At 62.0% G+C, this 122,251-nt stretch overlaps 2 protein-coding genes across 4 annotated transcripts; both read right to left on the bottom strand.

Moving 5' to 3' along the window:
* Positions 1-28,875: 28,875 nt before the first annotated feature.
* MAFA (MAF bZIP transcription factor A) lies at positions 28,876-31,206 on the bottom strand. Of its 3 annotated transcripts, none has more exons than XR_005016973.1 (2): positions 29,762-29,848; positions 28,876-29,116 (listed from the first exon to the last, which is right to left on the bottom strand). XR_005016973.1 is itself a non-coding variant. In XM_036829796.1 (2 exons), exons 1-2 carry the CDS (start codon positions 31,168-31,170, stop codon positions 29,111-29,113), a joined length of 885 nt encoding a protein of 294 aa, XP_036685691.1. In that variant the 5' UTR covers positions 31,171-31,206; the 3' UTR covers positions 28,876-29,110. The 3 variants fall into 3 exon arrangements, 2 of the variants coding, with proteins under 2 accessions (XP_036685691.1, XP_036685690.1); XM_036829796.1 differs by lacking the exon at positions 29,762-29,848 and adding an exon at positions 30,292-31,206; XM_036829795.1 differs by lacking the exons at positions 28,876-29,116; positions 29,762-29,848 and adding an exon at positions 30,019-31,206.
* Positions 31,207-39,058: 7,852 nt separating this feature from the next.
* On the bottom strand, positions 39,059-121,387 carry ZC3H3 (zinc finger CCCH-type containing 3). Its single transcript, XM_036830902.1, has 12 exons — positions 121,247-121,387; positions 118,500-119,817; positions 117,074-117,270; positions 90,281-90,434; positions 65,217-65,404; positions 60,230-60,272; positions 59,995-60,156; positions 59,843-59,912; positions 57,792-57,923; positions 42,057-42,247; positions 41,111-41,472; positions 39,059-39,221 (listed from the first exon to the last, which is right to left on the bottom strand). The coding sequence occupies exons 1-12, from the start codon at positions 121,332-121,334 to the stop codon at positions 39,190-39,192; spliced, it is 2,937 nt and encodes a 978-aa protein (XP_036686797.1). The 5' UTR covers positions 121,335-121,387; the 3' UTR covers positions 39,059-39,189.
* Between the last annotated feature and the right edge of the window lie 864 nt (positions 121,388-122,251).

Genomic DNA, 122,251 nt, shown 5'->3' with positions numbered 1-122,251 from the left:
GTGGCTGGCGATGGTACTGCTGGCTGTGGAGACAGGCTGGTGCTGCCGTGGTGACCGTGCCGAGCTGGGTGGTGAGAGGTGCCAGGCCCGTGAGGGGGAGTGGGGAGCTGTGGGAAGGGCAGGAGGCCCTGGGCTCTGTCACTCCGCGGAGGCCGCAGGGGCCAGGGGTCGGGACAGCAGGAGGGTTCTGGCTGACCCCAGACCCGGGTACTGCCAAAGGGACTCCTTCCCCACTGAGAGGAGGGGACCGGGCTGTCTGAGGTCCTCCATGCCCAACAGGAGGCCTGCACCGGGCCAGGAGGCTGGACTGCTTGATTTTCCATTAAATCGGCAAATCTCTCTCTTTTTCTCCCCTCTCTCCTGGAACCCTGCCTTAAAGCTCTCCTGCTCTGACAGCTGCATCCGTCAGCGGCCCGTCTCCCTCTGATCCCTCTCAGGAGGCGCAGTCAGAACCCCTCCTGTCACCTTGTCACCCACCCCCCTGGAGGGGCTCCCTCGGGCCTGGCCTCAGGCGGGCAGCACCCCGGGGAAAGCCCAGGGCCTAGAGGGCTGTCCCCTCACCTGGCCCTTCTCCCCGGGACCCCTGCCTGACCTGCTCTAGTGACGGCCACGTGGCCTCACCCACCGTGTGCCCGCACCCCACCCAGCCCCTGTTGTGTAGTCATTCCGAGCTGCCACCCTCCTGAGTCCTCCCGGGGCTCTGCTCGCCTCACTTGCTCACCGTTCATTCACTCGCACAGCTCCGGAGCCTGTCCTGCGGTGCCACCCGGCCGGCCCCCGCTGCCCAGACGGGGCTCAGTCCCGGCCCCTGAGGAGGGGGTGGTTACGGGAGGCCAGGCAGGTAAGAGGAGGGCCCACGGGAGTGGGGCAGGAGGCCGGGCTGGGGAGAGACAGAGCAGGCCGGCGCCGGGGTGGGTTTGGGGCAGATGCGGTGCTGGCCCGGGCAAGGCCCTAACGGTGGGTGCTGGGCGCAGCGGGGGGTGGTGCCGGGGGCCGGCCCAGGGCAGGGTGCAGCCCCGGGGACTGAGGCCGCTGGAGGAACCCCTCAGACCCTGCGAGCCCACCTCACCGCCCCAGGGCTTGTGGCGCACTCAGGGGGCCTCCCCGCTGCCTGGCTGTGGGGACCCCCGGCCCAGAGGGGTGGCTGCCCCGGGGTGACCCTGAGCAGGCGGGGCGGTGGGCTCAATGGGCTCCGGGGCCTGACTCCGCTGCCCGCCCGCCCCTCACCCGCCCGGCTGGAGCCAGACAGTCGCGCTGTGGCCGGCTGTGGTGTTGCGGATCAAATCCCAATTCATTAGCGGTGCCGGCCGGGGCGGGAGGGTAGTTGTGGGCAGGGGCCAAGACCCTGTCTGCGGTTCTCCGGGTGGCCTGGCCGCCTGGCTTCAGAGGCTCCCAGACCCCACCAAGGGAACCCGCTTCCAATAATCGGTCAGGGATGGCGCATGCCAACCGTGAACCACTCAGCGCGGCGGGCGGCCCAAGGTGACCTGAGCCTGGTCCCGCCTCTGAGGGGCGCCCAGAGCGGCGGTGGGGGCCCAGGGCCCGGCCCAGCCCTTTCTCTGTCCGGGCGTGTCTGCTGCCCCCCCTTTGTATCCGTCTCTCCTCGGGGGCCTCGGCTCCCTTCTGCTCCTCCCACTCCTGGCCTGTCTCCCAGGTGCCCCTCTCGTTCTGGTTCTCATGCACGCATCCCCTCCCTCTCCGTCCGGGCACCTGTCACTTTTCTGCCTGCACCCTCTCATACCTGGGCAGGTCTGGGGTGCCCAGGACCAGCCAATGCAGGAGGGAGCCAGGCCCTCCAGGTCAGAGGGCCCCTCAGTACAGGCTGGCAGTGTGCCTGCTAGGGTTCAGAGGTCACAGCCGAGTTCCCACTTTGCCTGTCCCTGCCAGGCAAGGACAGTGTGTCAGGGGTGTCTTGAGCCCGCACAGGGCCAGGGGCTGGCCCGCTGAGGCCAGAGGAACTCTAGCTCCCCACCACCGGCCAGGCCTCAGCTCTGCCCACTGGGACGATGCCAGGGCAGCATTAAGATGCCCCGGCCTGAGGGTCAACCAAGCAGAGGCTGGTGGGCACGAGGAAGGGAGTGTGTCTACACCTCTATGCCCACCCCCTGACCACGCTGCACGGGCAGCCCCCCACCTCCCCCAGGGCCCAGCCAGGCCAGCATCCGTCTGATCAATGGCCAGGCACAATCCGACATCCTGAGCGGGGGGTGGATCTGCTGACCCAGGCCGGCCTGCCGCATCCCGTCCCATCAATAGCAGATCATCCGGTGCTGTGCTGCTCTCAGCCCTCCAGGGAGCCTTGGCAGGACGACGGCCGGGCCCTGCAGCCACAGTGGGGCAGACCTGAGAGCAAGGTGGGCAGGTGGGCAGTCAACTGGAGACTCCTGGGCCTCTCCACCTGCCCGTCTCCCTGGTGGCCTCCAAGCCCCAGCAGGGTGGGCCCCCAAAGCTGCCTGGGGGCCTCCACGAGGCCTCACTCCCAGGACTCCTGCAGGGCTTTCAGGACAGCTGACCCCTCACCTCTGAGGCATTGCCTGCTGGGTGGAAGGGACTGGCAAGACCTTAGAATCCCACCAGGGCACTGGGAGGAATTCCTGGGCCAGACTACTCTCCGTTTGGAGAACTTTCTATGAGGCAAAGCTGTCTCAGATAGTGGGGGGCCATGGAAGGCTGAGCTCCCCATCACAGAGCTGTTCATGAGGAGGCCTAGTGGCCCTGACAGCAGGCAGCCAGGCCCTTTCTGGTCAGAGGGTCCACCACCCACTGTCCCCAAGAAAGTGGGCCCGAGCTCCCCACGCAGCATTCACACCACGTCGTCCTGCACTTCTGTGAGCAGCCTGACCGGCCAGGCAGGGCTTCCTGCCCAAGGAACAGGGGCTCCAAGAAGAGATTAGCCAGCTGGGGGCAAGCCTGGCTCGAGAAGCCTTGGCAGCCTGGCCCACCAACGGGCCGAGGGCCAGTGAGCGGTGGGTCATGGCCGGGGCAGCGGAGCAGTTGGTCAGGGGCAGTGGAAGGTGGGCAACCTGAACCAGCAGCCCAGGGCCCCTCAACCACCGGGACCACCACCCCTGGTCCTTCAACCCACAATCTCCATGGTGACTGAGCGACCTTCTGTCTGCAGCACTGGCCCTCCAAGCCCTGGACCGTGACACAGCCTCTCAGGTTCATGCGGCAGGGCTTGGACTTCTGTTTCAGTGCCCAGAGAGGTTCAGAGACCTGTCCAGTGTCACAAAGCATTTGGGCAGAGTCGGTGGACCTAGACACTCACCTCTGGGTCTGTTCAGAGCAGTCTGTTAGGGTTTGACTGGGAGCCCCGAAGGGCAAGCCCACCTTCTGTCTGCCCCTGCATCCCCTGTCGAGGGCGATGTGCACAGTGGGGGTGAGAGGAAGCAGGGCGGGGCCGCTGCGCTCTCTGCCCTGGAGGGAGGTTGTGTGAGGGCATCCAGCTGCCCCCCGCGGCTGACTTGGGAAGGGGACTGGGATTTACCTGCTCTTGGAACCGGTGTTTAGGAATATTCCTAAAGAGGAAAAATCAATCAGTTATCCCGAACGTGGCCATTTCTCTAACTGGGAGAACATGCAGTTTTATACACCTCGGAAGAGACGCCGGGGTGGATGGATGGCGGAGCGAGCCACCCTTTAAATCCCCTCTGGGCTGGCAGCCGCGCGGCCGGCCTCCGCGGGCAGCCTGCCATCTCCCCGCCAGGCGGCACCCACGCTGCCAGGTCAGGAGCCCTCACCTCCCGCTCGTCAGGACAGCAGCCGTGAGCCCTGGGATGGCCAGATCGGCCAGCCTGGGACAGAATCACCCCTTATGGTCAATCTCAAGTGCCCCTGCCAAGGCCGCCTCCCCAGGCCTGAGGGCCCCCCACCTACACTGTAGACACAAGCTTGTGGCCAACACGGGGATCCGGTGAGGAGTGCCCTGCGGGGTCGGGCCTGCCCTTTCCCGACCGGGCATCCAGGTGGTCTTGTGCTGAGGGGAGCGGCCAGCCTGCCCTGTGCAGGCAGAAGGGGGCGGGTTAAACGCAGAGTTGAAAAACTCCAAGAGACCAGCTAAAAGTTGCCTTGCTTTTTATCATCACCGCACTAACCAGTGTCAACAAGAAAATGCCCCTCCCTCTGGAGGACCCTCCCCTGCCCCCCCTGCCCTGCTTCCTTCAGTCCCAGCGCTGGTCCCCAGCCTTGCTCACGGGGACAGCCTGGGGTGCCCTCCTGAGCCTGGGCTTGTCCTTGGGGAGCCCCAGGCCCAAGCTGGCCTGGAACACCAGCCTCCCCCCCTCGTCCCTGGCCCCCTTCGGCCACTGCCACCCCACCCAGGACAGTCCTCAAAGGAGGGCCTGGCTAGCATGGGAATAGAAGGAATACGTGAGGCACACGGACACCCTCAGTACAGACTCCGTGGACTGGGTTGGGGGGCGGCCAGGAGCTGGCGTTGAGGGCGTGGGACGCGGGACAGTTAGATTTTTTCTTATCATGTCAAAATATACTTAACATAAATTTCACCATCTTAGCATTTTTATAAGCACAGCTCAGTGGCATTAAGCACATTTACATTGTGGTACAACTTTCACCACCTTCCAGCTCCAGAACTTTTTCATCTTCCCAACCTGAGATTCTGCCCCGCTTAAAGTCCCCCAACCCCTCCCCCAGGCCCTGGCCCCCTCCCGGAGAGCGGACGCATCCACCAGGCTCGGCCGCATCATGCGTGTGTCCCCGCAGCTTTGAAGGAGGGCAGGTATTCTGCCCAGGGAGTGGCAGGCCTCACCGGGGGGGGGGGGGGGGGGGGAAGCCAAGGGAGACCCTGTGGGTGGAGGGTTTGATGGAGCAGGCATGGGGGAGGGGAGGCGGCAGTGGTAACGACAGCCCAGCAGCGAATTGATGTCTCCAGGCGGCCAGAGGCAGAGAGGGTTTCTAATGGTCCCTCAAGCCCTCGGTCAGCCCGCAGCGCTGAGCTCAGCATTCCCCCGTGAGGCTGGGAGGGGCCCACCCGGCACTCATCTCCCACCCGCTCTCCTCCTCCCCTCCAGGGCCACCACAACTGGCCACCAAAGAACTCAAGGAGAGGGGGGCAGAGTCCTGTCCTGTGGGTCTTCAGACCACAGTTCTGACCCCTGCCTGCCAGGCCGGAACTGCCCTGCCCTTGGGGGCCCTGTTGGGGGGCAGGGACAGATCGGAAGCTGCCCCAGCGTCCTCCATCCTGTTTGTCAAGGGACCCATTAGGAGCTGACAGCTGCTTCCCCGTCTGCCCACCTCGAGGCAGGGCCTCGGCCCCCAAACCCCCATCAATCATGGACCCTGGGGTCTGCAGCCCCCTCCACCTTGGTCTGGGCCAGGGGCCCTCAATAGGACTGTTCGTTCAGGAAGGGCACCATGGAGGACTTGGGAGCATGTGGAGGGGAGGTAGCTCCCAAGCCAGGAGGGGCAGTAGTACGGCCCAGCCCCGGCTGGCGGCCAGAGCAGGTGCCTGGGCCTGGAGAGTCAGGGTCAGGCCGGTCACAACCCCGCCCCTCATGGCCCACCCTCTGGAGGGGGCCTGAGGCTGACACTGCTGGGTCTCTGGGCCTCTGTTTGCCCATCACCTGGGCTAGAGGGTGCATGGGAGGCCAGTGAGACCCCACGAGGGTCCAGCCGCTGGTCTCATTGGGCTGAGCCACTGCCGGCGTGGGTGCTGGGCCAGGGAGAAGGGAGCCGCCGGAAACGCCTGGCAGCTCCTTCCCTCTTCCAGAGGCTGCGTGCAGGCCTGGATGCCGGCGACGGCCTGGCCAGGCACACCAGCTGCCCCCAGGTCAGGACTGCCCAGCAGGCTGTGGCTTATTTATATGACGAGGTTTATTTATTTATAGGGCTCCCACTGGGCGGTGCCCAGCCATGGACTGGGAACTCCCAGCTGCCAGAGGGGCCTGAGCCCTGAGATACTCAAGGCCCCACTGCAGAGAGGCCCACTGCAAAGGTGGCCGATGTCCACCCCTCCACGGGGAAGCAGTCCCCAAGGGGCCTCCCTCCTCCTTCTGGGTGGGGAAGCAGCGGTCACGCAGGTGAGGGTCACCAAGGGGTGTCAGGTTACAGCCGGGCTGGACCACGATTATGACAACAGTCCTCCAAGACCACGTTTCTGGAGCGCCCACACCCTGGACCGGCTCGCAGCTTCTTGGTGCCCTGCTGGTCATGACTTTGGGAGGCTGGCGGGGATGACTGGGCCTGGGGCGGTGTGGGCCCTGCCAGGCTCTGGGGTCACAAGGCTTCCCTCCTGCCTGTCCCATGCTCCCTCCCCAGGTCTTCAGGTAAAGGACAGGACCCCAGGGGCATGCGCATTTTACACAGGCAATGAATACTTTTTAGTATAAGTAGTCCCCAAATCAAGCATGGGGCGTACTTATAACTCAAATGGTTAAGTTGTTGTTGATCTGAAATCTGGCTGTAACGGGGCCTCTTGGGTTTTTATTTGCTAAATCTGGCTGCCCTCCAAGCACAGGACAGGCTGCTGTCTGGGACCCCCCGCTGAGGACAGAGGCAGCCCCACCCCCGCGGAAAAGGGCCCTGAGGGCCGGCCTGGCCAGACCTGTCCCTGCCCTGCTTCCTCCTCATATTTCAACCTCCCACTTGCCCTGTGCCCACACCCCTGCGCCTGGATTAATTTGGGAAGGACAATGTTTATATTAACCATTCATTTATCGACGTCTGCTTGCTGGGTCAATGGCCAAATTTATTGTCTCACAAGATGGGCCTCACTGAGCCGTGTACGCCCCTCCCACCCCCAGCCCTGGGTGGACAGACGCTGTCAATACACAGACAGCTGACCTTGGGCCTGCCAGCCTCTGCTGGGGCCTGGGGGTCTCCCAGGAGAGGCTGCAGGAACAGGGAGGAGAGCGGGGGTGGGGTTCACCCCTGGACCCCACCATCGCTGTGGCCCCTTAGTCAGCCGCACCCTCCCTCACGGATGGGGGTGGCACTGCCCAGAGGCCAGGGCTCTGACCCAGGCAGGGGGAGTTCAGAAGCTCGAGAGGATGGGGGACATCGGACCACAAGCCCACTAGGCACCTGCCCAGTGATGCGGAGGCCCGAGGCATCAGTGCGTAATTACACATGGCACTTAGTGGCCAGAGCCTGCCGGGAGGGCCCAGGGCAGGGACGGGGCAGAGGAGCCAGGGGTGCAGAAGGCCTGAGAGCCGGCCGCCCACCCTGCTGCCCGGCTGTGTAGATGGCTGGTGTAGACGCCTGGGTAAGCGCTGAGGTCCTGTGCAGAGAGACTGGGGTGTGTGCAGGCCTCAGGGACGCCTGCGCCTCCAGGCCGGCCCGCCACTGGCTGAGGGGGAGGGCGAGGCCCGCTTGGGCCCTGAGGGCCGAGCTTCCCCGCAGCCCAGGCTCATTCAGGTCCCAGGGGGCAAGGTGGGCTCTTGTCCTCCCTCTGTCTGCACAGTCCTGCGGGGCCTACAGACAGGGCTGTTCTGGGCAGGGGACCTGCCAACGCCAGGGTCCTGAGCAGGAGCGGGCCACAGGCTGGGGGCCAGGGGCCAGCAGAGCCCCAGGAGGCTGCTCAGCTTAGGCTTCGGAGGGGCCGGGAGGGGTGACAAGGTGAGTTCTGGTGTCTTTGAAGGACGATCACGTGGGTGTGAGAGGGGTCTGGCGCTGGCGGTGGGGTCTGCACACTTCCGGGGCAAGCAGCTGGCTGGGGGTGGGGAAGAGGTGCTGCTGGGGAGCTGCTCCTGCCAGAGGTGTCCTCCTGGGGCGCACCCCGCACTGAGCCCCTCCCAGATCCTCCCCTTTCACCCCCACCCCCCGCACTGTGCTGCCAAGGGGAGCTGGCGGGTGGGCTCATTTGTGGGCAGCAGGTGGTTGACGGGCCTGGGACAGCGTGGCGCTGATGAAGATGCCACCCTGGAGTTACGGCCTCCTGGGAACAGGGATGATCCATCGGTCAGCTCAGCTCGTCCGGGGAGCAGGGCCCAGAGGTGGGGAGAGACGGGGCTTGGGAGGATGGGTCCGTCCCCTTGGGCTAGGAGGATCCCAGCCCCTCAGAGATCCCCCTAGCCCTCCATCCCTTCCGATGGGGACAGGGCCATACCAGGCCCACATCTTTTTGCTGTTTCCTTTGATAGATAGATAGATAGATAGATAGGTGTAGATGTAAAATTAATAGACTTTTTTGGGTTCCTTGGTGGTCCAGTGGTTAGGACTTGGCGCTTTCACTGCCGTGGCCCGGGTTCAACCTGTGGATGAGGAACTAAATCCCACAAGCTGCACGGCCAAAAAAAAAAAAAAATTAATAGCATTTTTTGGAGCATTTTTATATTTATGGAAAAATGAGCAGGAAGCACAGAGTTGCCATATACACCCTCGATCCCTTCCCAACACATTGCGTTAGTGTGATACTTTTGTTATAATTGATGAGCCAACATTGATACATTATTATTATTAACTAAAGTCCATAGCTTTCCTTCGGGTTCACTCTCGGTGGGGTATTGTACATTCTATGACGTGTATCCACCATTACAATGTCATACAGAAGAGTTTCACTGCCCTAAAAATGCCCTGTGCTCCCCCTCTTCATCCCTCCTCACCACACACACCCCTGGCAAATGCTGATCCTTTTACTGTCTCTATTAGTTTTGCCTTTTCCAAAGTAGAGTCATAGAGATAGAATCACACAGTATGTAAGCTTTTCAGATTGGCTTCTTTCACTTAGTGATATGCATTTAAGGTTCCTCATGTCTCTTCATGGTTGGTAGTTCATTTCTTTCTTTTTTCTTTTTCTTTTTCTTTTTTTTTTGGTAGTCTTGAAGAAATCTCTCTCTCTTTTTTTAATTGAAGTGTAGTTGATTTACAATATTATGTTAGTTTTAGGTGTACAGCAAAGTGATTCAGTTTCATACACACACACACAGAGATATATATCAATATATATATTCTTTTCCAGATTCTTTGCCCTTATAGGTTATTACAAAGTATTGAGTACAGTTCCCTGTGCTATACAGTAGGTCCTTGTTGGTTATCTATTTTATATATAGTACTGTGTATATGTTAATCCCAACCTCCTAATTTATCCCTCCTGATAGTTCATTTCCTTTTAGCACTAATATTCTATTGCTTGGATGGACCACAGCTTATCCACTCACCTACTAAAGGACATCTTGGCTACTTCCAAGTTTGGGCAATTATGAATAAAGCTGCTATAAACATCCACGTGCAGGTTTTGTGTAAACATAAGTTTTCAACTACTTTGGGTAAATACCAAGGAGCAGGATCCCTGGATGCTATGGTAAGGTATGTTAATTTTATAACCAAACTGCCTTCCAAAGTGGCTGCACTATTCCGCATCCCATCCAGCAACGGATGGGAGGTCCGGTTGCTCCACATCCTTGCCAGCACTTCCGGTGGTGTTTTCTCCATGTTTCCAAATAATCTGTGAACGTGGCTCTCTTGATTTTTCAGCTTTAGTCGTCCCCAGTCCCTTCCTCCTCAAAACGAGGGTCTCCAGCCCCTTACCCTGATTTGTTCACATCCTCATCATTGCCAGCTGTGGTTAGAGCACCGTTTCTGGTTGGTCATTACTGTGGCAGTGTAGATCTGTCCACAGCTGACACTGTGTGTCCTACAGCCCACAGGATCCTGGAGCCAGTCCCCCTTCCCCTCCCCGCCCCCACCCCCACCCCCGCACTGGGTGTCAGCAGTGTGAAGCTCCCGCGGGCTTTCCCAGGCCGTACTTCTGGACCGTCCGTCTGCAGTGTGCCCTCGTCCTGGGATGACCTTGCCACTCCTGTGGCTGCTTCCCTGGGCCTCTCTCCTGTGCTGGGGCCCCGTTTGTAGGGACCCATGTCTTCCTCCTCCCTGGCTTTCTCTCACAGCTGCTGTCTGCTCACTTCCCCAGGAAGGACACTGCAAGGCAAACCTGTGGGGACTTTGCACACCTTAAATTGTCCTGATTCTACAACCCACCTCAAGGGGCAGCCGGCCCAGGATTCTGGTTGCCAAGTTGGCTGTGAGGGGATGCTCTGCTGTCTTCTGACTCTTCCCCTTTCTGCTTTTCTTCTTTGTATGTGACCTGGGCCACCCCCTCCCCCAGTCTTTTAGGATATTCTCTTTGTCCTCAGGTTGGGAAGTTTCATAATGATGTTTGGCCTCTGTCCACCAGACGTCAGAGCAAGAGCTCATGGTCCAGGAGTGGGACGCGTTTCACCATCCACAGGCCACGATGGGCAGCATCCTTCCTCCGTGTTCTGGGAGACGAGCGACGGACACTGTGGGACCCACTGGGGAAGATCCCACCTTTCCACACAGAAGAGGGGTGCCCCCCTCCCCAAGCTGCTGTGCCCCCTGCCTGCCCCCAGCAGCCTCAGCTGCACTGCTGCTCCAACACTCACGGCCTAGCGGGGGCCAAGGGAGGCTGGGGCATAGGTGGGCAGCCAACTGGATGCCCAGGCAGGGCAGGGGCTGGGAACCTGGTGTCCTGGTTGGCAAAGGGGAGGCTAGGACAGGCTGGAGGCTCTGGGGGTGTCCCCACCCCCCAGGCTGAGGTCACCTTCCAATCTCAGCCAGCTGCATTATTCATGTCGTGGTGGAGTGGCCTGAAACCCAACCCCACAGCTCCAGTTCCCTCCGCAGAGCCCAGAGCCTGGCAGGAGGGCCGGGAGGGCTGGTCCACTGAGGATGCTGTCCACCACTGCCCACCAAGGGGAGCCATCGCTGGCCAGGGCCTGTGAGGTGAGCAAGGGAGAGGGCAGAGGGGGGTGGGGGCACTGCTTACAGTCACCTGGCCGGGGCCCTGTCCTCTCCATTCCCTGGCTAGCCTCTGGCCTCTCTGCCCTGGCTGCAGGTCACCTGTGAGGTCATTTCAATGCCACCTCCTCAGGAAGCCCTCCTCCCAAACACTGTCCCTCCACCTTCCAAGGCCCTTGTAATCAGCCATGTAATCCTGGGCCCTAGGAGGCCCTTCCCAGACTCCTGAAGGCAAATTCTGGGAAGGTCCTTGGCCCCTGGGCTGTTCTGCCACCCTGCCCGCGACCCCTCATCCATGGATGCCCCCCCCAGCAAGATCGCCTCTCCTTTCCAGCCCAGCTTGCCCCCTCCCACCCCCAGCCCAGGGTCTGGCCTCCTACATGCTTGGCCTGATGCCAGGTGTCCCCAGAGGAGTAGGTGGCAGGATCTCTGGGGTATCTGTAAAAAATGCAGATTCCCAGGCCTGCCCTCGGGCCTTGGGATCCCCAGGGTAGGGCGGGGAGTATGCACCTTGGACTGCTCCTGGGGCGGGGTGGGCACTGTGGAGGGGGCTGCCATCAACCACACGAGGTCTGGGACCCCTACAGAACCAAAGCCTCCGGAGGACGGGAACGTGTGGCCCTTCTCAGCCTTTGAGCACCTCACCTCCACCAACACGGGTTATTTATGATAAATACATTCCACTTTGGTCAAATAGATTTGATTAGGAAAACACCTTAATTTCATTGCTTTGAGAAACATAGCAAATGCAGGTTGGAATGAAATTTATTCGTTTTAATAAAAGTGCATTGGGCCTAGTGTTTTTTTCTTTTTTTTGGGTGGGGGGCCTAGTGGTTTTTAAAAGAAGGCCACAGGCCGGAGCCTGTCCCAGGTCCTCACACCAGCCATTTGCCTCCAGGCTAAGCATCCCGTGTCCGACCCCACACTCACTCCTGTAATTCCTGGCTGGCCACTCCTTCCAGGAGCCTTGTCTGAGGTGCCCCATCGCAGGCTGCAGGACACCCTGCTCAGGACCAGGCACAGGAAGAAGTCCTCAGACCCTCCAGACCCTTCTGCAGCCTGACCCCAGTGACCTCACCCCGCTGCCCACAGTGGTCCCTGGGCTGCAGCACCCCCAATGCCTGCTCCCTCGGCCTCCACCCTGCCTGGACTGTTCTCCCCCAGCGACCACAGCACCATCTCCTCCAGGGCCCGGGAGAAGCTGCCCCTCTGGGGATCCCTGCCACATTCCAGGCCCCGCCCCTGGCCGCCCCTCCCCCACCCCTTCGCCTGCTCCACCGGACTCAGCACAGCACTCAAGGCAGCCGGGAGTGCAGGGGGCCCCCTTCAGCGTGGGGACCCAGTAGGCTGGCCTGGCCTCCCCGCAGGACTGGACAGGAAGCGTGCCCCTCTCACAGCAGCCCTTCACGCACCTCCTGCCTTCACCCCAGGGCGGTCTCAGTTATTCACAAGAGAGCCAGCTCCTGTGACCTCCACCTCCTTCCCGGAAGCCTCTTCAGCCCACCGCCCCGCCCCGCCCCCCGGGGGACAAGGCCGGAGGCGAGGCTGCGGGAGGCGGACCCTGGGCTCCAGGAACGCCAGCCGCTAGCTCTGCTGCCTGCTGCTTGCGGGGGCTGCGACCTCCTCCTCGGCCTCCAGCACCCGCACCCCACCGAACTGGGGGCCTCACAGTCAAGTGCTCAGCTGGCTGCAAGAGTCAGGGGACCTGCCTCCCCTGGGCCCCTAGAGCCACCACACGGGGGCAAGGCCACTGTCCGGGGACTCCCACCCTGTCCTGTGGATGTCCCGGGCAGTCATGTGCTTTGAGGCTGTGTGCCCCCCACTGCCCCCATACTCCTCATCCTCATCCTGGGAGTAGCCGGCCTGGAAGAAGCTAAGATGGACCCAGAGGGCCCACCAACCATGCCCTGAGGGTGCCCTTTTAGCTCCGTCCTTGGCGTAGGGCTCTCCGTGGGGAAAAGCCCCCAGGAAAACCGGGGTGTTTTTCACTTTCTGACAAGGAGACAAGGGTGACTGGGGTTCAGTTCAATTGGGCCACGGGAGCTTCTTTTTGTTGCTTCATCTCCTCTTCTTTTATCTTTAAGGACGTCTATTTTCTGCCTTACCTGTGGATTTCCTGCACGTTACCTCAAATCGTTATACGGCCCCACGCCCTCCTTACCCCCAGCCTGGGTGGGGAGTGAACGGCTCACCTGGGCCGCAGGGGAAGCCCCGGGCAGGTGCCATGGCACAGACGCAGTGAGAGCCCGTGGGGGGATGCGAGGGCCAGTAAGGGCGCGCGGGCGGGGTCACAAGGGCTGGTCCCCGGGCCTCCCGCCCCGCCCTGGGAGCCCCGGCTGCGCACGCGCACTGGCGGCCCGCCCTGGCGCCGCGCAGCTGCGAGGAGACAGCTGCGCCCGCCCGCGCGTTCCCACCTCGCCCCGCCGGGGCGCGTCGGGACAGCCCCGGGCACCGGCGGTGGCAGCTCGGAGTGTCACCTCTCCTGCCACCCGCGCGGCGCAGCGGGCACGCGGCCCCTCCAGATGCGCAGGGCCCAGGGCCCCAGCACGCTTCCTCGGCGGAGGCGGGGGTCCGCCCGGGGCGGCACCATCTGACGCCCCCCTCACCTATCCGCCCACCCCGCCCGCTGCCATCTGTCTGCCGTGGAGCCGCGCCAGGCCAGGGGCCAGGGCCCGGAGAGCGCCCCAGCCCCTCCCCACGTCCAGCCGTCCCCCGTCCGCACGCCGGTCTGGAATGCAGAGTCCCTGCTCGTCCCGGATGACGCCCTTGGGGCCGAGGGCGAAGCAGGGGAGGGAGGGTGTCGAGAGGTACGGGTGCCCGGACCTCTACGTGGAGCCAAAAGAAGAGCTGCTGGGATCCTCCTTCCCGGGAGTCTCCACTGTGGGGCCTCCTCAGCTTCAAGCACCGGCCTGCTCCGGCCCTCACCGCGCCCCGGGCCCTGCCCCCCCCCCCGGCCCCCAACCCCGTGCTGCCGGGCTCCGGCTCTCCAAGCGCCCCCATCAGGCTCCTCAGGTTGGACCCTAGTTTGCAACCCCCGACATCTGCAGCCCCAGAGCAGCAAGGAGCCTGGAGGCGACTTTCTCCTCCACTGGTTCACTCTGCGTGGCCCCTACTCAGGACCGCTAGCGGGGGGGGCTCCCCTTGCCCCCGTGGCCATGCCTCCTCTCTCCTCGCCAGGGAATCAGGCTGATCTGCAAAGAACCACAAGGGGGGCCGGCCCCATGTCCCTGGAGGGAGGCCTGTCATCACCACCCACTTTACAGATGAGGAAACTGAGGCTTAGAGGGAGTGTGGCCATCCTTTGGCCGTCCCACCCTCCTCACCTGCCCATTGGCTCCTTCAGGGAGAGGAGGGGTGTGGTCCTCCTGGGGGGGGAGGGTGGAATCCCCCAAGCCTCACTGCGGTGGAACACAGGCATTGTGGGCTGCACAAGGATGCCAGGAGGTCCCTCAGAGGGACCCCAATCCCTGGGCTCCCCACCCACCCCCAGCCTTTCCTCTCTCCCCCTTTTTCATCAGCCTTCCTACTCTCTACCACCTCTCTACTTACCCCCATGACCCTGTGGGGAAGGGGCTTCAAAGGCATGGGGGCCTGGCCACAGTCACCTGCCTGTCAGGCCACTGTGTCCAGGTCCCCTGTGGGTCTGTGGCTGCTTGGGGTGAAGGGAGGGAGAGCCAGAGTCCAGAGGAGCCCAGGTGGTCACAGATGGGCCAGGAGCCTGGAGAGGGGCAAGGGCCCTGCCGTGAGGTATGGGCACGCTGCCCTCATGGCCAGGAGTCATGGTCAGTGCTGGTGGCTGGAAGCTCTAGGACACATCTCCCCTGGGAAAGCCATCTCGAGAGGGAGGGGGGGCTCTCTGTCACTGGCTGAGCTCAAGTCCTTTGCTCTCTCCTCTGGGCAGGGGTGCTGAGGGGGAAAGAGTGGCCAGGGCCTGCTCCGTCTAAGGTGGTTGGAGAGGGACAAGAGAGGCCGTGGGGGGCTGTCTTGAGGGTGAGGGCCTCAGGGTGGGGGCCAGGCTGGGAGACTCCAGCTGGGAGAGCCGGAGAGCAGCCCAGTGGGGAGGAGCACCCACTGCCAAGGTTACCCTTCACCCTCCTCCAGTCTCAATCAAGCTGCTAATTAGCATCCTGACCACTCAATTAATTAGGCTGTGCGTGCTTAATTATGACAGAGTGCCCCGCGGGGGTGGGGCAGCACCGTCAGCCCACAGCCCCAGGCCCCCCGGGAGCTGAGGTTTATTGACCAGAAAAGACATATGAGGAGACCCTGGCCACGTGCAGCAGGGTGGGGTGCGGGGTGAGTGGAGGGGTAGGGGAGGGAGGCGGGAGCCCCGAGTGTGTGTGTGTGTGTGTGTGTGTGTGTGTGTGTGTGTGTAGGGGGCACTCCCATATCCTTAGCCCGGTTCCCGCCCAGTTCCCTAGGGGCGAGTCCTCCCCTTTCCACATCTCTGGCCCCCAAGTTTCTACTCATACCTGCCTTGCCTGAAGACAGCAGTTACCTGAAGTTATCCCAGGCAGGGTGGGTGTGTGGCCTGGAGCCCCCAGAGTGGAGGCCACACCCCTGCCCAGCCCTCTTCTCTTGGGGCCTGGAGCAGGTGTGTGCCCTGGGCCAGCCGGGACACCTGGTGTGCTCACCCCGGATCTGTCTGCTATGTTGTTCAACTCATGATGTGTTCTGCCAGACCACCAACCAGAGTGGCAAGGCTCAAGGCCCTCCCAGATGACCCCAGCCCCAGAGACTCCTCCCGGTTTACTGTTCTGTGGGCAGAAATAGTCAATTTGGCATTGAGTTTTTCTCAGAAATACAAGAGGTTGTGTGTTATCTCCCAGCTAGATGATCATGAATCTAGCGAGGTCCACAGTAGGCACTGATAGTGCATAATGCAGTGGTGACAGTGATGATGGTGGTAGTGGTGGTGGTGGTGGTGGTGGTGGCGGTGGCGGTGGCGGTGATGGTGGCGGTGGCAGTGATGGTGGTGGTGGCGCTGGCGCTGGCGGTGATGGTGGTGCTGGTGGTGGCGGAGGTGGTGTGGTGGTGGTGGCGGTGGTGATGGCAGAGGTGATAGTGGCGGTGGCAGTGATGGTGGTGGTGGTGGCGATGGCGGTGATGGTGGCGGTGGCAGTGGCGGTGGCAGTGATGGTGGTGGTGGCGGAGGTGGTGGTGGTGGTGGTGGTGGCGGTGGTGATGGCGGAGGTGATGGTGGCAGTGGTGGTGATGGTGGTGGTGGTGATGGTGGCGGTGGCGGTGGTGGTGGTGATGACAGAGGTGATGGTGGTGGTGGTGGTGGTGGTGATGGTTAGGTGAGGGACCCTGCCTTGGGATGCTTCTCACAGGCTTGAGTGGCATGTGTCCTGAACACAGCCTGGTGAGGCTGAAGGAAGGCACCCTCATCTAGGAAAGGCAGTGCAGGGTGTGGGCCCCAAGGGCCTGGGAAGATGTTTGGTGGAGGCTGGAGGTCCTCAACAGAGACTCAGTGGGCTCTGGGGTTCCTCTGTCTCCTGAGATCCTGGGCCTGACCTCACCATTTGTGTGGGGAAACCCAGGGTAGAGCTCTGCCTGATCTTTGACCTCTATCCCAGATGGCTTGTCCCAGGCACACAGTAAGGCCACACTGCTGAGGACCCCAGTGCCTTCTGCCCAGCTGGGCCTGGTAGGTGACAGAGACCTGGAGGCACAGCATGGGGAGGAGAGGGACTGGCAGTGCTGGGGCCGCGTGGGGGCAGAGGCCGGAGCCCTGGGGGTGTCCAGGGCCTCTGAGGTGGGTCTGAGGGGTTGGCAGCAGCTCCCTAACGTGTGGGGCTGGGGCAGGGTCCCCAGGTGTCTGCCCGGCATGACCCTGCAGTGACCAAGGCTCCCCCACGGTGTGCCTGCGCCCCCCATGCAGCCAGAGCGGGCCTGGAAATCCCTGCTGGAAGGTCACGTCCCAGCAGATTCAGAGGCCCACCAGCCACGCCGTACAGCCAGGAGGCCCCCACGACAAGGCCCTGTGGGGAATCAAGGAGGCCAAGCGAGACCCAGACGGGAGCCCGGAGCGCCCTGGGGAGGGAGAGAGGGTGTGCTCTGTCTCGAGGCGTGCAGCCCCATCCTGGCTCTAGTTGGGGTGCCCTGGGCCCCTGCCCCGCCCTGGGAGGGAGGCCCCATCAACTCTGAGGAGCTGAGAGCCTGGCGTTCCCCAGACAAACGAGGCCAAGGAGGACCCCTGCACCAAGGGGTCAAGGGCTGGAGGTTGGTCCCAGGCAGAGGGCAGAGCTGCCCGGCTGAGAGGCCAAAGGCTGGTACACCCACCCCCCCCAACTGCCCATCCCCGCAGCCATGGTGGGCGCTGGGAGTCAGATACAATTACTCACTCCGTGCATCATAATTACTGCAAATAGCCCATTAAAGAGAAATTACCATCAATATGATATTAGCAGACAGCGGGGAAATGAAGAAAGCAAAGTGCTTATTCTCCCATTGTCCCCCTAATGGGGACAAGGGATGGGGAGGCAGTGACACCCCCCTTCACTGACCTGCAGGCCCAGGGCCGAGGCTTGGATTGGGGTGGGCCTCACACCTGCCCGGCTGCCAGAGGCTCTGCCCGCCCCTCCCAAAGGCAGCTCCAGCCAGACCTGGCTGGCTCAGGCCGCCCCCACTAGCCTCCCCAAGCCCTTTGCTAGGGCCCTCCCGCCCTCACACCTTGGGGAAAGCCCTGCAATAGGAAGGGTCTGAGCTCTGCGCATCCTGGCTCAGTGCGGAAACACCAGGGCCCCGTCAAGTCCTGGGAACCCAGACTTCTGTTAGACGTGGCGGTGAGGGCAGGGGTGTCACTTCTTGGTGTCTCCCAAAAAGCGACCAAAATGACAGAGAAACAATAGAGAGAGAGGTGGTCTGTGGGACCAAGAGCAAAGCAGAGCCAAGAAAGCCAGAGAAGGGACGCCCAGCAGGAGAGAAGCCAGAGGTTCTGCTCTGGACCTGGGGCACCAACATCTGTGGTCAGAGCCACTGGCCGCCCTGTGACCTCTGCCAGCCACAGGGGACCAGAGATCTGCTGTTGGGGAAGCTGGCTGTGGGCACGGATGGGGGGGGGGCGGGGGGCATGGTGAGAGCACATCTCTGTTTGCAGAGCACTCAGTGTCCCCCATCTTGGCAAGCGGAAGGGACGTGATGACTGATGGCCAAGAGGCCACCTGTACCCAGGAGGTACTTGCAGGATGAAGGACCCCATCAGCGGACACGGAGCAGAGAACTGGCCATTGGGGGCGGCCTGACCCTGCCCTGTGCCCCCACCTGTGTGCCAGGCCCCCGCCTGGGCTCACTCTGGTGGTAGTAGGTGAAGCGCGGACTTCAGTCTTGGGGAGAGATGGCGGTGGGCGGGGGTCGCAGAGGGACAGTGGCTCAGGGCGCCTTCAATGCTCAGAAGAGGGCGGGGATCGAGAGGGAGGGTCTCAGCACTTCTTGAGCAACCCAGGCTACCTGGAGGGAAGCAGGAGCCAGAGAACGGCTTAGGGGGCAGCCGTGTGTGGGCAAGGTGGTCGCTGTAAGGAGAAGGGATGAGGGGCTGGAGGGGGGCGCTTACAAGGTCAGTCCATCTCTCCACCTCTCTTTCCTTTGTTTTCTCCTTTCAACACTTATTTATTAAGCACCTCCTCTGTGCCAGGCACTGGTGTCAGCTCTAGGAAACCAACAGTGGAGTCACACAGACCCTGCCCTCCTGAAGCTGATATTCTGCGGTCAAGGGAGACAGAGTAAATAGAGCAGTAAGGTATATTAGAAGGTGACAGGAGTCCGGAGAGAAGCAAGCGTGGGAGAGGAGAGGGGAGCACTGGGGGGCCCAGTGATGATACAGGTTTCTCGAAAATGCAAGTGCAAGATTTGAGGAGGGCTCTGAAAAGAGGAGAGAAGGGGAGAGATGTGAGAAGGTTCTGGTGGGAGAATAATAGTTTGGAGTTGCCCCATAGCTTTCTACAGCATCCATGTGCCTATCCACCCATCCACCCACCCACCCACCCAGCCATCCGTCCACCCATCCATCCATCCACCCATCCATCTACCCATCCACCCATCCACCCACCCACCCAGCCATCCATCCACCCATCCATCCATCCCCCATCCATCTACCCATCCACCCATCCATCCCCCATCCAACCACCCATCCATCCATCCATCCACCCATCCATCTACCCATCCACCCATCCACCCACCCACCCAGCCATCCATCCACCCATCCATCCATCCCCCATCAATCTACGCATCCATCCATCCATCCCCCATCCACCCACCCATCCATCCATCCATCCACCCATCCATCCACCCACCCACCCAGCCATCCATCTACCCATCCATCCATCCATCCCCCATCCATCCATCTATCCATCCATCCATCAATCCATCAATCCATCCATCCATCTTCCATCCATCCATCTCTCCATCTTTCCCCCATCCATTCATCACTGTATTCATCCATCCATCATCAACCATCCATAGATCCTTCTATCCAGCCACCATCCTTCCATCTTCTCACCCGCCCATCCCTCCTTCCATCTTCCTAGTCACCCATCCAGTTTTCTGTCTGTCTGTCCATCCATCCAGCCTACTCATATTTATCAAGTGTCTTCTCACTCCAGGTGACCAGTTCTGACCCCAGGTTCCAGCTGCTACCCCAATAGTGGTCTGGATTGTGGTGGTAGGAGTCTTGGGGTCTAGACCTGGACCCTGGATTGTAGGCCTGTTGCCTGTGGCTAAGTCATGCTTTCCTGGATCATAATCTCGACAGGGCCCTAAGTACCCTGTCCATGCACCAGATTTTCTGAACTCAGCTTAATTCAGCTCCCCAAACTCAGTAGGAAGTGCTGAGAGATGGGAATGGGACTGTCCCCCAAGAATAACCCCTGGTGCCCAGGTCTGGACAAGGGCAGTGCAGGGACAGACCTAGATTGGAGGTGGAGGAAATCTGAGGGGCGGAGGGCTGGGCACCTCTGTGTGTCCCTCCTATGCTTCTTCCTTCCCTGCCCACCTCCCACCAGGACCAGGAGCCTGGAGCTAAGCTCCTGCAGGTGGTGACTTCCACAAAAGCGGCCATGGACTGGGGGCAACCCCTTCTGCAAACTCTGCCCCAGTGCACCTGGAGAGGCATGTCTTGCTCCATGCCCTCCCCTCCGTACAGCACCTCCTCTTCCAGGAAGCCTTCCTAGACTGACAGAGGACTTGCCTTTTCTCATTTGTCCCTCACAAGGACGCTGTGTGGGCAGGGGGCGCTCAGTGTCCTTTTACCAATGAGGTGACTGAGCCCACAGAAGTCACTCCCCCTACTTCCAGCTGGTGAGGGGCAGAGCTGGGAGTAAAGTCAGGCCTGGCTCCAGCCTTGGTGTGGATGGTGATTGGGGCAGGGGAGCCTGCGGAGGTGTCCCTCCAACCCGACCCGGCCTTTAGGCCGGGCCTCTGCCCACCCCAAACTGCCATGACCCACTTCCAAGGCATGGGCAGCCCTTATTCCACTCTAGAGAAGGGGCACTGAGGCCTTTTCTGGCTCGCCAACCCCAGGCGGAACCCTCCACACCACCCACGCTTCCTGAGCCCTGGAGTGCGTGCTGGGGGGCTGTCTCCAAGCACCCACAAAAGTGCCCGAGGGGCTGCCCTTCGGGGGCACCCAGACCAGCCTCCTGCCTTGGCTCTCTTGGAGGGCTGGTGGGATGGAGGGAGGGGCTCTGATCACTGTGGGGGTGGAGGCTCTGGGGCTAAAGTTAACCTCACTACACCCATGGGGGACATCTGTGTCACCCCCAACCACAGAGGAGACTGACGCCAGAACGGGGCAGCCGTTGGCCCAGGTCTCACCCCAGGCAGCCTGGGGAAGTGCATGCCCTGGTACAGCACCCCCAGAAACAGGAGGGCTGAGATGATGGCCGGTCAGGGGACCGTGTGAGCACCTACCCTCAGGGGGAACAAGAGGGTGAGGGCACCATCCACGCCCCGCCATGGCTATACCCTGCCCCATTTCATCCCCAAGCAAACCAGGGAAGCAAGTTCTATTATCATAATCCCACACTCCCGCTGGGAAAACTGAGGACTCTTGCCCCTCTGAACTACAGCACAGGGGAGAGAGAGAGAACTCAACGGCCTGGCCAGCCTCCTCCCTGCACCTGGGGGTGGCCTCCAGCTCATCCCCCAAGATCTGTCCCTAAGGATGAGAAAGGGGCGGGGCGGGGGCCCTTGCCCTGTTCCCACACCAACCAGACTTCTGTGACCTGCCCTGCTTCCTCTCAGCCCTCCCCCCACCCTCCCCCAGCCCCTCCCCTGCAGCTCTGTGGGCCCCACCTCCCTTTCAGGCCCAGCCAGGCACCCCTGCACCTGGGCACCTGCTGCTGCCTCTGTCCGGAGGGCTCTTTCCCTCTCCCCTCCCCCTGCAGTCCCCCTGCTCTCCCCTCCCCCTCCAGTCCCCCCTCCCCCTGCAGTCCCCCTGCAGTCTCCCTGCCCTCCCCCTGCACCCCCACCCCACCTTCCTTCTGCTCCTCCGCCCCACCCAGCTGCGCTGTCTCCTGTGCCTACCTCACCTCGCTCTCTGACTTACTCTGTCATTTACTTATTTAAGTTGCTCACCGGCTCTCTTCCCAGTAGAGCAGAGCCCCCCGCCCAGCCCTGTCCCTGCAGTTCGAGGTGGCGGCAGTGCTCACACCTGCCCACCTGGAGTAACAGGTCCCAGGGCTGCGCTTCCACGCGATCTGTGTACTGATCCATGTACGTGTCCTGCAGGGACCCAGCCAGGGCGTCTCACCCACTGACACACACACCTGGAAGTGCCACTTTTTGACATCCTCTGCCACTCACACCCACAGTCACGAAGTCACGTGCCCCACCCTGGGAAGGCGTGGCTCCCACCTCCACGGCAGCACTTAAGGAAAGCCTCGGGCCTGTGGTGGGTGCAGGCCAGGGACCCCCGCCACCATCTTCCGGTGCCCCTCTGGCCACGCCCCAGCCCCCTCCCAAACCCCAAACGGTGGGGTCCCCTGAGGATAGGGAGGTTTCAGCTGTGTCGTGGCCCCAGGCAGTGGGGGTGGATCTGGGGCTGAACCAGTGGCCGCATGGGGTGGGTGGGGTTCCACTCACCACCCGTATCTGGGGTGGATGAGTGTGGGATCACCAGGAGTCGGCAAGCGGGATGCTGGGACCAGGTGCGAGTTAGTGGGGAAGGTGAGGAAGGAAGAAGGCACCTGGGACAGGAATCAGAGAGCCCTGAGGCCCCAGGGCTACAGTCAGATCCCTCAGGAGCTGGGGGTGAGGGCACTGGGGAGCCACCAGTGGCTCCTGCCTGGAGTTGAAGAGGAGAGACCAGAGGCACGAGGGAGGAGCTGGGGTCAGGTCTGCGTGGACTCCAGCCATGGCCAGTGGTGTTTAGAACCCCTTCCGTCTCGGGGAAGGAGTGGGCTGTGCCCCCCGCCAGGTCGTCAGCTGCCGCTGGGGCACCTGTGCCCTGCAGAGAGCTTGAGGGAGCCTCGAGGGGACCCCGCCCCTCCGCCCTGGGTCTGACACTGCGGGAGAAGGGGCAGCGGAACTCTCCTCAACAGAGGAACTGGCAATTGCATCGTTGTCAACTGGCCTCTCGGGTCCAGCTGGGCCCCACTGAGCGACCTTGAGGACAGTCCCTGGCTTCTCCATGCCCAGCCCCTCAGCCCAGCCCCTCATCTGCAAAATGGGCCCTTGCCATCCAGGACCATTCCCAGGAGGCCATCGGGCGATCTGGAATCTGGCACATGCTGGACACTCCACCGTGGCATTCCTGGGCCCCTCTCTGAGGACAGGGTGGGAGGGAGGAGCGTCAGGGGAGGGCCCGTGGGAGAGAAGGGGAGGGCAGCCTCCTGGGGGCTGGGCCCCGACTGCAGTGATGCAGGTGTCGAGGTGGAGTCGCAAGGGACATGGCTGAGGCCACAAGGCAACAGGCCAAGGCGCCCGCCCCTGTGGGGACCGGGAAGGGAGCAGGAGGGGGAGGGTGGGAGAGGGGGCAGAGGCAAGTCGTGGGGGGGGGCAGAGCGTGGCTATCTGGGAAGGCAGTGGCCCAGCGATGGGGAACAATTCCCCTTGAGGCTGGCATGGCCGATCCCAGCTGGCCTCAGGACACCTAACTAGGGTGTCAGCCAGCAGGGCCCCAGAGTCGGGGAGGCCAGTGTGTAGGAAGTGGCAAGGCTCAGGGTAGTGCCAGGGCCAAGAGGGATAGCAGGAGGGCCGCAGCTGGAGCACCCCTTCCGCACGCTGCTCCCCATCAACACTGGGTTGAGGTCCCACACCCACAGTCTGCTTCTTTCAGCGCCACCCCCTGACTCTTGGGGGCGTCTCCCTGCAGGCCCCTCCATCCTCCCAAACCTGTTTCCTCCTGCGATCCAACCCGGCCCCAAAAGAAAACCTTCTGGTCTCCACACCCCCTGCCCTGTGGCTTCAGCCCCGAGCGCCCTAGAAATGCAGGTTCTTGCCGCCCTGAGGTTCAGGGCCTCTGCATTTTAGCAGGATTCTAGCTTGGCGCCCGAGTCCTGAGAACGTTCCCGACCCGGTTCTCCTCCCTAGGCGAGGATGCCAGGTCAGCCTGGAAGCTGACTGAAGGAGGGGGTGGAGGAGGAAGAGGAGGTGGAGAAGGAGAGGGAGGCGGGAGAGCAGGCGTGAGGAAGCGGGAGGAGGAGGAGGAGGAGGCAGAGCAGGAGCGGGGGACCGCCCCCAGCGCACTTGGCCTGCCCCTCCCCTGCGCCCGCCCCTCCCCTGCGCCCGCCCCTCCGCGTCCCCTCCTCCGCGTCCCCTCCTCCGCGTCCCCTCCTCCGCCCCCGCCGCCAGCCTTCTTTCCCCCGGGGTCGCGGCTAATCGGCTGTGACAACTCGAGCCCTCAGCAGCTGAGCGGTGTCACCGCGAATTAGGCCGGCGCTGAGCCCGCCAACGGCAAATTACTCGTCGCTGCTGCGCTGGGGCAGCGGCCGAGCGCGGGCGAGGCTGCGGCGGTGGCGGCGGGAGCCTCGTGAACGGCCCAGGGGCAGGTGTGCCGTGAGCTCGGCGCCAGCGAGGGTGTGGTGGGAGCGAGGGGTGCCCCGCAGCGGCCCTGCCCTCCCTGCCCTGCCCTCCCCGCAGCCCACCCCTCCCAGCACTGCAGCCCCCGCCGGTCCGGTCCTTCCAGCTCCCGCCCTTCTGCCTTCCCCAGCCCCGCGCCCTCACCCCCAGGTCCACGCCCACCTTCTCTAACTTTCTTCCCAGCCCCGTTGTTGATCTGCTCTCCTTTCAGCAAAACTTCCCCCACAGTGACCTGGGCTCAGTGTCCCGCTTCCCGGGCCCCAGCGCTACCCCACCGGCTCACCAGCAGCAAACGCAGGACGGCCTTTCCGCCTCCTCTGCTGCTCTGGCCCTCAGGCTGGGGGGCGGCCTCCCACCAGAATAGGACCCCCCAGGCAGTGGGCTGTCTGTCCTGTTCCCAGTTCTGTCCTCACCTTCTAGAATAGACCTTAGCACACAGTAGGTGCTCCATGAATAGTTTTGAGTGAATGAATGAGTCCCCTCCCCCTGGAGGAAAGGCAGACTTTTCTCCAGGCTGGCCCTCCTTCCATCCGGTGTGGTGTCCCTGTGGTGGCCAGGCCGGCTGGGCTGGTATCTGGGAGAGCAGGGGTGAGACCAAGTTCCCTGCACCCCAGCAGGGCCTCCCTGGCCCGTGGCCAGACTCTGTGGTCTCAGGAACTGCTGACAGTGTGGCCCAGGGAGGTGACAGAGCTGGTCCTGTGGGGTCAGAGCCGCAGGCAGGGCTAGGGGCTGTGCGGGGGGACAGCTTTGGACCTCCACAGGACTGGTGGCCCTTCCCTGTCCCCCAACTGTCCCCTCAAGTGCTGGGTGTCCCCTGTCATCGCAGCCTGTCATCTCTGTGGCCAGCTCAAACCTGCCACTTGTCTGCTTCCCTGAGCGGCTAGAGGTGAGAAGACCCAGGCCCACTGGGGTCTGGGTGAAGACCATTCTTGTCCTGACGCCCAACGCTCACCCTGTCCCAAGTCCCTCGGCCTGGGGCCAGAGAGTCCCAGGGCCAGTGCCATGGGATGGCTTGACCCTTCCTTGGGCCCCAGGCTCCCAGCCCTGCCTGGTGGGCAGGTCACACAGCCCCGGCCCCACCAGTTCCCCACAGGTCAGTCTGCAGCTTGGAATCCTTCACAGCTCCCTGCGCCCTTCTAGGCCAGGCCAGCCCGGCACCATGCAGGCCCAGCGCGGGTCTGGACCTGGTACCCGCTGAGAGAGTGAATTCTGGACGTGGAGCCCCCAGTCCGGTGCAACTGGTGATGGTTCCCGCTGGGGCAGGGCCTGGCCTTTACCACACGGGGGCGCGGCGTGAGCCTGAAGAGGCCGCTGCTCTTAGCCCAGGCTGCGGGAGGAGGCCTCCATCCTGGAACCTCACCAGTGGCACGGAGGGCGCAGGCTGGCCAGAGAGAGAGGACAAAAGGGCAGGTGGGGCAGCCGTAGGGTCCGGGCCTGGGCAGTAGCTGAGGGTGGCACTTCCCTGGTGTGGCCAGTGTCAGAGCTCATGAGGCCACAGGGCCAGGACGTGGGGTGAAGGGCCTGGGCCTGGGACAGAAAACCCACGCGGTCCCTGTGCATGTCTGTGCAGGTCCTGCGTGTGCTGTCATGGGCTCCTGGATCTCTGTGCTCCTGAGCACGTCCAGTCCTGTGTGTGCGTGTGTATGTGGGTCTGTGCATTTGCACATGTCTCAGCCCACGCGTGTGGCCGTGTCTATCTGCGTGTGCGTGTCTGCGTGTGCGCCCATCCTGGGGAGGGGGGAGGCCAGGGAAGAGGACACCTTGGCCTTGGCTGGCCCCGCCCAGGAGCAGCTATAAATAGGAGGCCGGGGAGGGGCCAGCGGACAGCCACCCGCCGCCACAGAGGGCTGGGCTGGTGTGGAAATGGAGAGAGGCGGGGGAGGGGGGCGCTGCCGACTGCAAACTGAAGTGGGGGCCCCAGTACCGAGCAGCCCTGAGCATCCCCTAGGGCCAGCAGCTGGGGAAGGGGCCTAGGGCCTGTCTGGGTCCCCTCGAATCCCAACTCAGGGTTTTTCCTGGAATCCTTAACCAGCTGGAGGACGAGGGCAGCAGCTGTGCTGTGTTCGCGCGTGTGTTTGGGGTGTAGGGATCCTTGCAGGAGGGGAAGATGAGGCCCAGCTGGGTGCTCTGTGGGGTGAGGGCCTGAAATGCAGGGGCGGAGCAGGGCCTGGATGGGGTGTGGGGTGCTGCGGCCTCAGCTCAGGCAGCCTCCCGGGGCTGGGAGCTGAGGCTGTCGGTGCAGGGGTGGCCCTGGGGATCCCAGCAGGCGGCAGTGAGCACAGCTGTGGTGGGCGAGGGCGGGGGAGAGGGACTCTATCCTGCCACCCACCGCCCGCAGTGGGGCAGCCACGCGGGGGAGTGTGGAGTGCATTGAGTGCGTGTGTGGGAGCCACAGCTGCGCTGTCATCTACGTGTGGACCTGTGTATGTCGAATGTAATGAGTGTGCACGTGTCCAGTGTGTGTGTATGCTGCCGTGTCCTCTCCAGGGCCACGGGTCACAGTCCGCTCACTCAGCCCCCAGGCCCCCGGAGGGCGACTCCTGGGCCTTCTGGGAACACGAGGTCCTCATGCTGCCTTCCAGGCTGCCCCAAATCTGCTCTAATGTCCTAGACCGCCCGAACTGCCACCCCCTCCTTTCCTCTAGGCACTCTGCCGCTGCTGCCGTCTAAGGAACTTGCTTACTGGGTGGGTGATTGTCTCTCTCCCTTGGAACGCCGGGTGAGGGCTGTCATTTTGGTCCCTGCTGTGGCCCCCACTGGGCCTGGCACAGAGTTAGGACTCAAACTGAGTGAAGTAACAAAGGAATGAAGAATGGATCCCCCCAGAGGTGGGGGCAGGGTCAGGGGGTGGCCAGGGTGCTTGCGGCCCCAAGGCCGCTAGGTGCAGATTCTGTCTGTATGCTGGTTCTGGGGAGCCCCCTCCCGGAGGGCAGAGGATGGAGGTGTGAGCTGACAGGGTGCGAGGCTCTGGGATAGGCCCTGCCAGGAGTGACCAAGGCAAGGGTACCACCACGGCCCCGTGAACATCCAGGCTGGCACAGCAGCCCAGGGACCTGGGCGTCGAGTGGAGGCTTGTCCTGCAGCTTGGGCACTGCAGTCACCCCTACCCCGGGCGGGGGCCCTCGCTGCCCCGCCAGCTCCCTCTCAGACCAGTCCCGGTGGCTCCAGGGATCTCGGTGCTGCCACTGCCCTCCCCACACCTACAGGGACACAAGTCACATCACACTCATACAGGCAGATAGAGACACACCTGAGCACTGGCTGTCACACGCCCGAGGTCCCCCTGCTCTCGTGGCCCCAGGCCCAGTGAGGTGGAGTCTCCACCACACACCTCCCTCTCCCGCCCCCACCCCTGGGCCCCGCCCCGCCCCCCGGCTGCAGCAGCACCTCCCCCGCGGGCAGAAGCTCCGCCCCCAGCACCTGCCTAACGGGCGCCCCGCTAGGAGGAGGGAGCAGGTAGGGAGCCTAAGCTCTGCACTCCTGGAGGACTCAGAGGTGCTCCAGGGACTCAGAGATGCTTTCCACAGGCTGGCTGCTTTCCTGCAGGAGTTCGTGGATCCCCTGTAAGCTTTTTGGAAAAGATCTGTCTCTAAACACAAAAATAAGCGCTCCTCCTGCCTCCCCCAATAATTTCCCTGTCCTCCATGTTCATTTGTCTTCTCCATCTTATCCTAGAGGGAAAACCAGAGGAAAGAAGAGGTGGGGGAAGAAAGGAAGGAAAAAGAAAGAGGAAAGCAGGGAGGAAAAAGCAAAAGAAAATAGAAGAGGAAAGTGAAACCAAACCCAGCACTCAGCCCCTCGCTCAGGCCCACCCTGCAGAGGAACCCAAGCACTGGGGCACGGGGGCGGGGGTACTTCCCGAGCCTCCCCGCCCCACCCCAGCCCCACTGCCCGGTCCAGGCCCCGAGTACTGGGCTCTGAGAGGCCTGGGGTGCTGGAGGCAGAGGGATGAGCGCGGCTCCCTGCCCACCAACCCCTCCCCGCAGAAGAAGACCGTCAGGCTGCCTGGCCCTCAGCCGGCCATCCGCTTTCTCTGCCAGGAGGATGGCTCTCCAATGGCCCCTCAGGCGGCAGCAGTGGAAACTAAGGTGCCCTCATCAAAACCAACCAGCAGACCGCCCTCGCACGCACCCAGACTCTGGGCCCCTCCTCGTCGGCAAAAGTCTGAGCCGCGGGGCCGTCCTGAGGTTGGCTGGGACCCGCCGGGTGCCCCCTCTCCCCCTCGCCACGCTGCAGTCTCCCCAACTGGTCCCCTTAACTCACTCCCCCACGCCCACACTTCTACTTCTCTCTGCACCAGCGTTTTTTGCCTGCGGAGAGGGCAGCTTGCTCCCCTCCCTGGGGGCTTGGAGGACTCAGCCCCTGGGTTTGGGGATTTTGCTCAAACCCTCACGGAGACCCAACCTCTCGGTTCTAAGTTTCATTCTAAGGCAAAGAGGGAGGGGGCAGCCCTCGGCTTTTCTCTGTCTTGCAGACAGAGACACTAAAACAAACTCAGGCGACATCCTCGCGGGACCTGCAGTTGTCCCAGCCCCGAGGAGGAGCCTTGCTGTCCCCAGACAGAAAAGCGGGGAGCCTTGGCAAGTTCCGTGGCAAGCTCTTCTCCAAATGTGCAAACCACAGACTTCACCGGACTCCATCCCCCATCCCGTTGTGAACAGAGGTTAACAGTCAAGTATCTTACGGTGGCCCCAGCTCTCTTAGCATGAAGTTTCCAGAGGTGCCGCCCTCCCTGGTGCCCTCGCAGTTCAGGCCTCGGCCCTGCAGGTGGGAGACCGCAGGCTCAGAAGAGCTGAGGACAGCGTTTGCCACCAGGACGCATCGGCGCTGTGTGTGGGGTCGCCACCAAGGATGGCCTCACGCACCGGGCCGCGTCCTGCCTTAGCGGGGCCGAGGCCACCCTGTGCGGCCCTCCTCCCAGTGGGGCAGCCCAGGGGTGGCAGGGCAGGTGCCTGCGGGTCGGGCCCTGACAGCAGCCTTTTTTAACAACTCTGGTCAGTCTCTCCCGGTTGGCCCAGGTGGGTCACCCAGAGCTAAGGCAGGGCCCAGTTCAGGGACCTCCTTTTCTTTCTATTCAGGAAGAAATATGGCAAAAACGAAAGCCACAGAAAAACCAGCCACGCTCCAGTGACTTTTGGATCTAAACGGATTTATTTTGTGTGTGTTTTTTTCTTTCTTCAGTTTCGTAGCAAAAGAAAAAAGAACCCAACGAAATACAACAACACAACGAAACTTGCAACGAGTTGGAGTCTCCTGCGCCCAGCAGAAGCAGGCGCTGAAGGAGTGCAGGACAGGCTGCAGTCCGGGGCTGGGGGCTTGCAGGGGCCGGAGCACCGGCCTCCCCACCCTCTCTTCCGGCTACTCCAAAAAGTGATCAGCTCTTAAAACAAGAATCCACAAAAAACGAAACACATTTTAAATTAAAATAAAAACACTTTCTCCACCCGCCCCCATGCCAGGAGATTCAGGCGAAACCTCCTCTTTAAAAAAATTTTTTTTCTGCTAGAAATACTGTGCATTACTTTTTTTCTTTCACTTCTCTTGAGGGTTAAAATAAGATATATTTTCCCGGGAGTCATAAATACGATCTGGTGCATAGAGAAATAGCAGCTCGGGAGTCCGGGCCAGCTCCCACCCCCCTCCCCCCGTGGAGTACAGTAGGGCAGCAGGACTGAACACAGCATAGATAATGCTCCTCGGCTTCAATCTCTAGGGGACGCCAGCGGCAGGGTGGGGGGCAGGCAGGCAGGAGGGCAGGCAGGGGCCAGGCCCCTCCGAGCGAGCGACACATGCTGGGACACGCGACGTCCGAGGGCAAACCCGGCCGGGAAGCAGGGAGCTTCCTCTAGGGTTTTCTTTTCTAATCACCGAGCAAAATAAATATAAATACTTCGAAAATAAGACCGCTTTAAAAAGGAGTAGAAAAGGGCAGGGTAAGGAGGCCAAAAGAAAGGAAACGAAGGAGCGCGGGGCGGCGGCGGAGGCCCTCGCGGCGGTCCGGGTGAGGCTGGGCGCAGAACCGCACCTCACGTATGTACAAGCGGACGCCAGGAAGGACTTCGACCCGGCCCAACTCTCCCGGGAATCGCCGTGCTCCGAGCAGAGGAGTCGTGGCAGCGTCAGGACGGCCACCCAGTAAGATGCGCGGGCCGGGAGCGAGGAGGCCGAGCCGCGGGAAGGGGCCTCCAGTCCGGAGCCTGCAGACGTCGCAGCGGGGCTCGTGGGGCCGGCCCGGCCGGAGGCGGCGGCGTTAACGCGGGCGCCCGCGCGCGGCGGGCGCCTCGGCCCGGCCGTGCGTCCTCGCCCTGGGCCGCGGAGTCCGGGCCGCGGAGTCCGAGCCGAGGCCCCGGGCCGCCCGCGCGAGCCTCTTCTCGGCGGCGCCGCGGGCTCGGGGTCCGGTGCTCACAGGAAGAAGTCGGAAGCGCCCTTGGCCCCGACTCCCGGCGAGGACTCCCGCGGGAAGCCGGCTCCGCCCGCGCCCCCGGGGCCGCCCCGGCCGGCCAGCTTCTCGTATTTCTCCTTGTACAGGTCCCGCTCCTTGGCCAGGCGCCCCACCTCCAGCTTCAGCTGCTCCACCTGGCTCTGGAGCTGGCACTTCTCGCTCTCCAGAATGTGCCGCTGCTGCACCCGCTTGAAGCGGCACGACTGAGCGTAGCCGCGGTTCTTGAGCGTGCGCCGCTTCTGCTTCAGCCGGATGACCTCCTCCTTACTGAAGCCGCGGAGCTGCCTGTTCAGCTCGCGCACGGACATGGACACCAGCTGGTCGTCGGAGAAGCGCTCCTCCAGGCGCACGTGGTGGCCCGTGCCGCCGCCGCCATGGCCCGCGCCGCCGTGGTGGTGGTGGTGGTGGTGATGGTGGTGGGCGGCGTGGTGCGTGCCGTGGTGGTGGCCGGCGCCCATGTCGTCCGCGCCGCCGCCGCCCGCGAAGCCCTGGCCCCGGAAGGCCTCGTAGGCCGCGGCGGCCTCTGGGTGGTGGTGCGCGCCGTGGTGCCCGGTGTGGTGGCCGCTGCCGATGAGCGCCTCCACCGCGTCCTCGGGCGTCAGGTTGAGCGCCTCAGGGTTCAGGTGGTGCTGGTAGCCGCTCATCCAGTACAGATCCTCCAGCGCCGGCTTCCCCGAGGCGCCCCCGACGGCGCCGGGGCCCCCGCTTGCCGGCCCCGGGGCAGCCCCGGCCTGCACCGCGCCGCCGCCGCCCCCCGCGCCGCCGCCGGTGCCCGGGCTGGGCGCGCAGAAGCTGGGCGAGGAGGGCACGGAGGAGCAGGGCGTGCTGAGCGGCGTCGAGGATAGCGAGCCCGGCGGCAGACGGTGGCAGAAGCGCTCGGCCTCGGGCGGCTCCTTCTTCACCTCGAACTTCATCAGGTCGAAGTCATTGACGTACTCGATGGCCAGCGGGCTGCTGGGCAGCTCGGCGCCCATCGCCAGCTCCGCGGCCATCGCCCGGGGGAGCCCGCCGCCTCGCCCGGCTGAGCCCCAACAGGAGGCGGGGGGGGGGGAGCCACGGGCCTCTCCCCCCCCTTCGCTCCCCACGGGCGGCGGGTCCCTGCCGGGGCGGCGGCGAGAGGCGCGGGCTCCGAGCCGGAGCGCGCGGGGAAAAGTTTCACGCAGCCAACTCAGGGGTGGCCACTGGGGACGCCGCCGGTAGGGCCTCTCGGGCAGCCCTGGGTCGCTCCCCGGCGGGTGCAGGCCGGCCGCGGTGCCCTGTTCCCGAGCCGGCGGCCGGGCGGTGGCCCGGCGGGTGGCGGTGCGGCCACCGCCTCCGGCTGCTCGGGTTCCCCTCGCTCCGCCCGCGTACAGCCGGCCCCGCCTCCACCGCCGAGTGCCGAGCTGTGCGCTCTCCCTTATAGTGCCGGGCGCCTGGGCCCGCCTTTCTGGGAAGGGTACGCGCCTCCGGGCCAATCAGAGCCCCAGACCCGGCGCTCTCATTTGCATATCCCCATGGCAACCGGAGCCCAGCTGTCAATCTCCTGCGGGGAACAGCTGTGGGAAGGGGTGGTGACCCGCCGCCAGGGAGAGGAGGGGCAGGGCCCTCTGGTGGCCGCCTCGGGGGACTGCACGGGCAGAGGGCGCGGGGCGCGCGGGGGGCGCGGGACCGGGCCCGAGGCCTCCGAGGCCTCGCGTCCGCGACGGGGCGGCCACAGAGTCTCGGGGAGCAGGGGCTGCTCCTCGGTGCCTCCTTCCCCTGCAGCCCAGCTGGCCGTGACCCGGCAGCCCCTTCCCAGGTTGTTTTCCGGCCGGCCGGGAGCCCGCGTCCAGCCCCGCTAGCGTGGTGGCGCCGGGACATTCCAGTCTCCCGACACGGGTGACACTGCGCGGCCTGGCCGGGCGCTGCGCGGGAGAGCTGGTTATTTTTAGCTCCGCGGTTCAGGCGGGTTCAGGAATTTAGTCAACAAAGTTGCTGGCACCTCCGTGCGGCGGGATCCACCGCGGGACGCCCGACTCCAAGGGTGTGCGGCGCAGGTGGGGAGGGAGTCGCGCGCAGGCCAGCGAAGTGGGGGCGCCAGGGACCCTAGTATGGGGGCCTGAGCTGCGGGATGGGTGAGGCCTGGGACTCAGGGGTTGGTTGGAGGGACCCGGGGTGGGAGGGGCGCTCAGGGCCAGAGGGCCGCCAGGCCCGCACCGCATTAGGCGTCCGGGCTCCAGCTGCCCACCTGCCCAGGTCCGGCCCCTTGGCGGGGGTTGTGGCGCAGAGCTGGGCGGGGGCGGGGATTGGGGCGGCGGAGGTGGGGAGCCTCCAGTGCGAGGAGAAACCGGGAGGGCTGGGCTCAGGGAGCGGAGGCGCGCCTATTGCCCAGGGCTTGGTGACTAGGTAAAGAACTGTGGAGCAGTGGGTGCTCCCAGAGCAGGGGGCGGTCCCTGCCACGGCCCTCCAGGGTCGGCTGAGATGGGAGGGCATGACCCAGAGAGGCCCCCAATTCTCTATACTATTATGTGACTTTTATAATTTAAAAACTCAGTCTTAAATGCAACCATCTATGCACACAGAAGCAAAAGTCTGGAGGGACTGTGGGCAAGACGTCACCAGGGGCAGCCTAGCCATGTGCTGGGGGCGTTTATCTACCAGGGTTTTTACCTTGTTCCTGGCATGAATATCTAATATTTTATAATAAGAAAAGTGTCATACAATGGGGAGTGAAACCACACTTCTTAAGATGCCATGGGGGTGGCCCGGCCCCATCTGCACAGTGGGCACCTCTTGCCCTTTCCTCCTTTCCCCCACGTCCCTCTGGGTGGGGCTGGGCTGTGAGGCCGGGCCATGCGGAGAACAAGGACCCGTCCCACAGGGATGGCCCAGCAAGTGGCAGAACACAGGCCCCAGGCCGGGGGTTTGGGCTCTAGGCCAGATGCGTTGCCAGGTTTGGGGCTCCCTTTAAAGCCCGCGGCGCTCAGAGGGGTGATGTCGAGCTGGTGGCGCGTCTGCCTGTCTGAGGGGGAGAGCGTGTCTGCACTGGGCTGCTGTGTCTGGCCACCTGGGCTCGGCCCCTCACACTGTGGCTCCCGCCAGGCCGCTAGACCAGCTACGGGTTTGGTCCCAAGCGCAGAAGGCTGCTGGGGTGGAGCCAGGCTTGTGCACATGGGGGCCCTCCTCACAGCTCCTGGCCTCAGGCCGAGGGGCACTGACCTACAGCCATGCCTGGGCTCTGTGGCACCCCCAGTCCCGCCCAGTCGTCTCGTCTTGTCCTGAGACGCGCCGTAAGGCCCACCCCAAGCCCACCCTGGACCTCCTCGAGTCCTCTGCTCGGCCACACCAAGTCAGGGACAGTTCCCGCCACATCCAGCCCCAAAATGTGATGCTCACAGATGCTGGGCCCCGCCCCAGCCCAGAGCCAGCCAGCCCCTCACTCAGTCACACGCACAGGCCGTTCATTCACTCCCTCCACTGTGGGGGGGGACCCAGCGCAAGGCCTGCTGCAGAGACTGCATTCAGAACTGGAGAGAGGCACGGGGGCCTTCGGGGCAGCCTGGGACCAAGTAGGGTACCCATGTCCCTGACTGGCTTAGGCACCCGGTAAGCTCCCTGGTCCTGGACTTTGCCTTGGGGTCGGACTGGCTTCCTAGAAGGTCTTTGGGCCAGCAGGCCTGACCTCAGCTCCTGGCGGTCCCCGAGCCTGGGGAACAGGAGCCCCTGGGGGGCCCTCAGTCTGCTCCCTGACTCTGCATGGTCTCAGCTGAGCTTTCTTCTCTCCTGTTAGTCACAGCCGGGCAGGTGGGAAAGGGGCCGAGAGTCCCCGTATGCAGGCTTTGGAGGGCTCGCCCGACCACCCGGCGCCCTGCACCGTGGGCAAGACAGGCTCTCCCAGCCCAGGGAAGGGGCTGCCCCTTCCTGACTCAGGCGGTGGGCTCCAGGCTGGCTCGTTTCTCTTCAGAAACTCCTCTTTGCCACTTGCTGGCCTGGGGTGGGGCAAGTTCAAGGAGGCGCTCACAGCAGGGTGTGGGGAGCCAAGGCCGCGAGGGACCAGGGTCCATCCTGTCTGCCAGGAACGGCTGGTGGAAGGCCACAGAGAGAGCATACAGGTGTGCTGTGTGCCCCGGCCGTGGCTGTCCTCTCAGCTCCTTGGACGGTGGAGGCTGGGCGAGAACACGCCAATTCCATGTTGCCCAGAAAAGGATCACTTTCTTCCCATCCAGCGCCACCACGTCCTCTGGGGGCCTCTCGCACCCACCAAACAATCAGCACCTGAACCCACGGAACTCCACAGGGAGCACCCGTGGGGCTCGTCATTAAATGTACCCCACGAGTCTTTACTGAGCACATTCTGTGTGCCAGGCTGCCTGCCCGAGGGCAGTGTCCACTGCCTTTCACCAGGGAGGTGGCCCTGGTGTGTGGGAAGCGTGGTGCAGCCAATACTGTGCTCATGGGCTCTGCAGTGGACGGTTCGCCCTGGGTGCAGCTGGACGGCTCTCTCTGACCCCGACAGCTGGGAGGACTTGAAGGCTAGAGTGACTGGACAGCTGATGGCTGGCAGATAACAGGGGCTGTAGCTGGACTGGCATCTCCACACGGCAGCTGACTGGTTGGGCTTCCTCGCAGCATGGCGGCTGGTTCCCAGAGGGAGTGTCCAAGAGAGCCTGGCGGACATGCCTGGCATTTTTGTGAGGTGCGGCAGTGCTCAGCCCACATCCCAGGGGGGCACAGACACAGTCTCCTACAGGTCATGTAGAGGAAAAACACTACACTTGTACAGCATCATTGGCAAATACAGTCTACCAGAGTGGGGATGAGATAGCAGGAAATAAACCATAAAATAATAAGTAAATTACACAGCTTACCGGTTTCCCACTGCTGTGCAGGAAATCACAAGTCCAGCAACTCCAAACAGCATCTTTACTGTCTCAGTGCTGTAGTCAGGAGTCCCGCAGGGCTAGGGTCTCAAGGTCGGGGGTGGGTGCATGTGTGTTGTGTATGTGTGTGTGTGTGTCTCTCTCTCTCTAGTCTGGAGGTTCCCCTGGGGAAAGAGACCCCCAAGCTCCCTCAGGTTGTCAGGACCATTTCTTGGAGTCTGAGGAACCAAGGCCCCGGGCTCAGGGGGCTGGAGGCCGCCCTGGCTCCCTGCACCCCATGACTGCCCCAAGGTGGCCAGGCCAGCGACGAGAGCCTCTGGAGGAGCCCCGCCCACCGGATGGGGAGGGGCCACCACAGCAGGTGAGAAAGGGAAAGGTCGAGGGGGCTTGGCCTGATGTGGGGAGGGATCAGGCGCCTGTGGTGCCACCTCTGGGGACCACAGGACCGCCCATGGGCAGTGCTGCGTCAAAGTCCCAGCTCAGCGCCCTGGGCTCTGGGCAAGTCCTGTTGCAAGGGTTAAACGCTCCATCCCAAAGGGCGGCGCTGCAGGTTCTGCACGGCCCGCTACTGAGCTGCCTCATGGAAGTCACAAGGTGAAGCCCCAAGACTCCCGTCCTGAACAGCCGGCCCCAGGCTCTCCAGGCTGGGGTCAGAGGTGCTGCTCAGCCTCGGCCAGGGCCCAGCTGAAGGCCTCTGCTCAGCACTCCCTCCCTCCGGGGATCTCTTCCTGCGCTCAGAGCGCCGGCTGGTGCTCTCCCCACCCAGGGGCTCATCAGCACTCAGAAGTGAGGAACCAGGTCTGCATACTCTGCGGGGTGGGCGGTGCCTCCCTGGGGAAGGGCTCAGGCCACTGGAGTGCCACACATGCCCCCTTCCAACTCCTCCCAGCCCCCAGGAGAGGCCGGGCCCCTGCCCAGGCAGCTCCTCCTCCAGACTCCACATGGGAGTCACCTTGGTGGCCCCCAGGCCCACAGGCCTCCCCAGTGCACCCCCCCACCTCAGATGCCTCGCCTCCCCTGGGGCTAGGGGCCCAGATTCTGAGGACCCTCATGTGGTGGACCAGGCCCACGCCACCTGCTGGTCACCTGACTTCAGGCCTCACCTAGAGGACCTGCCCGGCCACGGCTCCCTGTCCTTGGGGCCATCAACTGAGAGGCTGCATGACCTGCCTCACTAGAGCAAAGGGCAGTTCACGGGGTAGCAGGGGGTACAGGCCTGAACAGGGCAGTGGGCTCCTGACAAGGCAAGAAAGGCTCCAGGAGGCCCTGCCTGGGCTCCACGGCCCTCACGCAGTTGGGGCTGGTGCAGGGCAGTGGGGCGGCAACCCGCACCTTCAACCCCAGGGCGCCCGGTTGGCCTGCCCCTTAGCACGAGGAGCCCAGAGTGACCACTGCCCCCTCCTCCTGCCTGGGAACAGAGACTCTGACCAGGCTGAGCCTGAGGCTGACAAGGTCCTCAGGGGGTCACAGGGGCTGAAGGGTCCCCAGGGCATGGGCCCAGGGGCCCAGGGCAGCCGCTGGTGGGGCAACTCCTCTTCCCGGGGTGCCCAGCCTTTCCTGAGCCTTGCACGCTGGCCTGCAGCTGTCAGACCGGCTGCTTCCAGGCGGTGGGCTGCGCCGTGGGCAGTGGGGCCAGGGTACAGGTATGCACACAGAGGAGAGAGAGCGGCTGGGGAGGGTGGACCCCAGAGAGCAGTGGCGGTCCCTGGCAGGCGGTGGGCGTCCAGCTGCCCACTGGTCTGTCGGGAGCCCCCGCAATGGACACACCTGCTCACCTCCTGTCCAGCTGGTGCCCACCTTGCAGTCTTGGGTGCGTGTCCCCTCTTTTACCGTGGAGGGAAGTACAGGGAGGTAGTGAGGAGGTGAGGGTCTGAGCCGGCCTCTCAGATCAGGAGGGACCAACAGCTGTGTCCCTGGTGGTCTCCTATCTGCCCAGTCGGGGGAGGGAGGGTTTGTCCCCCGCCCTCCCATCATCGAAGGTTTGCCTGCTGTGGTGGCGCTGACGGTGGGCATCAAGAGGGAGCCTGGGGAGGGTCGCCCGTCCTGGCCAGGAGGAGGAGGGGCCGGGCAGCGGGGCAGGTTGCGCCCCCGGCTCTTGCAGTCTCCTCTGTCGTCACTTAGCCCAGGATCCTCGGCCCCCGCCGCACCAATCCACGTGGCTCCTCCAAGGCCCTGGGCCGAGGCCACCACCGAGAGACCCGAGGGGTGGCCGGGTGAGGGTACGGGCTCTGCCAACATCGGCCCGCGGGGCCAGGCTGGGGAAGCTAGCTGGCCCACAGCTGGTCCACTCAGTTCCCTGACGGGCTGGGGGCCCTTTTAAAAAAAATCAATTAATTAATTAGTTAATTAATTAATTTTTTTGGCCGCGTTGGGTCTTCGTTGCTGCGCGCGGGCTTTCTCTAGTTGCGGCGAGCGGGGGCTACTCTTCATTGAGGTGCGCAGGCTTCTCATTGTGGTGGCTTCTCTCGTTGCGGAGCACGGGCTCTAGGTGCGCAGGGTTCAGCACTTGTGGCGCACGGGCTTAGTTGCTCCGTGGCATGTGGGATCTTCCCGGACCAGGGCTTGAACCTGTGTGTCCTGAACGGGCAGGCGGATTCTCAACCGCTGCGCCACCAGAGAAGCCCCTGGGGGCCCTTTCTTCACAGCTGGGTCTGACTCCAGAATCCACCATCCTGCCGAAGTGGCACACGTCAGGCCCCAGCGATCAGCACGGGACGACGGGACCCCTGCTCCGCTGGATTTAGCGGCGCCACCGCATGCTGACGCTGGGCAGGACCTTTGCCACGAACCGGCCTTGGTTCTTGTCACCTCTGGGGCTGCCGCAGGGACGTGCCATCACACAGACAAGGACTGGTGGAGAGCAGGAGCCCCAGATCCTCACCTTGGCCTCCCGGGGTGGAGTGTCCATCCCTCCCGAGCCGGGGCTGGGCCGAAGGGCCTTCTTTGGCCCATGCGACCCTCGAGGATGCAGCGTGGGCGGAGGCCCAGAAGGAGCACGTGGAGCACAAGCGGCCGTGCAGCTGCCCCGACTCCGCAGAAGTGTGAGGCCGCAGGCTGGGGAACAAGAGGGCCCCCAGCGCACGGGGTGGTTTGTGATGCAGATCCCGGGGCGGTAGCCAACTGATACAGAGATGCAGGCACAGGGCGGCCACCCCAGGAGGGAGGTTGCTGGCACATGCTCACCAGGGGGAGCACAGCTCACTTCGCTGGGGGTGAGGGGTAAATACCCTGAGCGGCCATGCACCCCTCTAGGCCTGGGCAGTGGCATCCAGCAGGGGGCCAGACCCTGTCCGAGGCCCCCGTGCCCTCAGCCGGGGCTCCCCAGGCCCTGGGGCCAGAGACGCTGCCTCCTCCCCCGGGCTGCCCTGTCCCAGGCCTGGTGACAGCTTGGGGCAGGTCCTCCGGCCCCAGGCTGCGGCATCCAACGTGTAGCCAGGCCCCTCCTGGGTCTCTCCCAGCCACAAATCACACTGGCCCAGCCATGGGGGACAGGCTGCCCCAGCCCTCTGAGCCATCTTGGGGCGGCAGGGAAGTGGCCCACGTTCCTGCCCGAAGGCACGGAGGGGCCAGGCGGGCAGGTGGAGAATGAGTGGGGGCCGCTGGAGGGGGGTCTGTGGCCTGCGCCTCACCTTCCCCTCCATCTCAGGCCTCCAGGTCACCCTGGGGAGGCTCTGGGGCCCCTGGGTAGTGTGCGCCCACCCGAGCCATGCTCAGCAGGCCGGGCAGCGGTGGGGTGGCAGTCAGGACAGCCACGCGGACACAGGACAGAACCTTTATTGCTGAACACAAAATGCCCGCCAGGGAGGCCTGCCTGGCAGTCTCTGCCTGGGCAGGAGGCCTGCGGAGGGACCAGGGGGTGGGGGCGGCGGGGGGGCATCGCATGGCCGCTGCCACACCCGCAGAGGGACGGGCCTGGGGGTGAACCCTGCCAGGCACCCCTCAGGGCAAGGCTGAGGGCCAGGGGTGGGCGGGTGGGTGGAGCCCAGCCCGAGGGAGGCGAGGCCTGGCACTGATCACACAGGGCTGAGAGTCAGGCGGGCAGAGCGACGGCCCTGCAGCCCCCGGGGGGCGCTCTGTGGCAAGCGGTCCCTCCTCTGGGGCAGTGGCGGGCAGAGCCTCCTTCCTCTCCAGGGATGAAGGGCTGAGGTAGGCGTGGGCCGGCTCCCTGGGCCCTCACAGACGGGGTTTGATGTGCAGCGATTTCCCTGTTCCAGAGAGGGGCAAAGGTCAGGCACCAGGAGCCCCTCAGCCAGGAGGAATGCCCCGCCTCCCAAAGCTTCTGGGTCAGGGACCGCTAGCCATGGGGAGAGGGGCTTTGACACCCTCGTCCTCTCGTCCACCACCCACTGCCCTCCCTGGGGTCCGGCGTCTAGCAGGGTGCAGGCCTGGCCTGTGGGGCTGAGAGCTCCCCTAGGTGGGGGAGCAGAGGCCTGCCAGGTGGGGTAGCCCCTGGGGAGTGGGTGGGTCACGGTGGGAGCCACAGCAGTCTGCAGGCTGAGCTATAAACACCAGGTGCAGGCGGCCTGCACGCAGACACAGCACAGGCTCGCACCTGGACGAGTCTGAGGCTGCCAGACGGGGCCCCTGACGTGAAAAGCCAGGGTGGGTGCGAGCAGTTGCTGGGCGAGGGGCGGGGCTGAGGCCCCTGTGCAGGGTGACGTGCCGGGGGCAGGAGGGGCGGGGCTGAGGCCCCTGTGCAGGGTGACGTGCCGGGGGGCAGGAGGGGCGGGGCTGAGGCCCCTGTGCAGGGTGACATGCCTGGGGCAGGAGGGGCGGGGCTGAGGCCCCTGTGCAGGGTGACATGCCTGGGACAGGAGGGGCGGGGCTGAGGCCCCTGTGCAGGGTGACGTGCCGGGGGCAGGAGGGGCGGGGCGGGAGAGGCTTCCCACAGCAGAGCAGGCTCCTGCCCTGTGTGGCCCACGCTCACTGGGTGCCAATGCCCCTCCCCTCCTGTGAACACTCCAGGCCAGCAGCCCGCTGACCACAGACGCCTCCGTGCGGCTGCCCATCGGAACGGCACTGTCCACGTGCCCCCTGCCAGCCCGCCTCTCCTCCTGGGACCCCACTTCAGGGCCGAGGACCCCAGTCACCGGCTCAGCTAAGCCAGTGCCTCGAGGTCAGCCCAGCCAGCCAGGGCCCCCCGCCTGCAGGCTCCACCGGCCTCTGCCCGAGGGCCTCGGCGCCCCTCTACCTGTCCTTCCAGCTCCCGGAAGGTCGGCAAGGCCTGAGCAGGGAAGGAGGCCGATGGGGTCCCCCAGACCAGTGGGGGTCTGCAGCCTCTCACCCACCCTGCCTGCTTCCCCGGATGCTGGGGCTGGCTGCAGGGTTCCTTATCTTACTTAAAAGAAAAAAAAGAATTTTCAAAGGTGGCTGCCTCGGGCTGTCTGCTCCCTCCTCCCATGCCCCAGTGTGTCCTCCCGATGGAAGGAGCTGGTGACCAGCCAGGCCGGGTGGGCAGGTGGAGGGCCTGGCCGCAGCTTGGCGCCCGTGACGCGGGGGCTTGAGCAGGCGTGTGAGTGAGCTCAGCCGAGCTGTTAGAAAAGGCTGCAGCAAGCGTCTTCCATTAACGTTACGACCGTGAAATATGACAATAAAATGATAGCCGTATGGTCGCAAATTTGCAGCCCGCCGAGCTGCGTGGGGTTTATCGTCACTCAAACGCGCAGAGAGCTGTAAAATGTTTACAGAAAGGGTCGTTTGCAGCCATAAAATCCTCTTTTCTCTCCTAAACAAGGCTGAGTGGAGCCATTTACCAAGCCCCAAATGTTCATCGGGGGAGAGGGAACATCTGTTCTCTCCAGGAGCGTGCAGTGATCTTCCAGAACAAATTAACAGAAATGGGTGCTTTCTAATTAAATCAGCCCTCGGCTGGGGCGGTCTGTGCAGGCGGCGCTGCTGTGCTCGCACCTCGCCGGCCCTGCCCCTGTGGGCCCCCGCAGGTGCACACCTGCCAAGCCGGGGACAGGGCACAGCAGCACCCGGCCCACGCCAGCTCTCCGGAACCATCCAGGCCCCGCCTAGAGATTCTGACCCAGTGGGTCTGAGGCGGGCACTGCAAGAGTGCAGGCTGGGCTCCGGCGGGCGGGCTGCCTACCTGCGTCCTTGGTGGGGCTGCTCCTGGGGGTCGGGGCCCTGGGCTGGCCTCCTGGGCCTGGCGAGGACTGCAGGGAGATGAAGGAGGGCAGCTTGCAGAGGCTGCCGGAGCCCGTCCCCGCCGAGGCAGCCTCCTCCGGCAGAGACAGCTCCTCCTGGTCCAGCGGCAGGGAGGCGGAGGGGGAGGAGGGAGAGGGGTGGGAGGGGGAGGATGGGGTGGAGGGGCGGGAGGAGACAGAGGAGGAAGAGGCCGAGGCTGCAGCTAACAGCCGTGGGGAAGGCGGCGGGGAGGCCGAGCCGGCTGCCGCGGAGGTGGGGGAGCTGGACGTCTGCCTGGTGGGGCGCTGGGTGGCCAAGGACTTCCTGCGGGAAAGGAAGGGGAGCAGAGGCGTGAGGGTGGGCGGCCGTGGGGCAGGCGGGCGTCGGGGGGGGCTGGCCGGCCACCTGTATACTGCCTGTCCCGGAGGCAGCCATCAGGCATGGCTGTGCGGGTTCAAGGCTGGCCCTCGGCCCAAGGACAGGCTGGCGGCGCTACAGGGCCTGCAGCAACGCCACGCTGACCCTGTCCTCACCTTCCGCAGCCTTCCTCGTCCACACGGGCTCCCACACTCACAGGGGGGTGAGCACAACAGGGGCCCCAGCCGTGAGCATCACCTGGGACCCTCCCTCTCCTGGGGAGTTGTGGGGGGCAGCTGAGAAGCCCCCACCTTCCTCCCCAGGGCGGGGGCTGGGCAGCCCTGCACAGCTTGGTCTGGGCCAGGGATGCCCTTGGCTCCGCCCAGCCTGGGGACCAGGGGGTGGGGCACCTCGAGGTCACTTGATCGACTCTGGACTGAGGTTTCTTTTGGGGTCTGAAGCCCACAGAGCTGGGTGGCGGCGGGGGGGGGCTCCTTCCTGACCACCCCCCACCCCGCGCTTACACATGCAGCGCCCACTGTCCCCGTCACCTGGGCCCCTGGCTGGTGGAAGCCCTGCTCCTGGGGGGCGTGGTGTTGGGCTCCAGGGCCGGGGCCGGGGCTGTGGCTGCCCGCCGGCCGAGTTGCCTCTGGTTGCGGTGGAGCAGCTGGCACTGGGCGCCCCGGGGGCAGACGCCCCTGCGGGAGAAGTCGGGACACAGCAGCGTGTGCTTCTTCTTGCACTGCGGGGAGAAGGGGCGCGGCTGGGCAAGCCAGTGGAGGCCTCTGTGCCACTGGGGTGGCCCTGCCTGCTCCGCCTGGTGGGGCTTGGGCCAAAGGCTTCCTGTTGGGGGACTGAGGCCCTCAGGCCAGAGTGGCCCTGCGGCCCACACCCCACCCACCAAGAACATGCCCCTGAGCAGCCCAGGGGTCGAGGGCACCGCCCTGGCTGTACCAGCACCGCCCAGCCCGGCCCTGGGCCTGGACCGAGGGCGGGGCCTGGCTTGAGGGTCCTGCCAGGCTGAGGTGGGGATTCTCAGGGCGCTAACTCCTCCTCCTGACCACAGCCCACCCGTCCTGGCAGAGGACCAGGGTGGGGGGCGCTAGGCCTGGGGGCCCAGGGTGGAGGCCGGCTGCACGCCTGATCCGCCACACCTGTCACGGTGCTGATTACGCCCCGCGGGGGCGGCCTGCGAGCAGCTCGGGGCGACGGGCAGCCTCAGCTCTGCCCGCCAGGCCCAAGGCCTGCCTTTCCTCGGCCCTCCTGCCCCCAGGACTGGGGCTGCAGGGCCCAACTCTGCAGCCGGGCTGTGTGCCCACGTCTTGCCTGGCTCTTCTAGGGGAGGGGGTCCTGTTCTTCCCCACCCTCAACAGCTAGCTTAGGGGGCACGACCCAGCAGGAGAGAGCCAGGCGTAGCAAGCCTCATGTTGGGCCAGGTGACAGGCGATATGCTGGAGACAGACCCGGATGGGAACCACTGCAAGCAGAGTCCCTGTCAAACCCACCCAGAGGGGAGTTTAAAACCAGCCCCGGTGCCTGAGCAGCTTGAGGGTGCCCACCAGCACAGCCACTGGAAATATACGGCAACAGCCTCGAGAGCACTTCCTCCTGGGCCCCGTAACCTCTCCCCGGGCACGTGCCCTCCGACTCCCGGATCTTAGCTCTGCTCCCAGCACCCAGGACAAAGCCGGCCGAGGACCCCACGGGGCGTGTACCCATTCTGTGAGCAGGATCTGGGCAATGACCCCATTCTTGTCCCTGCACCTGGCTCCCCGCTGCCCCCAAGGGACTAGACGCCCCTCACACTGGAGCCTGGGGGCTGGCGTGAAGACAGGCAGGCAACAGCCCCTGAGCACCCCTGCACCACCACAGCAGCCCGTCCCTGTGCTGGGCAGACCAGCCCTGCCCCCAAGCAGAAGGCAGGCTCAGGCCAACTGCCTGCTCTCCCTCCCTCCCTCCCTCCCTCCCTCCCTCCCTCTCTCCCTCCCTCTCTCCCTCTCTCCCTCCCTTCCACACGCCCCTCTGCCCTGGGCCTGGCCAGTGACACGATTCGGAACCCAGTGGCCCCACCCTTGCTGGTGCACACATAAAAGGGACACATGGAGACGCTGGGGCCACGCAGGGCTGCCCCTCGGGGTCTCCTGGGGAATAAGGGGGGTCCGGGCAGGTAGAGGGAACAGGAAGGACCTTTGGGTGGAGAGGGCCCAGCACCGGGCTGCACACAGAGAGATGGCTAGAGGGCACTGGACTTGCACTGTCCCGCGGTGACCACGAGCCCCACGGCTGCTCTGAGCCTGGATGGTGCGACAGGGGCAACGCACAGGGGGCGCCAGGTAAAAGGCGGCACAGAGGTTTCCTCCCTGGTCGCACGCTGACGTTTGTGATCTGCTGGGTCAAATAAACTCATCTCACCTGTTTCTGTTTCACCTTCTTAAGGTGGCTACTAGGAAATGTGAAATCCCGCGTGGGGTTCACATCTGGCTGACCTTCCTACTAGAGACAGCTGGTCTGAACTAGCTGTCCTCCCAAGAACAACCGAAACCTAGGCTAGAGCGTAAAGAACTTTCTCAAATCGTCTGAGAGCTATCGAGAAAGTGAAATGATGGAGGAAAATCTATGCAGAGACGTGGCGGACACAGGGCTAGTCTCAGGTCTCAAAGGTCCGACATCCCCCTTAGACCAAGGTCACTGAGGAAGGGGCAAAACCAACCAACCACACAATACCCCCCGCAGAGCTGGAAATTAAGAAAGTCACTGCTAAATAATTCATTGGTCAAACAAGAAACAATGGAAATTAGGTAATACTTAGAACCAAATGATAACACCAAAACAACCCATCAAAATTTGTGGAATGCAGCTAAAGCAGCACTTGGAGAGAAGTCCTCAGCCTTACAGGCTTATGTTATTAGCAAAGAGGATGTACCTCAAAAGTTAGAAGGAAAACACCAAAATGACCCAAAGAAAGCAGAGGGAAGGAAATAAAGAGAAAAGGAACATAAGAACAGTATTAGGAATGACAAAAGTGCTGTTAAACTGCTGACGCTGCAGAAAGCAAAAAAGATATCAAGATGATACAATGAACAAACTTTATGCCAATGAATCTGAAAGCAGACGAAATCTACAAATTCTAGAAAAACTGACAAGAACTGACATAAAACCTGAATGAACATTCCTATGACCATAAAGGAATTTGAATCAGTAGTTAAAAAATAAGGAAAGCTCTAGCCCAGGGTTTCACTGGTAGTTCAACCACATATTCAAGAGTTGCATCATTTCAACCTTACATGAACTGGTCCACAGAAAAGGAAAGCAGAGAATACTTCTCAACTTAGCTTACTGAACCAGAATAATCTTAGAACCAAACCCTGACCAGAACTAGATGACAAGAGAACATTTAGGGACTTCCCTGGTGGTGCAGTGGTTAGGAATCCACCTGTCAATGCAGAGGACATGGGTTCGAGCCCTGGTCTGGGAAGACCCCACATGCCGTGGAGCAACTAAGTCCGTGCTCCACAACTACTGAGCCTGCGCTCTAGAGCCCACGAGCCACAACTACTCAGCCCACATGCTACAACTACTGAAGCCCACGTGCTTAGAGCCCGTGTTCTGCAACAAGAGAAGCCACTGCAATGAGAAGCCCGCACACCGCAACAAAGAGTAGCCCCCACTCGCCGCCGACTAGAGAAAGCCCGTGCGCAGCAATGAAGACTCAACACAGCCAAAAATAAATTAAAAAAAAATAAAATTCAGCATCAATTCAAAGTTTAGCAAATTAGTGATAGAAGGGAACTTCCTTAGCTTAATATAGAACCTTCCAGAAAGCCTCACTTGCCAAGGGGCATGGCTGGAAGCCCACGGCCATGACGAGTCAATATCACACTGGGCTTACAGGCAGGGCAGAAAAAGAAAGAAAAGGCATTTAAACTCAGGGGAAGAAAATATGGTCGTTACTTCAAAAGATATGACTGTTTATGTAGAGAAACCCAAGAGAATCAACCCTACGGATGATTTACTACAATTACTAATATAGTTTAACAAGGTTGCTGGAAACAAAATCAATATTAAAAACTGTATGTCCATACACCAATGAACAGTGAGAAGATAACATTTAAAAACATGTTCTTTATAATAATAATAAATGTGACAGGAATAAATCTGACAAAGATAAGAGAAGCAAGAATTTTATTAAACGAAAAGTTTTTGACAAAATTCAACACCCATTTATGATAAAAACTCTCCAGAAATTGGGCATAGAGGGAACCTACCTCAACATAATAAAGGCCATATATGACAAACCCAGAGCAAACATCATTCTCAATGGTGAAAAACTGAAAGCATTTCCTCTAAGATCAGGAACAAGACAAGGATGTCCACTCTCACCACTATTATTCAACATAGTTTTGGAAGTCCTAGCCATGGCAATCAGAGAAGAAAAAGAAATAAAAGGAATACGAATTGGAAAAGAGGAAGTAAAACTGTCACTGTTTGCAGATGACATGATACTATACATAGAGAACCCTAAAGATGCCACCAGAAAACTACTAGAGCTAATCAATGAATTTGGTAAAGTTGCAGGATACAAAATTAATGCACAGAAATCTCTTGCATTCCTATACACTAACAATGAAAGATCAGAAAGAGAAATTAAGGAAACAATCCCATTTGCTTACATATCAAAAAGAATAAAATACCTAGGAATAAACCTACCTATGGAGGTAAAAGACCTGTACTCAGAAAACTCTAAGACACTGATGAAAGAAATCAAAAATGACACAAACAGATGCAGAGGTATACCATGTCCTTGGATTAGAAGAATCAATACTGTGAAAATGACTATACTACCTAAAGCAATCTACAAATTCAATGCCATCCTTATCAAATTACCAGTGGCATTTTTACAGAACTAGAACAAAAAATCTTAAAATCTGTATGGAGACACAAAAGACACCGAATAGCCAAAGCAGTCTTGAGGGAAAAAAACAGAGCTGGAGGAATCAGACTCCCTGACTTCAGACTATACTACAAAGCTACAGTAATCAAGATGATATGGTACTGGCAGAAAAACAGAAATATAGATCAATGGAACAGGATAGAAAGCCCAGAGATAAACCCATGCACCTATGGTCAACTAATCTATGACAAAGGAGGCAAGGACATACAATGGAGAAAAGACAGTCTCTTCAATAAGTGGTGCTGGGAAAACTGGACAGCTACATGTAAAAGAATGAAATTAGAACACTCCCTAACACCATACACAAAAATAAACTCAAAATGGATTAGAGACCTAAATGTAAGACCAGACACTATAAAACTCTTAGAGGAAAACATAGGAAGAACACTCTTTGACATAAATCACAGCAAGATCTTTTTTGATCCACCTCCTAGAGTAATGGAAATAAAAACAAAAATAAACAAATGGGACCTAATGAAACTTAAAAGCTTTTGCAAAGCAAAGGAAACTACAAACAAGACGAAAAGACAACCCTCAGAATGGGAGAAAATATTTGCAAACGAATCAACAAAGGATTAATCTCCAAAATATATAAACAGCTCATGCAGCTCAATATTAAAAAAACAAACAATGCAATCCAAAAATGGGCAGAAGACCTAAATAGACATTTCTCCAAAGAAGACACACAGATGGCCAAGAAGCACATGAAAAGCTGCTCAACATCACTAATTATTAGAGAAATGCAAATCAAAACTACAATGAGGTATCACCTCACACCAGTCAGAACGGGCATCATCAGAAAATCTACAAACAACAAATGCTGGAGAGGGTGTGGAGAAAAGGGAACCCTCTTGCACTGTTGGTGGGAATGTAAATTAATACATCCACTATGGAGAATAGTACAGAGGTTCCTTAAAAAACTAAAAATAGAATTACCATATGATCCAGCAATCCCACTACTGGGCATATACCCAGAGAAAACCATAATTCAAAAAGACACATGCACCCCAATGTTCACTGCAGCACTATTTACAATAGCCAGGTCATGGAAGCAGCCTAAATGCCCATCAACAGACGAATGGATAAAGAAGATGTGGTACATATACACAATGGAATATTACTCAGCCATAAAAAGGAACGAAATTGGGTCATTTGTACAGATGTGGATGGATCTAGAGACTGTCATACAGAGTGAAGTAAGTCAGAAAGAGAAAAACAAATATCGTATATTAACGCATATATGCGGAACCTAGAAAAATGGTACAGATGAACCGGTTTGCAGGGCAGAAATAGAGACACATATGTAGAGAACAAACGTATGGACACCAAGGCGGGGGGGGGGGGGTAGTGGTGGTGGTGGGGAAGTGGCAGGGGTGGTGGTGGTGGCGGTGGGATGAATTGGGAGATGGGGATTGACATATATACACTAATATGGATAAAATAGATAACTAATAAGAACCTGCTGTATAAAAAAATAAATAAAATAAAATTCAAAAAAAAAAGAAAAAGAATTTTATTAAACGACATCAAAGGAGAACCCTGTATAACTAGAGATGGTGCCTTGATCATGGGCAGAAGACTCACTGGAAAGACAGATGCCAACTGTCCAAGGAAACCTAACTACAGAGGGGCCCACGACAGATCCACGGGGCGAAGGGGCTCTTCAGTGCAAGGTGTGTGGGCGAAACAACACTGGTCCCCTACACAGACACAAAATCACTTCCAGCTGGACTGATCCTAAATGGCAAAGATCCGACCACAGGACGCAGTGGGGAAGGAGGTCTCATACAAGCACAAGAGGTGCAAACTGTAAAGAGAGATGAATAATAGTATTTCCATTAAAATTAAAAGCTTTTGTTCCTCAAGATACATCACAAAGATGGGACTTCCCTGGTGGTCCCAATGCAGGAGGCCTGGGTTCGATCCCTAGTCAGGGAACTAGGTCCCACATGCCGCAACTAAAGACCCCACATGCCGTAACTAAGACCCAGTGCAGCCAGATAAATAAATACATAAATAAATAAATATTAAAAAGAAAAAGATACATCACAAAGAAGTAAAAAAATAAACGACAAACTGAAATAAGATACTTGCCACTAATGTGAATGACAAAAGATTAATATTCAGAATATTTTACATTGATATACATTTTTTTTTAATTTTAAAATATATTGATTTATTTATTTTTGGCTGCATTGTGTCTTCGTTGCTGCGCGCGGGCTTTCTCTAGTTGCGGCGAGTGGGGGCTACTCTTCACTGTGGGGCGCGGGCTTCTCACTGCGGGGGCCTCTCTTGTTGCGGAGCACAGGCTCTAGGCGCACGGGCTTCAGTAGTTGTGGCACGCGGGCTCAGTAGTTGTGGCTCGCGGGCTTAGCTGCTCCACGGCATGTGGGATCTTCCCGGACCAGGGCTCGAACCCCTGTCCCCTGCATTGGCAGGTGGATTCTTAAACACTGCGTCACCAGGGAAGTCCCACAATGATATATTTTTATGTTCACGTTTATATTTTATAAATTTCCCATGAGTCAGTAAGAGAAAACCGACACACTGGAAAAATGTCTCCACAATCACTTAAAAACAAAACAACAAAACCCCAGGTATTTTTCAGAAGAGAAGGCACAAGGGGTTTAAACATTAGGGTAGATGTTCTGCTTCATTTAAAACACAGAAAGGCAAATTAAAAAATGCAAGGTAGCTTTTAATCCTTAAAATGATCAAAAAGAAAACAGAGGCCGCCGTCAGGAGGAACATGTGGGCACGGCCCCTGGGGGTCACCTGGAGGTTCCGACTACAGCGACCCGCCACACACTCCGCGCCTGCGGCCCTCGCTCTCCAAGGGCTCTAAAGTCCTGGTCCCCTCGGGGGCGGCAGAGCCCGCGGCACAGACTGTCCCCAAGGCGCCAGCCTGCCCTCCCGAAGCCCTTCTGCAGGGGCGAGGCCGGGAGGACCGCTGAGCCGCACACCTGCGCTCGCCCCTCAGCCACCAGGGCTCCCGGGGGCCACTCTGTCCAGGGCGCGTCTCCGCTGGCCGTCTGTGCCAGGCCTGGTGGTGACTGTGGAGCAGCTGGTGTGGGGCTGCGGGTCCTCTCCTCCTTGGCCAGCAACATGCCGGACTCTTCCGTCTGGCTTGTCCACAGCAGCCCCACATGCTGGTGTGGCCCAGGGGCCGCTGGCCCTCGCACTCTACCTGGGTCCCGCCCACTCATTTCCGCCCTCCCCTGGGGGCCAGGTCCTCCCTTGGGGGCCAGCAACACCTCCACTGGGTGACCCATCAACGTCCCCAGTGACTCACTAGCTTCCTTTCCACCTTCCCAAACCAAAGCTGCCCCCTTCTCCAGCTTGGAGACCCCCTCCCTCGCCACCTCTGCCCACCACTGGCCCCTCTGCAGGCCTCTCGAGTGCGTCTACTCTTGGCCACTGTCCTGGAGGCCCTGCCTCAATCACTTCATCATTCATTCCAAAACTGGCGCCCAAATGCAGCGTGACATCCTAGAACAGAGAACAGAAATTAGGGGAAAACCGGGTAAAATCCAAACAAAGCCTCAAGGTAAGTTGGTAGTAACGTACCAATGTTAATTTTTTAGTTTTGACAGACAGTTACAGTTATGTAAGATACTAGGGTTTTCCTGGTGACGCCATGGTTAAGAATCCGCCTGCCAATGCAGGCGACACGGGTTCGAGCCCTGGTCCAGTAAGATCCCACACGCCGTAGAGCAACTAAGCCCATGCACCACAACTCCTGAGCCTGCACACTAGAGCCCGCGTGCCACAACTACTGAACCCCGCGTGCCTAGAGCCCGTCCTCTGCAACAAAGAGAAGCCACCGCAATGGGAAGCCCGTGTACCGCAACGAAGAGTAGCCCCCGCTCGCCGCAACTAGAGAAAGCCCGTGCGCAGCAACGAAGACCCGGCGCAGCCAAAAATAAATAAATAAATATTTTAAATAAATAAATAAATAAATAAACAGCACTTACCAAAATGATATTAAAAAAAAAAAAAGATACTAGCAGTGCAGGAGCCTGGGTGAAGGGTGCGCGGGCCCTTCTCTGCACTATCTGCAACTTTTCGGTCAATCTACACGATCACAAAGAAGATGCTTATCCCAGGATAAATGACGAGCACTCTGTGCCGGGGCCGTGCAGAGGACAAGCCGCCCCCTCCCAGTCAAGGTGCCCGCTGGGCTCCTTCTGAGGGCATCAGAGGCCACTGCAAGGCCAGGGCCCTGCAGCAACAGAAGCTGACCCCAAGGGTGAGACCTGTTGTCTGAAAAGGACAATTCGATGGGCAAACCTCGGGCGAGACAGCCCAGAGAAAAGGCAAGAAAATGCCAACTAAATACAGATGGAAAAGGTTAAGAGCTCAAGATACAATAGAGAATGTTATACACACAAAGGCACACCAATACATTGAAAACCTCGATAAAACAGATCAATTTCTGGGGGAAAATAAGTCAAAATTGGCAAAATAAAGAAATAGAAGGGACTTCCACTTCCTGGAAGACGAAAGAGACATATTTGTCCCTACTCCTCCACTAAGCACCACCAAAACCCTGACAACCATAGGAAGGCCATAAAAGGTGGAAAGGAGGCAGGCCACCAGGGACCTGGGGACCCAAGGAGCGACGCAGGGGTGGCTCCTGGGACTTCCTGCTGCCTCGTCATCCTGACCTGGAGCGGAAGAAGTTGGCACCTTGGAAGTGTCAGTGGGTGCAGATAAGGGGTGGCCCTGTCACACCCGGGCCAGCAAAGGCTGAGTGGGGAGCCTTGACCCTGGCGTCCCTCCCCACCCTGCTGGGATGGTGCTGGAGGAGGCCGAGTGGGAAGCGAGTACTGCCATCCACCCAGGACCACCAGGGAGACCCCTCCTCAGGGGTCAGTGAAGGCCGAGTGGGGAACCAGGATTTCTACCTGCACGCCCCCTGCCCACCTGCCCCCCTGCTGGAGTGGACTCAGAGGAAACCTGCTGAAACAGAAGGTTTGAATAAGATCCAGACTCTCATAACAACCAAAACATCCAGGTTTCAATAGGAAATGACTCACACACCAAGAGCAGCTGGCAGGGAACCGCGTATACGGAGGAATAACTGTAAAGTTGTATGTGGATTTTCAACTGTGCCGGGGATGGGGGGTGTTGGTGCCCCTGACCACCCCCCCACCCCGTGCTGTTCAAGGGTCAACTGTATAGTGCAGAGACTGAATCAGTAATCAAAAGCCTCCCCACAAGGAAAAGCCCAAGACCAGATGGTTTAAACAGGTGAACCCTACTAAACATGTAAAGAAGAACTGATACCTATTCTTCTTAGATTCTTCCAAAAAACTGAAGAGGAGAGAATACTTCCTAAGTTACAATAGCCAAAACAATCTATGAGGCTAGCCTTACCTTGATTCCAAGACCAGACAAAGATACTACAAGAAAAGGAAACTACAGATCAATATTACTTATGAATACAGATGTAAATCCTCAACAAAATACTATAAAACTGAACTAGTGGCATATTAGAAGGATTATACCTCGTGATCCAGTGGGATTTAGTCTCAGAATGCAAAGATGGTTCAACATCCAAAAATCAATCAATATAATTGTGATTGATCATTGTGATCAATATGTTTATTGACCAGCTTAACAGAATGAAGGGAAAAAACCCCACATGATCATCTCAATTGATACAAAAAAGATTTGACAGGACTCAACACCTTTTCATAATAAAAACACCAAATAAACTAGGACTGGAAGAGAATAACCTCAACATAATAAAGGCCACATACGACAAGCCCTCAGATAACAGCATACTCAACAGTGAAAGACTGAAAGCTATTCTATAAGATGAAGAACAAGACAAGGATATCCCCATTGTTCACTTTTATTCAACATAGTACTAGAAGCTCTAGCCAGAGCAATTCGGCAAAAAAAAGGAAGGAAGAAAAGAAGGGAGGGAGGGAGGGAGGGAGGAAGGGATAGAGAAGAGACTAAAAGGCATCCAAATCAAAAAGGAAGAAAATTATCTCTGTTAGCAGATGACATGATCTTGTATGTAGAAAACCGTAAAGAACCCACAAAAAAATTGTTAGAGTTACATCAAAAAGTATAAAACACTCGGGAAAAATTTATTTATTTATTCATTCATTCATTCATTTATTTATGGCTGCACTGGGTCTTCGTTACTGCGCGCGGGCTTTTTCTAGTTGCGGCGAGCGGGGGCTACTCTTTGCTGCGGTGCGCGGGCTTCTCACCGCGGTCGCTTCTTTTGCTGCGGAGCATGGGCTCTAGGCGCTCGGGCTTCAGTAGTTGTGGCACGTGGGCTCAGTAGTTGTGGCACGTGGGCTCTAGAGTGCAGGCTCAGTAGTTGTGGCGCACGGGCTTAGTTGCTCTGCGGCATGTGGGATCTTCCTGGACCAGGGCTCGAACCCGTGTCCCCTGCACTGGCAGGCGGATTCCTAACCACTGTGCCACCAGGGAAGCCCAACACTCAGGAATAAATTTAACCAAGGAGGCAAAAGACTTATACACTGAAAACTACAAAATACTGCTGAAAGAAATTAATGAAGGTCTAAATAAACGAAAACACATCATGCATTCATGGACTGGAAGACCTCATATTGTTAAGATGACAACACTACCGGCAGTGATACACAGAGCTGATTCAATCCCTGTTAAAATCCCAAAGGCCTTTAAAAAAAAAAACAGAAATAGAAAAACCCATCCAAAAGTTTACATGGAATCTCAAGGAACCCCGAATAGCCAAAACAACCTTGGCAAAGAAGAACGAAGTTTGAAGGATTCACATTTCCTGATTTCAAAACTTATTATAAAGATATAGTAATCAAAACACAAACATACAGACCAATGTAATAGAAAAGAGAAGCCAGAAATAAACCATCTCAAGTATGGTCAATAAATTTTCAACAATGGTGCCAAGACCATTCAATGGGGAAAGGACAGTCTTTTCAACAAGCAGTGCTGGGACTTCCCTGGTGGTCCAGTGGTTAAGACTCCGTGCTCCCAATGCAGGGGGCGCGGGCTTGATCCCTGGTCGGGGAACTAAGATCCCACATGCCGCGGGGCATGGTCAAAACAAAAAAAAAAAGGAAAAAAGGCAAAGGACTTGAAGAGAAATTTCTCCAAAGAAGATATAGCAGTGACCAAGAAGCATGTGAAAACATGTTCAACATCATTCATCTCTAAGGCACCGTGAACTGAAAACAGTCAGATGCCGCACGCTGGATGGCTGTTAACCAACGAGGAAGATAATTCACGGGTGAGGACGTGGAGGAAGCGAAACCCTCGCGCGCGCTGCTGGTGGGGATGCGAACGGCGCGGTCATTACGGAAAAGTCTGGCGGTCCCTCAAAGAGCTAAATACAGGATTATCGTTATCATCGGCAATTCCACTCCTGGTGCCTCTGTACCCAAAGGAAGTGACAGGAGTAACTTGAAGAGCCACTCGTACGTTGATGGTCACAGCATGCAAAAGGTACAACCCCTGTGTCCATCCCCAGAGGAGGGGACAGATGAGTGTGGTCTGGACGCACGATGGGCCGTCGCTCAGCCATAAAAGGGGTGAGCCCTGAACGCGTGGTGCTCAGCGGGAGAAGCCCGACGTGAAGGGACAAATACTGTAGGATTCCACTTATGTTAAATATCTAGAAGAGGCAGATTCATGGAGACGGAATGTAGATCTGTGGTTGCCAGGAGTTGGAGAGAGAGGGGGAACAGGGAGTCATTGCCGACTGTTTATACAGATTCTGTTTGGGGTGATGGAAAAGTTTTGGAAATAGACAGTGGTGGTGTTGTACAGTATTGTAAATGTAATTAATGCCACTGACCTGTATACTTAACAAGGGCAAATTTTATGTTATATTTAGTTTACTACAATTACAAAATTAAAAATGTAATACACCAAAAACCACTGTACTGTGCACTTAAACGGGTGACAGCGTTGGCAGGTGCTGGCAAGGAAGTGACAAAATGAGACCCTCACTCATTCCCGGTGGGAGCTGGACCAGTGCGGGCGGGTATCCCCGCAGGCTGTGCCCACACTGAGACCCGCAGACGCTCACAGCAGGCTCACTCCAAACAGCCCCACTGGCCACAACCCAAGTGCCCATCCCCCGACGAGCGGAGAAACAGAAAGTGGTCCCTGCACACAGTGGAGGGCCGCTCGTGTGCTGCTAAAGACCACAGCACGACGACCCTCAAAAACACGTTCACGACAGAAGCCAGACGCCGAAGTCTGCATGGTAGGACTCCCCCGTGTGCGCTGCCCACAAAAGACAGGTTCACGCAGACGGAGGTACGTTAGTGTGTCCTGGGGGTGGGGTCGGGGGGGCAGCAGAGACAGGACCGACCACAGAAAGGGTTGAGGAAATGTTCTGGGGTGACGCAAATGCTCCAGCACCGGGGGGTGGTGATGGCTGCACAACTTCGTAAACTTACTAAAACCTACCGAATCGTACACCTGTGCAACAGATGAACGGGGCGATATGTAAACCGTACCTCAATAAAGCTGGCTTTAAAAAGTGGCACCACAAATCAGAGAGGAAAGAACGGACAGCTTAGCACGTATCTGCGGGGAAAGGCTCACTACGTGGAAGAAACGAAGCGAGGTCGCACCTCACACCACAGGCTAGGTAACAGGAACACCGAGCCTCCCCGACACTCCCCTTCCTCAAAGGGCTGTGAAGCACTGCACTAATGTATGTACGTATTTACTTACTTACTTATTTATTTATGGCTGCATTGGGTCTTTGTTGCTCCGTGTGGGCTTTCTCTAGTTGCAGTGAGCGGGGGCTACCCCTCGTTGCGGTGCGCGTGCTTCCTGCTGCGGTGGCCTCCCTTGTTGCGGAGCACGGGCCCTAGGCGTGCGGGCTTCAGTAGTTGCGGCACGGGGGCTGAGTAGTTGTGGCTCGCGGGCTCTAGAGCACAGGCTCAGTAGTTGTGGCTCACGGGCTTAGCTGCTCCACGGCAGGTGGGATCTTCCCGGACCAGGGCTCGAACCCTTGTCCCCTGCATCGGCAGGCAGACTCTCAACCACTGTGCCACCAGGGAAGCCTCCTGCACTAACCTCGTAATCTTCACAACCTTCCTACATGCTAAGTACTACCGTTACCCCAATTTTACAGAAAGGAAACCGAGGCCCAGAGGGTGAACAACTTGTGCAGGGCCACGGCCGCGAGCAGACTGGGGTCTGAGCCCCATCCAGAGCCTCGCCTCCACCCCGCCTCACCGCAGCTCGTAAAGCCAAACTGGAGAAGGCGCAGGAGGGGCGCGTGGCCTTGGGTGGGGGCAGATCCTGGAACCAGACCCACATGGAGAAAAATGGAAGGACGCTCCCATAAAAACAGGAAGGATTTCAGCCTGAGAAAGGGTACCTGGGGCAAGTTATCAGGCGGTGACAAGGAGACGCTATCTGTGACTCCAAAGACTGATATGACGGGACAAAGAGCCTCCGAAGGGCAGGAGGAAGCAGGGGACAGGGGCGGAGGGGCCTCTCCAGCAGGCAGAGAGCCCCTGGAAGGCCAGACCCTGACACACGCAGGGGCAGGGCGAGAAGGAGGTCGAGGAGAGTGTGTGAGGGCGGCACAAGGGCCGGGACGCAGCCGGGCGGGGGCTGTCGGTACAGAGGTGGCCGCGGATGAGACTGCACGTGCGCTGCGGCAGGAGGGGCTGGAGACGCGCGACACCCCAGCTGCAGTGAGCGCCCTGACCACAAGCTGTGAACACGAGGAAGAGGAGCCAGGGTGCCGGGAGGGACGGCCGTTCCAGGGCAGGGGTGGGCTGCGCGTCCTGCAGCGCCAGAAGGCACCTGGGGACCACGCGAGCCACCGGAGGGCGACAGTGCGGTCGCGGCGGGAGTCAAGGAGTCGGGGAGTCGGCACTGCTACGCACTCCCGGGGGGGGGGGGCAGGCAGGGAAGGGCGCGCTCCCTCTGAGGGCAGCGCTGGTGGCGGTGCTCTGACGCGGCGGACAGAGCAGCAGGGCTGCTAGCGCCGCGCCTCACAGAGGTGTGCCCCACGGCACGCGCGTTAACAGCTGCTCCGCCGACCCGACAGCAAGGGACCAAGGCCACCCCGCCGCCAGCGCCAGGAGTGACGGGGCTCGCGCAGAAAGCTCTGCGGCGGCGACCCTGTGACGTGTGGCCACTGGACCACCCGAGGTGACAGGCGTCCCACAGGAGGACGCCGTGTCCCCAAGTGTCCTGAGAGTCCGGAGGGACAAAGTGAGGAGACGCGAGGGGCTGACCGCTGAGCCTCAGGCCCAGGAGCAGCGCCTGGCCCCCGAAAAGGGGAAGGAGCAAGGACCTACTCCGGGCCTAAATTACCCACAAGGAAAGGGAACGTGCCTCTTTAACAAGCCAGCGCTTTGTGAAGCACGGTTAACAATTCCACTTGATTCAGTGGAATATTATAAACTCTCTGGGGCCCATCTGAGGACTTCCACTTCAGGAGCAAGGTGACGACTCAGCACTTTTTATATTATTTAGAGAATAAAATTAACCCTCGCCGGCCCAGGCTGCTGCCTCTGCTCCCGCCGGATCCGGCCTGCTCAGCGCTTTTCCCACCTATAATTACCAGCCGCCGTCCACCGTGCGGCAGCCTCGCAGCGCCCACACGCCGAAAGGGAGGCACTAAGCACTTCCACTAATAGAGGCAGACCTTAAAGACCGCTTTGATATTTTCATTTAAATGGAATCTCTTACAATAATCATCCCCAGCCTCCGGGGGTCCTGCCCCCAGCCCCACCTGGGCTGCTCGGGACCTGCCTGCTGGGCCCCGCCTCCAGGAAGGGCCGCACTCAGGGTCACCGCCGGCTCCGCTTGGGGCCCTGGGTCTGCGGAGCCCAGCCCGGCCCAGCCCTTAGGCTTGGGCAGGAGGAAGAGGATTCGGGGAAGGGCTCGACCGACTGGAGAGAGCCGGCGCAGGACGGGAGGGGAGCCGGCCCCGCACTGCCACGCGCTCCCCTTGCGCAGGGCCCAGGCCTGGTCCCCCACGGCAGACCACGGGTCCCCGAGGCAGGGCGGTCACTCACAAGCGTGTGGGGAAGGGGTGGCAGCGGGCCTTGCTGCAGCCCCTAGGCTGGTGAGGGGGCTCCCTCTCGGGGCACCGGGACCGAAGAGGCCTGTGCGGGGGGCCCCCACGGCCTGTGCGGCCTCCCCGCTGCCCCGCAGGCCCACGGGGGCGGGCCGTCCCTGAAGGAGCCGCGGTGGCGCGGAGGGCACCCGCTTCTCAGCTTCTCAGCTGCCGGCAGCTCTCCCACAAAGCGGAGCTGAGCTGAGCCCACAGGCGAGCGTGCCCGGCGAGGACGCAGCCACGAGCCCCTCCCGCCGCCCCGCCTCTCACCTTCGCGCCCAGCGGGCAGTAGCCTTTGAGGAAGTCGGTGCAGACCTCCGCCCTGCGGGACACGTAGACGTGGCTGTAGGGACAGTTGCTGTTGCTGCAGATTCCTTTCAGGAAGTAGGAGCACACGGGCATCTGGGGGGGCGGGAAGGCAGTGAGGCTGAGGGCAGGCCACTTCCCCCGAGCCCCCTCCTCAGCCCACTTCACAGGCAGGAACGCCGGGGCCCCACCCAGGGCTCCACCGCCAGGCATGAGCCACACACTGACTGTGGAAATAAACACAGTGCTGGCCAGCAGGAGGGGCCGCCCACCCTGAAGTCAGACCCTCAGCCTCCCCAGAAGGTCGCCCGGGCAGAGCACGTCTGCCCTCACACGGTCCAGATGAGGATACTGAGACAGGGGACCCAGCCCAGCAGGCTGGCTCAGGCCCAGATGTGCTGTCACCTGAGTCCATCACCTGCCCCGAGCCTGTCTGGTTTCCAGGGTGTAGGGCTGGGGTGGCATGGGCCAGGAGGAGGTTGGTCTAGAAGAGCAGGGCTGGGGGGTAGGAGGGAGGCGGCGCAGGGGGGCTCTAGCTGGGGTGTCAGCCCATAGGGCCTGAAACCCAGCAGAGTTTCCAGCTGCCTGATGCGTGGACAGCTGGCAGCGTCCGTGAACTGGAGACCTGACTTGGCCGGTGAAGCCTGGCCGCGGGGCTCTGCTGAGCACTGACCGCAGGCGGGCACTGTGGGGCACTGGTGCAGGCGGCAGGCTCCCAGCACCCCGGCCCGTCGGCAGGTGGGCCCAGGGGAGACCTGGTGGGGGACACAGGGTGCGCAGCCCCCCTTCTCCCCCGTGGGGGGACTGAGGCCTGAGGGCCAGCGGACGGCGGGAGGGGAGGGTGTGTGCCTCTGAAGTCGCTCATGCTGACCCCTGAAGCCGCCACTCTTCCAGGCAGCAACGACTCCTGGGTTGGGGCCCCTGGGGTGAGCCCTGCCCCTCCTGCAGGCCAGCCTCCTGGGGGGATGGAACCTTGCCAGGAGCTGTCACCCTGTAGGTCTCACACCCTCCACAGGCCTCACACCTCTCGGGGGGCCTCCTCCCTCCGCTGTCAGACCTGCCTGCCCTGCCCACGTGGTCCCCGGGCACCCCCCCACTGCTGGCCTCTCCCGGCCGGACTCCTCACCACACCCCACTGGACTCCTGCCTGCCTGCAGAGGACACACAGGGGCTTCGAAAAGCCACTTTTCTGGGGAGAGGCGTGGGGTGGGGGGAGCTGAATACCAGTACAGCTGAGGAGGGAAGGAGAGAAAGCAGAGAAACAAAGGGTGATTTAGCGAGGAGACTTTATTTTTAATTGTCTTTTAACTGCAGCGCAGAAGGGAGCGGCCGGCCTGGGGCTGGCAGCGCCTTGGCTGCAGACAATTCCCTTAATGTGCGCTTTGATACAGGGCCCAAATTAGCGCTAATAAAAAGGGGTAATAAAGCCAACTCTTGCACCAAACGGAACTCCTCTAGCTGTCAGCACCATTATCAAGAGGAAACTGCGTTCTCATTTCAATTAACCTTGTTTGCACTCAGCACGTCCACACAAATAACAATAACATTAATTCAGGGCGCTGGTGCGGGGCTTCCGCGTTAGACAGCTCAGAGCCTGCACCGGCTTTGGAGCTGGAGCTAATGAACCCGAAACTCGACGTGAATTTCCAAATTGCTCACAGCAGAGTTTCGAAGCTCTACTAGGGAGAAAAATGCTGATTCTTTTCAAGTTCCTCAAGGGGAAAAGCTGCAGCAGCAGCACGCCTCTGCCTGATCCCGCCTCCCCTGACCCGCTGCAGCCCCCGCTCCGGGCGGCGGGCGGCCCCCCGGCCAGCACTGACCCCTGACCTCAGAGCTCCCCGCACTGTGGGGGGCCCAGCTGTGCGCCCCCCTCCGCCACGGCCCAGCCCCACGCAGCTGCCCCTCGCCAAGCCCAGGCGCACCTGGGGGCCACTGGGCACGTGGCGGGCTGGAGGGGCAGAGCCTCCAGGTCCCACCCCCCCACCCACGGGCGCAGGGGACAGGGGAAAACTCACCTTCTCCTTGGAGACGTGGTGGGAGAAGGGGCAGGTCCCGTCCGTCTTCTTGCACGTGCCCCGAACAAACCTAGGCAAACAGGGAGGGTCTGAGGGGCGGGGAGTCCGCGCCAGCCCCCACCCCACCTGCAGGGAGGCCGCGGCGGGCGCACCTGGTGCACACGGCCACCTTCTCGGGGTCGTGGATGTAGGGGCAGTGCTCGCCGCGGTTGCACCTGCCGAAGCGGTTGTAGTACATGCAGTACTCCTCCTTCCTCCGCCGCCGCCTCTGCCGCGCCTGCCGCACGATGGCCAGGCTGCGCTGCACGGCCCGGCTGGGGAGGGGGCAGACGTCCATGAGCCCCGGAAGGACGGGGAGCACCCCGCCCCCAACCCCAAGGGACGTACCTGGCCAGGGAGCGGCTGCAGCTGCTGGCAGGGTCCAAGCGGCCTGTGGGGGGGAGAGGCCGGTCACTCCAGGCCCACCGCCCCGGGCTCTGCCCTCTCCCCGCTCACCTGCCTGGCACCGGCCCCCTGGGATGCCCCACCCTCAGCCCCACCCTCAGGAAACCCCTCCTGGTTTCCCTCCAGGAAACCGCTTGCCCTCCTGGACCCCTGCCAGGCCACCTCCCAGCCCCGTGCAGGGGAGAGGCCGAGGCCAGAAGGCAGAAGCGGGCGGGGACGAAGGCTCAGGGACCAGGTCTGGTGGCACAGCTCCCTGAGGCCGCCCTGGTTGCTGGCCAGTGGTCTTTTTTTTTTTTTTTTTAAATTTATTTATTTATTTATTTATTTTTGGCTGCACTGGGTCTTCGTTGCTATGCACGGGCTTCCTCTAGTTGTGGCGAGCGGGGGCTACTCTTCGTTGCGGTGCGCGGGCTTCTCACTGTGGTGGCTTCTCTTTGTTGCGGAGCACGGGCTCTAGGCGCGCAAGCTTCAGTAGTTGTGGCACGTGGGCTTGGCAGCTGTGACTTGCGGGCTCTAGAGCACAGGCTCAGCAGTTGTGGTGCACGGGCTTAATTGCTCCACAGCATGTGGGATCTTCCCGGACCAGGGCTCGAACCCGTGTCCCCTGCATTGGCAGGCGGATTCTTAACCACTGCGCCACCAGGGAAGTCCCTGGCCGGTGGTCTTCTCTCAAGGCAAGTGGTCCCAGGAACAGTGGGTGGTGGGGCTTCCCTGCCACCTTCCTCTGTCTGGAGCAGAACCCAGGGACGCGTGACCTGAGTGGGGTCTGGGAATGCCAGCTGGTAATGCAGTAGCTAAGAATAGCTTATTTAAAGCGTCATAAGATAAAAACAAAAAAGATGTGTATGGCCACAAATCCTGAAATCCTCACTGCCAGGCCCTGAGGAAGCTGTGTGCCGACCTCGGCCTGCGTTGTGTGGCTGGAGGCCCTGGCGGGTACCCGCTCCTCACAGTTTCGGAGGCACCTTGTAAGACACTCCTCAAAACCCCAAGTGCACAGACCAAGCAAGGCCTCTCCGAGGTCACTGACTGTGGCCTGAAGGGGAGTTGCTCACAAAGTGGTCGGTGGCGACAGGAAGGGAACAGGTGGACGCTCAGCCAGGGCAGCTGGGGTTCGGGTGGGGCTGGGCCCTGGGGGCAGGGGACGCGGGGCAAGCGAGTGGCGCTGTCTTCTGCGGTGTGAGCTCACCCTGCAGAAGGGGCATCTGGGCTAATATACGGCTCCCGCCTGCCTTTTTGATACCAGGTCACTCCCCAGGACCAAGGCGGGCCGGGCAGGGTGAGAGCTGCTCAGGACGGCCACAGTTCCTCAACACACACATGACCCTTCCCAGACCAGATCCGGTTTCCCACAGGCAGCTGCTGAAATGGATCCGGCAGCAGGAGGCACGAGTGACATCACTCAGAAATTCTAGGGACCTGAGGCGATGACAAAGCATCCCAGGTTTAAAAAGGGACACCCCCAAGCTGCCTGGCCCCAAGCCCCCCGCCCCACCGGAGCCGGAGCCACGTGGGAGGCCTGGGCAGGCGGCCCTCCTGTCACCTGTAGGGCCCTCTCCCTGGCTCGCCCCAGGGCATCCTTTCCCAGGGCCCGCTCAGCTTGGTCTCCCGAGCTCCTCACCCAGTCACACCAGTGTTCTGACACTTCACTTGGCCTGTCCAAACCCAAACCCCTTTGCGCCCCACAGGCCGGACCCTCAGACGCCCTCCTCCACATCCCACCCTCTGCTAAGCCCTGACCGCTCCCTGGACGCTCTGTGAGCCCGTTCTGGGCCAGTGCCCTCACTGCCCTGCTGGCCAGCGTCTGCCCTCCTCTGACCCTCAGTCTCCTCAAGTTAAAAAAGGCGGCTCCAGGGCTGTGCCGCAAGACCCCGGCAGGAGGGAAGTGCTCTGCACGGTGGCCCAGGCGGCTGAGTTACTGTGTGAATGGGGGAAGGGAACGCGATGACACAGAAGGGAGAGAGGGGGCTCAGAGCGTGAGGGCTGGCGGGGAGGGGGTCTTAGGATGGCTCCAGGCCATACTAGAGTCTGGTTTCCAGGCCGGGGACACCCATCCTCGGGGTGGCAGTGGAGGCCAGTCCAGATGGCATGCGGTGGCCCTCCACCTGCCAGCCTGAGGGCGACGGTGCAATCTGATCACTGCCGGTGAGCGCGGCTGCCGGGGCAGCCACCCAGGCTGCCGGCGACGCTGTGGCGCCATCTGCCCCCGCCAGGGGCCGCTGTCGCCATGTGCCTGCCTGTCAGGGCGGCCCGCAGGCCTGGCCTCTGGTCGGGGCAGGGGGCGGGCAGGTTTACTCCTCTTTCCACTTCTGCTCTTAAAAAAAATGCCAGTGCAGGGCCCGGTAGGAGTTTTTACAAGAACAGGAGGCACCTTTTCAAATACTTTGCAGTGCTAAAAAATGCACATAAAGTAGCTGTTTGAAAAGAGGCGTGGAGGCGCTGAAAAGTTCAGCTGAAAACCCTTGGCGACCTCGGAGCAGGAGGCACTGAGCCTTCCGGAGAGCTTGCACTTCCCAGGGGTCTTCCCAAAATAGACTCAGGCGGGGAGGCAGCCCCCCGCCCAGGCAGCGACTCAGACACCGCCCCCCCCCACCCCCCCGCACTACCTGCCCAGGGCGCGTGGTGGCAGGTCAGCAGCAGCAGGGAGACTGCCCACCACAGCCTACTTCTGCCTCGGTCTGGGGCCTGGGGCTCAGGAGAAGCCTGGGAGCCGGGCCTGCAGCCCAGGCCGAGCGAGGCGGCTCTGGCAGGGGGACGCGGGGCTTCTGCTCCACTGCAGGGACCTGCTGGCTCTCGGGGCCGAGGCACAGGCCAGGCCCAGTGGAGCCCCCGTCACAGCCACCGCCTGGGGGGACCCCCGCCAGGTTCCAGGCCGAAGCATGTGGGGAGGGGTCCCAGGGTTGGGCCCTTCGGGTGGGCAGACCTTAGACCTGGGAGGAAGTGCTTGGCCCCGGGGTTCCAGGGAAGCGGGGTTTGCCTGCTAGAAGGCCCTGCCCCTGGGGCTTGGGAGCTGGGCAGGGCAAGGCTCTCCCCAACGAAGCCTGGGATGGCTCGGGCACCCCAACCAGGGGCTGATGCTGTCCCAGAGAGGCCGGCAGCCAGGAGGAGAGGGGGTGGAGCCCCCGCCCCCTCCCAAGGAGGCCTGCACTTTCTCGCTGAAGTCAAAGCTCTGTCGACTCCGGAGGAGAAAATTTCTTTCCTTAATTATCATTCACCTAAGTGGGCTGCCGGTCCACAGGCATTCCCACAGCTGGGAGCAATCCACCTGCCTTACAGCCAAGAGTCGGCCACCCGTGTGGGGGTCCAGGCCGCTGCTGCTGTGTTGGGCCGGCCTCGTGCCCCCAGGACAGGCTGCCCTGTGGTCTGTGCTCCAAACCCCACCTCCCAGCCCCGACCCTGAGGTGGGAGGGCTGAGCCCCAGGGCTGCCCGCAGGGGCGGGTCGGCAGGGAGGAGGCCTCCACCCCCACCTCACCTCACCTAATCGCCCAGAGGCTGGAGGGCTGGGGGAAGAGGGGTGGGGAAGGCCAGGGCGCCACCCTGCAGCCGTCCTGTCCCCACCGCTCTGTCTGAGCAGGGAGGTGGGACCCTGCGGAGCTCAGCACTTGGAGGGCAGCGGGCTCAGCGTGGCATCCTCCCCGGGGAGAAGTGCCCCACAGTCCCTAACGCCGGCCCCGCCCACCGGCTCTCACGGCACCCCGGGGCAGCGGCTCGAAGGTGGGGCCCCGCAATGCCTGTGGGCTTGTCTGGATGCCCGGGCACCCACGGCCCTGTCCAGCCCGCCAGCAGGCCTGGCTGCGGCAGCCCCGTGAGGGGCCCGGCTCAGGGGCAGCAGCAGGCTGGAAGCGGCCGTGGACAGAGGAGGGGTCTGAGGTCCCTGCCCTCTGAGATGCCCACAGCTGCGTGTGGGCCCCACAGACTACGAGCCCACGTGCTACAGGCCCGCTGAGCTCTGGTGTCAGAGGCAATCGGGGTGGGGCAGGGCTGTCCCCTGACCCCAGGCCCCGGCCCCCCGGGCTGAGGCTCACCGAAGCCCCTGAGGAGCCCGGCCAGGGCTGTGCACCCGCTCCTCCACCACCAAGCTCTCGAGGTCGGGGCAGAGGCCCTGGGAGGCCACACAGCCCAACCCCGCAAGGTGGGAAGCAGGCACGAGGCGGGCGGAGACTGCCTGTCCTGGGGAGCCCGGGGCACCTGGCCTGGAATTCAGCAGCCGGGCGCCCCAGGCCAACAGACCGAGGCCCTGGGAGAAGAGAGGCAGGGCTTCCGGGAGGGGCCCTCGGGCTGTCACCCACGCCCCGCCTCCTCCCTGGACCGGGCCTCTTCTCCCTCCTGCCCCTTTGGGTGGGTCGGGCTGGGGGCTGGGGGTAGCTGGGCCTGTGCAATCCCCGTACCACCTGCAACCTCTCCCTGTTTTTTTCCCTTTTCGACAGCAAAGGAAAAGAGTAAAATTGGACTGAAACCAAAATATTTTTCTAGTTAACGTGCACACTAAGCAAATCCAAAGCATCTCCTTCTCCGCAGCCTGGGGGCGCATGTGGTGGTGACGGCCTCCAGGCACAGCGGGGAGGCGTTGCCAAAGCGATTAGGCACCGCAGCCCCAGGTGTTCACTCGCCCAGGCCGCGTTTACCATACCTGGCTCATCTCCTTTGTCCAGGAGCAAAACACAGAAAATCAGAGGCGGCTTAGCCAAGCAAGAGGCAGGTGCGCCCGAGCAGTCCCTGGGGGGCCTCCCCATCGTGGCCGCTGCCAGCCTTGTGAGGGGCAATTCCTGAGGCTCTGCGAGCAGGAGTGAAACGGCCCTGGGGCTGGGGCGCTGTCTGGGGAGCCCTCGCTCGGGCCGGCTCCGGGAGAGCCCCACGCCCCGGGCCTCCGACCGGTGGCCAGCCTAGAGCAACGGTGCACGCACAGCCCTCACCCGCCAGGAGCCTCACCTGCGCGCAGGAGGGGCCTGCTGCCCCCGTCGCTGCCGGGCCGGCCATAGGTCTTGGAGAGCTTGTTGGCCGACACCTTGTAGAGGACGCCTCCGATGCAGCGGTAGCCTTTGTTCCGCCACCGAGGGGAGCCGGGCTGGGCTTTCCCACCTGCTGCAGCAGTACGCAGGCCGTTCAGCACCAAGGACCTGCAAGGACAGGGAACGCCTGTCAGCCCAGCCCCAGGGCCCGCGGTCGGGAAACCTCTGCCCCCCGCCCTCCGCTGGCACAGGAGGGGGCACCCTCAACCCCACCAACCAGGCTGGGGCTGAGCCTCCCCCTCCAACACGCGCGCCCCTGCGACACAGCTTCGAGAGGGCTCCTTTGTGCCCTCGGTGCTTGCACTAAGGCGGCCCTGAGGGTCTACTCCAAGGCCTGTGGCCGTCACCACTGCCCGGGAACACCTCCTGGACGCTGCCCCAGTGGTGCCACCCCGGCTTTGGGAAGGCCGTGCTGTGGGGTCAGCAAGCTCCACTGCCCGCCCTCCCCGCCTCTCTTTCCACTGCACGGAGGGCCCTGCACGGAGACTGGGAGGGGACAGGCTCACAGACCCCGCTCCCGCCGGCAAGCTGTGTCGGGGGAAAGACTGAAGTCTCGAGGTCAAGGGCTGACAGAGGACTGAGCCGCCTGTCCTGGGATTAGCGGACGCCCAGGCCAGCCCAAGGGCAGACGGGTCGGGAGAAGTCCCCCGACAGACACACAGCGGGCAGCGGCCGCACAGCCCCAGACCCAGGTCCCACAGATGGTGGGCCTGCAGCTGCCCTGGTGGACCTGCTCCCCGAGCTGCCACGAGGGGTCCAAGGCCCTCCCGCTGCCCAGGGCCTCAGGGCTCCAGAAGGACTTGGCCTTGCCCCCCCCCCTCCCCGTGCATTTCAGCAGGAATCTGTTTATGCAAATTGAGCTTAATTCCCTATGAGCTCAGATTCTAATCATCACGCTGTCACCACCCAGTGTACATTCGGGCCCCACTGGCAAACCTGGGCAAGGGGGCACCGGCTGTCGCGTGAGCATCACCTCTACCCGAAGATGGCCCCCAAGCAGCAGGAGGGGCGGGGCGTGAGGAGGGTGGCCCTACTGCAGGCAGTGCCACCAGCGGCAGCTTGGGGCCCAGCAGAGGAGCCAGCTGAAGTCAGGGCCCGTCCTGGGGCACACATGGCACCCTCCCTCTGGGTTCTCCAAAGTGCTCCCGTTGAGGCCCCCACGCCCTGCAGCCCCTTCCCCTGGGAGCATATGAACCCCAACTCCACCTGGGCAGCAGTACACCCTTTCCTGGCTCCCTAGGGCCAGTGGGGGGGCGCCCAGACCTGGGTCTGAAGCGCAGACGGGACGCGGCAGGCCTCCGGGCACCCTAGCACGCAAGCTGGCCCACCCCTTGGCCTCCATCTCTCCATCTGCGAGTTGGGGGTCGTTGTAACCAGCCGAGTGAGCCGGGCGCTGGGGGCCCGAAGCGGCAGCGCCAGGCGGGAGGCCGAGGAGGACTTCCCGCCAGAAAGCACGCAACCCAGCTTCCCTTAATTAAAACTTAAGTTCACAAACACCAAACGTGGAGCGAAGGACTCCTGCCAAGGGTCCTCGGCAGCCCGGCCCACACTGGCCGTGCCGACAGGCCCCAGCTGCCCTCTCACGGGGCATGTGGGCATCCTCTGGGGGAGGAGCCAGACCTCTAGGCTCTCCCGGACCTTGGGACCGCAGATCTACCCGCTGTGGCCTCAGGGCACCTGCCCTGTCCCCTGGGCTCGCACCAAGGCCAGGTGGAGGTGTGAGGAGGGGCAGGCCTGGGTGGGGTCTCCTCCCCTCACTGCAGAACGCTGTCAGCCTTGGGAGCCGGGGACCCTCTGCAGGAGCTGTGGCTGCTGCCCGAAATGCACAGCTTGGCCCGAGTCCTGAGCCCCAAGGTTGAGAGCAGAGCCCAGGCCAGTGGCCGCCACAGCTCACTTAGCCCGAGGCCGAGAGGCCCCCGACAGCCCCAGCGCCCAGCCCCGCACCGTCCCGAGTCCTCAGAGGTCTCCCCGCCCACAAAGCAGCAGCCCTTTCATCTGCCAGCCCTGGGCCAGGGGCAGCGTCGGGGCCCTCTCACTCCACAGCCCCCACCTGTGCACCCAGGGTTGCCCCCCCGAGTGCCGGCGGCTCGTGGCACCCAGGCCCTCACCACGGGGTGGCCGCTCAGGGCCGGCCCCCAGCCTCCGGCACAGGCTGTGCATCGCGACCGTGGGACTGCGCTTGCCGGGAACGAAGACGCGCTAAGCCGCCCCTCCCCTTACCAGGGGCACCCCCTCTCCCACCTGCCTCTCCCTCCGCCCACGGAGCTGGCCCCCATCAAACGTGAGAGACGGGGGGAGGGAGGGAGTCAGGCCCTTCGAGGGGTGAGAAAGCTCCCCACCTGTGGGCACGCGCTCCTGGCTGAGGCCGGACAGGGACAGACCACCGCCCCCAGAGGCAGCCACGCAGGCGACGCCGCGGGATTCAAGCAGCACGTGGCAGCCCAAGGGAAGAGGAGGCCCGCCCAGGCAGGGCCCAGCGGGGTGGAGGCCAGCAGGTCCTGGGGTCAGAAGGAGCTGGAAGCTTCAGGGCAGAGCATGCGCCGGCCCCCTGGGCGGCCCCCCACGAGGGCCTGCGCCCCGCCGCTCTGTGCAGGGAGGAGCCTCAGTCTGGGGCTGTTGCTGGCCCCCCCGCCCCGGAGAAGAAGCGGCCCTGTTAATCACTGCCCTCCGCAATTTGCTCTTACAGCTAAAACGCCCGTCCCAGGTGACGCTTCTTTCTCGCGACAACGTTGATTATTCTCATGGATGAACACGACCGACCGATCCATCCCCCTTCCGACCCGAAAAGCCATGTCCCTGGGCTCTGGTGCAGTGACGGGGCGACTGCGGGCCTCTGGGAGGAGCGGAGGCGCAGCAGGCCTCCTGCGCCGAGGCCCCGGCTCTGCGCTCACAGTCTGTGCTCTACACCTGGGCCCGAGGACCCCGCGTGCCTGGGCGCAGGGCTGCAGCACGACAACAGCCCTGGACCCACAGCTCCCAGGGGCACCCCAGGAGCCTGGGAGCCAAGCTGGGAGAAGCTGCATTCCCAGATGGTGCCCTGGGGCTGCCTGGGGGAGGTGGATGCACCCAAAGAACTTGGGGAGGGCTGGCGAGGGTTGGGGAGGGCCCCCCGCCCATGGAAACCGGCCTGGCCTGCAGTCTCGCAGAGCCGCCTCTGCCCTTCCCTCTCCCGCTGGTCCCACTGACTTTGGACCTGTGGCCCGGCAGGTGCCGGGCAGGCGGGGGCTGGAACAGTGGGCTGGGGGGCCCCCCCGCCCCAAACGCCTTGTAGCTTTTCACTGCCGTGGGTGTCACAGCACTCCAGTAAATTGTTACACTAATGGAGAGGACAGCCTTTGGAAACGAACTGTATTGAGAAGAGGGAATAAAATTAATGAGATAATAGCAGGGCCAAGGACCCAGAGAACACGCCTGCCCTCGCTGCAAGGGCCTGTAATTCCTTTTCTACAACAGGAGCCTCAGATCTAAAGCTTCTCCCATCCGTCCGGCAGGCCCCTGCCGCCAGGAAATTTCATTAACGCTGGAAAATAGGAAAGGTATTAAGCGTGGATAATGAAGGCCAGGGAGGGAACCGTGCCTTACGATAGTCCTCCTTCTCGCCTTTGTGATGGGAGGCATGAACTTTCCCTTCAAATCCATTTCTAATCCATTTGAAATACTACAGCAAATTATCTTTCCTTCAGCCCGAAAGCGGCCAGCCAATTTACTCCGAATAGCAGTGACAATGCCCCAGGATTTATCACCATAACCTTGACTACTCTGGGGTGAGGGCTGGGCCACCCCTCGGCCCCCTGGGGGCCACGAAGGACAGGTGGGGGGGAGATAACGTTCTAAATGAAAAGCGGCAGTAATGGGGAGAAAGACACACACGCCACAAAAGTAGGTTTAAAAAGAAAAGCGGTCCGCGTGCCCGCTGTCTGGGGAGCAGCTAGAAACTTCTAGGCCCAAGGCCATCCAGGAACTCCAAGGGGCTCTGCCCTCTGAGGCCCCTCTCACCTGCTGTACCCGGGAAGCGAGTAGAAAGTCCCAGGGAAAAGGGACCCGAGAGACGGGGCGTCAGGGTCTGGGTAAGACAGGAAAGCTCTCCCCAAGGAGCCAGGATGAGCGTGACGCATCCTCTGCTCGGCCTGCGGGGCGCACTGCTGTCAGCGGCCGAGTGCCCAGCCTGCCAGGGCTCCCCCACCCCCCAGCGGTTTCGAAGGCTGGCCCTGGACACCCAGGCTCCCTGGCCACTGCCCAAGCAGGTCTGTGTAGCCCCCAACACCGTGCGCAGGGCGCCCCTGCTGCGGGTCTGCTTCTCGGGCTGCACGGCTGAGATGGGCCCAGCCAGGGCATCCTCGGCTAAGCGGCCTGGCAGCCTGGGGCACAGGTGTGCATGCACGGAGTGGACAGGCAGACCAGCTCCTGAACACCACGCACCTCGCCTGCCCCAGTGCACCCAAGACCCTGGGCCGAGGACAGGCAGCCTGCCGGGCCACGTCACCTGAAGGCCCACAGAGTGGCTCCTCCTAACAGAGGGCACAGTCGGGTGCAGGGAGGCAAGGGGCAGGGAGCCGGCCTGGCCCTGGAGACCCTGGAAGCAGCCCCAGCCTCCAGGACACCCTGGGCAGGGTGAGCGTCACCCTGGAGCTGCGCCCGGGTGCCCGGGCCTCCTCGCCAGGTCCACTGGCCTCTAAACCGACACTGCCTCAGGCCGCCAGCACAGCCCCGCCGGGCTCCTCCTCGGCTGTCACTGCTCAGGTGGGATGGCAGGACCACACTGGAGCTGAAGGGGCCCCGCTCCGGCGCATCCACTGCTGAGGGCCAGGCCTCTCAGCACCCAGTCCTAAGGCAGCCTGGCACAGGCCACGTGGACCCAGAGCGGGTGGGAGAGACCCTGCCGGGGACAGAGCCAGGCCCAGGGAGCCCGCGCCCGGACGAGAAGTTGCTGGCGGAACCGACGGCTATGTTCCCACGGGAAGGCCCCCCAGGCACAGAGGCGTTTTGCTGGCACCTTCTTCCCAGTCCCCCCAGTCTGCTCCCCTCCTCCGCACGCCCCGCCCCGCCCCGGGATGGGGACGCAGCCCAGACCTCTGTCACCGTCACCGAGGAAGCTGCCCTCTCGCCCCAGAGGCAGTCTGGGGTCCTGCCCTCATTCACGGCTCCCTGGTGGGGTCCCCGTCCCATCAGCTGGTTTGAAAGCTGCAACGTCTGCTCAAGCTCCCCGCGCTCCACCTGCCCCCCTGCAGGCGGGTCTCTCGGGCCCTCACCGGCCACTGCTTCCTGGAGGGCACTGTGACCCCCCTCGAGCCGGGCCTGCGCATGGGCCGTCCCTCTGCCTGTCACACGGGTCTGCCTGGAGACCAAGCTCAGACGTCAGGTCCTTGGGAAGCCTCCCCCAAACCCCGACGGCTCACTGTCACGGGCCCCAGGCCCCGCATAGGGCCGTGTCACACCTGGGAGCGAGCACCACGGGGCGGGGGCCGTGCTGGCGAGCGGGGGCTCCAGTGACTGGTGCTGGGTGAACGCACACCAGGAGGGAGGCTGGGGGGCCACCCGGGTCCCGCACACCGGGGTGCCCTGAGGTGTGAGGGGAGACACGCAGACAGGACACCTCGGTGGGCGGGAGACGGGACACGCGGGGCACTTACACCAGGAGAGGCCCCTGGGCTCAGCTGGAGGGACTGAGGCCGGGGCTGGGCAGCGGAGGGCCGGGAGGCGGGCAGGCTGGCCGGGAGCAGAGAAAACAAGCGGGGAAGCATTTTTCAGGAAATGGAGCGGCTTCCACGCAGCTCCAGGCAAGCGGGGAGTGCGCCGTCAGCAGAAGGGGCGCCCGGGGAGGCGGCTGCGCGGCGAATCCCAAGTAGGTCAGGCTCAGCCGCTGCCGCCACCGTGACGGCTGCAAACTGCTTAAGCGGGCTTTCCACGGAAACGCTGACAGCCTGGCTCCCCGCCACAGGCTGTGCCCTCCCAGCCGAGGCCTCACTCGGGGTCCTGGCCGTCGTGCAGGGTATCCTGTCGTGCAGGTGCTGACAGAACGTTCTGGGTTCTGGGGGCGAGGGACAGAGGCCCTCGGGGGCTAGGGTCCAGGAGGGGTGGCAGGGCGGGCTCCCGGGAGCCAGGGACTCAGCGGATGGACGGACGGACGGACGGTGCGGGCCTCGGGATGACTGGGGCCACCTGGCTTCCTAGGACCCTCCTCCCGGCACATGATGTGCTCCTCCTGAGTGTGGTCCCGGCCACCCTGGGGCAGGGGCGAGGTGATGGCTCGGCTTCCCAGGACACACCTGCTCGCAGTGGATGCGGGGCTACGGGTCCGGGGGGGAGCTGAGGCCTGAGGGCCCTGGTGGGTCGCGACAAGGACAGGACGGCCCTGGAGAGGGCGGGCCGGCCCAGGGCACAGGCTGAGCACTTGAGGGTGGAACTGGGGGGGCGGGGGGTGCAGGCAGGGGGCTGGCTCCCACGGGCCCCCCTGACCCAGCAGGACACCTAGGCGTCGTCTCTGAGGGCGCTGCTCCTTCCCAAGGGACCCCGCCCCATCTCTCCCCGGTAACGAACAGAAATGATTCGGGGCGCCCCTGGCCAGCCGGCATCTGGTGGGCAACACTAATCGTGCTGCCTGCAGTACGAGCGCCACGGCTGCAGGAGGCGGGGCTGGGTTGTTTTATGTGCTCACATCTATTCAATTGGTATTTCGATCAATGCATGCATTACAAGCTTTCCCTTTAAGAGCCTAATAAACAACAAGATAGAAAGTAAAATTCTCCATAAAATGACACTTTTAAAAATCCATTTCAGCTGAAGCTATTGGTGTTTTGTATGTTAGCTGCAAAAAACAGGTATTATTGGGCCTTAATGGCCCCACTCCAGAGGGCAGAGTTCAGCTCGCTGGGCTGAGGGGCTGGGGGGGAGGCCAGGATCAGGCAGCCAAATGGCTGGTGTAGCCCAGGGCGGGACCCCGGTCCTCTGCGCCCAAGGGTCGCCCTCCAGGCTGGGCTGTCGCCCAGGGCTCCCCTGGCCCCTGACTGCTGGTCAGTCAGCAGGAAGGGCGGGCCCTTCCTCTGCTCCCTCGGCCCCTCCCACGTCGCTCTCTCTTGCCCACCAACTCCCCCCCACCGCCCCCCACCGGCTCACCGTGCCCGTGAAGTCCAGCCCACCCATCCCAGCCCTCTCCCACAGGGCTGCATCGGGGAGCGGCTCCACGTGGGCAACAGACGAGGGAAGGCTGCTCAGGCAGTAGAGCGCCAGCCCCAGGTTCTCTGGCTCCCAGAGGACACCCCTGAAGGAGCCCTGTGCCAGTCGTCTGGCTCATCCGGTACCCGGCCTTTGCAACCCGAGGACACCCCCGGGCACCATCCGCGATGCCCGGGCTTCAGGTCCAGCCCAGCCTCCACCACCCCTCCACGTCCCACCCTGAGCCAAGACCTCAGACTCTGCCCCCGCCGAGCCCCGAGGGTGCTTCCTCAGGCTCCCTCCTCAAAGCTGGGCCGGCCCGTCAGCCCCTGCTGCCCACACACCATCCTCAGAGCAACCCCTCCTCTGTGCCCTGGTGTCCATGGCTCTGACCCCCATCACCAGGGACGCGGGGACCAGCCCAGAGAGCGCCCCCGCGGAGCCCTGGTGGTGGGACGGGCCGAGGCCCCAGTGAAAAGCCAGGCCACCTAACCTCTGGCAGCAGAGGGCTCGCGCTCCTTGGCCAGGCCTCCCATCACCTACCTGCCTGGCGGCCCATCTCGGGGCCTCTGCCCTCGCACTGCCCGGCAGCCCTGTCGGCTGGCGCTCGGCATGCTCCACCTTGCAGCCGGCCCTGCTCGGGACGCAGCTCGCAACCCCTCGCTCGCTGAGCGCCACGTGGCCTACGGCTCGGGGTTAGAGGGCCCTGGCCACCTACACCCCTCCCCGGCTCTCCAGCTCCCCTCTGGTCCCAGGGCCCAGGGCTGCCACCTGCTCGGCAGGCAGCTCCCTGCACCCCCGCTGCACCTCTGGCTCTCACGCCAGTCGCCCGTGTCCCTCTGGTGACCCCCTAGGACATTCACGCTTGCGTGTACGTCACGAAGGGGCCCCAGCACCTGGACGTGGCCAAGCTGAGAGACACTGGAGGGCAGCCCAAGCGGGAGCATGTGACACAGTGGGAACACGACCAGACCCCCAAATGCTACAAGCCCCAGCCCTCAGGGACCCGCATGTCACCGCTACCTAAAGAGACTCAGGAAGAGAGGAGATGGGGGGGGGCAGGTGCCCCTCCCCCACAGTCCCCAGTGGGACGGCTCCTCCTAGAGTCACACGTGAGCACAGCCTGGCTCCCCGGGGAAGGGGGTGGGGGCTGCGCAGACGGCAGGATCCACGCAACTCCAGGGAAAGGCCCACGAGCTCAACAGCAAAAGCTCCTGAGAGTCAGAGGGCGAGCAGGTAGCTAGCTGCAAAGTGAACACACGCCCGTCAAAGCCTCCAAGACACCAGCAGGACTGGCTGGGGCCACGAGAAAAGGCAAAACAAAACACTAAAGGCGACACCTCAGCAGGTGTGCCCGGAGACAGGCAAAACCCACGCAACACTGTTCCTGCAAGACTGAGACGAGGCAAGCCCTGCACAGCGGGCAGATGAGAAGCTTAAATGCAGGTGGGTGGGTTTGGAGGCTGGCTGGCTGGGGAAGGCTGAGAAACTGAGCCAGTGTTGCTACGGTTCACCTGAAGAATACGGAGGCCAGACACACAGGTGGGTGGTGAGGACGGACAGCCCAGCAAGAGCACAGTCTCCGGCTCTGCATTTCGGTGGGGGGAGGGGCTCGTCTCAGCAAACGTCTCTGGGAGGAGACAAAGAAACCTTGACCCCCCCACCTCAGACGTCGAGTAAAAGTTAACTCACAAAGGATCGTAGGCTGAATATAAACGTTAAAATAGCCAAACTTCTAGAAAAAAGCGTGACCTTGGGGTAGGCAACTATTTCTTCAACACGACACAGAGCACTACTCATAAGAGACTGATAAATTAGACAGCATTGAAAGGCAAGCCCCACACTGTGAGAAGATATCTGACAGAGAAATGTAGCCATAATATATAAAGAACACTAGCAAATCAATAAAAAGACAAACTAATACAAAAGTGGGCAAAAGACTCCACGGGGCGCTTCACGAAGGACTGCAGAAGTGGGAGAAGACGCTGGCACCGTGAGTCATCGGGACGTGAGATACCACCCCAGCCCCTGTGACCGGAGCACCCTCACACTGTGGCACAAGTGCAGGCTAGGACAGCCATGGGGGAGACCGGCCTTCCCTGCTACAGCCCAGCATCCATCCACCCGCTGAGGCCACAGTTCCATAGAGAGGAGGGCTCCCAGTCACTCGGCAACATGCCCAACAGGACAGAGAGCAGCAGAGACCGGAAATAACCCAGACGTCCATGGAGAGCAAAAGGAGCCCAGTGTGGCGCACCCTGAGAGGAGTACGGCACGGTGAGGAAAAAGAAGGCGCCTCTGCTGCACCCAGCACCGTCTCAGCTGGCTCAGGCTGCCATAAGGCACCACAGACAGGCGGCTAGATTGGCCGCAGTTCTGGAGCACCAGCAGGGCTGGTTCCTGGTGAGGCCTTTCTTCCTGGCCTGCAGGTGGCGTCTGAGTGCTCAGCTCTGGTGTCTCTTCCTCTTCTTATAAAGACACCAAACCTATCAGATTAGGGCCCCACCCTAAATGACCACATTTAACCTTAACCACCTCTGTAAAGGCCTCATCTCCAAATACAGCCACACTGGGATTCAGGGACTCAGCCTATGAATTTGGATGATTCAGTCCACAACAAATGGTGAGCAAAAGAAGTTACACACAAAACAGTACCTACTATATGAATCCACTCGTATGAAGTTCAAAAGTTTTGAGACAGAGCTAGTCTAGAGGCCAGAGGCCAGAGGAGTGGGACCTATGGGTTGGCTGGCTGGGGATGTGACGGGAGGGAGCATGTGGGAGCTTCCGGAGCAGGAGGTGTGCATACGCTGACCTGTGCGGTAGGCACGCAAGATGAAAACCCACAGAACTGACCACTGAAAATACAAACCACCACAAATGTTTTGCAAAGGGAAATCAAAGAGAAAGATTTGTCCAGAAGGCCAAGTTCAGGAACAAGATTTGTACATGACAAAAGTGACATTTTTAAATAGTGGAAAAAAAGTCTGAACGTCTAGTGGTCCAGAGACAACCAGGTAAGCGTTAAGCAAAATTAAATTTGACCTTTAGTCTTACACCATGTCCCCAATAAAGTCCAGGTAGGTTACAGTTTTAAATGCAAACCTTGAAAACATAGCACTAGAAGAAAATAATTGAACTCATGTAATCTTGGGATGAGGAAGGCTGTTCTAAGCAAATCAATATACTAAGTCTTGAAAGACTGACAGATTTAAGAACACAGAAAAGTAAAAAGTTCTGTTAAAAATCCAAAAGGGTGCCCCCCACCCCGAATACTTAGAGAGTCTTGAAAACCTGTAAGAAACAGGCCAGAGACAAATGAATGGTACCTATAGAGAATGTTGAACTTGACAAAGGGTATGAATAAAACTGAAATTAAAAGAGTTCCCTGGTGGTCTAGCGGTTAGGATTTCATGCTTTCGCTGCTGTGGCCCGGGTTCAATCCCTGGTCGGGGAACTGAGATTCCCACAGGCCATGTGGTGTGGGGAAAAAAAAAAAAACAAAAACTGGATAGCATTCTCCTTCAGTAAATTGTCAAAAAGCTTCTGGCAGTGGCAGCTAACACCAAGGAGGACACGAGAAGATGCAAACCAGCATGGCAGGAGGTGCCCCCCTGGCTCTCCCTAAAGCCCAGAACCAGGGCGGCCCCTCCTGGATGAACCGACCTCAATGAGGTAGACAAAAGAGGCACAACTTCAACAGCCGGGTCAGGCTGTAGCCACCTACGCGGCAAGCCAAATGTCACTTCCTTGCCTCGGGAACACTTCCGGGCTGCAGACACCACTGGGCAGAGCCATCTGTGGGAGGGAGGACGTGGCGGCAGTGCGGTCCCATCGGCGCTGGGTCTCACACGGCAGAGACCTTGCTAGCACCTGCTGGTGGAGGATGGTCCGGGTGGAAAGCGCTCAGCCAGGGCCCGGCCCCAAGGAGGTCCTAGGGGTGGGGTGGGGGAGCCCCGGAGGGCAGAGCGGCAAAGCCCACCCTCCCAGGGCCAGACGCCTGAGCCCAGCAGGGCGGGATCAGGCAGGTGGCCTGGCCTCGCCCACATGCAAGCCCCGACCTGGGCATACCCGCCTGGGCCCCTACCAGGCAAGTGGGCAGGGCGGGGCGGACTGGGAGGGGCCTGGAGCACCCCCTCCGCCCTGCCCCACCCCCAGAGGATCTGCCTTGCCAAGGGGACAGAGCCTGGGCCATAATTTATGCTCCCCCGCCTATGCTTTATGGCTTTCTTAATTCGGCTCCTGCTACTATTAATGTAGTTAATGCTGAGATTATATCTATTTTCTGGCGTCAGACGGTGATTTATTCAAGCCATTTTTCCGGTGGAGGCTCCCACGCTGTTAAATCAAGCGCCTTGCCAATTAAGTGCTGACTTGGGAAGCGGACGCGATCTTAACAGGCGTCTCACCGCAAATTAAACCGGGGCCCCTCACTCTGGGGAGTGGGTGGGGCAGCCACAGAAACCTTGCTGACTTCGAAGAAAGTCCGAGGAAAATGAGCCAGCTCCGCACCCGCCTGCTGCTCTGGCTCCAGGGGGTGGGAGTGCGGGCCCAGAGCCCGGCTCAGCTGGAGCTGGGCTCAGGGTCCTGCCTGGCCACGGTGACTGCCCCGCGGCAGGGGTGGCCGGGGGAAGGGCAGCCGTCACCGGGCAGAGGTCTGTGCAACTGCAGCCCCTCCCACTCGGGACAAACGTTTGAAAGGAGACACCCCACGATTCCTCCACCGTCCACCAGCTGGCACGTGAAGTGGCTGAAGAGGCCCTCTGACAGCCTTAGCAGGGTGCCAGGTGGGAGAAGATGCGACGGGGACGCCCCAGCAGTGGATGGACGACATTCTGGCTCTGCAGCCCCGGTCCTGTGTGGAGCCCTCAATGGCCAGGGGCGGAAGAGGGGCGAACCAAAGGCCCACCTCTGAGGACTCGCATGGCGACATGCTGGCGGGGGGAGGTTACGTGCCGAGCCACGGCAGGGGGAGGACATGCCCACCCCACCCCCCAAGGGCCCAGCAGCTCCTTGGGTGCCCCTGTGCCCTTTGGGAGCCCCCTGCCCAGAGAAGCTGAGGGTGACGCGGAGCAGGGCTGATGCCACAGGGTGGGGCCCAGGGAGGAGGTGGCGGCCAGGCTGCCTGAGGCCCACCAGGGGCCTGAGCGGGCACCTGCTTGTGGGAGCCCTTTGGGCATGGTCCTCAGCAGGGGGGGCCCCCCGGACCCCGCAGCCATCGTGGGGAGCCCATTATCCTAAGCTACCCAGACCCCTAGAACAACGCCTCCCCCCCACCCATCTCCAGAGGCCCCAGCTCGGCCCCGAGAGGGGAATCGTGCCGTGGGGTAAGATCAGGCAGGAGGGTGGACATACGCAGAGAGTTAAATATGGTATTGATTATTTGGACGATGCTTTACTACCACCTCTAAAGCCAGGATAAAAGTGGTATTTAAAACGGTGTTTGATTGTGTAAGGCACCCAGGAACCACTGGGTGGACAAGGCCGTTTTATTTCTTCCTGTCGGGGGCAGTCTTTTCAGCTTCCCCTGCTCCTCATCCCCCGGGACACCGACACAGACGCACGAGGGCCCACAGTGCAACGTGTGGCCAGGGCCTGGGCACAACCGAGGGCCATCTCCCACAGGGCTCCACGGGGAGGGACCTCACGGGACCTGCCCAGCTTCCTTCCAACAGTCCCGCTGCCTTCGGAACAAAGCTTCCCCCGGGGCCAACGGCAGGCACGCTCTCTCTAGGTTTATCCTGAAACACCCAACCTGGCCTGTCCCACTCCTCCTCTGTGAGTCGCTGTGCTGTCACCAAGTGCACGGGGAGGCCACACCGTGGCCTGTGCTTTGGCCGTGGCAGTGGCAGCGTCGCACGGGGCCCTGCAGGGTGCTGTCCCGTCAGCGTCGGCCCACAAGGAGCCAGGCCCGGGCGAGGCGCCCGCCTGCCTGACCCTTTTCCACGCCGGTCTGGAGGCTGCTGGGCAGGCCTTGGCCACACAAGCCAGCTCCCGTAGGGCGAGGAAGCCCCCTGCACATCTCATGATCAAGACGCAGTGCGCTATGGCAGGCGAAGCAGGCCCGGAGGGTGGCCTGGGAGAGCCCTTCCCCGTGGGGCAGCTGCAGCGAGGCACGGAGGCTGGGGGAGGGCGCCGGGCCGCGGGGTGGTGCCAGGCTCGGGCGTTCTAGCGTAAGAGCGCCTCACAGCCTGCCACCGCCGGGGTCCCGGCCACTCGGCACACCCGCCCTCCTCACCTCCCTGTCCCCGGCACCCCGTGCACGCCTGAGGCGCCAGGGAGCGGCGCCCCACACCGCGAGAGGAAGGGCGCGGGGCAGTGGGAGCAGGACAGAGGGAGGCATGCGCACGTCCGTCCATGGAGAGAAAGACACCAATGTGCGGAGGCAGCGACAAGAAAGCAGGGCCAAGGGATGAAGCAAGAGGACTGAAGGCTAGAGGGCCCAAGTCACACACAGACAAGGGAGCAGCAGGGCTGGGGCTGGCCGGACGACAGAGACCGTCCCAGAAGGGACCTGCGGCAGAGCGCCCTGGCCTTCTCAGGGGGGCCGCTGTGCCCTGCACCCCAGCCTTGGCCCCAGCCCTGTGCGGCAGCTCCTGCCTACCAGCATGGCCCTCAGGGACACTGACCCAGGGATGCACCCTGGGCCAGCGAGCTCCGGGCCAGCTCACCACGGGCCCAGAGAGGGAGGGGACCATGGCCACGGAATGGCAGCCCCTGGCCTGAGACGGAGCAAACGGGGGCTCCAGTGTAGGCCGCCAGCCTCCGCTCCCACACCGTCTGCAGATGGAACACAGGTGCCACCTGTCACGTGGTCTCGCCACAAACACTCTGGCTATCGTGCCTGTGACCCTGGGCCCACACCAGTGGTCCCCATGGCCAGGGAAGAAGTGGTGGCACAGAGCTGCGTTGGGGGCAACTGTCACGGGGGGCTGTGCGGCCACTGGGGAGGACGGGCCGGAGGCTCGGACGGATGGGGAAGAGGCACGTGAGCCCCACCCGGCCCCACCCCACACCAGGCACCCGTGCACCCCATGTCAATGCCCCCGCAGTGCCAGCACAGAGAGCCGAGGAGGAGGATGGCTCAGCCTCGCCCCTGCCTGGGAGCGCAGGGGCCGCGTGGCACTGGGGTGGCCCGGCCGAGCGCAGCCTCCCCTCACTCAGGGCTCCGGACCCTTAGTGCTGACTCCCTGCAGCGCTGGCCGTGTCCCCTGACATCACACGGGTCCGTCCTAGAGCTGCCCACACGGGGCAGGACGGGGACTGAGAGAATGAACAGACCCCGGACCCAGAGGGCCAGGCTGGCCTGGTGCTCGGCTCCTGAGGGCGGGGGGTTCCACGTGCCAGCCCACACCGGTGGCGGTGCTTGACAGAGGGCACAGAAGAGAAGGAGGGCAGCAGGGCCACCTCGGCCTGTGCACCAGCTGGGCCCTGGCGCCCAGGGCCCTCTCCTCAGGGTCCTGCATCCCAGGCCTGGCCCTGCCAGCGTGGGGCTGGGCTCTAACGTGGCCAAGAAAGGCCCCCCTTCTGGACCAGGTTCCGGAGGGAGAGCGGGTAGCCCTCAACGTCCCAGCCTCAGTGCCGACAGGGGACGGCTGTGCCCTGGCAAGGCTGGTCTCCTCCCTCACCTCCCCGAAACCATCAAGGGGGTGAGGAGTCAAGGCCCCACATTGTCGCCCGAGCCCCAGGCCCTCCCCAAACCCACCGGGGAGCGCAGGCAGGCATTCAGGCCTCAGGGCTGCCGACAGCTGAAAGGCCTGCTAGACTCAGACAGAGAGATAAATAAATAACCAAGACGCGCTTTGAACCGACTTCCAAATTAAGAGTTGCACCCTTGCTGTCAGGCCCCCGCCAGCAGTTTCCGCGGCACCTCCCGTGCAGAAACGCACCTCAGCCCATTTATTAGAATGATGAAGGCAAAGGGACCTACAACTGCACTCCTTCCTTAATGAGCAGCCGAAGGGATCGGTAAGCATAATTTCAGAGGCCGGTAATATTTTATATAATCGCCGAGTGGTTTAAATTGAAAACCCCCAACTGAATCAATATTTACTGCACTGAAACGAAATGAATAGTAATAAGTCACTAAGCTCTCTGTCCTGTTTCATAAAATAAAAAATTATAAAAATGAGCCCAGGCGCAGGGAGGCCATCACATTAACTTTTACAGCACTTGGGGAGCCGTAACCGCCTGTTCTCATAAAATAAAATTCTAAAAAACCTGCCAGAGGAGACCTGCTTCAGCACCACGTGGGGAAGCAGGCGGGGGTGGGGGGCAGGAGGGGAGGGGGCAGGGTCACCCCAGGTCCCTCCCTGACCCCTACTGGCGCCCACCAATTCCCTTAAAGAGGCCCCACCCTAATCTCTCCAAAGCTCAGCACCAAGAGCTGGGTCACACCTCCCTGTCACCCTCAGGCCAAACTTCCTGCTCTGATTTCTTTTCTCATAATCCTTTTTTCTTTTTGCTTTTTAAATAAATAAATTTATTTATTTTTTGCTGCGTTGGGTCTTCGTTGCTGCGCGTGGGCTTTCTCTAGTTGCGACAAGCGGGGGCTACTCTTCGTTGCGGTGCGCGGGCTTCTCATTGCGGTGGCTTCTCTTGTTCCGGAGCACGGGCTCCAGGCACGCGGGCTTCAGCAGTTGTGGCACGTGGGCTCAGCAGTTGTGGCGCACGGACTTAGTTGCTCCGCAGCATGTGGGATCTTCCTGGACCAGGGCTCGAATCCGTGTCCCCTGCATTGGCAGGCGGATTCTTAAGCACGGCGCCACCAGGGAAGTCCTTCCTGCTCTGATTTCTTTACCTACTTCTTCCAAACCCACCCTGAGGGATGCTCTTGGCGGCTCCCGTGGCACAGGAAAGGCTGTTCTCTGACCACTCCCAGGCCCGGGGCTGGTGAGGGGTGCATGTGAGTGAGGGCAGAGGACGGGGTCCAGCACAGAGCAGCAGCCTGCGGGCCCGGAGAGGTTGAGAAAGGCCAGGCTTCCCCTCTGGGGCTCCAGGTCCCCCAGGAGACGCAGGCCTGCAGGGCTCCCTCGGGGGCTGGGGAGGCGATGCTGGCAGAGAGCAGAGCCAGGTGAGAGCCTCCGGGGGGAAGGGCCCTTGACCTCACACTGAACGTGGGGCTGAGGATGGCGGCACAGCAGCCACAGGGCACAAGCCCCCCAGAGGGCCGAGAGCCCCCGTGGACCCACCACCAGACTCCTGGGCAGGAAACAAAGCGCTCATTCAAGCTGAGGCCGACTTGGCCAGGAAAGGCGTGGACACAGGGCCTTGAACAAGTGGACCACTCCCGCAACTCAAGAACAGGAGACAAACCAGCAATTAAAAACGGGCAAAAGATGTGAGCACAAAAGAACACAAGAACGGCCTTAAACAATCCCATGCCTAAGCGTTCAACATGACTGGTAATCAGGGAAATTCAAATTAAACCACGACGAGATGCCACGGCACCTTGAGAACGTGCTGCGATGGGAACTGGAGCAGACAGGGGGCGCTGCTCCGGGAGGGGAGCCGCGTCTACACAAAGAGCCCCGTGAGAGCGGGGAGCCGCCCGCCCGCGAGAGCAGGGCAACCAGCAATCGCTGGGGGTGGCTGCAGGCGGACATGCCGAGTGTGCACCTCCCCTGCGGCGTCTGGAACCAGCCAGAAGGACCACAGTGAAAGCGGCCAGAAGAGGGCTCCTCAGGGGAGTCGCGAGGGCACAGGGGGAGGCGGCCTGAAGCAGCAGCAGCAGCACGGAGACAGCTGTGCGCACAGGTGCGCGGATCTGACCCAGGAAGGCCTGCAAGGAGGATGCGCCCCGCTGCCCGGACCCGCGCGACATGCTCCCGTCACCCCTCGGCAGCGCGGCTGCGAGCGGCCAGGAGCCACTGTGCTGTCAGGAGCCGGGGTCCGCAGACGCGGCTGGTTCCGGGCTGGAAGAGGGCAAGTCCCAGGTGAGCCTGGAAGCTTCCACTGGGCAGGTGAGGGAGGCTCGGTGAGTGACGGTGCCACGTGGAAAGGAGACAGGGCCAGCCCAGAGGGGGCCTCCGCGGGCCAGCGCCGTGGCCAACGGAGGGTCGAATGAATCACATCAACAGATTACAGCCTGAAAAATAAGAATCGGGAGTCCATACCATTACAAATAAATGAATATACAAGGCAACAGGGGATGAGGGACAGCAGTTCCTTACAGGACCCCGACCAACCGATATGGAAGGAATGAGGGGCTGGAAATCACTAAGGGTCTAGAAGGAGCGGGTGAGGCCCAGCGAGGAACAGGACGCCCACACAGGCTCGACGCCACAAACACCCAGAGGGACCCACAGCGCTCCTGCCCAAACGGCGAAGCTGAGTCCCGCCACGCACGAGGAGGCCTCTGCTGCCCCGGTCAAGGGCACCGAGGCTGCAACGCCCTCACAAACGGTGGTCTGTGGTCAGAGAGTGGAAACAATACAGCAGACGGGGCAAGGTACAAATAACCGGTGGATTTAGGTGAAGAATACACAGCAGTTCCGTGTACTACTTTTGCAGCTTTTCTGTAAGTGCAGAAGTATGTGAAATAAAGTTACCCCCCAAAATTAAACGCAAGACACTGACTAGGAGAGGGACCAGGAGTGAGCCAGGAGCGCACGGCGACAGCCCCCGCCCCCGCCCCCGCCCTCGCCCTCCCCACTGGCCCAGGCCCGCCCTGGCTCCTCCATGCACCCCTCCCACACGACAGCCCCCGGCTCACAGCCCTCCTGGGGCTGAGGGGTGGTCAGCAGCAACAGGGCGCTGCCCCCAACGTGCTGACATAAAAGCGGCCCGCTCAGGCCACAAGCCACAGAGCAGGGCTACAGCCCAGTGGCGACCATCTGCAGGGCCAGGCAGAGAGAGTGGCGGTCAGTGGTCAGCAGGGCCCTGGGAGGCCAGGCGCCCCCGAGCAGGACCTGGGCCAGGGCCGCTCGCTACTTGACCAGACTAGCCCCTGAAGCCTTAGGCCTGGTCACACCTCCGCCCGTGAACCTGCTCTGCCTCCTGCCCGGCCGTCTCGCGGCTCCCCCGTGCGGTGTGTGTCATTTCCCCTGCCGGGGGAGAGCCCCTGGGCCTGGTCACGCCCACTCACCGCAGCCAGGCCTGGGGGAGACCCAGGGCTGCGGAGAGGCCTTCCGGCCCAGGACACTCTGTCCCCCACTGGGCCGCAGCTTCCAAGCAGGCTGGGGCCTGACGCAGGACAGGCCCTCCACGGACACCTGGGGAGTGAGTAGACTGGCTCCTCTTCCGCAAGCCCAGGGGCAGCTAGAAGCCACTGCAGCCCCCGCCCGGGGACCCCGCCTGCTCTGCTCCGCCAGGCCTGAGCTGCGACACAGAGGGACCGGGGAAAGAAAATGCTCAGGTGCCACCCAACTGAAAGCCACAACCCGAACAACCCCCGAGCTCCAGCCCAGATGGAAGGCCCTTCTCCTGGAGGGGACAGCCCCGTCAGGGCAGAGAGCAGGCCCCGCAGAACGTGTTGGGGGACCCCTCCTCCTGTCCCACTCTTCCTCCACTCTCACTGCCCCCAACCCCGGGCACAAGCCGGGTGGGGGCGGGCGGCGGGGAAACCCTGCCTCTGACACGAAACCAGGACAGTCCTGACTGCCCGCTGCCGACGGAGCAGGCGGGGCCCGAAGCGGGCATCCAGGACCCTCAGCCCAGGGGGCGTCCCGGTGAGACCCGGGGAACGTCCTCCTCGCTTGAAATGGGCGCTTTCCGCTGTAACAGAACCAGTCCAGAGCTCTGCTACCCACTCGCCACAACCCCTCAGCCCCTTCGCAGGCAGCCTGAGCGGCGCTTGGCCCAGCGGCCTCCTCGGCTCTCAGTACAAGCCGCCCACGGGCAGAGCTGTCATGGGGCAGCCAGGGGCACAGGGCTGGACGGAGCCAGGCGCGGCGTGCAGCTCCCCAGGCTCCAGGTCAGAGGCAGGCGGGCACCCCCAGAACCATGCAAGCCAGGTCAAGGTCAAGGTCGGCCACGGCGTGTGCCCAGGGCCTGCACGCAGCAGTCACAGCCTGGGAAGCGGGGCCGCCGGGAGGAAGGGTTGCAGCCCCCACCCTGACATCCCCCCGGCCCCTGCAGGTCCAGCAGCAGGGCCCAGGTCCCACCTTCCACGCCAGCCTCTGCTGCCCTCTGAGCAGACATCCCGGGCTCCTTCCCAGCCCTCCGGGAAAGGCCCTCACAATGCGGCCCACACTGACCCCACTGGCCCCAGCCCCAGAGGAGCCTTCTCTGGGCTCCTTGGTGGTCCGTCCACCCTGGGTGAGTCTCAGAGCTTCCCAGCACTTGCCACCCCGTGCAAGTATTTGCTTCATCCTCTGCTTGCTTCCTGACCCCCTGCCTACTGGGAGGCGAGTGCCGCGGGCAGAGAACTCGCCCACACAGGACGGCTGCCCGCAGGGATCCGCAGGGGAGCCCTGCTGCCCAGCACTGGGCACCCTACTAGCTCTGTCACAGGGTTGCGGCCTGGGCTGAGCTGGGAGGGGTCCCTGCACACCACCAGGCTGGGGCCTCGCCAGAGACAGAGCGGGGCCCCGGGCTGTGGCCATGGTGGAGGCGACTGGAAGGGAACACTGCTTTCCCAGAAGGGTTCTCCCCAGGTCCCTCTAACTGCCACACCCTTCGGGGGAGGGCAGGAGGCTGTGGGGACCCCAGTTCCGCTGGCCTGCGCAGGACACTCCCTGCTCTGACTGAAGGCTGTGTCCCCCCCTTCAATTCCTATGTTGAAGCCCTAACCCCAGTGTGATGCTGTTTGGAGGTGGGGCCTTTGGGCGGTGATGAGGGTGAGATGAGGTCGTCGGGGTGGGGCCCCGTGATGGGGTTAGTGGCCTCATTAAGACCCCCGAGGCTTCTGCTCTCCCTCCACACGGGAGGACATGGCGAGCAGGTGGCGTCTGCAACCTGGAGGAGACGTGGGCCCGGCCAGCACCCGGACCTCAGACGTGCAGCCTCCAGACCGTGAGGAACACACGTCTGTGGCGTAAGCCGCCCCGTGTGAGGCGTTGCGTTACGGCAGCCCGAGCTGCCCAACACCCCGATAACCGGAGGTGAGAAGGAGGCCGGGCAGGGCCAAGGCTGGCCTCCTGCTCACCAGGGAGCCGGCAAGGGTACGTGTGAAGGGAGGACGTCGAGCTGAGGCCACCCCGCAGGGACACTGCCCATCCTCGCCCTGGATTCCTCTTCAATAATGACTCGTCACTTCGGAGAAGCATTTTAGAGCCTTCAAAATCGCAGCCCAAACCTCGACAAACTGCCCGGAGATTACTTAAAGATTTACCGCACAGACACAAAAACAAAATAAAATAAGGCAGCCCAGCGAGCGGCAGCCCCTGTGACAGCACCATTTGTAGTCGGGATGGAGCAGCCGCCAGACTCATCTGCTTAAGCACAGGGGCTTCTGTTTATTCTGCACTTCCATGTCAAATGAATTTGGAAAGAAAAAAAGTGACAGGCAGTTTAGGGATATAGGTCACATTTCAGCTTCAGTTCAGATTAATGAACTTGTTGGAAACTGGCGAGGGCACAGGCAAATCCACAAATCTTCGAACAAAAAAAATTAAATCCTCGCTCAGTGTGCGCCTCAGCCCCGGGGTGTGCTCGTGGGTCCCCCTGCTGCCCAGGCCCCGGGGGCCGGCTCTGGGCCGTGGCGCTGTGCAGTCCTCGAGCCCCAGCCACGCCTCCTGGGGCCCTGGACCTGGCCTGCCCGGGCCAGCTGCCACTCCCCCTGCACGCAGGCGGCCCCAAAGCCAGGCATCTGCTGGCCGGGGCAGCAGTACAGACGTGGCGCCGAGGATTCCGCCCCGCTCAGGCCACAGTCCTTCCCAGGAGGGGAAGCCACCCCCCACCCTGTGTCCCTCCGGAGCTCCGGCCTCCACACGCTCCCCTGGCCAGGGCAGCGGCCACCTCATCCAGCCCATGGCTCTCGATGGGAGGGGCAGTGCCCACGGGGTCCAGGAGCTGCGGCCCGGCGGCTTCCCACCTTCCGTCTGCCCCAACGTGGATGAGGGCTGAGCGGCCGACAGAACTGACGGGCTAGCTGCCCTACTTCCAGCTGACTCTCCTCTCAGATGTTTCTGGAGTCAGGTCCTCAGCACAGAAGCACCAGAACCTCCTCCAGACCAGACAACTGGTGGTGGGAAGGGGACCCCAGGACTCCTGCTGTGAACGTGGGCTACCACGTGGCCCCTCAGCTCCCCACACATTAGGCCAAAACTGACATGGGGCTCAGAGTAGGTTTCTGTCTAAACCGGGAAACAAAGTGCAAAGCTGCCTTGCGAGGCAGACGTGCAGCCTGGCGCCCAGGACAGCACTGTCAGTGGTGGCCACACTGCCACGTGGCTCAGGTCACGGTGCAGAACACGGGCTTCCAGGGAGGGGAACGGGCCAAGGACCCTGCAACCCTCTGCCTCTTCCCAGACACCAGGAGCCGGGCCTGGGGATGCCCACCTCCCGAGCCCCCCCGGAGCAGGGAGCGGGCAGAGGAGCTGCGCCGCCCCTGACCCAGGGCCAGCAGGGTGGGGAGGAGAGGAGAACGTCACAACGTGCCTCTCCTGAGGCCGCCGGCCCCGCCCCAAGAGCGTGGAAGGCGAGGTGCCCCAACACGAGGGAGGGCTGTGCTGAGAGTGGAGGAGGGGCCCGTCTCCAGCCTGGGCAGCGCCCTGTCCCACCCCTCTCGGGAGAGGGCTCGCAGCAGCCCCGCCACCTCTGAAGTCTTTCTAAAGCCAGGCCCCGCGCGGTGCAGGACTGAGCGTGGCGTCCCCACCGCTACAAGGGGCGTGTCACTCGTTGCACAGGGAGGGCAGGGACTTGCCAAGGCCATGGCTGTTAGGCGCGGGTCTGGGCTGAGCCCAGGGTCACACGCTGTGTGCCGCCTACCGGGGGCTCCCTGGGCTCCCCCAGGCTGGCAGCCCCCCCAACGCACACACAGCTTCCTCTCTGCAGAGACTCACAGTGAGGGTCTGCAGGGGGGTGGGGTCCAGGGCCACCTCATGCCAACACTGGCACTCAGCTGCTGGGCCACCTGCCTCACCTCCCACCTGTGTCCACCAGCCCCCAACTCTGCCCACTGAGATTTCCAGGACTGCTGGGGCCTGCCTGCCAGCCCCTCGGAGGTGCCCTCTCTCCATGGGGGACACAGATCGGGAGGCCCAAGAAGAGCCCTTGGTTCCTGGGCTCAGCCCCGCTGCCTGGTGGGACCGCCCTGCTTTCTCATCACTGCAGCAGCCCGTAGCCCACACTGGCCTCAGTCCAGCCACCAGCCCAACCCCCGCTTCTGCCAGGGAGAGCTGAGGAACCTGCAGCTGCACAGGACAGAGGTCAAGGCCAAGGCCAAAGCCAGTTGGCCCCAGAACCTCTCTGGGACCTGCTGACCACACACAGGCAGCCCCAGCTCTGATGGAGCTGAAGGAGGAGGGTGGGAGGGCATCAGACTGGCCTCCGGCCCTGGAGACAAGCCCTTCCTGCTGCCTTGACACGCTGAGCCTGGCGTGTACAGCCGACAGCGGGCTGGACAGCTGGCGGGTGGCAACTGCTGAGAAGGCAGCCTCGCCAGGGCACAGGTGGCCTTGGGCATAGGAAGCCCAGGCCACTGGCAGCCCAACCCACACTTCCCAGGGCGTCCCAGCCGCTCGGCCCTGCCGCCCTGCAGACCACGTCCAGAGGCCAGGCCCCCAGGGTCCAGGGCTCTGGGTTCAAGGAGCCTCCCAGGTGCACGGCGATGGGTCACGCAGGCCTGCAGAGAGGCAGGCGGGCGGAGGGAGGCCTCACTGAGCACAGCCCACACGTGCCCTCAGTGCACATGTGGCCATCCTGGGGTGGGCATGGCCGCACCTCCACGCCCAGGGAGGGCACTGGGGCCTGGCGCAGCTGGGAACCTGCCTCAGAGCGCCCAGCCACCAAGCACAGGCCAGGGCTGCGGGGCCTGAGCTGTCTGGCACTCGGCACGGCCCTTGGTGGGGCTACACACAGCCATCTAGGTGCGCGCCCTCCCCACAAAGCCCGGTACCACCTTCGCTGGGAGCTTGAGGCAAGCAGTGGCTGGGCGGGGCTGGCAGCTGGGCTGGGCCTGTCCCGATGGCCCGTCCTATCCACCTGACCCAAGTGCGGACCTCACACACCTGCCCATGAGGCAGCCCCCACCTGTCTCCAGAACTGAGGGGCAGGCACACTCCCCGCCCTGCTGCTGACCGGGCTGTCCTCGGCCTGATGCGCTTGACACTCCGGCTGAAAGTATGAGGCGGCGGCTGCCTCGGGGGTGCACCCAGCCACCTCCCTCCTCCAGAGCCCTCGGCCCCTAAGCCTGGCACCTGTTTCTGCTCAGTGACCCCATCAGGGCCTGGCACACTCAACACTGGGCCAGCTGGACCCACACCTGGGCTTCCGTGGCACTCAGAGGCCAGGAAGGAGAGGCCCCCTGACGAAGGCCACCCCCGGCCCCCAGCCAGGCCCCCTGGGAGAGGCGGGGCCGGGCCAGGGCTGCCCATGCGGGCGGGAAGGCCGACTGCAGGAGGGGGAGAGAGAAGCAAGAATCAATAAATCTGAACCTCATTCACGAAGATCTGGGGCTCTTATTAAGTAAATTAATTTAAGTTAATTTAGCTCGATCATGACTCCCGATCACAGTGATTTAGTGAGGGGGAAATTGCATTAGGAAAGGCCGTGCTCACCAGATAGGAGAACGGAAGAAAATTAGACCCACTTAGCACTGTGAATTAATATGGAAATAGCAGGTGTAAATTCAACCTTATCGAGAGAGTGAAAATTATCTTCATAAATTTGTAGAAATAGCCCCCAAGATGCTTATAAATCTATTTAAAACAAAAATACTACAAAAAGTGCAGTAAAATTAATTTAAAATATACTCCCAGCTACTGCCTCCAGAAAAGTCGGCAGCAGGGCCAAGTTTCGTGTGGCCTGGTGGGAAGGGAGGAGGGCAGTGGCCACCGCTGACCGCCTGGGCAGGCTGACCTCCTGGCACACCTACCATGGGCCAGTAGGCCAGCACCTCCTCTCCCATGTCCAGAGAGCGGGGGGTCCGTGGGGGGCTGGCAGGATGGCCCCTGCCCAGGACTATAGCTGCTCTGCCCCATGGCCCAGCCCTTTGGGGCACAATGGCCCCCTGGCCCAAGGCCCGAGGCCATGTGCTCTGGAGTGCCCAGTGCAGCCAGCTGGAAGCCCACACTGGGCCAAGGGGCTCCCACACCGCTCCCCAGAAGGACAGAGGACAGAGGGAGGGGGCCTGCCACTGCCCGATTCCAACCCACCCAGGCTGTCACCCCTTCCCCTGCCTCACTGAAGGAAGGAGCCGCACCCCAACCTCGGCAGCCCTCCTGCTTCTGGGCCCAGGGGACCCAGAAAAGAAGGTGGAGCCGACCGCACCGCACATGCCCTCCGGCAGAAGCAGCCTGGAGCGAGGCCACAGCGCTCAGCGTGCAGGCCAGACCCTGGTGTGGGCAGCTGGAGAGGGACACAGCCTCACCTCCGCCCGCAACAATCAATATATCGACAGTGAGATGGCCCAGCCTCTCTCACCAGAAGTTTCTCCCTGAGGGACACCCAGGCGTGGTGTGGCCTCAATGGTCCGGCAGCGGCTGCTCCCAGACCACCACCCCACCCCCCGGCCCAAGCTGGCAGCTTGCTGCTAACGGACAGGGAGCGTGCGTGTCTGCACGAGTGCACAGCACACACAGGCCGGCCACACGTCTCGTGCAGAAATTGCTAGACAGAAAAATTAGCCCATTCCCCAGCCAACAACTGTAGACCAAGCACTTCCGGGGGCGTGCTCGGTCCTCGGGCCCCGCCCTGCACTTTGGAGCCCACCAGCCACAGGCCTCCTACCTGGACAGGGAGAGCCGCAGTGCCCGCCAGGAGGGTGGGGCCAGGGGACCAGGGGCGGTGCTGAGAGGTGAGGCCTGGGTCTTCTTGACGATGCGGTAGCGAGTCTTGATCACTTTGCTGGTGGGAGGGTTCCGCTGGCCGTGCAGGCTGGAGGCTGCAGGGAAACCCAGACACGGGTGGTCAGTGGAGGTCGGTGGGGCCTCCCATCACCCCCTGATCCAACCCCCCGCCCACTCCCAGAGAGCTCAGCAGCCCAGGGCTGCCGGAGCCGGAGGCGGTCAGCACGGCCTCCAGGAGAGCAAGCGGGGTGGGTGCGGCTGGTGCTCCCCGTGGGCAGTGAGGAGGGGCCCACGGGCGGGTCCGGGAGGCTGTGGGTGTGAAGCGCTCACCTCCCTCTCTGGGAACCCTCACTGGGTATCCACGCAGATTTATGTACTTAATCACTTCTGTTTTCAGAACATTTTGCAGGGTGATGTACACCACAGCTTTATTTCTTGCTGAATGTTTCATGCAATTAACAGGGATCTGTTTTGCCCCAGTTCCCTTCCACTTGATAGCCAGCAATTTCCCCATAGCTATAAGGAACGCATCTAATTGCCCGACTTTCATAATATACAGCTCTAACTGCCCAGATAATTAAAGCTAACGCAGCACGGGAACACGGGCGCTGCTGCCTCTTGTGACAGATCCAGCACCCCAGTCCCTCAGGCCAGGCTGCTCGGACCCAGGTTCCCAAAGGCGCCTCCTTGTGGCCCCACCTAACCTGTCTGCACGGAGCCCAGGCTCTGCTTGGAAGGGGGGCCCCTACCAGTCACCCCAGCAGCAGACGGCTTCTGGGCAGCACAGCCAGGCAGGGGGTGAGGGGCGTGGGGGGAGGGTGAATGGGAAGGAGCAGAGACAAGGAGGCCAGGAAAACACACGTGCTCTCACCACCAGAGCTTCGGCACAAGGACAGGCCTATGACCCCTGGGCAATAACTAGCTGACCCTCAGCTGAAGGCCACCGGGGTCCAGGGTGGCCCAGGAGAGGGAGCACGGCAGGGGCACGGTGGTGCCAGACCCACAGGTTCCCACACTCCTGGCTGCTCAGGGCCAGCCGTGACAGCGGCCAGCCACCCCACTCCCTGACAGCACAAACTGGTGCTCCACGACCCGAACCTGCTCCCCTAGGCCCCAAGGACACATCCTCCCAGCACCTGCAAACTCCACGAGAAGCGGTGACTGCTCCATGAACAGTGACAGTAACACTGGGCAAAAATCACCTTCCAGAGCCCTAAGCACAGCAGACCACCAGCCCACAGCCAGGCCCTCCCCCAGTCAGCAGTCAGCACCTTGGCCCAGATGCCTTCTCTCCAAGGCTCACCCAGCCTGACGGGCGGTGGGGTGCGGGGCCTGCCTGGGAGCAGGCAGGACAAGCCCGCCCCACGGGAGCCACCGCACCTGCACGGTCATCGGAACTGGCACTGTGTCTCCTTGTCCAGACGCTGGAAGAGCCCCTCCCTCAGGTGTCCCCAAACCCATCCCTGGGGCACTGCAGCCTCTAACAGGGCTCCCACGCACCCACATGAGAAGGCCAGGACACAGCACAGGCTCAGAGCGCCCCTGCGAGCCCCCAGACCAGAGGAGCAGGCTGTGCAGGGTCCACGCGCCCAGCTGGGGTCGGGGTGGACGTGGGGCTGCAAGGCCCCGGGAGTGCTGAGAGCGGAGGACGCCTCTGCCCCCGGGACTGGAGGCAGGGGCCCACAGCGGCTGCCCACCAGGGGTCCACAGAGGTCCAGGCAAGGCCAGGCCAGCACCCCCCCAGTCTCCATCTCCGTCTCCGTCTCTCTCTCCTTGCAAGGGCTGCAGCTCAGGGGGCAGTGAGGGAGAAAGAGGGCAGCTGGGCAGAAGCAGCGGCAGCACCCGGGACGCCTGATCCTGCTGAGCGACCAAAGCGACGGACCCTTCAGCTCCGGCAGCCCCCACACATTCGGGATGCACGGGAGAGCCTAGCACACGGGGGGCATCAGTAAATAAATGTTTGTTGAATTGAATTTTCAAGGTCTTACAAGCAAGAAGAGACCAATGAAAATCAATAATAGCTTGTTCCAACTAAGCGCTCAGGAACACGGGAATTCCTCTAAGTTACTGCCAAGCCCCACGCTGACCCCATGGCCTCCAAACCCACTCCCTGCTCCCACAGCCCCTGCACCTGGACAGCCCACCTGCCCATCCCCTCCGCTGCCGCGGGGGCCACCCGCTCTCGGCCCCCTTTGGCTCCCACACCAGCCACCACCTGCCAGTCTGGGCTGCGACACACACCCTAGAGCCCCAGGGCCCTGGCTCTGCAGCTCGGGGGCACCGGTGTGCAGGGTGGGAAGGAGGGCTGGGCTGTGCTGGGGCAGGGCCCCTCCTCACCAACCCTGTTTTCATCCTGAGCACCGGGAGCCCCAGGCCTGGCCAGCTCCGTGCCCCCCTCGTCCAGATGCACAACATCGGCTTCTCCCATCCCCCTTCCTGTTCCACCAGATGCCACCTCCTCCAGGAAGCCCCCAGCCCCCAATGCCCAAGGGACTGGACTCTGCATTCAGCAAAGTTCCTCTTGGGACATACGACCTCTGGGCCTGGCCCTCATTCCTGCCGTTAACGGGCATCAGTATTTATAACATTCCTTTGCAACGCAGCCCCACTGTGAAATTTAACTTTTCACTAACTTACTGCATTTTACTTATTAGTACCTGATAACCACTTCTAAGAAAATACAAAGTAATAAAGTAGGCCCCCCTCTTAAAAGGCTTAGTGTCACCTCCCAGACTTCGGCACCCGTTAGGCCCCAGCCCCCGTGATCCCAAGGGGCAGAGGGGAGGGCACACTAGCCCATGCCCCGCCCCCCAGAGTGGGGCTGTGACCCTCACAGCCTGGCCCCGCAGACCCTCCTGGTCTTCCCCATGAGCGACTTGGCCCTGGGGGTGGAAGCACTCACGACAACGCCCTGAAGAGAACAGTCCAGGGCGCCCATGCTGAGGGCACGTATAGCTCAGCAGGGCGGACAGACGGGTGGCATCGCCCCCCCATCCTACGGCTGATAGGAGTGAAAGCTCCTCAGACCACGCATGGCACACAGGGACCGGAGCCGTGAGCCCAGTGCAAAGGCAGAGCGGCAGGTATGGGCGAGCTCCCCGTGGGCAGGGTGCCCGGCCTCCCCCCGGCCCTGTGGTGCTGGAGGGTTGCCCCGGCAGCAGCCCCGGCAGGCAGCAGTCTCTCCCCTTCCTCCTGGCCGGCTGAGGGTTTGTGTAGATAATCATGTTATTTAGATAGGATGTTGGTTTAATTCCCTTCATTACAGACTCCCAGGGCTGTAATTTTTTTCTCCGCATGATGTATTCCCCGTGGCACGTTTCACTCAAATCAAACCCTTCGTGCCTTTATTGCCAACGACGCCCGGGTGCCGCGTTATCAGGCCCACACACACACAGCCCTCTCCGCCCTGCCGTGCAGAGGTCACTTCTAATGACTAATCGATCTCATTAGCTTCCCTAATTAAAAACTTTACTACCGCAATGGAAGACAAACTACAAAAAAACTGCTGGCATCATATTTGAATGGGATGTGAGCCCATCTATCAGCAGGGCCCGGCTCCTGCACGAGCGAGCTGGGGAGGGAGGCCACCGGCCAAGAGGCGGGGACTGGACGACGGCAGCAGAGCCCAGGCGGTCTGGCACTCGGGCTGCGGAAGTGGCGAGAGCGCCAGCCTTCCCGGGGCCTGTGCAGCTCGCGTGGCCGGTCAGGCGGCGCTGTCTGCAGCAGCCCGGCCTCCGGCTGACCCCGGCCCCGGCCTCAACGAGCCACCACAGACGGCAGAGCCCATCAGACGGAGGTCACGGCTCTTGCTCTGTTTCACTACGACTGGGGGTTGAGAGGGAGTTCAGGTTTTTGTGGAACTTCAAAGGGAGAGAACTAGGAAGAAGGGGCGCTGCCGATCTCACCACTGTATAATGAGTGAGGAAGAGACGGAGCCAGAGCTCCTCTGAGCAGAGACTGCCCGGGGCCGCCGGCAGGAGAGAGGTGGCTGTGGGACAAGCCCCAGGAGCCCGGTGGCCAGCAGCCCCCACGGCCGCCCAGCTGTCCATCCAGCTCCAGACGTCCCGCCAGAAGCAGGTCAGGCTCCGTCAGGAAAGGCGGGGGCGGGGGCAGCGAAGCAGACCTGGGACCTCGGGGGGCCGGGACCTGCAGGCCCCCCGCCCCGACTCGCCCTGACCGCGCCCCAGGCCCCGCGGCTCGCCATCCACCAGCCTCCAGACCCACGCGGGGCACCAGGGCCTCCCAAACAGGCAGACTGAGCAACGGGGGGAGGAGGCCCAAGACGGCAGACGGTTCTCGGCCGGGCCTCCCACGCCGCCCAGCATCTGAGGACCAGCAGGCGTGAGGAGACAGCTCGGGCGCTGCTGGTGAAGGCCCGGCCCGAGAGCACGGCCACCTGCAGCCCTCCCAGACAGCTGAGCAAAGGCTGGTGCCCGCTGCCCGAGCGCAGGGCTCACCAGACCAGCCGCACAAGGCGCTGGGCCGGTGGAGCGTGCGGACGAAGAATCCCGCCTGCCTGTCAGGCACCCCGGAGTCCAAGCCCCGCTCCCGAAGGGGGGCTCCAGGCCAGGCCCCCAGGCCCCACGGGCGGAGGGGACGGGTGGGGGCCAGCACAGGCGCCCGGCCTCGCGGGGTCACCGCAGTGTGGCCGCCGGGAGCCGGGCTGGCGGGGCTGCCGGGCCCGGCCTTTCCCGTGCCCGGGTCCTACCATTCAAACTCCCCGCGTGTTGCCGACTGCTCTTCATCAACAGCTGCCTGGACGCTTCTGCAGGGCCCCTGCCTTCGCGGCTGAAGACAGCCCTGGAAGGCCGCGTTGCGGCTCAGCCTTTTCGGGAGCCACCTGCCCTGACTTCCGCTCTTCCGCCCCGCAAGCCACCCTCCCGTCCCAGTAACTCAGGTCCCGGCTGGCCCGTCGCCTCACCGTCAGCCGTCAGTGCCCTCACACCCACCACTGCGCCCGCCTCCCCCAGGCCGACCCCGGCCCCCGACCCCGGCCGGGCCCAGCACAGCACATGGGGCCTCCACCTGACGGGGCCTCCACCTGACGGGGCCTCCACCTGACGGGGCCCGTGGGCGCCGCCAACCAAAGCAACTTCCACACCCTCGAGCTCGCTCTTCCTGGTTTCCGTGGTCTGAAAGGGCTCGCACGCCCATGGTCCCCAAGGGGGCTCCCCTGCGAGGCCTCTTCCCAGCGCCCTCGCCCGGACCAACCCCCGGCCCCCCGGAGAGCAGGCCTCTCAGGCTAACCGCCTGCTTAGAGCTGGGGTCACAACGCAAGGCGCTCAGGGGTGCAGCGGGTGCACCACGGGCTGGACCCACGAGGGGTGGCCCCCACAGTGACACTGCTGGCCGGGGTGGGGTCCAGGCCGAGGGGGTGGCATGGCCACAGGCCCCAGGACAGTGAGAAGCAGGGGAGAGCCGTAGGCAGGCGGTGCCCTCGCATCTCCTGGCAGGAGGGGGAGCGTGGGCCTGCCCTGCGCTGCCCCGCGGCTGGCGGAAGGCTCACACCTTGCTCCCAGACTCTGCACCAGCACGGGGACAAGGCCAGGCCGGGCCGAGAGGGGCAGGTGGGTCTGGACAGCGGGAAGGCAATGAGCCCACAGAGCCTGAGCCGGGGAAGGGTCCCCAGAGAGCCAGTGGGAGGGACCGAGCCCAGACAGGCCCCTGGTACCCAGCTCAGAACACGTCACACGGCCCGTCCAGGGCTTCACCTTCCCACCCATCTGACAGGAAAGCCGGGCCTGCAGCTGGACTGTGGGTGCCCAGAGGCTCCTGGCCCTCTCGGCAGCAGCAGGCGGGCCTCACACAGGACAGGAAGCTGTATGCAGGAGCCCGACGCGCAGGACCCCGGCCGAGCAGGGGTCAGGCAGCCTCTCTCCCACAGTGGCCGAGCCGCCGTCTCGGGAAAGTGGCCACAGAAGAGCCGGCACACGTTTCTGAGAGGCCTCCACAGCACCTGCAGGCTTGCTGCACATCTGAGGTGTGTGCAGAGCCCTGGGCCTGGCGGGATGGCACTGACCACGACTGGAGCCAGAGCAAAGGCCACGCCAGCGGGACGCAGCATCTCCCGATGAGGGTGCACTGCTCCTGGGTGGGGAGACCTGCCAGACCACACGATGAGGGGCGCTGCCCTCTCCAGACACTGCCCGTCTACCAGGGCATTTCCGAAAGCCAGCCCCGTCTGAGCTGTCCCCTCACTGACACAGTCCTGGAGACAGCAAGGCCACAACAGCATTTGGGGGTGAAAAGCGCCCTGGGGCTGAGGAGGGGCGAGCAGACCCCAGGGGCCACAAGGAGAGGCTCCACCACCAGCAGGAAGCAGCAAGAGGAAGGCCGAGGCAGGCGCTAAGGAGGCCGCGCAGCCGGAGCAACTGCCAGAGTGGTAGTGCCCAGCAGGTGCCCAGCAGGTGGGTGGTGGGTGGGGACGGCAGGCCCCACGCGGACCCCTCACGTCTCGTTGAAGGGCCGGGCCGGGAGCAGAACCGGGCGAGACACCTGCTGGGAGGACCCTGCCGCTGCCTGCGAAGAAGCAGATGAAGCCGGTTCCACGGGGGGCTGGGCCCTCCTCCTGCCCAGACCTCCAGGCCCCTCCGCTGTTTACAGGCGAGGACCCAGGGAGGACTGGCTCTGGCCAGCTCAGGTGGCACCTCCCTGTCAACAGAAGTGAGGACCCTCTGTCCCGTCATCCCCTTCGCACAGAATCCACAATGCCCACCGCACAGCAGAGGTGACGGGGCATGCCAGCCCCCCGGGGAACAGATCAGAAGACTGAGACCTAGAGAAGGAAAATGACCTGCCCACCATGCCCAGCAGGATGGGGCCCAGGCTGGGCCGGGGGGGGGGCACTGGGCCAAGGGGCCTCTGCTCAGGAGTCTCTCAGGAAGGACAGAGATGGACTCAACTCCCACTGACATCAGCCTAGAAGACACACACCGCTCCATCCCATAAAGACAGCTAGAAACACACCTGCAGACCTTCCCCTGCACTCCCAGACCTCCAGCTGTGCCTGTAGATCTCCACCTGTGCTCCCAGACCTCTCCCCGTACCCCAGATCTCCCCCTGCACCTGCAGACCTCCCCCTGTGCCCCCAGACTTCCCCCTGCACGCCTAGACCGCTGTCTGTATTCTCACACGGGTGCACTGCTCACCTGGTGCCAGCCCCGGGCCCACTGCACTCAGCGCTCCGGCACCCAGCCAGCCCCAGCCAGCCCCAGCCCAGGCCCTGCAGGTGCAGGGAGCACACAGGTGACAGGGCTTGGCCCTCCTGCTCCCACCCACGAGAACACGCTGCAATAACACGACAAATCCCCAGCCCTGTGAACGGTTCTTCACGTGCTTGCAGAGGCCTGTCCATTTCTCCAGATGAGCAGGGATGGCAGCGGGCAGGAGGCAGCAAACGCCCCGCCCCGCCCCTGCCACGGCGGGAGCTGCCAGGGACTGCGCTCTAACAAGCTTCAGACGTGGGGTGACTGCAGTGGGATCGCAAAGTATGAATTTTTATGAGTCTAATAAATCACTCCACTTTTCCTGTGCTTGATGGTTCCCGACACTTCGAACACTGGAAAAGCCCTGCTGCAATCAGGCGGCTCAGCCTTCATCTCCGGTGGCAGTCACAGAGGAGGTGACGGGACAGCCAGAGGCCCCTCCTAGGCACCCAGGACAACCCAGCTCTGCACCCTGGGGCCACTGGAGGCCAGCGCTCATGCAGGCCCCTCGGGAATGGGTCGGGCGGCCCGCGGAGAGGCCCTGCCAGACTCCGACACACAGCTGGCCGCAGCACCTCTGCGTTCCCAGCCAGAATCCACACGGGCGGCCCTGGGAGGATGAGTGTACGTGCTCGCTAACACACACACACGGTGTGCACACGTCTGCAACGGTGGGGGGAGGGGACCCCCGGCCCAGGGCCTCACCCTGCTGGGCTTCCTGCAGCACTGCTGTCTGAACTGGGGACCAGCCTCTGACACACATTTACCGATTACAAAGACTCAAAGCAGCCAAAAATAAAAAATAAAATAAACTAATTAAAAAAAAACCCAACATTTACTGATTACTAAGTCACAGTGGCAGCCCGACAGGGCCATACGTCACGGAGCAGCGGTCAGCACCGCCGCAAGAGGAGCGTGGGCAGCTGGGTGATGACAAACCGCCGCTGTCAGCTGCCTGTCCCTGCGGCCGCCTTCTCTGTCGTCCCGCACTACCTGGTGTTTAATGACAACACTGTCAGCCTGAGACACGCGGTGCTGGGACTGTCGGGGCCCTATTAGAGGAAAGATTGAGACCCTACTCTTCTCAGACTCACTCAAGCGACACAAGCCGCTCGTTCCTATAACTACTGTGCGCGAACCATCGATCGCGCGACGACACTGGCCCGTCTGTGTGAGATGGGAGCAGTTTGCTCCCTGACAGTCGCTGCACATTATGGGGGTGGCTCTTCCCTCCCCTTTTAACCATCCCTCTAGAGGATGGAAGAGGGGAAAGCGAGCACCTCCCAGCCCCCACCCCGCCTGCAGGCCTTGGGCCCAGGGGGAAGGGAGCCCCAGCACATCCCAGGGAGGCGCGCCCCAGAAGGCGGAGGTGACAGCACAGCGTGTGGCTGGGAGATCCAGGTAGGGGGAAACTCGCTGAGCGGGGCCCACAGGAGCAAGAGGCGGCCGCACTCCAAGGCCATGAGCCCCAAGCGAAGGCAGGGAAGGCAGGGTCCGTGCCAGGCAGACAGCGTGCCCTCCCAGGACCGCCCCCCGCCCCGAGACAGGACCAGGCCTGAGCGTGCTGGGAGCAGCGTCTGCGTGATACAGGCTCGTCCAGCTGCACGGCTGGTGCTCACCCCTTCCCCAGCAGACCAAGCAGCCCCTGCCCGCTTGGGGCCACACCCTGTAGGCACCGGACTGTGAGGCCAGCTGCTCCCCCAGTGCCCCATCTGACCTCAGCCAGAAGCAGCTACGACAGGACATACCCTGTCCTGTCCGCTTTCACTCAGACCCCGATGAGCAAAATCCACCTCTTACTCAGGACAAAAGGCAAACCCACTTCTGGCTCAGCAGCCCCGGCAGGGCTCCAGGACCCGCGGGCACGAGAGGGGCCAGTGTCCAGGACAGCAGGTGGGGTGGCCATGGAGGTACTGACGCGAGCCCCCAGGGCCTCACAGGTGAGGGCACGCACATGCATGTTAGAGACAGGGATCTGCCTTCAGCGGGGAGCAGGTCCTAAGGCTCAGCTCCAGCCTCCAGAGACGCAGCTCACAACCGGGGGGCCCACCCTGCTCCCCTCCTCCCCTTGGCCCTGGGTCATGGAGCAGGACCGGGACATGAAAAAGCTTAGAAAGAAAACAGTGAAAATGAAGTGTTTTAAAAGCAACTGCAGACCATGGAGGAAGCCAGGGAGGGAACTGGACCCTCATGCTTGACAAAAGCCACCCCAGAGGTCAGAGGGCTGAGGAAAGGATGCCCAGGCAGCACCAACAGCAGTGCGTCCCTTGCGCAGAGCGCGCTCAGTCAGTCGACAGACGTTCGGCGAGCCCGCTGTGTGCCGGCCCCTGGGCTCTGGGGAAGCGGCAGGGAGCACAGCAAGCGCCCCTTCTCAGGGCAGGTGAGTCCCCTCAGCCCCTCCCGTGAAGGGCAGGTCGCTCCACAGCACGCTGGAAGAGGCAGAGGCAGCACTTGATACGTTAGCCGGGAACACGAAGAGCGTCCGCACCAGCATCTGGACTGGGCAAGCCCTTCCTGCCCAGGGTTTCAGGGGCTCTGGAGGGCCAGCACCACCGGAAGCACCTAAACTTCTCTCGAGATGGCCCCCCTCCGTGCCGGTGCCAGGGGCTCAGATGACCCCTCGGTCCTGCCCACCCGATGCCAAGGCTCCCTCTCCACCTGCTGCAGGCCTCCCCGCCTAGCAGGGCCCAGCACCGGTGGCCCCGAGCTCCCTGCGATCCAGGTGGGACGAAGCACAGAGCTGCTGGCTGCCGGCGGGGACCCCCATCCAGGTAAACACGGAGCCGGCCACAGTGCCCCCGCCCCGGGCACGGTGCCCAGCCCAGCTCCCTGCACCTGCCAGGGGACAGGAAGTGAAGCCAGCCCAGCAGGAGAGGCCCCAGAGCAGGCCAAGACCTCACGCCGAGGCCTCTCTACCTACGCTGTGTCTGGGGCTGACATGCTCAGATGCAGAGGCCAGAGGCCTCTGACTGCCCAGGAGGGACCAGGTACCAGCCAACACCTACCCCGCACTGGGTCTACTGGCGTGTGTCTCTGCCCTCACAAAACGGCAGTCCTCCGTCATCACTATGTCTCTCCATTTGAGGGCCTGGCCCAGATGTGCCAGGAGGGCCGGAAGGGGTATCCATTCCCTCACCGGGCTGAAACTCTAGAAGGCCAGAGCCCGGGGGAGCAATGGGGGCTCCCAAGTCCCCGAGGGAGAATCAAGGGGCCTTGTCCACACTCCACCGACAGCAACGGGGCCTCCACACGAGCCGGGCCAGCCCAGCTGAGGGGACGAAGCCCAGCCTGTGAGGTAAAGGCCCATCCCACCCTGGCAGCTTCTGCTGGGGGCTTTCAGGGGCGCAGGAAATTGCCCGCTAGTCCCAGGTGGACAGATACCCCACGTTCCAAGCCACGAGAGGCGGAGAGGGACCGGTCCCTGCCCCTGAAGGGGGTGCTGCAGAGCACACCCCGTCCCCCCCGGCAGGTGCTGTGACACTAACGGGGCGCCACGGGACGGGCACCGACGAGCCCGCCTCTGCCCTTCTGACCCCCAGGGACCCCCCCATCCTCTCCCACAGGGGCGGGAGCACGAGGGGGGCTTCCCCCGGCAGACACAGGGCGGGCGGCACAGCCCCGCAGGTGTCTGACAGACACTGGGCCTCAGCCACCCCAGGGAAGCCCGGCTCCACCACGTGGCCCGGAGCTGTGGCTCTTGTGAGGGCAGCGCTCCTGCTGGCCACAGCCTAGCCTCTCGGGATCCCTGCCCTGCTTCCTCGGAGTCAGGGCCAGAGAGAGACGCTTTCGAGAGAGCCTGGAAATAAGCCCGCTATAAAAAGCAGCGGCCATGGAGAGAAAACCACGTATCCCCTCACAGGCTCCGGGCTGCCCAGGCTCTCCGGCCGCTCACCGGTTCTTTCCTGGTGGCCGAAGGGGCAGGGCTGCGGCACAGGGGCAGCGGGCAGGCCGCGGAGGGGAGTCTGGGTGTGGGGTGGGCCCCGGCCTCACTCAGCCCTACAGCCAGCCTGCCCAGCGCTGGGCGCTGCGGCGGCAGAAGGAGGGCAGCGCGCGAGCACGGGAGCTCGGGGCCGCGTCCCTGCCTCCCCACCCTCAGCTCCACGGAGGCCACAGCGAGGAGCCTGGCCTTGGCTGCGGCTGCAGCTGCGCTGGGCCAGCAGACTCCAGAGTGGGCCCTGCGCTCCCCTGTCCCCCTCTGCCCTCCCCTGCCTTCCCCTCTCCTGCCCAACCCTCCCCTCCCCTGCCCTCCCCCTCTGCCCTCCCCCTCTGCCCTCCCCTCCCCTCCCCCCTCCCCCCTCCCCTCCCTTCCTTCCCTCCCCTGCCCTCCCCCTCTGCCCTCCCCTCCCCTCTTCCCCTCCCCTCTTCCCCTCCCCCTCTGCCCTCCCCTCCCCTCCCCCCTCCCCTCCCTTCCCCTCTGGGATCCTCCAGTCCCTGCACAGGATGCAGCCCCTGAGCCAGCAGCAGCGCCCGCCTCAGGGTCAGCTCCCAAGCACACAGCCGGCAAAAAGTTCCTGCTGGGGCCAATGTAAGGTTGGGGGCAGCAGGGGCCATACGGGTGAGGACCAAGGGCCATCCTGGGGCCCCGGAGAAAGGGGGCTCCAAGCAGCCCCACCCATCTGTGGGGCTCCTCCAGAAGACGGGGCCTCGGCCCTCTGTGAGAGGAAGGAGGGGGAGGGGGAGGGAAGGAGGTGCAAGGGTCTGAGGAAGGGCTGTGGGGCACAGGGCTAGCCCGGGCAGGGCAGGCAGAGGCCCAGAGCAGAGGCCTCCCAAACTCAGGGTGGTGGGCGCCCGCAGGCCACTCTGTCTGTGGACTCAGAGCAAGCAGAGGGCGCCACACCTGATGCACGTGCCATCTGGGGGGGAAGGGAGCCCCGAGAAACTCAACGGAAGGAAGAGAGGGAAGCAGAGGGACTCCCAAGAGAAGGCCCGGGGCGCAGGCCGCCCCCCAGTGCCAAGGCCCCAGGTCACGGTGCCCACTGGCACCACAGCCTGGAGGGGCAGCCGGGGTGCCCAAGCTCAGCCAGGCTGGTCCCAGGGTCCAGCCCGCCCCCCAGTTCAACATTCCAGACCCCCACGCGGGTGTAGAGCGAGCAGTGACGGGAACACATGGCGCTGGTGATTTGCTGGACCACCGTGGGCTCCAGCGGGGCTCACCCCAGACACGCTGGGAGTTGGTGGGCCGGGCCTGCTCGGACCCCGGGTCTCCCACCTCGAGCAGGGCCTGGCACAGAGCAAGCTTCTCTCCTCGGCCTTCCCAGACTCTGCGGCAGGCCCGGGCCACAGAGTTCAGCTTCTCTCACAACGCCAGGCCCGCCTTCCATCTCCTGCAGACACAGGGAGGTGCGCCCCCTCGCCCCGCTGCCCCACGCGCCTCCCCCGGCCCGTGGCGGTGCCGGGTCTGGCGGCTGCCCTGCCGCAGCCTGGCGTGCGGGGTGGGAGCAAGCCGCTCTGAGGGCGCCCCTGCAGTGAGCCATGCTTCGCGCTAGAGACGCCTCCTGCCAAGCAGGCTCGCGCCCCTCCCCGCACCCAGCACGCGCTGCCTCACAGGACGCCACCTGCTGCCAGCGGCCGTGCCGCTGCGCCCACTCTCAGCTGCCACCTACTCGCGCGGCCGCTGGCGCTGCCAGAGCCCATCAGGGATCGGCACAGCTTGGGATACACCGTGAAAAGGAAACACAACAGCTCCGAATTACGGCCGGCAAACGGCTCTCCTGGGCGGAGCCAGCGGGGGTGGAGTCTCCCCATCCGCAGACGGGCAGGAAAGGCAGAAGCGGCAGCACATCCCTTAGGTCCCTGCCACACCCAAAAACTTTAACGAGATGGGAGGGGGCGAGTGTGCCAGGGACAAGACCCCTGGGCCGGCGCCACACCCTGCAGACGCCCCGAAGCATCCCAGGATGGGTCCCGGCACTGCAGACAGGCCTGCACGGGGCAGAGGCAGTCAGCGGCCCGTGCCCGGCCCGGAGAGAACACTGGCCCCGGAACCCACCCGGGCCTCTCCACGCACAGCACCTGAGGGTTCAGCCCCCGGAGGGCACAGGAGGGCGTGGTGGGGGGCAGCGGCTCGCTTCCACGCTTGCAACCCCACGGCAGGGGACCTGCCACCTCCCTGAGCCAGACACCTTGTCCCAGTGCTGCCCGGACCAGCCAGCAGTGGGAGCAGGAACAGTGCAGACCCGTGAGGACCCCTGGGCCGGAGACAACCAGAAGGGCCAGGGCTCCTCTTGCCAGGCCTGGGAGACACTCAGGCAAACCAACAAATAACTGCATGCCTAATGGTTAGAAGCTGATAGGTTTACAGTCGTTGCGTTTGGCTATAGATTTTCTTTGCAAATTCCATCAATTCTATGCATTAGGGCCAAAGCTTCAAATTGGAAGGATACCTGTGATTGCTGAGAGCCCCGGGCCACAAAGGTGATGCCTAGGTGGTGCCAGCAGGGCCCAGCTGGGCTGTGGTGCCTTCTCAGCCTGGGATCTGCCTGGAAAGGGCTCAGTCTTGGGGGAAGCACTGCTCACTTCCCATGGATACGAGAGGGAAGACAGGAAAGCAGGAGGGCTACGAAGAGCAGAGGGCCCCACGTACACCAGCGCTTTTCCAGGGTCACACGGCCTGTCCAGAAGCCCCCGGCAGAGGGACACACGGCCCCGCCCTTTCCAGGACAGCTGAGCCCACCGCCCTCGTGGCCTCCCTCGGCAGAGCAAGTAGCGGGGCCCCGGCAGGGTGGGAAGCAGAGGGTCTCAGCTCAGAGCCTGGGGGAGGCCCATCCTTGGTGCCCATCCTGACTGGGCTCCCTGTGTGTCAACACGCTCCCAGGAGGACACGGTGGCGGGGGGCGAGCAAGGGGACACAGCCGAGGGGGCTCCAAGCAAGTGCACCATCGCTGCCTGCCGGATCTGGGGCAGCAAGCCCTTCCTGCCCACGACCCTTCCCACCACCCCAAGAGGAGAGACGCAGCCTCAGGTACAACAGAGCTGGGAGCCAAGTGTCACCAGGTCCTGTTCCTTCCCCAAAGCCAGCAGCTCCAGCCCACGTGAGCTGCAGGAGCAGGGAGGGAGCTGCTGGGACGTCTGAGCCCCACCGGCCCAGCCTGCACGCCCTGCGGGGCAGAGAGACACCCACCCTCCCAGGCTGAGGCCTCTCGAAGCTCAGGCGGCCTGCCCGCCCAGGCCCAGAGAGGTGTGCCCCGAGGCGGTCAGCTCTTGTCCGGACCAGGCTGCCCCACTCCCTCGGGCAGCCTGTGCACCAGGGCCCTCTGCCGGTGGCCGCCTCAGAACCCAACGCTCTCCCTGGATGTCACCGAAGGCCCTACTGACACAAGCACCGCCACCCCAGCTGTCACGCAACCCCACTGCAACTCCTCGCCCACCCCTGGGCAGGCAGCACCCCTGGCCCCTCACCCGGCCTCCACCGCCTGTGCCCAGGCCTGCCCGGCCCCTACAGCAGGCTCTGCATGGGGAAGCAGGCAGGGCTGCCAGAGGCCCCTCCCAGGGCCTGGAGCGGAGGCGGGGCAAGGCCTACAGGAGCAAGGCCACCGTGCAGGAGGCCCACGGGCTGCCCCATCTACCCCACACCCAGAGACCTCTACCTCTCAGAGGCCACGGGTCAGTGAGGCCCTCCTGTCTCCAGCACACAGGTCGCTGGGGGTTGCAGGGGGCCGCCCTTCTTCCCCCACCAAGCACACACTGGGGACAGGTGAGCAAGTGGGCCTCTAGATGCAGGGCTGGGCTGAGCGGGCTCCCACCGCCCCTCCCTCGCCCTTCTCCCGCACAGACCCTGTTCTGCAGGCCAGCCTGCCGGTGCAGTGAGCCCGCCCAGCGCGGGGCCCTCCCTGGGCAGGAAGTGCCTGGGCGCTCTCACTGCCCACACTGCCCTGACTCTGCAGGTCTGCTCCCCCAGGGGCCACGCACCCTGTCTGGAGGAACATGACATCATCCGGCCTTGAATTAGCTCCAGAATTCCATACACAACGTCCACCACTCGATACAAAATAACCATACATACAAGCAAATCACACTTGACCCAAAACTAAGAAGGAAAAAAACAGGCAATGGAATGAACAGGGATCCAGACCGTGGGTGGTCAGACACGGACTTTAAACAAGATTAATATGTTCAAGGACTTAAAGACAAGATTGCAGGGCTTCCCTGGTGGCGCAGTGGTTAAGAATCCACCTGCCAATGCAGGGGACAAGGGTTCGAGCCCTGGTCTGGGAAGATCCCACATGCTGCGGAGCAACTAAGCCCGTGTGCCGCAACTACTGAGCCTGCGCTCTAGAGCCCGCGAGCCACAACTACTGAGCCTGCGTGCCACAACTACTGAAGCCCGCACACCTAGAGCCCATGCTCTGCTACAAGAGAAGCCACCACAATGAGAAGCCCATGCACCACAACGAAGAGTAGCCCCCCTGCTCGCCACAACTAGAGAAAGCCCACACGCAGCAACAAAGACCCAACACAGCCAAAAATAAATAAATAAATAATAATTAAAAAAAGACAAGATTGCAAATTTTGGCAGAGACCTAGTAACTATCTTTTAATAGAAATTTTAGAATTTAAAAGTCACTAAAACTAAGATCTCAACGGATGCATTTTGTAGCAGATTATACAAAGCTGAAAAGACAATAACTAAACTAGAAAATAGGTTAGAAGAAACTACCCAGATTTAAGCACGGAGACAAAGAAGACAGAGAGAAGAACACAGGAAACATGTACGATATGGTGAGAAGGTTCAGTACAAATGCAGCTGAAGTCCCAGAAGGAGAGAGGTGGGAATGGAGCAGAAGCAATGCTTAAAGACAGAACGGCTGAGACTCCAAAAGTGATGAAAACCATCAAGCCACAGGTTCAAGAGACACCACAGACCCTGAGCAGGACAGGTAAAATGTACAGGAAGCACACCAGAGCACACCTGCTAAAAACCAGAGACAGAGAAAGCCCCACAGCCAGAGGGGGAAGAGCCATGCTACCCGCCCGGGAAGGACAGCTGACTTCACCGAAAGCCCACACCAGCTAGCGATGGGAAGGGTCTCTCCCCAGCACCGAAAGCCCCACGGCTTCCCAGGCAAAATCACTCTCCAGAGAGTAAGGCAAGAACAAAGATTTTTCAGATAAACATCTATAGAGAGCAATGGTCCCCAGCACACCTGCAATATTACAGGATATGTTAAGAGGTGTTTCTCAAACAGAAGGCAAGGAAGGGATGAAGAGAAATGGGAGAATAAATACATAGTCTAGGTCAATGCTGACTGTACACAATGTTTTTTAGGGTCTAAAATACATGGAGAATTAAAATCATGGCAGTTCTCCACAGCTGATGGAAGAGAGGAAAATAGGGTTTAAGTACTCCAAGCTTCTTACATTGTCTGGGGAGGGATCAGACAGTAATTTCTAAGTACCAATAACAGTGAGTCAAGAACGCACAATATAACCTCTGGGGAGACCACCCAAAGAAGAATAAAAGAATGTATGATAAGCTTAATTGAGGAGAAAATGGAATTAAAAAATGTACATCCAAAAGAAAAAAAAAAAAAAGGAGCGAAAAAAACAAAACAGGTGCAACAAAGAAAAAGCACACAGTAAGACAGTAGATTTAAACCCAAATACCCTAGTAATTGCATTAAGTGTGAACAGACGAAACCCTTTTTTAGAAAGACAATTTCAGATTGCACTTAAAAAACAACTATTTGCTGGATACAAAAAAATGTAAACATAACAACGGCTGAAAATAAACATGTTTGCACATGTCACACATATATACATTTGCATAGAGTGTGTGTGTGTGTGTGTGTGTGTACACATGTGTATATACACACATTTTGTGACACTAACTAAAAGGAAACTGGCCTAGCTCTACCTGCTTCAGAGAAAGTAAACTTTAAGGCCAGAAGCTTTACTGGAGATAAAAAAGGATATTTCGTAGCAGTAAAAGATTCAATCCACCGGGGAGATATAACGATTCTAAGTGGTTTGCACTCAGTCAAATGACCTCAAAATGCTTAATGCAAAAGTGACAACTGGAGAACAGTGGAAGATCTTAACACTCTCTCTCTGTGACTGGAAAAAACAGACACCCTCCCTGCCCCGCAAAATCAGTAAGCACACAGAAGATCTGAACAACACAATTAATATAACTTACCTTACAGACCCCCAAACTCCCCAAATGGAATCATTCTCCCTAAGTGCACACAAGAGCTTTACCAAAACGGACCCTAAGCTGGTCCTTAAGACAAGTCTGAGCAGACTTCAAGGACTGAAATCACGCAGACAGCTCGCCCAGGGGAGTGAAGCTGGGAGCGGCCATTACAGAGAAACTCAGAAGCCCCAGGGGTTCGGAAATGAAGCAATCCCTTCTGAATAACCCTGGATCAAAGAAAAAATTACAATGAAAATTAGAAAAAGTTTCGGAGGAACACAAAAATAATTAACTTGCAGAAGACAGCTAAGGCTATGCTCAGGGGAGAATTTACAAGCTTACACCTGCATATTTCAAAAAAAAAGAGAACCTGAAGGTCAACTGTCCAGCCATCTGGTCCTGTTGCGCTCCGTCCAAGCTCAGGCCCACTGGCCACGTGGGCAGCTCCGACCCTGGACAGCAGCCCCCAGCCCCGGCCTCTGCTCCCGGCTGCCTGTCTCCCCACGTGCTGCCCCTTGGGGCACTGTCTCACGGCCCAGAGTCAAGGACATACACAGCCGGGCCGGCCCCAGGGTCAGTGCGGCCCTGCAGCCCCTCCCCCTGCTGCCCTGCCTGCCCAAGCCGAGGGGACCACACAGCATGGGGGTGGCAGCCTGAGCCAGATGCAGACCACAAACCCCCACCCCAGGGGGTTTGTGTTAAAGGGGCATCTTCCCCCTTTAAAACGCAAGCAGTAAGGAGAGCCCGGCTAAAGAGAGCTCCACAGGGGAAACATGTTTTTGGAGTTCCTTTCTGAGATGCCTTCTCTGTGCCCAAGCACAGCTGCCCACCTCGGCGCCCCAGCTTCACTCAAAGAGAGGGACAAGGAAGAGCGGCTCCAGCCCAGACGCCCGGCTCTGAGTCCCGCAGGGAGGCCACTGCGTCACTGTCCGCACTGGCACAGGGCCAGGCCGAGGTGTGCAGGGGAGGGGGTGCTCCGTGACGTAGCCCGGGGCGGGCTCCTGGCCTGGGACCATGGGAGCACGGAGGAGTGGGGCCCGGGTCTGGATGGGGTGCCCAGCAACATCCTGAAGCTGTGGAGAGGTGCCACAATCCAGGACCTGGAGGGCCATGGCCCACCTCCAGCAGGTAGGAGCTCCCACGCCCCCATCACCAGGTGGCCCCCACTCCCCAAGGGAGGAAGGGGCTGGGCTCAGGAGAGCAGGTGGGACAGACCACCTGATGGGCCAGCGGCAGCCACAGGGAGAGCACTGAGGGCCGAGGGGGAGGCCGGGAGACAAAGCAGCCCTAGGAAGACTCCGCCCTGCACCCCACGCCCACTGACGGCCGGGCTTCTGAGAGCCCCCGGTTGAGAGGGACCCTCAGGCCAGGCCAGGCCCAGCTGGCACAGAGGCTGGGCTTAACTCGGTCAGCCAGGACACGGGGGCGGGCCACCCTCAGCACACCATCTACACTCGTCAGACACCTGGGGACCCTGGCCCACGAGACCCCAGGGCTGCAAGCTCTGCCATCGTGAGAACATCACCCCTCCTTCCCGGGTGAGGAGCGGCTCCCAGGGCTTCAGCCTCACGGAGTCACCAGGTGCCCCTGACTCCGCGGAGGTCACAGCTCCCCTAGAGGCCCCACGCCTGCCGGGCACCACACAGGCAATGCGCACGCACATACACACACTCCCACGCCAGCTCGTGTGGAATAACTAATTAGCACGGCCATGACGAACGTAAAACTGGAGGCCTCCGACACGCCTGGTAATTTACGCAAGGCTCAGGATCGCTGCGGCTGCCTTTTGCAGGGCCTACTTCAGCATTTTCATTTTCCCTTAGGAAAGCAGGGCTCCAGACTGAACTGCTCTTACGCCCTTTACAGTGTCTGCCGTAGTAAAGCTAAACAACCCAGCTGCACAACAGCGAGTGATGGTGGGTCACAGACCGCTCCAGGGCGGGAAACTCCAGCAGCGAGAAGAACACCAGCAGCCTCCCAGTCTAGGATCCGCCAAGCCTGCCCCGTCCCCTCAACCCGCCCAGAAACCCCCAAGAGATGACCCTTCCACAGCTGTGGGAACAGAGCAAGGCAATGCCAGCACCAGCCTGGAGGCTCATAACCAGGGCTTGCCCACACCTCAGGACCGGGACCCAGGACCAGGGCGCTGGACAGGACGGGGACACCACAGGAGTCACCTAGCCCCGGCCCTGCGTCCACCCCTCCGGGCCACAGCAAGCCTGCCTCCTTCCTCCCACCTGCCCTGGCTCCTGATCATCCCACAGTGCTCCCAGTGGGCACTGGCGATGAAAACACACTACTGATGCACGTGGAGACCCAGGGCAAGGCTTCGCTCTGCTCCCTCTGACCGCTGACCCTCCCGCAGTCCTGAGGCCAGCACAGCCCATGCCCAGGGCGGCCCAGCGCCAAGCAGTGTGATGCTGCCGTGCCAGTACCTGGCCCACCGCCTGCCCCTGTCCACTGGGCACATCTGGTCAGAGGGGAGGCGGGGCCTGTTGGGAGAGGCTTGGGGCACGGTAAGATGGGGCGGAGCATTGAGTGGGGCGGGACACTGAGGGTGTGGTGAGAGGGGCGGGGCATGGCGAGGGGCAGGGCGTGGTGAGAGGGGCAGGGCGGGCAGACAGAATCTGGAACTGGGTTTTCCGGTGCACCTGGAACCACAGGACTACAGAGGAGATTAAGTGAGGATCGCTTTTAAGACTCCCTTGGCTACCCAGGCGCTGCTGGAGCAGAAAGCCGGCCGGCGGGCGACTCCCTGTAGGTACACCCCGAGCTGGTGCTGCTCAAGGGGAGCCCTGCAAACTCCCCTGGACAAACTGAGCACCACAGACAGGCTCTGGTGCCCAGGCAGCTGAGGGCCTGCTCTGACCTCCACAGGAGGCGCCCCGGGGACATGGGGACAGCCCCAAGGTGGGCCCTTCAAGCCCGAATGACCGAGCAGTGGGGGGAGGCAGTGCCAGGATGTCCCCTCACGGTCAGCCCACAGAGGGGCCACCCAGGGACTGTGAACCTGAGGGGTACCCAGCCCCCACAGGGCCCTGCTCTGGGGCTTGGTGAGGAGCCTGGGTACTGGGTAGGGGGGGAGGCCAGAGGAGGGGTCCAAGGAGGGGCTTACACAAGGAGGCACTCCCTGACTACTTCCTTGGAGAAACTTGGACACAGGGAATGGGTGTCAGTTTCCAACAGACACTCACACTCAGGCCGGGGTGGCAAGGTGGTCCCAGCGCTGGGTGACCCCAGCCAGAGGAGTGTCTCACTGGCCACCATGGCCAGGGGTCAGAGACGGGGGGCTGCATGGTGAAGACCGGGCAGGGCCCAAGACCACACCTACCTTTTCTGCCGGTGACCCAGGATGAGTGGCCGCCCACTGCATCCATAAACAGGTGACAGCAGATCCTCCAGACCGCGTGGCTGGCATGGCAGACTAAGGGACGTGTGGGAAGCGCCCGCCACATGCTGGCAAGCTCTGAGCCAGAGGCAGGCGGCTGTGTGAGGCCCGGCTTGAGTGAAAGCCTCGGCAGCGCTCAGATCCACGCCTGATGGCACCGTGAACACTGCGCCCTTCCTGTCAACCACAGCCCTGCCGGCACAGCCCTGAGCGACCCACCAGGCCCACACCCCACCCACCGCGCTGGCCACTTGTCTGTGCAGAGGCAGGCGAAGGAGAGGTGGGTGGGCTGTCGCCACACATGCACTGTCCTGGGCAACCCCTGGGAGGTGAGAACGCCACTGCCCGCCCACCCGCCCATGGCTTTTCCTTGGCACCTGACGGCAGACCTCTCCAAGTGACTGAGAGGAATTGCACGGCCTGTTGCTACCAGGAAGCCCCCTAGCCTGGGGCCGAGTGTGCTGGGTGGGCTGCCAGCCCCCAACACCGCAAGCGTCGTGCTGGGTTGGTGTGGACCAGGCAGCACCCTCTCTGCACACACGAAGCCTGTCACCTCAGGGCAGACTGAGTCATGGCGCTGCGCCCACTGTGGCCGGGGGAGAGGAGCCCCGGTGCTGGCCCCGAAGCCCCAGGTCTGCACTGGAAAGCGCACGTCCACACCGCGGGCTGTGCCGACTAACTTCCGAAATAGAACGGGTGGCCAATCGGAAACCATTTTTGAGGTTTACGAAAGGTTCTCTTCTCTGCTGCCTTCTCTGGGGTCTGTCGGCCCTGAGGCGGATCAAGTGGGGCCTCTGGCAGCCAAGGTGCGGTTATCCCCCAGGGAGCATGGGGTGGGGTAGGGGTGTCACGTGGGGACCCCCAGGGACCACCTGCCCCACCCCCCAGCCAAAGTCTGACTCTAGGCCCAGGGAACTAGGCGGGAGGGTCAGAGGGCTCGGCCAGAGAGGGCCGGCGGGGGGCAGAGCGGGAGGAGGAGTCAGGCTGGAATCTTCGTAAGGCCAGGTCCCCAAGGCATGAGGCCCCAGGCCTGCTGAACGTGCAGTTTCGAATTCAATTAAAGCGATTATCTGCTGTGTCAAATAAACTGTGTGCAGCATATATCCGGCGGCACTGTACACCTCGGGCTCATTATTCCCTAACTGTTTCCTCCTGTTTACGCGCCCTCAAATTAAACTGCTGATAATATGAGCCAAAATAAAAAATGAGCACACCTTGTCCCGAGAAAATTGATTCTCCCTTCTCCTGAACCGGCGATTGCCAGGTTTTATATACTCTGTTCCTGGTGATCATTAGTAATTCAATTTTCTTTTTATTAGCCCCCTTATCTGCTGAGCAATATAGTGGCAGAGCTGACCTCTTTCGCACGGGCAAATGTTTAAAATCTTTTCCCTGATTAATTTTGCCAGTTAAGAAAAAGAGGAGAAATGGCCCGGCTCTTAGCCATCACAATGAATAAAGCTTAATGTTGATTGTGATGGAATTTCTAATGCCAGGGAAATTGACTGAACGCGGCAATTACACTGCAGTAGTAACTCAAGGGAGATGGGATCGCTTTCTCCTGGCCATAGCCTTTGGGTTATTTAAAACAATCCAATTTGCAAGGATAATTATGTATTAGTGTTTTATCTGCCACTTGAAATGAACAGGGGAGTTTCGATACTGGCCCAGCATTAGCAGGTTATTGCTGCAAATTACTTGATATCTGCTTTCTTTCACATAAAGAGGAAATTAGGCAATCAATTACCAGAAAAAGGTGGATGAGGAATAAGAGGGGCAAGTGCGCCCTCTGCTGGCCACGGGGCTGCACAGCCGGCCTGAAGTGGGGACCCCAGGTGGGGAAGCCCACCTCTCCCTCCCCCCCTCCGCAGCCCTCCTGGCCTCAGCAGCGAGGGAGTCCCAGAGGGGTCAGGTCTGACACCGCTCCAAGCGGAGGGCTGCATCTGGCACTAAAAGTCTGTGTGGGAAACAGGGCAGAGAAGCCTCAAAGCAAGTAGATGCAGAGGCAGCCTCTGCCCCCATTCCCAGGGAGGCCCTGCCAGCGGCCCCTAGGTGGGGTCTGCACTTTCCAGGAGACAGGAGAGCGCGCACGCACACGCGCGCGCGCACACACACACAGCTGCTCGGGCCCACCAAGGGAGGGCAGGCAGACAGAGCTGGGAAGCGGGGAGCCGGGCAGGCCTTTCGAGAGGAGGGGGCTGGGGGAGCCGTCAGCCCAGGGAAATGACCTCCACCTGTCCCGGTCTCACGATGCCTGCCCAGCACACTCGCCTCCGCCAGCGCAAGCCTCTCCCATGAGCTTCCGGCCATCAAGTCTCGAGGATGAGGACCTCACCCCTCGGCCTGGAGTTCAGTCCTCACCCGCAGTCTCATCCTGGCTGCTGCCCCTCCGGGACCGCTGGACGCTCCTGGGGCTCCGACGCGGCCGCCGTGTGTCCCTGAGCACACCCATGCAGGCCCAGGTGCCTCCACTGTCCCTCAGGGGCTTCCCAACAGAACCCCCCTTTCCTTGCTGTGGCCCAGCACCCTGTCCCATCACCTGGTCCCGCCTGCCCTCTGGCCTCGGCCCCTCCCACCCTCCAGGACACCGGCCACACAGGACCAGTCTCTGCTCCTGGAACCGGCAAAGCTCAGCCTACCTGTGACCTCGCCTGCACAGGTGTGTCCATGCGCCCCTCTGCTCGCGCAGGGCTCGGTTCAGATGGCGCTCCTCAGAGACTCCCCCGCCGCCCACCCTCCCCGCAGCTCCCTGCAACACTGCCGCCTGTCTCCTTTTCCTCAGAGTGCTTCTGCCACCTGAAAGCAACTTTTCTTTTTTTTTTTGGCCGCGCTGTGCAGCCTGTGGGATCTTAGTTCCCCGACCAGGGACTGAAGCCGGGCCCCCAGCAGTGGAAGCGCTGAGTCCTAACCACTTGACCGACAAGGAATTCCCCCTGAAAGCAACTTTTCAGCCTGTTTACAAGCACCCGAGGGGCAGTTTGTGTCCACTGACGCAGCACGGCCCCAGCACACACACACCCCAGGAGACAGCACACTGCCCTGCACAGACGTGCAGGAGATGGGGAGGGGGTGAGGGGGTGGAGGACAGAGGATGCGTGGGGGGGTGGACAAGGGGCTGAGTGAGGGGAGGCCTTCTGCAAGCCCTTCCCCCAACAGGACCCTCTCCCTCCTCTGCCTCCACCTCTCCCGCAGGGCATTCTGTGCGTGGTTATCACACTGCCTATAACTATGAGCTGATTCATCTGCCTCCTAGTGGAGAGGAGCGTGAAGGCAGGGACTGTGGCAGCCTTCTTGGCAGGCGCCGCAGTCCCCACCTGACAGCCCCACACCCAGCGGTGCCCGCAGCCTTTCTCACCCTCCCACCGAGTACCACGGCTGCCCTGCCAGCAGGCGGCAGCCGCCACCGTCCCCAGCCTGCACCCAACTCTGCTCTGGGCCTACAAAGGGGCCAGGCTATTCACAAGTGCAGGTGCAGCTCCAGGGAGGACACAAGCCACCTCCTCTCCCACCTGGCCTGGTTATCGAATCTGCAGGCGCAGCGTCTGTGCCCCCGCCAGCCCCTCACCCCTCTGTCCACCCCGCGACCGGGTGAGCATCCCAGAACATCTCTGGCCCATGGCCCTGGGACGCTGCCCACAGGCCCCTACCCAGCTCTCCAGCTTCCCGGCCGCCCCTTGGCCAGTGGTTCCTGCAGCAAGGCTGCTGCCAGGCTGTTCCCATGCCTGGGGCAGCCCTCACCCCGGCCCCCAAGCCGCACCAGAGCTCTCCGGCCTGGAGCCGGGAGAGAGGGCACCCAGGACCACCTGGCCGGCTGGTGGGAAAGCTTGGCTCTGCGAGGAGAGTTCCTGGTGCTACCGCTGCCCACCCGTCTGCAGAGAGCCCCTCGGTCCGTGGGTCCTCAGCCCACAAGACAGGAGGACCTCCTCGACCGCGTGGCGCTCCTTCCCTGGGTTGCCCATGGCACGGGCCAGCAGCAGCCTGCCTTGGGCCTGTCGACCCCCAGACCAGGCTCCTTGGGGGCAGGGGCAGCACAGGCCTGGCAGGGACAGAGTCAAGGCCAGTGCACGTACGTGCATCAGGACTCAGCACCCCTGGGCGGCAGGAAGGGTGCCAAGAGGCCCGGGGCCCTGTCTGCCACAACCATGCCATACTCAACACCTGCCCAGCAGGTGCTCTACACACACACCTGCTTCCAGGCCCAGCAAGGGGGCCCGACGCCCAGCAGACGCCCACCAGATCCCCCAAGAGCTCTGGTGTCAGGAAGGGCCCGAGAAGGCAGGACAGGGCCTTAGGGCCTTCCCAGCACGCTGCCCCGGCTGGGACACTCCTCCCCCAAGCCACCTCCAACCACATCCGTCAGTCAAGCCTCGCTGAAATACTACCTCCACAAGGGGCCCTACCTGGCCACCCCCTCTCCGTCACCCCGACACACCCTGCTAATGGCAAGTCACGATGGGAACGTCTCAGCAGCTGGCCAGCTCGAATGCAGGCACCAGAGGGCAGGAGGGACCACCCCTGCCTTGGGTCTCCTGGACCCCCAGCACCTGGACCGCCCACCTCCCACAGCCGGCCCTGAGCACCATCACGGCCTGCACGCTGCCATCCCGCGTGACACCTCATCTGTGGGGACAGATCTGTCTGCAACTTCTCTGCACACCTGACATCTCAGCCGGCTAAGACAACACCGTGACAGAGAGGATCTGAACAGGGGCCATGAGTCCCCACAAAGGCCCAGATGTCCACAGACACCACCTCCTGGCCTCTCTCCCAGCTGCCCCAAGAGGCCACCTGACCCCTCACCTGCCCTCAAGCTCCCTGGGGGCCCCCCCGCCACCAGTCTCTCGAAGCGAGGGGCACCCTCAACTCGTCCTCTCCAGTCAACCCGTGGCAGCCTGACCGCTGGTCACCTTCAACCTCTTCACTCCCAGCCCGTCCTGCAGCCAAGGCCCAACCCCCAGTCCAGCCACCTCGCAGCAACCAGGGGCCGCTAACGGGGCTCCCTCAGCTCTGTCACCTGGCGTGACATCCACACTTGCCATGGCGCACGGGATACGGCCGAAGGAGGATGGGTGGGAGGCCGGCACCCTCCAGCCTCACTTCCCCACAGCCCTCTCGCTGCCCCGCCCGACCCTCTGCCTGGGACCCCACGGCCCCCCCTCCCACGGCCGGCTCCGCGCAGATGCTCAGCACGGCCCAGGCACCAGCTCCTCCAGAAGCCTTCTTCACAGCCTCCTGGCCAGGCCAAGGACCACGCCCTCAGCTGGGTTCCCCAGGCACCAAGCGTAGCACAGCTGTTAGAGCACAAGGCCCCGGCCGGGGCGCGCGGCGCCGAGCCTGCCGGGCCCCAGACCCTGTCACCTCCAGATCTCACACGGGTCAGTCTAGAAGCTGCTGCCGCACGTTCGCCCCGCAGCTCAGAGGGGCCACCTCAGGACCAGGCACCCAGATGAAGCCTGGCTCCGCAGCCTCCCCAGAGCACCGCCGTCGCGGCAGTGGGGAGCCGGCCTCCTGCGGGGGCCACGCCCACAGCGCTCCCCATCCTGTTCCTGGACTCCAGGGACTCAATAAGAGGGCAAAGCCGACCCCTCCCAGGCCAGCTCAGGCTTCCCGAAGAAAAGGCAGCAGCCAGCAGGGAGGGGAGGGGTAGACCTGCGGCCCAGGCAGCGAGGGCGGCACAAGCCATGTCTCCTCCCCCTTCAGGGCTGCGTGGCTGCCACCCTCTCATCTACCTTCCCGCTCCTCCTGCCAAGAGGGACTCAGCTGCACATACACGGAGGGACGCGCTGCAAAGACCACCACATGCCTGCCTGGCAGCATCTCCCCACCCAGAGCGCAGGGCACGGTACCCCGGGTCTTCTCCTCCTCCACTCACTAGCCCAGGCCGCCCACTGCCCGCCAGGCTGAGCGCTCCTGGGCCAGGGCCCAACAATGCAAGGTGGACGGCGAAGGTGGGTCCCAACAGGGAGCAGAGCCAGCACAGGCCCAGGGAGCCCCTCCTCCTGGTCGTACCTTCCTTGGTGGGGAGGTGGGCCCGGCTAGGAGGCAGGCAGCACAGCCGGTGCCTGCTGACCTGCATCAGGCCCTTGTTGGGCGTCTTCTTCAGCACAGGGCTGCTCTTCCCCCGGAGGGTCTGCCTCCGCCGCAGGCTGAACTGGCTCTTGGCCGTGGCAGCAGGTGGGGGGCTGCTCTTCTTGTCCCCAGGAAGGCTGCAGAGACAAAGAGCAGACAGCTCCTAACAGGTTCCCCCAGCGAGTGGCTCACCTCCCCACCCCTGCCCACCCAGATCCCAGCAACATGGACTCAGCCCCTGGAGGCAGCCCACTTCGCTTTCTCACCTAACCAACCTCAGCAGCCGTCAGAAGGCTGCTCCCCGCCCATCCCCCCCACCCCACCCCCCCACCCCCCTCCTCCTCCCCGCCAGGCTCCCAGCCACAACCCTGGAGGATCCCAGAGCCAAGGGAGGCGGAGAGCGCAGGAGAGCACCCCTCGACCCCCACCCAGTGTTCCACAACCACCTCCTGCACCTCCCCAGGCCAGATGAGCCCCCGCCTGGAGCTGGGGGAGAAGCAAAGCAGGCAGGCCTTGTACGGAGGAGGAGTTGCCCCCAGCCTCGTGACCCCCTCCCCACACTGGCTGAAACAGAGGCCGCTGTCCAGAAAAAGTGAGGAGGGCAGGGAGCCCGAGGGATCCAAGACAGCACCTATCTGGGAGAGCAGGGCCCAAGATCAAGGTCAGACAGCAGGAAGGACCTCTGGAGTGGGACTTGCTGGGAGGACAGCGAGTGTCACCACGTCCGATGGCAGAGGCAGGCCCTCTGCCCTTGCCACTGGCAGCCACCACAATTAAGTCCCTGACCCCAGACGGAGCACTGGGCCACGACCCCGTCCTCGAGCCTCCTCTAGATCCGAGAGGACAGAGGGCGGGGAAGGTGACATGGGTGCAGTGAGGCAGTGACTCACCCTGTCACCCGGCCGTCAAGGGGCAGCCTTCCTCCCCGGTGGAAAGACGACCCCCTCCCGCAGAGACACTGCACCCTGAGTTTGCTTGCCCTGCTCCTGGCCTGGGCACAAACCCTGGGGGCCCAGAACAGGAACCACCCCAGCAGTCTCTGGTCTCTTGCCCACAGGAGAAAGGGTGGGATGCTGCGACCACCTCCACCTGCCCCGCCTGGCTGGGAGCCCCGGGCCAGCCCCCGGCCAGGCTGAGCCCTTTCAACTGTAAGGGACAGCAGTGACCCTGGCCTCATTCCTACTGACTATGGTGACACCACCACAGGCAAAGCTCCGCGCTCAGGCCCTGCCGCTCAGGCCCTGTCCGGGACGAGGCTTCCCCTCCGCCTCCCACACCCCTGCAGGTGGGCCCTCCCACCCGCTCTGCATACAAGGCAGAGTCTGCCTGGCCAGACGGGACCCTGGGGCGGGGCGGGGACACACACCTAGCACTCCCCCGCCTCCGGATGATCTTGGTGCGGCTCTTCACTTTGTAAGCCGAGAGCGGGGTCTCACTGAAGAGGGGCTTCAAGCTGCTGGGTCCCACTGCTGGTCTGTCCCCTGGGGGGAACCGAGATGGGACTGGGGAGAGCTGGGAGGCATGGTCCTTGCTGCCGGCCTCTGACTGCCAACGGAAGGAGGAGGACGAGGAGGCCGAGGGGCTGGAGGCCTTCCACTTGTACTTGCTCGGGGAGGCCCCAGGCACGGAGGCTGTGGCCGACCTCCTGGGCTTGGCATCCAGGTCGGCTCTGAGCTGCGGCTTCTCCGTTCGTTCCGCTGCAGAAAAGGGGGCCTTGCACACATTCTCCGCCACTGCTCTGGGACTGAGGGCCCTCCGAGGGGCCCGGGGACTCTTCGCCGAGGCAGCCACCCACTTGTAGTCGTTTTTCCGGAACTTGTTGGTTCGACAGGACACCAGCAGCAAGGGCTCCCGGGTCTGCCTGGGTCCAGCAGCAGGTCTAGCTGGGCCGGCCACCAGGCCGGAGGCAGCTGACTGACCTGCATGGCCGGCGTTCGCTCTCCCGTCCCCAAGGAGCTGTGCACCACAGCTGGCCACAGAGTGCGAGCCCACCTTCCGGCCCAGGGCCGTGCCGCCCCGCTGGGGCAGGCCGGGGGCCACGAAGCGGGCCTTGGCCGCAGCTGCGCTCTCACTGACCGTCCGCCAGGGCTCCGAGGGGCTGCTGCCCACGGCGCTCAGCGACTTCACCAGCCGGGGCTTGCCAGGCTCCCTCCGGCAGACCAGAAGGGGGTCCCCCTCACTGCAGCTCCCCTTGGCTCTTCCTGGCCTCGAGGGCTGCCGCTGGCCGCCGGCAGGCTCACCCTCGCCTTCCTGAGGCCTGTGGCTGCTCCAGGGGGGAGCCCCGTATGCTTCCAAGGAGCCCCGCAGGACCCCTGCAGTGCCAGCTGAGCCCGGCTTTGACAGTGGTTTGACCTTGATGACCATGTTCTGATCCGGACTGAGCTGGACCTGCCTCTCCGGGATGTACTGCTGGGGGTCGGGACCCTGGCTGCCCCCAGCCCCAGGGGGCGGCTGCGCAGCACAGTCACCGGGTGGGTCCGAGGATCCCAAGGGCCGATTCACAAGGGAGTATTTCTTGCGCCACACGGGCCCATGGTTCGGGGAGAAGCCCCTCCGGCTCAGACGAGGGTAGCGCGCACTGAAGGCCCTGCCGCTGCTGTAAGTGGGCGGCTGCCACTGGGAAGCGGCGGAGGTGCCTGGGGCAGAGGCACTGCCATGGAGGGTTTTGTAGTCATCGATCAGACCTGAGGAGACAGGAGCACAGGCCCCGTTAACCGGAGGGTGAGTAAAATCAGTGAGAATTCCCTGGAGGGGCAACAGCTGACCAGACACCCCGCAGACCCCAGTGGATCCTGCCAGGCCCCAGTGCAGGAGGGGCAGCTGCCAGTGCCTGAGAACCACTGAGAGTCAGCCCAAATGCCCTAGGCCAGTCTTCTCCGTAAGTCTTTTCCCGTCAGTTCTACTTCAGTCCTATTTCTAGTTGCTTATCCTTAAAATGCACCCCTGTGGCATATTCCCCATCTGCCAGGAATGTTATGCTGGGTTCACAATCCTTTGAGGAGAAGTGTCACTCAGTATGAAGAGACCAGCAAGACCCTATGCTGTAATGCCTCAAGAGACATGGAGGCCCTCTGGCTTGCCCACAGATAGAAAGGGAGCAGGGCTGCACCTTAATGAGCTCCCTGCCTGGCACACAAGACAGTGAGGGTAAGATAAGTGACACCCCTGGGTACTCCACACTTGACAAGAATGTCACACCATCCTCCCCTGAGGAGAGGAGAGGCCTAATCGTCTGAAATCGCAGTGCAGTGGACCGCCACGGGGCCCTGCCAAGGAAGCCTCTGGACAGCTGTGCCCGTGCAGGTGGGGCCCAGGCCTCGGCTGGAACAACCCAAGCTGTTACAACTCAGCCAACAAGCCCCACAGTTACAACGCTCCCCCACCATATGTCCCGCCCCCAGGCCCAAAGAGAGCCAGGTCCAGACCTGGTGACACCTCAGGGCAGATATGATGGAGGGCCAGGAAGTGCCTGGAAGGTGGGCTCAGCCCACCTGAACTCTCCCCTATACACACTTTCCAAGTCCTTAAGTCTTCTCTTTGTGGGAATAACTTTACAAGGGGAATTTTTTTTTTTTAAGTACAGCAAACCACATTAGATCTAAAAATGGAAAAGTCTGGAAACTGAAGACTGGGGAATCTAGGCCGGGAATATCAAGGAGAGTGTGGCTGTACGGACGGAAGGAGCGTCAAAACGGGCTGTCCGGGGAAGAAACACACACCTGGCCCCGAGCGGGCTTTGCCACTGTCGGGCGCCGGGAGCGAGGGAGCGCCCAAGGGGCGCCGAGTACGTGCCCGCGCGTGGGGGTGGGGGGGCCCCCGGGGGGGCCCCCCTCCCGCCCGCCGGTTACTAAGCGACCGCCCCGCCGCCACCCGCCGCAGCGCCAGAAACGCTCGCACCCTCCGTCGAAACCCGAGCTGGAGGTGACCCAGGCCGGTCGGGACGCCCCTCCGGGTCCCCTAGACGCAGCCCGACCCCACCTACCTCCCCACCCGACCGGACCTAGCCGCCGAGACCGCGGGCGGAAAGCCACCCCCTTAGGGGAGGCGGGCAGGGGCCCGCTGTGAAGTGAAGGGGAAGAAAGGGACGCGCGACCCGGGCCCGACCCGACCCACCCTGCAGGAGACGGATCTGCCGCCGTAATTGCTCCTTTTCCTCCATCTCCGGAGTCCGCGACGCCAGACCAGGCCCCCGCGACTTCATCGCCGCGCGACCGTTTCCCCGCGGGCTGGGCGGAGCGCGGGGAGGCGCCGAGACTGCGCACTGAGGCGAGGCCTGGGCGACTGCCGGGCCGCGGGGAGCGGGAGCAGGAGAGATGCGCCGTCGCCCTGGCAACGGCTGGAGAGGCGGGGTCACGCATGCGCAGAGCTAGGGGAGGGGCAACGTCACTACGGAGCGCCGGGAAGTGTACTCACCGCCCGTGTGGAGGGGGGCGCTGCGGCAGGTGGTCACTGCCCTGTACAGCTCTGGCCGGGTTCTCCGCCAAGAGCTCTCGTTCCCTGCGGGACTGGGCGAGGGGCCGAACCCCAGACCCCACCCCAGCTGCAGCGCAGTTCCTTCCGCGTAGAATTAGGCTCTGGGGGTTCTGCAGGGGCGACCTGGTGGGATGAGGGCCCAAGAGACTCTATTGTTGCGCGGGCCAGGACAGGAGAAGAAACGTCCAAGATCGAAGAGGCCCTACAGAGACGTGTTAAACCTCTGAAAACATGAAAGATTTTGGTGTATCAGTGGAAACAAGTATAAAACCAGGTGTGTAAATCCCTCTATAGAGCTGGGGCGTGTAAAATGGTATGGCCGCTGTGGAAAACAGTCTGGTGTTTCCTCAGAAAGTTAAAAACAGAATTACGGGTTGACCCAGCACTTCCACTTCCGGGTATATACCCTGAAGAAGTGAGAACAGGGACTCAAACATGTGTGCCACTGTTGGAGGGAGCATTATTCGCAATAACCAAAAGGTGGAAATAACCCAAGTGTCCATGAGGATGAATGGATAAACAGTGTATATCCGTACAATGGAACAGGATTTAGCCTTGAAAAGGAATGAAGTACTGATCCATGCTACAGCATAAATGAACCTCAGAAACATTATGCTAAATGGAGGAAGCCAGTCACAAAAGGAC

Source organism: Balaenoptera musculus, chromosome 17, assembly GCF_009873245.2.
Source record: "Balaenoptera musculus isolate JJ_BM4_2016_0621 chromosome 17, mBalMus1.pri.v3, whole genome shotgun sequence".
Taxonomy (NCBI): domain Eukaryota; kingdom Metazoa; phylum Chordata; class Mammalia; order Artiodactyla; family Balaenopteridae; genus Balaenoptera; species Balaenoptera musculus.
Note: the sequence above shows the minus strand (reverse complement) of the source record. Positions and strands in the feature narration are given on the sequence as shown.

Coding starts and splice junctions, on each gene's coding strand:
- MAFA (XM_036829795.1), bottom strand. CDS start 31,170: ATGGCCGCGGAGCTGGCGATGGGCGCCGAGCTGCCCAGCAGCCCGCTG.
- ZC3H3 (XM_036830902.1), bottom strand. CDS start 121,334: ATGAAGTCGCGGGGGCCTGGTCTGGCGTCGCGGACTCCGGAGATGGAG. Junction 65,405..90,280: donor CTGCGGCTCTCCCTGTCCAG/GTAGGAGGCCTG, acceptor CTGTCCTTGCAG/GTCCTTGGTGCTGAACGGCC. Junction 60,273..65,216: donor CAGGCCCCTCCTGCGCGCAG/GTGAGGCTCCTG, acceptor TCCCCCCCACAG/GCCGCTTGGACCCTGCCAGC.